At 40.0% G+C, this 144,179-nt stretch overlaps 3 protein-coding genes across 11 annotated transcripts; 2 read left to right on the top strand and 1 right to left on the bottom strand.

Annotated features, from left to right (window-relative positions):
* Window positions 1-6,211: 6,211 nt before the first annotated feature.
* On the top strand, window positions 6,212-21,030 carry LOC143666852 (bile acid-CoA:amino acid N-acyltransferase-like). The gene is made up of 4 exons (XM_077140378.1): window positions 6,212-6,315; window positions 7,252-7,768; window positions 9,361-9,563; window positions 19,985-21,030. The coding sequence occupies exons 2-4, from the start codon at window positions 7,303-7,305 to the stop codon at window positions 20,579-20,581; spliced, it is 1,266 nt and encodes a 421-aa protein (XP_076996493.1). The 5' UTR covers window positions 6,212-6,315; window positions 7,252-7,302; the 3' UTR covers window positions 20,582-21,030.
* Window positions 21,031-33,380: 12,350 nt separating this feature from the next.
* LOC143666790 (acyl-coenzyme A amino acid N-acyltransferase 2-like) lies at window positions 33,381-62,423 on the top strand. 9 transcript variants are annotated; one of them, XM_077140334.1, is made up of 7 exons: window positions 33,381-33,673; window positions 45,536-45,628; window positions 46,194-46,575; window positions 49,803-49,900; window positions 59,430-59,932; window positions 60,157-60,359; window positions 60,753-62,423. In XM_077140334.1, the coding sequence occupies exons 4-7, from the start codon at window positions 49,818-49,820 to the stop codon at window positions 61,344-61,346; spliced, it is 1,383 nt and encodes a 460-aa protein (XP_076996449.1). In that variant the 5' UTR covers window positions 33,381-33,673; window positions 45,536-45,628; window positions 46,194-46,575; window positions 49,803-49,817; the 3' UTR covers window positions 61,347-62,423. The 9 variants fall into 9 exon arrangements, with proteins under 9 accessions (XP_076996449.1, XP_076996453.1, XP_076996447.1 ...); XM_077140338.1 differs by lacking the exon at window positions 45,536-45,628 and having other exon boundaries at window positions 59,433-59,932; XM_077140332.1 differs by lacking the exon at window positions 45,536-45,628.
* Window positions 62,424-75,366: 12,943 nt separating this feature from the next.
* On the bottom strand, window positions 75,367-133,810 carry PLPPR1 (phospholipid phosphatase related 1). The gene is made up of 6 exons (XM_077140317.1): window positions 133,594-133,810; window positions 107,424-107,556; window positions 87,204-87,454; window positions 83,993-84,169; window positions 80,554-80,685; window positions 75,367-75,582 (listed from the first exon to the last, which is right to left on the bottom strand). Exons 1-6 carry the CDS (start codon window positions 133,795-133,797, stop codon window positions 75,550-75,552), a joined length of 930 nt encoding a protein of 309 aa, XP_076996432.1. The 5' UTR covers window positions 133,798-133,810; the 3' UTR covers window positions 75,367-75,549.
* Between the last annotated feature and the right edge of the window lie 10,369 nt (window positions 133,811-144,179).

Raw genomic sequence — 144,179 nt, 5'->3', positions numbered from 1 at the left:
ATGTTAACTTTTATCATGTTGCTATCTATATAGAAGTACTAATTTTTCTCCTGGGTATCATTATATTAGAAAAAAAAACTCTTTCTTTTCTTGCCCTAAACTAGGTGGCTTAATCTATTAATCTAAGTAATATTATTATAAATGAATCTATTACTGGATAAGTAATATTCAAATAATATAAATGCCTAAATTCCTTTAAGCCAAAATATTTTAATGCTTTGTCCAGTGTTTATATAAACTACATATATATAAACTAAATTTATCCCCAAATAACCATGGCTTATGTTGGGAGCAGATCAAATCTGAGGGCTAAATGCGTGGAATCTGTTCTGTTCACTTGATGTTGCCCTTATATGCGATTGATGTTGCTATCACATGACCTTAGTAAGAAGCAATTAAAATGTGCACTCTAGCTGGGAGGACTGGCTATCCTCCCAGAAGGAGGTGTACTTTAATAAAAATATCTAGATCCCAGGAAGCTCCTTTGGTCCCTAGCCAATTCCCAGAGGACCTAACTGGGCCCGGTCATGTAAGCAAATTGGAATTTGGCCACTATTGTGGGAAAATATCATAAAACTGCATGCAATAAATTTAAAGTTACCAAAAATGCACCACCAATTATAAAAAATCCACATTCCTGCATTCCTTTTCAATCAATCCAATGAATTCATTTTACAAAATCTAGTCATTTTACATGTCACTATTGACACTCTGCTTTCACTTTTGCTACCTGCCACTTTAGGGATTCCTAATTATGTTACAGAACCTGTTTGATATTTTACAAGGAGATTCTGATTGGTTAAGCAAAAGGCAGTTAACAGCTGCAGCTGAACAAGAATTACAATTAATTGAACAACACATCCCAGCAGGACAGCTTGTTCAAATAGATCTAGAAAAGCCTGTTGATTTTATTATTTTCTTTACCTTGCAATCTCCCAGAGGCCTATTTTGGCAAGATGGTGTTTTAGAATGGATTTTTCTACCAAACAATCGACAAAAACATTTAAACACATATTTGCAAAAAAAATCATTTCTTTAGTAGCCAAAGGTCGCCAAAGATATTATCAATTAAGAGGAAATGATCCTAATCTCATAGTGTATGATCTCACAAAGGAAGAGGTTCAAAGTTTATTTATATTCAATACCTCTTGGCAAATAACATTAAGTGATTTTAAAGGACAAATTAATAATCATTTGCCTATGTCAAAACTTTTACAATTTCTTAATCATGATGATGAATATGCAACTATATGATAATATTGTGGATTACTGATTATATATATAAAACAGAATAATGATATGTTAGAAATGTTTTTGTTCATTTGTTGTTAAGTTTTTTTAAAAATAAATAAATAAATAAACTTTTGCAATTTCTAAAAAGAACAGAATGGATTTTACCTAAAAGAGTTCAGGCTTTCCCCGCTGGAGGTAACTATTACCGTCTTTACTGATGGTAGTAGTAATGGGTAGGCTGCACATGTCACCCCAGGGGAAAACAAAAGTTGGAGAACACCTTATATCTCAGCCCACTGCACTGAATTAGCAGCAGTAATTCAGGTATTGTATAAGTTTCCACAATCTCTTAATATTGATTGTTTCTAATTCTAAGTATGTCTGCTGAACAGTTACTCACATTGCGACAGCTTCTTTATTTGAAGGAAATGAATTGTCCCAAATGTTTTTACATTTACAAACATTAGTCAGGAGTCAAATTAATCCCCTTTATATCATGCATATAAGAGCTCATACCAATCTTCAGGGTCCTACGTCATTACAAAATCAGCAAGCAGATACTCTTGTGGGGGTACTTTAAGATCCCACAACATTTCACAAATTGACTTATATTAATGGCAAAGGGCTGCAAAAGAAATTTCCATCTTTACCTAAACAGCAAGCTCAGGATGTTGTTAGGACTTGTTCAACATGTGGACCTTTAAATGCACTCCCATTTACATCAGGGGTTAATCCTTGAGGTCAAAAAGGAAATGAATTATGGCAAATGGATGTTACTCATATTTCACATTTTGGTAAAATGCAGTATGTACATGTTATCATAGACACTTTTTCTCATTTTATATGGGCTACCCCACAATCTGGAAAATATTTCTGTCATGTTTGATCACATTTACTTAATGTTTTTGCTGTTATGGTATGCCCTTAATCTATAAAAACGGACAATGGTCCTGCTTATACAGGAAAGCAATTTTGTAAATTTTGTACTACTTTTCATATTACTCATATCCCAGGAATTCCACATAATCCCTCTGGGCAATGAATTGAATGAACAAACTGGACGCTAAAGTACATGCTCATTAAACAAAATGGGTGAGGTGATGACAGGAGGATGATGTGAAAATAAGTACACCTAAAGATCAATTACCAAAAGCACTGTTATTTTAAATTTTTTAAACATTTATGATAATTTATCACAGACTCCTGCAGAACAACATTTTAGTAATTTGGGAAAGAAAAGTGATATGACTCAAACAGAACTGCAGCTGCAGCTGATCTATTGGAAAGATGTTAAGGATGATTTATGGAAACCAGCCATGATAAAGGTGTGGGGTAGGGAATTTGCTGTTATCATTACAAATGATGGAACCTCAGTTTGGATTCCCTCAAAAAAGAATAAAACCCAGACATGTCAATTCTGATGAAAATAACTAAACGGGTAATGTACATTATAGGACATATAACTTTAATTGCTGAAGGACAGGGACATATTTATACTTACTGGGTTTATATTCCTAACCCACCTCTGCTGCAGGCCCTAACTTAATGGGCAGATCCAAACTTACCAATAAATATCTGAAACTAGTTTAGGATTCCCAGGTCCAGTAGATTCAAGGCTTCCAAAACTATTTAAGGAAGAAGGAAAAATGGTATCAAATTTAACTCTTCCATTTTTAGAAAGACCCATATGTATAGGTAATGAATTACCATGTATGACAATAAATAATTGAACTACATGGTTTAAGATCAAGAATGATTCTCCTAATTACTTACATGTATGTCCCTCTTTTAACTCTGTAGAATCAAATGATATTCACCTGTTAGATGGGAAAGAAAGTTGGAATGGATGGCAGTTATGTCATATGGATCGAGCAGTTATCATAATTAATGATTCCTATGGAATTGTAAGAGATGTCAGGTCCCTGTGGGACCTCCCATCTCTAACTCAGAGATGACTGAGACTATATGGACAGGCAAGCTAAATCAGAATTTAATACATAGAGGATGATTTGTGCCAAATCCATGGGATGATAAATACAACATTAATCAAAGAAATTTATGGAAAATTTTCCTAGGACTGGGACCAATTTTTATAGCGAATTCTAGTAACTATAACTCAAATAGCAGCCATAAACATTATTTGCAAATATTTACTAGAGGTCCATATGTATTTGTTAAAGGTCATATGCATATAATAAATCAAACTTTTAATTGTAAATATTGTTCTCTATTCACTTGTCTCCAAGCATTTATGTTGCAGGAAAATAAGACGATTATAGTGGCAAGGAAAAGAAGAGGTATTTGGCTGCCAGTGCAGATGTCAAGATCTTGGCAATCCTCTCCAGAAACACAAATTCTGATCCATTTGGCAAAAGAATATCTGAAAAGGACTAAGAGACTAATGGGACTTATTATTGCAGCTGTCATTGGAATCCTTGGAATTATCACAGTGGCTGCTGTCACTGGAACTGCATTGCATCAAACTAAACAGATGCAGCATTATGTTAGAGATGTGGCATAGTCAATCTCATATTGATCAGCAAATTAATAATAGACTAAATGATATAGAGACAGCATTGGTTCATATTGGAGATCAAATGTATAATTTAAATTTTTTACAAAGTTTAAAATGTGACTGGAATGAGAGCAATTTTTGTATTACCCCTTTAAGATATAATCATTCTGAAATAGAATGGGAAAAGGTAAAAAGGCATCTTTTGGGGCATTCAGATAGTTTAAGTCTCGATATTTTAAAATTACAAAAGTGGGTATTAGAAATATCTCAGAGTAATTGACATGTAACTGATGGAGGTGATGTTTATGATCACTTACCCAAGAGCTAAAAAATCTTAATCCTATTTACTGGTGGAAATCACATCATTTTTTGACTACTATAGGCTTAGGTTTGGGGCTGTTTATACTCTTTCTCTTCCTCCTCAGCTGTGTCAAACAACAAATGTTCAAAGTAGCCAGCTGCGCCACTAAGCAGAGCCGTGCTAACACTGTGATTCTGGTGAAAGCCCTTGGCTCTCTCCCGAATCGAAGTCAGAGAGCTTGACTGGTAGCCAATGACAGGTAAGACCCTTCCTTCAGAGCTTAAGGGCAGCCTAAGACAGGCACAGTCACCTCATCTTATAAAATAGAAAGGGGGAAATGTAGGAGCCAGGGTTAATGGAAAACCTGCAGAAATTATTGGGAGCAACTGGCTCAGAGTGGAGTCGGCAGTAAACTGTGGAGACTGTTATCTGCTTAATTGGAGGACAGTCTGAGAGGGAGAGAATGTTTGTTTTTTCTTAACCCCCAAGGTCTTGTTAGCTATCCCTTGTATGTAGGGAGTAATATACTGAAAAGTAGGCACTCAGTTTTATCACGAAATGTATGCCTGCTTTTAGTCACATAAACCCTGCAGTATATAAGCAGGAACTAGTTAAGAATAGGGTTGTCTGTTGTCCTTATTGCTAAGCTTCAGACCCCCTGATCACATCTGTCTTTCTTTCTTTCTCATCATTCCTTAATATCATTCAAGCTCCGTTTCATAGGAAGCAACAACCTTAAGAAAGTAGTCAAGACTAACGTCACAAGGAATAAGACATAACAACAACACCTACACCCAATGTGAAGCTCCAAGAATGGCACAGCATCTCTGTGGTGGCCTTGCCAATAATGTATAACCTCAATCTAAAAATGAGAAAACTCAAATTGAAGGACTTTCCAGAAACTAATGGAGCAGTACTCTTCAAAGTCTCAGGGTTGCGATGACAACAAAAGAGTGAGGAACTGTCTCAGGATGGAGTAAAAAAAGGAGGCATGACAACTAAATGTAATGTGGAATCCTGGACTAGATCCTATAATAGAATAAGGACTCTTGTAGAAAAATTGGTGAAAATTCTGCAATTTAGTTAATGACCTTGCACCAATGTTAGTATACTAGTTTTAATAATTGTACTATAGTTAGGAAAGATTTTAAGATTAGGGAAACCTGGGGGAATAGAATTTGGGAATTCTTTGTACTACTTCTGCAATTTTTCTGTAAGCATAAACCTATCTCAAAATAAAAATTAAAAAATAATGGGGTGGGGGATGCATGAGGAATTCAGAGGTAGAATTCTTGCTTGACATGTGGAAGACCTGGGTTCAATTCCCAGTCCTGCACTTGCCCTCAAACAAAACAAACAAGCAAAACAAACAAACAAAAATTTAACAAAAGGCACTGCAATAATGGGATAATCATATGGAAAAACAATGAAATGTGACCCTGCCATACAGCATACAAACAACAATAATAATAATAATTGGGTAGAAAGCTTATCAGGTGAGAAGAAATATTACAATGATGTAGAAGTTGATTACAATGTCATTAAGTCACTAAAACCCCTTTTGTCCTGATTATAAACACAAAATAGTACAGTGGGCCTAAATACAATGGAAGGTTTGAAGGGACAAAAATCAAAATGTTAACAGTAATTTCATGAGGGAAAGTGAGTGATAGGTAACGGACAAGGATAAAGGTATCTTCCAATTTACTCTTTATACTCTGCATTATTTGAATTTTTTACTATGAGTATATTTGAGTATATATACATATATATGTATTCCTATATATATACATGCATGCGTGTGTGTGTGTGTGTTTGGATTCAAATATTTAAAAATTAAAAAACACTCCTGGAAATATAGAAATATTTGAAATAAGTGTTTACAATAATAAATAGTTTGTGCATTTCTTTCCTATCTTGGCCAAGATTGCAGAGTCCCTAGCAATAATCCATTGCAGATTATCTGCATGTTAACTCTGTCCATTCGCATAAAGTAAGGTGGGAAGAAATCACCCTGCATTTATTTCTATTAATCTGTAGAGGGCACAATCCAAAATTAGGATTCCAGGGGAGCTCTGCAAAGGGTGAAGTTATTCATTTACTACTGGAAAGACTCAAAGATGAAAAGTTCAAGGATTTTTGAATGTAGATAGGATATTGTTTTTATTAAAAATCAATAAACTGGAAATTTGGACTTTAGCAGTTCAAGGGAACAGAACTTTTCATTTCAGAGTCTGAAAGAGCAGATGTATTGACAAGAGCTCAGGTAAGTATTTCTACTTTCAGTGGGATATAGATGTATAGGTGGGGCTTCCAATTACAGAAAGTTTGAGACTGAAGAGAACATAGCTGCTATTTTAAATAGTGCAGAGATTCCTTCCCAGAAATCAATGAATTAACTTTGTTTTATTCTATCTCAATGCCCTACACTATTTCCTTCTTTCTTTTTGAAACATTTTTCATAACATGCTTTGAAAAATACCTCTTATTTCCTGAAATTATAAATATTTAAATAGAAAATACAGAATTATTCTCTATATTTAATAATTGAGACACTAAATAGTTGAGTGTGACTCATGTATAAGTGAGGCTTAGAAAATACCTTTTGCTTTAAGCTAATGGAGTGGTTTTCATGCTACAAAACTTCTAATTGTCACAATGTGGAGGTGTTTGTCTAGGGCACAAATAGTCCCACAGCCTCCCTTTATTTTACCAAACATTTAATTCAGTTTCTCTAATTAAAAGTTGTCAGACTATTCCATCTTTTCTCGTGAGATGAATGGTTTCTAGGGATTCTGTTTGTTGGAGTTGGAAAGGGATTGGGAGTGGAGTCAACTTTCTGTGAGAGAATACAATAAATCCCTTTGTTTTCATCTTCTCATTTCACTCCTGTTCCTCAATGGTCTCTCAAGCATCCAGCAGGACAGATTGTGATTTCTTCCTTGGATGTCTATATGCCATATTCTTGCCTGCTACTTCCTCAATTATAGCTCATAATTATTCTAAAACTCATCTATCCACTTTATATCTTCAAGAAATTTGTTGAATGCTCCCAAGTGTCTTTCACTAGAAAATTATGATAGAATAGTTCCTAAATGATTAGGGATAAGGACTGAATCCCAAGTGGTCTGACTTCTACTTTAGTTCCCTTTCATTAACTTTTTTATCACCTAACTTTATTCCCTTTTATTTCTATTTTAAGGTTTTACCAAAGACATTCCTGAAGAATCATCCAGATTGCCACACTGTAACAATGATTCAGCTGACAGCTACTCCCACAAGTGCCCTTGCTGATGAGCCAGTGCATATCCGAGCTACAGGCCTGTCTCCTTCTCAGGTGGTGACTTTTGAGGCATCACTGGAAGATGAAAAGGGGAACCTGTTTCATTCTCGAGCATACTATAGGGCTAATGAAGCTGGGGAGGTGGACCTGGAACATGCTTCTGCACTAGGAGGTGACTATGTGGGAGTCCACCCCATGGGGCTCTTCTGGTCTCTGAAGCCAGAGAAGATACTGACTAGACTGGTGAAAAGAGATGTGATGAATAGTCCCTTCAAGGTCCAGTTGAAACTTTATGACTCAAATATCCTAATAACAGCCCTATTCATGGCTGCTCCAAAGGCCAGTCTGACTGTGGAGAGGTGGTACATGGCCCCTGGTGTCACACGGATTCAGGTCCGAGAAGGTCGCATTCGGGGAGCTCTCTTTCTCCCTCCCGGTGAGTAGAATTACTCTGGTTACTGTCATCCATATTTTTATTTTTTGTGAATGACTTATCCTCCAAGAAGTTTAACTTGGATGCAGTTAAAACATTCAGTACTCTTTTTTTTTACTCAGAATAAGTTAGAACAAGGATACAGTAACACCACCCCAACTTCAGTTTCATCTCAACAATTCTGAAGCTTGTCTAAGGATACGACTACCTGCAGCTTATGGAATACCTGCACAATGAGATTTACATAGCTCTGGATTTATGAGAAATCCAGCTGCATTGAAACCTGTCTATTTAAAGATCCTCATCTTGATATCATGGATCAGTGTTCCAGCTTCTGGTGGGGGCTCTGTCATGTCTATTTTACTTATGACATAGATTTTTGTATTGTTGCCACAGGAAGCTTGGTGATATGAGAATGGGCTGAAAGATTGCAACACAAGATGTAAATCTACCTTCTGGCCTCTATGTTCCATAAATATTACATTTTAATATAATATTCCATAGATCAGCAGTTACTATCCCACATTTCATAATAGTTATAAGGCTTATCAGAACATTCATAGCTTCCCATAGTGATCTCCTATGAAGAACTTGTTCAGAACATTTATTGGTATAGTTCTTTGAATTTATTATGGGATTGAATAAAGTAGAATTAATTTCTGAGAAGTAGCTCTCAGCAGGCCTAGTCTACACGTTTGTCTGAGGTTCCTTTTTCAGGCATATACTTTGATCTGGAATACAGGCATCATCTCATCAGTATGAATTGCTTTTACTTTATATTTTTAAGAGTCCATTTCTAGAACTAAGTTGGGTTGAAGAAATCTGACATGTTAGGGTTAGTTTGTGACAACATGGAGTTATAGATGGCATAGAAGGAATAAAGCCTCCACTTTCCAAGTCAACCATGATTCCTTCATTGTCCAGATAAATGTGAATGTTTTCTTATACGCAATACGTAGTATATTCACCATTTTATTGCGTGTAGTGACCAGGAAGTAAGATGTATAAAGTCCTGTGCCTCTATTTTTCCACCCCAGTTAAAAATCTGAATACAGATTTAGGCCTTCCACCTTGCGAAGCTGTACAGTTTAGGGTGTGCTCTTAGCAAACCCTCTTGGACATTATGTATGCTGGTTCTTCTGCATCTCGTTCTGTGGTTGACAAAAGAGGGTGAGTTGTGAATTAATTTATACAAAATACTTTTCATATAATTTCAAGAACTTATGATTTTCTGAGGCTTATTTATGCACCAATTTATAAGTTAAGAAGCCCTGGCCCAATTTCTAGGGCTGTCTTGACTCAAGAGTATAGAAATGGACCTCTATGAGTTTCCATTCTCCTTGACGGCACGAGATGATTAAATATGTCAGTAAACGTAGGTTTATCATCAATCTTCTGGATATTGTGTTCAATTATATCTTCAATAGGCCTTACTTCTGCTCCAGATAGAGGGCTGAAAATTTTGAATTCTGTTTGAAAATTTATAGATTAATCATCAAATTGGTGAATCATTTTTTTCTTTGTGTTTTCATATTTTCTTCTTTTTTCCATAGTTTCCCTTCATACACAATTCTATTTGTTTTGTTCTTTTTTAGGAGAGGGCCCTTTCCCAGGGGTAATTGATTTGTTTGGTGGCAGGGGTGGCCTGACTGAATTCCGGTCCAGCCTCCTGGCCAGTCATGGCTTTGTCTCCTTTGCCTTGGCATACTTTAACTATGAAGACCTGCCTCCCTTTATGGAGAAAACTGACTTGGAGTATTTTGAGGAAGCTGTCAACTTTCTCCTGAAACAGCCTAAGGTAAATTTTACCTTTTCAGTAGCTCTCAGACCTGTTTTAAACCATAGTATTCTGTTACCTCCATTATCTTCCAATTATGATTCTTCCTTAGTGAACATGAAATTCTATTAAATATTTGTATTATTCGTATGGTTTCTTTCTCACCTAATGTTTTCTACTCAGAAAGGCAAAATGATTAGAAGTTAGCCTGTATTCATCATGGTCTCAAAGCCATAAGCTTTAGATTCAGACAGAAATGGGTTGCATTTCTGGATCCATTCCATCTGGCTGTGGGAATTCGGGAAAGTCATGTAGACCCCATTCCCTGGTTTTCTCATCCATTATCATCTCATCTCATATCTTCATATCATCTCATCACAGACATACATATCATAACTTGAAACATAATGTATCATAAAGTCACAAACATATAATACCACAAACATAACATAACATATCATCATAAATATAACATCATCACAAATGTCAGGAACATCATATCACAAATATCACATCACAAATATCACATAAAATAGCATCATAAACATCACATAAGATTACATCACATAACATATCATCACATCACATCACACAAAACAACATAACATAACATAATATAATATGATATAAATATTCATCCATTATAATATCATTTCATACGGTAATTGTAAGAGTTAGAGGGGATGTTTTAGTCTGCCAAAGCTGTCAGAATGCAACACACCAGATATGGAATGGCTTTTTATAAAAGGGGATTTATTTATTTAAAAATGTATAGTTCTTAAGAGGAAAGGCAGTTAACTTTCATCTGAGGTTGTCTATTACATAGGAGGGCACACAGTGATATCTATTGGCCTTCTCTCCTGGCTTCTGGGTTCCAGCAGCTTTTCCTGGGGTGATTCCTTTCTGCATCTCCAAACTTAGACTGAACTGGAGTGTTGAGATGATGTATGATGATTTGCTTGGTCTGTGCTGCCTTGAGCTCTCTTCTGACCTCTCTCTTTTAAGCCTCCAGCTAATTAAATAAAACCTCACCCATTGTGGAAGGCACTCTCCTTAGCCAACTTCAGATGTAATCAGCCATAGATGAGTTTCACATGCTAATGATTCAAGTCCACAGCAAAAGAACCAGGCACCATCACCTGGCCAAGTTGACACCTGAACCTAACAACCACATGCAAAGTGCTTTATAATAGTACCTGGCAATATTAAACACTCAATATATGTGAATATTTCTTCCATTTCCATCTCTTCAACACCATATTCAACCAAACAGGTAATCTGTATTTCTCTGAAGACTAGGTTCAGTGTGTCAGTTTGAAACTCTTATGTACCCCAGAAAAGCTATGTTTTAATCCTGACCCAATCTTGTGGGGCCAGACCTATATGTAGGGTAGAAACCTTTGTAGATATGTGGACCCTAAAGGTACTTCTGATGTGGCTTTAGACAGAAATGAAGAATATGTCATTGCAAACTGGAAACCTTCATGTTTCCATGGAGACTGACCAACCCAATTGTGAGTGTGAACTTTTGATTAGATGGAGGTGTGACTACACCCATTCAAAGTGTGTCATGATTAGTTTACTCGAAGCCTTTAAAAGGGGGAACATTTTGGAGGAAGCTTAGATGCTTGGAGTGCTGACAGAGAGAGCAGATGCCCATGAAACCCAAATATTTGGAGATGCAGAAAGAACGTGCCCCAAGGAATCTATCTGAAACCAGAAGCCAAAGACCCAGCAGACAACAGCCATGTGTCTTTCCAGGTGTCAAAGTTGTTCTGGACCCATTGGCACTTTTCGAGTGAAGTTATCTTTCCATGGAGGTCTTAGCTCAGACATTTTTGTAGCCGTAGAACTGTGAACTTGCAAATTAATAAATGCCCCTTTTAAAAGCCATTCTTCTTCTGGTATATTGCATTTCCAGCAGCATTTAACAAACTATAACAGATTTTGGTAACAGAAGAGTGGGGTGCTGCTGTGGTTTGCAAATACCAAACGTGTTTGAGTGGCTTTTTAAATGGATAAGGAGAAGATTCTAGGAGAATTCTGAGGCTCTTGATAGAGAAGGCTTAGAATGCTTTGAGGAGATAGTCAGTAGCAATATGGATGCTGAAGGTACTTCTGATGAGGCTTTAACAGAAATTTGGAATTTGTCATTGCAAACTGGAAAGAAAGCAAACTTTGTTTTAAAATCAGATAATTTGGTCAAATTGAGTACTGCAGTTGGATGGAAATTAGAATTTAAAGGCAATGAAGAGGAGACCTAGCTGAGGAAGTTTCCAAATTAAATGTGGAAAATGCAGTCTGTCTGCTCCTTGCAGCTTCTAGTAAAATGTTATAGGAAAGAGAAAACTTGAGAACTGAACTCTTGGGTACAAAGGAACCAGAAACTGATGATCTGGAATACTTTGGGCTTCCAGAAAGTGAGACTTTAGTGAATAGGGCCCCAGGTGACGATTTATCAAAAAATAGAGGCAGTCGATGATTACAGGACAAGGGAGGATTAGAGATGAAGTTATCCAGAAAAAGATTTGTGGAAATTCCTTTATCTGCTGGTTATGATCCCTGCATACTGCATAGAAGACCAACCAGAATGTTGTGGGATCTGTATAAATGAACCACAGCCAGTCTGGAATAAAAGGGACAGAAAAGGAACAAACTAAAGAAAGAATGACTTCAGAGGCAGAACCATGGAATATAAGTTCTGGAGCCAGGAAATCTCAGGCCAGGAGAGTAAACCCACCCATTCATGTGGAAAGGGTGAGTTTGCCCTGGAAACAGAGGGCAGACCTTCTGCTTCATTGTTCAGGAAGAGTTTCAGTGCCCCAGGTCTCAGAGAGGGTGGAACCAATAAACCAGGAATTGGGGAGAGCCTGGTTATAATCCCATAGTTCTGAGGAGGTTGAGTGTGTGTCCTGGAGTTGGCAGAAATCCTGGTGCTGTTTTCTAAAGCCCTGATGATAAATGACTCTCAGGCTTTGAAATCTAATGGAGTTAGCCTTGTAGGTTTTTGGAACTGTTTTGGTCCAGTGACCCCTGTTTTCCTTTTGATTTCTCCCTTTAGCATTTGGAACATGTATCCTATGACTGTCCCTATTCAAATATTACAAGCAGATAACTTATACTGAGTTTAACAGTTCCAGAGCCAGAGGAAAATTTTTTGCTTTATTACAGACCAAAGTCACCTGTCACTGACTTTGATGAGATTTTGTACTGTTTCTGTTGTTTGTATTGTCAATGAAATACTTTATAGCTTTTGTGATTTTGTGATGGGGTGAATGTATTTTGTATATGAAAAGAACATGTCTTGATTAGATTACTTCCATGGAGATGTAACACATTCAACTGTGGGTGTGTTGTTGATTAGATGGCAACGTGCTGTTGACTCCACCCATTCAAAGTGGGCCCTGATTAGTTTACTAGAATCCTTTAAAGGGGAAACATTTTGGAGGAAGTTTGGATGCTTAGTGCCAACACAGAGAACAGATGCACACAAGGCACAGATATTTGGAGATGCAGAGAGAAAACATTCCTGTGGAAGCTGTTTGAGACTAGAAGCCAAAGACCCCAGCAGACAACATCCACATGCTTTCCCAGCTGACAGAGTTGTTCTGGACACATTGGCCTTTCTTGTGTCAAGAAATCTTTCACCAGATGCTTAGCTTAGACATTTTTATAGCCTTAGAACTGTAAACTTGCATCTTAATAAATGCCCTTTTCAAAAGTCATTCCATTTCTGGTATATTGCATTTCTGGAAGCATTTAACAAACAGTTAGGCTGTCTAGTTATATGAGAGTCCTTAAATATAATGCTGTAGTACTTTCCAATCCACATTTCTTCTTTAATGCTAAAACAAATAATTCTCTGCTACACTGGGGTTGGCACTAGTTATCCTTTGTCAATTGCCTAATAGTTTTGTCTTTATAAGAATAGATTTAAGAAAACTAAGTCTCTGTACCACATCCGTTTTCATAGAAGGACCCCCCCAAATATGATCAGGATTGTTATAGTAAGTGGCACTGTACTGATGCTCTGATTCCTTTTATTATTTTACCATTTTAAATGAATTTTTATTTACAAGAACTCTATACCCATCAAGTAAAAGCTTCCCTGCCACCCCTCCCATTCCCCAGTAATTTCTAATCTACTTTTTTGTATTTGCTATTTCTAGATATCTCCTATAAAAATGACATTATACAATAATTGTCCTTTATGTGCCTTATTTCACTCAGAATAATGTTTTCAAGGCTCATCCATGCTGTGTCATGTTATCAGAACTTCATTCTTACATAGTGGCCAAATAATATTCCATTGTGTTTATGTGCCACATTTTATTTATACATCTCTTAAAGGACACAGGTTATTTTCACCTTTTGGCTTGTGAATAATGCTGCCATAAACATTGATGTATCTCTTTGAAACCCTGTTTTCATTTTCTTTGTGTGTATATCTAAGAGTAGAATTGCAGGGTCTTTTGGTGATTCTATATTTAACTTTCTGGGTGCTATCATATTGTTTTTAATAGTGGCTGCACCATTTTATATTCCAGCCAACAATACACTAGAGTTCCAATTTCTGTGCAGCCTCCCAACAATTACTTTTCATTTTAAATAATAGGTATCCTCCCAAAGTGGCATGTCATTTTGGTTTTGCAATTGCCTAATGGCTATTGATGTTGAGGATCCTTTCATAAGCTTATTGGCCATTTGTTTATCCTCTTTTGAAAAATGTCTGTTCAATCCTTTATTATTTTTTAGTTCATTTATTAGTTAAGGTCTCTAGAGAAACATAATCAATAGGAAATATTCTCAAATATAGAATTTATGAGACTGTCTCTTCAGAATCATCCTTAAAAGGCTTCCAGTGATTACATTAAGCATCACTCATTAAAGAAGACACTCCCCTTGGCTGACTACAAATGAAATCAACTGTGGATGTAGCCAACATGATCACGATTAAATTCTATAAAATGTCCTCACAGCAACGGACGGGCCAGTACTTGCCCAACCAGACAAACAGATACCACCACCTGGCCAAGTTGACACATGAACTTAATCATGACAGTTGGGTTGCTTATCTTTTTGTTGTTGCATTGTAACAGTTCTTTATATATCCTGTGTTTTAAGCTTTTATCCAGTACCTTCTCCAGTGCTTCCTTAGTTCTGGGCACCATCATTTCTTGACTGCACCATTGCAAACAGCTATGGATTTTCTGCCTCTATTGATTCGCAACAGATTTGTAGAACTGGTCTTTCTAGAGGACAAATATTTTATGCGTTTGCCTATGAGTCTTCTCATTTACTACAGCATGAAGGACAGGCCTCCTAGCATGTTAGATAAAGCTTTCTATGACTTGGCCTCTGTGTGCTTACTCAGCCTTATGTTATGCGCATCCTTAAAATCTGTCCTAATTTGCCTCGTCAATGAAGAAGAGTTAAAGATGCGTAACATGTCTTTTAAAGCTATTACTGTCAGGTTTTCTTTTCCAGCCTTGTTTTGCTACCTCTCACTTTGTACTGTAAACTCAAGTAATACAGAACTACCTGTGGGTTCCAAGTGTATTGTATCTTGCCACTAAGTTTTTGTAAGAATAGCTCTTTTTGACAAAAGAAAAAAACTTTCATTTTGAAATATTTTTAAACTTAACAAAAAGTTGTGAAAATAATGCAGCTCACATACTGAGAACTCCGATATAACCATTCCCTCAAATATCCAGCTTCTGTTACACTTTCTGTATCATTCTCTCTATACATCTATCAATTGGCCTTTTGTCTATCTCTCTATATCTGTCAAATTTCTGAAGATTTGAGAGTAGATCATATACATCATATACATTTCCTAAGAACAAGGATATTCAATTATGCAGCTACCTTAGGTACAGTTGTCAAGTTAAAGAAATTTAACATTGAGATACAGCTATCAGTTTATAGTCAGTATATATTACTTCTATAATGGATCCATTAGATCCATTCCTGTATCATGTGTTGCGTTTAATTGTCTTTGTTTCTTTAGTTGCTATTTTCTTTTAAAATGTGGAAACTATATACCATATAAACTTTCCCATCTCATACACTCCAAAGCATGCCAACAAAGTGGGACTAATCACATTTACAATGTTGTGCTACTATCATTCATTACTAGAAGTTTCTTATCACCCCAAACAGAAAGGCTACATCCATTATGCATTGATTCCCCATTTCCCCTCCGACCACTGGGAACCTGTATTATACTTCCTGCCTCTATACATGTGTATATTCTAGCTATTTTATATAAGTGGCATTATATAATATGTCCCTGTGTCTGACATTTCACTTAGGATGATGTCTTCAAGGTTCATCAATGTAACAGCTTTGTATTAGTCAGGGTTCCCTAAGGAAACAGAACTGATAGGATGAAATATCATAAAACTTTTACAAGAATTGTCTCATGTGACTGTGAGGATGAGCAAGTCCAAATTCCATAGGGCACATTGCAAGCTTGGGACTCCAATGGAGGTTTTCAATGAATTCCCCAGGAGAAGCTGGCTGGCTGAAGTAGAGAAGGAAATTCTCTCTTCCTGACTGCTGAAGTAATCACGTCTCCTTTTAAGACCTTCAACCAATTGGATAAGAATTCTCTCATTGTTGAAGTGATCTACTTTGTTGATTGTAGAAGTAATTAGTGATAGATGCAATCAAGTTACTGATCATTTAAATCCCTGAAATAACCTCACAGTAACAATCAGGCGAGTTGACCAAGTAACTGGACACTATAACCTGGCCAAGTTGAGAAAACTTAAACAACACACACTTGTACCAGGACTATATTCCTTTGTAAAGCTGAGTAACAGTCCATTGTATGTATATACCACATTTTGTTTATCCATTCATCTGCTGATGGACATTTAAGTTGCTTCCACCTTTTGGCTATTGCGAATAATGCTGCTATAACACTGGTGGACAAATATCTGTTCAAGTCTCTGCTTTAGATTCTTTTGGCATATACTAGAAGCAAGATTGTCAGGTCATATGGTAGTACTATGTTTAGTTTTCTGAGGAACAGCCAAACTTTTCCACAGCAGCTGTACCATTTTACATTTTACATTCCCACCAATAATGAATAAGTGTTTCTATTTCTCCACAACCTCTCCAGCACTTATTTTCCATTTTTTTTATAGTAGCCATTCTCATGGATGTGAAATAACATCTTGTGATTTTGATCTGCATTTCCCTAATCACTAATGATGTTGAGCATATTTAAATGTGCATATTAGCCATATGTATACCTTCTTTGTAGAAATAGTTATACATTTCTTTGCTCATTTAAAAAATTTTGTTGTCTTTTTGTTGTTGAATTACAGGAGCACTATATATATTCAGGATATTAAACCATCATCAGTTAATATGGTTTCTAAAGAATTTCCTTCATTCTATTGATTGTCTTTCCATTTTCTTGATAATGTCTTTTTTCCTTTTTTTTTTTTTTTGTCATGGGCAGGCTCCAGGAATTGATCCCAGGTCTCTGGCATGGCAGGCAAGAATTCTGCCACTGAGCCTCTGTTGCCCACCCTTGATAATGTCTTTTAATAACACAATTTTTAAATTTTGATGAAGTCTAGTTTATCTGTTTTTTATTTATTGCTTATGCTTTTGGTGTAAAGTCTAAGAATCCATTGCTTAATACAAGGCGCTGCATATATTTACCTATGTTTTCCTGTAACATTTTAAAATTTTATTTCTTATATTTAGGTGTTATTCCATTTTAAGCTAATTTCCATATATGGTGTGAGGTAGAAATCTCCTTCACATTATTTTTATATGTTGATATCCTATTTTCTGAGTGCCATTTGCTGAAGAGACTATTCTGTCCTCATTGAGTGGAACTGACACTGTTGTCAAAAACCAACTGGTGGGGGGTGTAAGGGTAGTTCAATGGTATAATTCTCGCTTGCCAGGTTGGACACAGTGTTCGATTCCTGGCCCATGCCTTTCTCCCCAAACAAACAAGCAAACAAAAATCCAAATAAGCAAAAATTCAACAAATGGTTCTGCAATAATGGGACACTCACATGGAAAAAAGAATCCCACCATACACCATACAACAAACAAACAAACACAAAACAACTGGCTATAGATGTGTGGGGTTATTTCTGCACTTTTAATTCTATTCCATTGGTCTATATGTCAGTCCTGTGGCACTACCATACTGTTTGGTTACTGCATCTTTGTAATAAGTTTTGAAATTGGAAAGTTTGAGTTTATAGTTTTGTCCTTTTGTCAAGATGCTTTTGGCATCCCTTCTCTATGAATGTAATGACCACCTTTTCCATTTCTTCAAAGAAGGGTGTTGGAGTTTAAATTGGAATTGGATTAAATATTTAAATTTCTTTGGATAGCATTGGCATCTTAACTACACATATTAAGTCTTCCAACCCATGAGCACAGAATATCTTCCCATTTATTTAGACCTTCCTTAATTTCTTTCAGTAATGATTTTCAGTTTTATGGACACAAGTCCTTTACCTTCTTGTTTAAATTTTTTCTTTGATATTTTTTCTTTTAGTTGCTATTGTAGCCAGAATTGTTTCCTTGATTTCATTTTTGGATTGTTCATTGCTGGTATATGGGAAAACTAGTGATTTTTGTGTATTGATCATGTACCCTACCACTTTGCTCAATTAATTTATCAGCTCTAATAACTTTCTTGTAGGTTCTTTCTTGGGAATTTCCATATATAGAATTATATCATCAGCACAAACAGATAGTTTTACTTATTCTTTTCCAATTTGGATGACTTTATTTCTTTTTCTTGCCTAATTCCTCTGGCGAGACTATCTAGTAGAAAGTTGAATAGCAATGGTAAAAGTGGGTATCATTGTCTTGTTCCTGATCTTAGGAGTAAAGCTTTAAGTTTTTCACCATTGAGTATTATACTAGCTGTGGATTTTTCATCTGTGACCTTTATCTTGCTGAGGAAGTTCCCTTCTATTCCTATTTTTCTGAGTGTTTTATCAATATACATGCTAGATTTTGCCAAATTACATTTTTGAGTCAATTGAAATGATAATGTGTTATTTTCCCTTTTGTTCTTTAATATGGTGTAGTATATTGTTTGTTTGTTTTTTATGTTGAACCACCCATAATAAATTCTTACTCGTAATAAATAAAGGAATATTTTGGCTACATTTTCCAGAAAAGTGGTGGTCGTGGCTTAAACAACGTCAATTTGAGGAATTTTGTCTTCTCATGTAATAAGGAGTTCCATCTTTTACAAACTCAGTGACATCAGGAGATTAGATTGATATTTCTGAAATTTCCTGTCTACCCTCAAGGTCACAAAATAGCTATGGAAATTTCAGACATTAAGTCAGCATGCCAACATCTTAAAAGAAACAAGAACCAGAAACACAGTCTTTCTACTTTGTTGACATGCTGTTTTACTTGGGGAAAAATAAGTCCTTAGGTAAAATGTATCGGCCTTACAAAAAAGGCTGAAAAAATATGTAGCAAAGGGGAATAGGTTCAGACACATCATAATTTATCCCTGAGGATAGCTATGCCATGCAAAATCAGAGTCATGCTAACCATAAATTGTGAAGAATGGTCCTGTGAAGAACTAACAGTGTCTGCTATACTTTGATAGAATGCCGCTCCTTCTTGGTTGCTCCATTTAAAGACTTACCTCATGTGCTATTTCCTCTGAGTCTTTCTTTGATCCTGCCTTTGTTCCCTATTAATCTTGGTTGGAAGCTTTGCCTATATGCATTCCTGTAACACTGAACTTATTTTTTACTAACCATGACCCCTACCCCTATCTTGCCACCTTGGTGTGTGTTCTTTAATGACACAAGACTGAGCCTTTCCTCCCTATGTCTGTCAGTATCCCACCTAGGGTGGATAATCTGTAAATGCTTGTTCAGTGTCTGAGAATGAAAAAGGAAGCCTATCCAAACCCACCTTCTTCATGAACCCTTTCTTCTGCCTTGGTTTCTGATTTCAAACGAAACCAAATCTAGAATCCTCTGTCTAAATTTCTGTATTCCATGCTACTCATTTTACCATCTTTCTCATTCCTTTCCCACATGGAGACCTTTCTTCTGAACTTCTAGAGAATGCAGGGTTTGTGCAAGTTTACCAATTAGTTATATCCTGACTAAATATTATTCACCCATAGTTAGATGCATATTTTTCTTATCATCTCTACTATGTTAGCATTTCTTCAGGGCATTTTAAAGTCACCTCTTAACACAAAGATAAATCAATAGTCTTCAGTCAGTAAAGCCTCACAGATTTTTAAAGGCATATTTCCTCGGAATACTCATGTATTTCAGAACTCTAGAGCTGGACATGTGGATGAGATCAATACTTGCTTTGTCCACATTGGTGGCTGAAATTCTTTGGGATTTGAAATTGTGGGGTTTTGCTAAATGAGAGATGGAACCAACATCTTGTTTCCATTATTTCAGGTCCTTGGCCCAGGCATTGGGATAGTCTCCATTTGCAAAGGAGCAGAGATTGGACTCTCCATGGCTATTCACCTAGAACAAGTCACAGCCACTGTACTTATTAATGGACCCAACTTCGTTTTATCGTGTCCACATGTATACCATGAACAGGTCATTCAGCCCTTGCCCCCCCTTCCACACTTACTATCTACAACTGACTTGGGGTTTGTAGAGTTCTATCACCTTGTAGGGGACCCTCTAGATGAGGCCAATCAGCCTTTCCTCTTTCCTGTAGAAAAGGCTCAGGGACATTTTCTCTTCATTGTGGGAGAAGGAGATAAGAGCCTGAATAGCAAAGTATATGCTGTGCAGGCCACAGAACAGCTGGGGGGACATGGGAAGAACAACTGGACCCTGCTGTCTTACCCAGGGGCAGGTCACCTGATAGAGCCTCCCTATGCCCCACTGTGCTGTGCCTCAAAGATGGGCAATATCCCCTTCTACCTGCACTGGGGAGGAGATGTGGCCTTGCATGCAGTGGCACAGGAACATTCTTGGAAGGAGATCCAGATATTTCTCAGGAAGCACCTCATTCCAAATGCAACCAGCCAACTCTGAGAGAAGTAGTTATTCCTAAGAAATAGAGAAGTAAATCCCTTCTAACACCTTCTCTCTATTTTATAGAGCAATGTCTTTAATCTCTTATAGTAAGAGGGAAGTTAAAGCAAGAAAAGTTAGGAGCACTGAGACTTTGGAATGGGAAAATTGGTTTCCACTATAATACGTTGAAGGTCTTGTATGTATAGAAATAACCTTAGAGCTTTACTTGCTCCAAAATATTCCAGATCACAATGATGATGATTCTCAAGGGAAAAAAATCATGAATAGTGAACCACAGAATGCCCTGATTACAAAACAGATATAAAAAGAATCAAGGGCTAATAGATGATTTTCTAAAACTGAAAATAAGTTTCCTTGGATCACACATAATTGTAAATAGGTATGTGACTCATGGTCACTCTCTAGTTAGTGGAAAACTAGAGCTGGGTCAAGAATACATTATTTTGAGGAAACTTATAAGGTGGTAACATCATTGAGGCAGATTGCAATAATAATTTAACAAAAGTTAAAAAAACAAAATAATTTTTTGTTGCTTTAATGAGTACAATATTTTCAGCAATGAGAGAGGAACAGAGAATTACAGCTGGGGGAACCATCCCTGAAAGTGGGATTGTGTGCCTCTAGATTAGGGTCTGATAAAATACCATTTAGCAAATATTTCAGCTTTGTGGGCTATTCAGTCTCTGTCACAACTACTTAACTCTGTCATTGTAACACAAGAGCAGCCATAGACAGTATATAAATGAATGATTATAGCTATGTTTCCATTAAACTTTATGTTACGGACACTGAAATTTGCATTCCATACATTTTTACATTCCATACATATTTCACAAAATAAGAATTTTCTTTTGATTTTTTTCCAACCGTTTAAAAATGTGAGGCCAAGGGCAATACAGAAATAGGCAGTAGACCGCATTTGGCTCGCAGACCATGTTTGCCAATATTGAATATAGAGCAATCCACAATTAACTTGTGCAAGGTCAAATTTGAGCTGTTTTCTCAAAGGGCAAGCCACAGACTGAGATTCCTGAGCTACTGAATTGCAATACACAGAAATGGAGGATGTATAATCAAAGTAATTGCATTTGTGGCTAATCAAGGTGAAGATGAACGAGTAGAAAAGTATTTTGGATCATTTTATAGGTGTGATAGGGAACCAGTGAAGAACTTAGAGTAGTGGATGTAACATGAGTGCTTTTCAGTTGTGTCTACCTAAACCCTTTTTCATCTACTTGCCTTCTGATACTCACTCCTTGCCACAGAATCAGTTCATTTGGTTGGAGTGGAACTTGGAGCCTCTTACTCTCTCTTATATAGAAATGGTTACATGGTAGAAAACACCATACTTTCTTGACTATAATGATCATGTAATTGCAATGATTGATACCTCCAGTTCAATGTTATATAGTAATTGTCATAATGAGTATAATTTTGCTTCTTTCCTATTTTGAACTTTAGGAAGAATGCCTTTGTGTGAGATATGATGCCAGTGTTATCTATCTCTTGATTTATATATATGGAGTTGTTTGTTTTTAATCAAGAATTCTTTTCAAGAGTGCAAATTGAAATGATTGTCTGGTTTTTCTGAATGGATCTATTATTATGATGAATTGTATTTCTAACATTCAGTCATATTTGTATTTGTGGAATAAAACTCATTTGTTCATGACGTATGCTTAAATAATATTAATAAGCAACATTGAACTTTTTGTGAACTGCTTTTTTGGGGGTCAGATATAACATCAACATTGTACATTTTTTATAAAAAAATGCTGAAGTTTAATTAGCACTGAAATTATATGCTCTTTAAATATTTGTTGGCACTTTTATGATATTCTATTGCTTCTGATAATTTTTTAAAGCTTCCAAATACTATCTTTCATTAGAAAAGACATAGATTTACATAAAAATTTTTCAGAAAGTACACAATCCCATATATATCCTCCCCCACAGTTTCCCCTATTATTAACTGCTTCTATTAGCTTGGTACCTCTGTTGCAATTCATAAAAGAATGTTATTAAAATTATATTACTATTATATATAGTCCATAGGTTACAGTAGGGCTCACTGTTTACGTTATACAGTCTCATGATTATTTTTAAAAATATTCTAGTAACATATAAGGAACCTAAATTTTCCCTTTTAACTATATTCAAATATATAATACAGTGGTGTTAATTGCATTCACAATTTTGTGCAACCATTCTCACCATTCATTACCAACACATTTTCATCATACTAAACAAAAATTCTGTTCCTATTAAGCATTAAGCATCAATTCGCCATTTCCTACCCCCACTCTGGCTCCTGGTAACCTGTATTCTAGTTTCTTACTCTATGAATTTGCTTATTATAATTATTTCTTATAAATGAAATCATGCAATATTTGTCCTCTGCAACTGGCTTACTTTACTCGACAATGTCTTCAAGGTGTCACATGGATGAAGCATCATTTCTTTTTACAGCTGAATAACAATATTGCATAGTACATATATACCACTTTTTTTTTTTGTATGCTGTATGGCAGGGGTCACACATCATTCTTTTTCTATTTGACTATCCCCTTATTGCAACAGCATTTGTAGAATTTTTGTTTGTTTGATTTTTTGTTTGTTTGCTTGTTTGTTTGTTTTTGAGGAAGTGCATAGGCTGGGACTTGAACCCGGGTCTCCTGCATGGCAGATGAGAATTCTACCACTGAGCTACCCTTGCACCCCTGCATACCACGTTTCGTTTATTGATTCATTGATTGTGTACAAGTCCTTTACATCTTGATTTTTTTAGATGTCATTGTAAAAGGGATTTTTTTCTGGATTTTCTCCCCAGAATATTACTTACTAGCATATAGAAACATCATGGTGATCTTTTATCCCATCAATTTGCTAATTAGTTTATTAGCTCTAATAGTTTTTTTGTAGATTTTTTCAAGTTTTTTAATGTATAAGGTTGTGTCATCTGCAAACAGAGATAATTTTACCTCTTTCTTTCCAATTTAGATGACTTTTATTGTTTTTTCTGGCCTCACTGTTCTGGCTAGAATATCCAATACAATGTTAATAACAGGGGTGACAAACTTGCCTTGATCCTGACTTTAGGGGGAAAGCTTTCAGTCCTTTGCCATTGTGTATGATGTTGGTGTGGATTTTTGTATATGCCTTTATCATATTCCAACTTTTCTGTTTGTTTTATAAAAAATGTTGCTGAATTTTGTCAAATGCCTTTATTTGCTTAAGTTGAGATGATCATGTAGTTTTTCCTTCTTTTTTTTTCTTTTTTTTTTTGCATGGGCAGGCACCAGAAATGCCTTCATTTTTTTAATGAGCTATATTATATTCTTTGATTTTCTTATGCTGAACCACCCATGCAATCCTGAGATAATTCCCCCTTAATGTGTTGTTGGATTGAGTTTCCCAATATTTTTTTAATGCAAAAAAGCAGTAAATTTCAAAGCACGTCACAACAGTTAGTTGTAGAACAGATTTCAGAGTTTGATATGGGTCACAATTCCTCATTTTTTTAGGTTTTTACTACTAGCTGCTCCCAGACACTGAGGATTAAAAGAAATATCAATGTAGTGATTCATTAATCATCTCATTTGTTAAGCCCTACCTTCTCTATATAACTCCACCATCACCATTTTTCTCCCACTCTTTAGCAGTATTTGGGCTATGCCTACTCCAACTTTTTCATACTGGAAGGGCTGTTGATAATATGGGATAGGGGGATGGAACTAGTTGATGTTCTGGAGAGGCTAGCCCTTCTGCATTTCAGGTCATATCTGGTCTAGGGACCCATCTGAAGGTAATAGGTTTCTGGAAGTTAATTGTGAAATATTGTATAATGCCCTAGGTGTTCTCTAGGATTGGCGGGAATGGTTTGGTTGGTATTTGGCAAGTTATGTCAGGTAGCAATGTCTAACTGAAGCTGTGTAAGAGTGATCTCCAGAGTAGCCTCTTGACTCTATTTGAGCTCTCTCAGCCGCTGATAACCTTATTTGTTACACTTCTTTTCCCCTCTCTTGGTCAGGCTTGTTGATCACACAGTTCCAGGGCCAGTCTCATCCCTGGGAGTCATCTCATGGTGCCAGGGAGATTTTCACCCATGGATGTCATGTCCTGTATGGGGGGAAGGGCAAATTTCACTTGGAGACTTGGGCTTAGAAAGAGAGACACCACATCTGAGCAACAAAAGAAATCCTCTGGATATGACTCTTGTTCGTACCTATAAGTAGGCTCAGCTTCTCTGCTACATAAGTAAGCTTCACAAGAGCAAGCCTCAAGATCAAAGGCTTGGCCTATTAATTTGGGCGTCCCTAATGTTTGACACAGTATCCAGGATTTTCCTGGTGGTAAAATTTAATAGTTCCATATTTTTTCTCCCATCCCTCAAGGGATTTTGCCAATACTTTTTGATTATCTATGTAATATACCCTGGGATGTATTCAGGCATTACATTAAGCTATACAGGATTAAAGGCCCTCATTCTTATTCTGGGCTCCCTATGTTTGAATTGTTTAAATGGTCTATCCAGACAGGTTGAATTAGATTATGTGCTATAGAAAATGTAGTTTCTGGACAAAATAAACCTTTCTTCCTTTGGTCTCAAAGTGAAGGTAAAGTTCTAAAATATAGACAATGTCTTCCTTAACCCTATATTCTGAATTACCTTAATTCAGACCTGATTGGCTTCATTTTTATCTCTAGATACCAAGTTATATGTATACAAAACAGCCTCTCAAAATCCAGAAATAATAATTACCACTCTGGACTATATGTGACTGCTATAAGAGCCTACAATCTAGGCCCCAGTTTTCTAACAAGTATTTTCTAAATGAGATCATACAACATTTGCTCTTTTGTTTCTGGCTTATTTTGCCTCACCAAATGTCCCACATCATTGTATCATTGCATGCCTCTCAACTTTGTTCCTTTATGTAGCAGCACAATGTATGATCATATGTATATACCATTATTCACCAATCTACTTCTCAGTCAGTGCATCTTTCAGCCACCTCCATCTACTGGGCCTCATGTATAACGTCCAAAGCCAACAGTCCATCAACACTCTCAATTTTAGATAATTTCATTGTTCCCAAGAGAAAGATAACCAATAAACACCTCTCACCGACTAGAAAATCCAAACCTTCTTCTCTTAACTCTTGTCCCTCCCCCCATTATTTACACCTAGTATTGCTGTGGTACTGTTGATGTTTTCCCATTGAACATGAGACTTTGCTAGTATTTTGTTGAGGATATTTGCACCTATATTTATGAGGGATATTGGTCAGTAATTTACTTTCTTGTGATATCTCTATCTGGCTTTGGTATTAGCATGATCTGGCCTTATAGTATCAGTGAACTTGGAGATAACACTATTGAGATGATTCAGGTAAGGAGAAGAAAAAACAGAATAAATAAAAGTGAACAGAGCCTAAGAAACCTATGAGACACCATCAAGTGTGCCAATTTCCACATTAAGGAAGTCCCAAAGAAGAAGAAAGAGAGAAAAGAGCAGAAGGAATATTCAAAGAAATATTGGTAGAAAACATCCCAAATTTAATGAAAGATGTGAACATACACATTCAGGATTCCCAATGAATCTCCAAAGGATAAACTCAAGGAGAGCCACACTACACACAGTACAATAAAACAGTCAAATACCAAACACAAAGAGAGAATCTTGAAATCTGCAAGACAAAAGCAATGAGTCATGTACAAAGGAGTCCCATAAGATTAAGTGTCTTTCGTGCCCATCACTGAGAGAATGTGGGAAATTCCAGGACCCTCCCAACTATGGGAGAGCAGAGAGAAACTTGTGTGTTATGCCTTTGCATCTCTCTCTACCTAAATATATGTTGTCCCATTTTTACTCTGCTTACTAGAATTCAAAACAGGAAGTAAGACAAAAGATTACTCTTGGGTTTCTTACATTTTCATCTTTTCCTCCATATTTGGTCCAGATGTAGGCCTTCTTTTCAGGCAAAGTTACCTTCTTCTTCCCCCAAATCTCCAGGGCTTAGACTTAATATAGTAAATCTTCAAAGAGGAATAAAATTATCACTGAGAATGAAAATATATTGAGTGGTATTAATAAAGATTCTTCTTGACTTAAAAAATAAGCCATAGAGTATAGAGAATATGGCAAAAATCCATGAAGGCACTACATAATGACTAATTGGTTTTGGAATTCTTATCAACTCCATCCTACTCCTTTTGCAGATGAAGAATAGAGGCTCAGAGGAACTTTTACAATGAATTAATAGCCAGGCTGGGATTAGAACCCAGGAAATTAGTTCTAAATTTTTTCTGTTACACTTTGTTGAGATTCCCCCTTATTAGGTAGAGCTGTAAGTCAATTTAATTAAGAATTGAAATACATTTTCATCTTTTCGCTAACACTGCTTTTGTCCTGGGGAAGCTAGAATCACTTTGATTTCTATATTTACCCTTCTTATGAAGGAATCTAATGATGACAGGAGTGTCATTGGGTCTGTCCCTGAAATGAAGTCACAGTTTCCCAATGATGATGTTGCAGCTACATGGAGGATTAATGCAATTCTTTAAGCATGCCTTGTGACTTTAACACATTCTAGTAGTCTTCAGTGCATAATAATTTATTTTTGCTTCCTCTTCCTCCTTCCCTTTGCCCATGACTTATGCCAGTGGTTATTCTTGAATTTTAACCTTTTGGTTAATAATTCTATAATTTTTAAAGGTTCTTTCAAAGATTGTAAAGGGCACATGCAAAATGGTGTTCTTCCAAAATTCCAATCTATGAAATAAAATTTCAGTGATAAAATGTGTTATGGGGTATATTCATATTTATATAAAGAAAAATTGAATCTTGTTGCTAAGCATAGTAGGAAAGATAGGAGGAGGCCGGTGTGATAGACTAATAAGAGCCCTGAAATAATTTCCCTGGATTCTTTAAATTTCTCACTCAAAGTATTATTATCTGACATCTTTAAAACTAGACAGTTTTCTTTTCCCAATGAGTGTGCTATACACACAAATTTCTTACATTTGTCAATCATTGGTAAATGGGGTAGGATGCTGGCAATATTTTATTATTAATTCTAAGTTAATTTGGTCGACTTTGAACTGAAGTCATGGCCAATGAACCTAAGTTAGTAAAAAAGAGATGATGATTAGTAGATACAAGCTTAAGGTAAAAATACAGATTTAAAAAGCCTTTCCCTTTTTTTTTTTTTGGTTTCTATAAAGGGGATTTATTAAGTTACAAGTTACAATTTTGAGGCTGTGGAAATATCCAAATTAAGGCATCAACAAGAAGATACCTTCTCTCAGGAAAGGCTGATTGTGTCTGGAGTTTCTCTGGCATATGGCAATGTCTGCTGTCCTTCTCTCCAGGCTTCTGCTTTCAAATGGCTCTCTCAGCTCCTGTGGGTCTTTCTTGCTTCTGCTGGGGTGCTTTGCATCTCCAAACATCCGTGTCTTGGATTCATCTCTCTGCTCTCTGGCGATGGCTCTCCAAGCATCTGTGCTTTCTCCAAAATGTCTCTGTTTTAAAGGACTCTAATAAACTAATTAAGACCCACCTTGAATGGGCGGGGTCACATTTCCATGAACCCAACCTAATCAGAAGGTCCCATTCACAATAAGTCTGCACCCACAAGATTGGATTCAACCCTTTCTGGGGGTACATAACAGTTTCAAACCAGCACAAACAGAGGGGTATATTGGGGAACAATTATCTATTGCAAGCTACAGACTATAGTCAACAGTAATACCTTAATATTATTTCTTCAACATAAACAGGTGTACCACACCAACACCAGGAGTCAACAATGGGAGGAGATAAGGGATGTGGGGTGTTGGGATGTCTTTTTGTGTGTCTGTTATTTTTCTCTTCAGAGCAATGAAAATGGTCTAAATTGCATGTGATGATTGCATAACTAAGTGATGATACTGTGAGACACTGTATACTTTATTTATTTGCATGGTATCTGAATATATCTCAATAATTTCCTACAAGTTTACAGTTCTCAGCCTTGAAAATGAAGGCATCAGCAGGCTGTGCTTTCCCCTCAAAGAAAGGTTGCTGGTGATATAGGGCTACTCTGTCCCATGACAAGGCACATGGATGGCATCTACTGGTTCTTCTCTCCCAGATTTTGTTGCTTTTAACTTCTGGCTGTTTCTCTCTCAGCTTCTCTGACTTTTTCTCTCTCAATTTTTCTGGGACAAAAAGCCTTTGTTATTTTACAGAATTGGATACTAAGTTTGAGGCACTGTTCAAAAGAAGGAATTCATAAATTACCCACTCTGCATGTGTCCCCTGCAAGCTGTACCCCTCAATCAAACCCCATCACTGAACCAGCCATTAGGTTGTTTTTGATGGCCAGAGTCCAGGTGAGCAGTTGATGATCTGTTTTCATAGTCATTTGACCAAATTCGTTATTAATATTGTAAATACTGGTCATTGTTCCAAAAATAACTCATGGTTGCTGAGGGCTCTTCTGTTATTTGACTTGATTCTACAGCTGTCCAAGAGATTAATGCCATGTTGATCACCTTCCAAATTTATGTATGATTTGTGGTTTTTGGCTAGAACAGGAAAGTGTGGAAATCCTCTTGATATTGAAAATGCAAGATGGGTTGGTGCTGATTGCTTAAAATAGCATGCACAGAGCCATGCAGTTCTACCTACTGTCATAATCAGGTTCTGATTTCTTGCTTTTCTGAAAAACTTGAAGTCAGGTGGTAAGTGTAAAAATGAGTTGGTATTTATCATCACTGTACAAACCAATTTTGTCTTATGGCCTGATGAAGGTAAAATTCACACTGACATACTCATGCAAGATGCTTACCTATTTCATATTATCTCTTGGCATCTCCATTTGCCTAGGATTTTAGATGAGTTTTGATCCGTATGTGAAAAAGCTGTTTTCCAGAGATTGATTATATTCCTGATGGGAAGCAGGGTTTCAGCCTAGTGAGGATGTGCCACATATCTGATTATTAACCATGAACAACAAAGACCAAAGGCATAATGCCTGAACTCATCTGGAAAGGTTCCAGCCTTATCACTCCTCAAATATATATCTATTCTGAAATTCACCTACTTCTGAAATTATATCTCAAATTCACCTTCTTCTCTCTTTCCTGCCACCACTATCAGTTGACCATCTTCTCTCACTTAGAGTTCTGCATCAACCACCTAATCAATAACTTTTTCTACTTTCAGTATATGCCGCCCAAGCACACCCCTCTAAATCATTTGATTTCATACAGCAGAGCTATCTTTGTAACACTCATAACCAATATGTCATCCTCCTATTTAAGAACTACCAATGGTCTTATTTGTGTGGATATAGATGGCATTCAGGGCTTTTTAATATCAAGGCTGCTGTTAGTCTCTAATGTCACCTCTGGACATCTTCTTTCAAACCCTCTCCCCCAAATTTCAATATTTGTTGATCCCTCTCAGTAAGCCAGGCATACAGCTCAAGGCAATCAGAAACTTCAGTGAATAAAGCAGGAAAAATGCCTGCCCTCATGAAGTTTTCATTATAGCGCAAACGCGCAAAGGAGATATATTATATATACAAGCTTTTCTTTCCTTTGAGAAGACTCTTCCATGGTTCTTTACCCAGCTGATGCCTACCTAATCCTTAAGCTCCACCTGGAGGTAGTCCGTCCAGGAAAACTTTGGTGCTATGTTACGGGCCCCTCCCGTGTATTCCCATGATTTTTATTTTGAGGGGTGAGCTACCTCATTCTATTGGATGGTAATTGTTTATTTGTCTGTCTTTTCAATAAACCAGAAGGGACATACTTTTCTGTAAAGAGCTAGATACTAAATGTTTTAGGCTTGTGAGCCAGCTATCACTATTGAAAAGTACGCAACTCTGTCATTGTAGCACACAAGGAACTATCGACAATATGTAAATGAACTTTAATTACAAAAATAGGTGATGGGCTGGATTTTGTTTGTGGATGGTTGTTTGTTAATCCTTTGACTACACTACGATTTTCTTAAAGGCAGAACGAGTCCTGTTGCTTTCTTACATCTTTGGCATATAATGGACACTCAATAAATTATTATTGAATGAATATTGAACAGATAGCCTAATAATTTTATAATACCAACATAAATCCAGGCAAATTCACAATAATCTTGCTTGCTGTCAAGAACTGCATCTCATAATAAATGGCTACTTATGGTTGTAGGTATTTTTATCTATGTCTTCTAGATGGCCATGTATGTTTCTCTTTGGTTTGCATATAGCATATATGTTATCTGAGTTAAGCAAAAAATGCACATATGTAGCCTTTATGCACATATGTAAGCCTTTGTATACTTTAAGCTCTCATATAATTTTTCAAAACAGTGACTCAAATACATCAAATAAAACATGGGTCTCAGTCTCCTAGGGCTGCCATAATAAAGTGGCACACTCAGGGCCTTAAAATTAGAGAAATGTATTGTCTCACAGTTCTGAAGGCTAGAAGTCTGAAACCAAAGGGTTGGCAGGGCCATGCTACCTCTGAAGCCTGTAGAAAGGAATCTGTTCCTTGTCTCTGAGCTGGCTTCTCCTACTCATTTAAGCTTGTGGCTTAACTCTACCTCTGCCTCTGTCATGCAGGAGTCTTTTTCTGTTTCCTCTCCCCTTCTTTTAAGGAACCAGTCATAGTGATTAAGAGCACACCCTATTCTGGTATGTCCTCATTTTAACTTCTCTGATTCCATCTGTAATGACTCTATTTCCAAATAAGACTACATTCCAAGGTGTTGGGGATTAGGACTTTTGCATATGTCTTGGGGGACACAATTCAACTCATCACAAAGGGTTTATAGAAAACAGTTGGTGTTAGTGTCACCATTTCCATGCATTTTAAATTTTTCTTCAATCATTTACAAGCACAATGAACTAACATTCATTAAGCACTAACATATGCCCACCAATTTATACATGTAACCTGTATTTTATGGTTCATGGGCCTTCTGGCTAATATGGTCTATCCCTTCTCCTGAAAACATCCCTGACAGTTATTTTTTAGGGGTTTCTAGGGGATGTCTCTTGTGTTAGGGGAGAGGTACTGTCTGCTTCTCCATAAGTCTGAGCATTTTTTTTTCTCTCCTGCTCTGCCTGCTCCAGGTATTTTTCAGTGATAGGACTGAAGCTGAGTGCTGTGCTGTCACCCTTGGTTCCCTGTGTGTGGCTCACATATGCTGCTAAAAGACTGCTGGTGCCTCCCTTGTACATGGTCAACTCCTACTTCCCAGTGCTCCCATCAGCATCCTTAGTCCTCATAGGCTACAGCCTTTGGAGATCTATGGAGTGCTGGTTTCTTAGTTTGCCAAAGCTGCTATGAAAAATAACCATACAATGCACTGGCTTAAACAACAGGAATTTATTAGCCCTTGATTTCAGAGGCAAAATGTCCCAAGGCAAAGCATCAGTAAGACCATGTTTTCTCCCCCAAATTGTAGCATTCTTGTGCTGGCTTGCTGCAATTCTTGGGTTCCTTAGCTAGCTTTTTTGCTTCCGTCACAGGGTGATCTCTGTCTGCTCTTCTGGTTTCAGCTGCCTTCTGACCTCTTTCTGTGGCCTTCTCTGACAGACTGTGTCTGAATTTCTCTTATAAGGCATCCAATCATATCAATTAAAACCCACCCTGATACACAAATGAGTCCACATTTAACTGATAATATATCTCCAAAGGTCCTATTTGCAAATTAGCTCACACCCACAAGAATGGGGATTAAAATTAGAAACATATCTTTTGTTGGGACACAAGATTCACTCTACTACAGCTGGGTTCCTTGAAGTCTTCCATCCTCAGTAGCAGAGTAGAAAAACCCCTGCTCAAGTTTCACATGATCTCACCTTTATGAGATCATGTGAGAAGCGTTATGACTTCCCCATCCTATCCTGTGACTCTCTTAGACGTTTAGTAAAATAACTCTTTTTGTCTTTGACATACCTCTCCCAACCTTCACCTCTAATCCTTGGATCTGGTTCTAGCAATTAGCTAATAAGACGGGATCCTTGCCATCCAGCACTACTCTCTTCCAGAGTAGGAACTGTATGCCAAGATCTCCCCTACATCCTCCCAATCTGCCCATGAGTTCCAAAATCAGCCACTTATGCCAAGACTTATATTTCACTTTAATTACATCTTATCACAACACTGCCATTTTACAAATTAGAAAGGTGAAGCGCAAAGAAAAGTTAACTAACTTGACCAAGGGCATAATGATAGAAGTTTCCACCAGTGGTCTCCCAACTAGACCTCTCTGGTGGCAACAGATAGCAAATGAAGACACCTGGTCCCATCCCTTAAGAGAAACCTGGAAGCAGAGCCAACAATCTGCAGGTTGGATCATTTGCACTCTTTGACAATGACCATTGGGAATTTGACGAGGGGACAGTGGGGATTTCAGAGGTTCTGGGTCCTGAAGAGGCATTTCTATCTAAGGGTGGTTTTTGCTGTCTTCTGGAAGAGTGGTTTTCAAACTGGGTTATAAGTGAGAATCTCATGTTAAAAATACAGTTCTCAGACTCTTATGCCGAACATATCAAGTCAGGTCTCCAGGTGTGGGGGCCCAGGAGTCTTTTACTTAGCAGACTTGTCAGGTGTATCTTAGGCAGCATTGAAGCTGGATAATTGGGACTCACCTTCCTAGCATCTGTCACAAAGGCAGCTAGCTGCCTGATAAGTCACTGACTTAGAGGAGGACACAGAGAAGGAAGGAAAGAGAAGAAAATTGGAGTCAGCAGCTAAGAGGAGGAGTCATGGGAGAAGAATTAGAAACCTGAGCCACGTGATGAAATATTAGACTCTGACAAAACACTGGACAGAAAAGCAGACCAGCTGCAGTCAGGCTCTGTCCTTAACCTGTGGCAGATCGCTGACAGTCCCATCACTCAGGCCTTAAAAAGAGGAGCAGAGGATATTTTGTAGGGAGACAATTTCAACTTTTGAACAATAGGCTGGGGATTTTCAAACCAAATAAATTAGCAAGTGACAGGCAAGCAATAAGTACCTCTAAGGACTCCACAAGTTATCCTGCTCTAGACAGCACAGCCCCCTTCTGCTTCTGCAGTTGAAGTCAGGGTGAGTATTTGGGGGAGTTGGGGCTGGCATTCAGCATTGAAAAATGTTTGCTATTTGGTACGGTAGTTTGTTGGGCAGTTGGGAAGGCTGCTTTCATTTTGCTACATGCGCTTCTTTCTTCTCTGTGGACAGACCAGTTCTCCTGGTGGTTTATGCTCAGAAAAACGAATTTATACTAACCTAACCAAGAGACGGTCCAAATACTATTCCTGGAGGAGAAATATCATGTGGTGTATTTTTTTCCTCAGCTGCCATAACAAATTACTACAAACTAGGTGGCTTAATACAACAAAAATGTATCATTTTACAGTTCTGGAGATTAAAAGTTCTGAATCAAGGTGCGGGATGGATTGGTTAACCCTGGAGGCTCTTGGGAAGGTCTGTTCCTGCTTCTCTCTTGGCTTCTGGTGGCTGCTGGCAGTTTCTTGACTGGTAGCATACTCCAATCTCTGTTCCCGTCATCACATGGGATAAACATGTGATGTTTAAAGACACCAGTTGTTTTGTTTTGCAAAAGCTGCTGGAATGCAATATATCAGAAACTAACAGCTTTTAAAAAGGGGAATTTAAATTGTAAGTTTGCAGTTCTAAGGCTGTGAAAATGTCCAACTAAGGCATCCAGGAAAGATAACTTGATTTAAGAAAGGCAGATTAGTCCAGAACATCTCTGTCAGCTGCAAAGGCACATGGTGATATCTGCCAGCTTTCTCTCCTAGCTTCTCATTTCATAAAGATTCCCTGGGGGTGTTCTTCTGCATCTCCAAATACCTCTGGCTGTGTGGCTCTCTCACCTATGTAGCTTTTTTCCAAAATGGGTGGGTCACATCTCCATGGAAACAATAAAAAGGGTTGCACCCAGCAATATTGAACAGGGATTAAAGGACATGGCTTTTCTGGGGTACACAACAGGTTCAAACTGGCACATTCCACCCTTTGGACCCCCAAAAGACATGCTCTTTCCAAATGCAAAATACATTTATTGCATCACAATATCACAAATCTTAAACCATTTCAGTAAAACAAATACAGTAAAAAGTCAGAAACAGCACAAACTCTCATTAAAGTCAGCTGCAGGCATGGTCTGTCCTAAAACAAAATACTCTTCTGGCTCTGGGCCTGTAAAACTCAGAACAACCTATCTGCTGCCAACACACAAAGGAGAAACAGTCATAGGATACACATTTCCATTCCCATAGGGAGGAACTGGAAGAAACCCAGGGATGGTCCCGAACAGTTCCGAAAACCTGCAGAGCAGACTCCATTAGAGTTCAAAGTCTGAGAGTCATTTATCCTAAGGGGTTTAGAAAGCAGCAGTCCCACCCTTTCCAAAGGCCTATGAAGCAGCCTGACTTTCTCCAAATGCAACTTTGGGGGACATTGGGGAGACCACCTTTTCTTTACTTCACCTCCTCCAAACATTGGGGCCTCACCCGGACTCTCTGCCATCTCCAGGGCACATGCTCAACCCCTCCAGAACAAAGGGGTAGAAGCCAGGCTCTCCTCAATCCCCAAAGAACACACTCTGCCCCCTCCAAGGTCTAAAGTGGCACAACCCTTCCTGAGCATTGGGGTGGAGTCCCACCTTCTGCCTTTGAGACAAACACCCTCTCCAAGTGCTTGGGTGGATCCAGTCTCCTGGCCCAAGGTTTCTTGACTTCAGGCCTTAGCTCCTATGGTTTTGCCTCTGAAGTTATTATTCCTCCAATTTGTCCTTTTCCTGTCCCTTCTAGTCCAGCCTCGCAGTGGTTCCATTTATAAAGATTCCGTAAAACCCTTGTCAGTTTTCTTTGCCGTATGTTGGGATCCTGCCCATCAGCCAAAAGACTTTCTACAAATCCTTTCTGGATAACCCCATCTCAAATCCTGGCTTTTTCTGAAATGGTTGACTGGTTCCATGTTTGGTTAAATCCTCACATGGGGCACAATTCTCTGGGGTCTCCCTTTCTGGAAGCCCAGAATTTTCCTGATCATCAATTTCTGCTTATCTCTTTCCTGTTGCATTTCACTATAAGCTGCAGGAAAAAAACAGGCCGCATTTTCCACATTTAATTTAGACATCTCTTCTGCTAAATATGCAAGTTCATGACTTTAAAAATCTACTTTCCACCTAAAACCAGCAGTCAATTTTGCCAGATTCTTTGCCACTTTAAAACAAGGGTCACTTTTCTTTTGGTTTGCAATAACACATGCATTATTTCTGCTTTAAGACCTTATCAGAGGTATCTTTAGAGCCTGTATTTCTACCAACAGTCTCTTCAAAGCATTCTAGGCCTTCCCTATCAAGTCTTCACAATTCTTCCAAAATCTTCCCCTTATCCATTTAAAAAGTTGTTCTGACACGTTTAGTATTTTCAAACCTCAGCACCCCATCTTTCTGGTACCAAAATCTATCTTAGTTTGCAAAAGCTGCTGGAATGCAGTATACCAGAAAATGGAATGGCTTTTAAAAAGAGAATTTATGAAGTAGCAAGTTTGCTGTTCTAAGGCCATAAAAATGGCCAAAATAAGGCATCCAGGGAAAGATACTTTGATTCAAGAAAGGCTGGTGGACCCAGAACACCTCTGTCAGCTGGAAAGGCACATAATGATGTCTACTAGCTTTCTCTCTTGGCTTCTCCTTTCATAAGGATTCCCCAGGGGTGTTCTCCTTCTGCAACTACAAAGATCTCTGGCTGTGTGGCTCTCTCAGCTCTATAGCTTTTTCAAAAATGGTTCGATCTTAAAGGACTCTAGTAAGTAACCACACCTTGAACAGGTGGAGGTACATCTCCATAGATGCCATCTAATCAAAAACCACAATTGGGTGGGTTACATCTCCAAGGAAACAATAAAAAAGATCCCACCTAGCAATACTGAAAGAGCACTAGGGCGTGGCTTTTCTGGGGTGCACAACAGATTCAAACTGGCATACCAGTCACATTGGATTTAGGGTCCATCCTACTCCAGTATGACCTCAAAAGATGCATTCTTGGTCAAAAGACAAGCATACAGGGGGACAGCACAAAAGTAGCAGCATAGTGAAGTATAGAATTTAGTTTGTCTTCAAAAGAAGCTAGTAAATAGCCAGGTATTGTGCAGAACAAGAGCTGGGAGAACATCAGTGACCCAACACACAGTGTACACAGTCTGGAATGGGTAGAACAGCTGAGAACCCACAGAGCTGTAGCTCTCCCAAAGATGCAGAGGCCAAACCCCCATCCCCCATGGGCATGGCAAGTTGCTTCCCCAAGAGGAAAGGAAACAGACTTTACTAGTATCAGAGAAGTTAGTGCAACCAAGCTCCAATTGTGGAGTTAATGAACAAATTGTGACTACTGGAAATAGGCCCAGAGCTCAGATAAACCTGGAGTAAGCACTAAAACCCAGGAGTTTTCTCTCTGACAGAGAGGGGGCAGGGCTGACAGAAAAATAAATAAATAAAACAGCTGAGGCTTTTTGAGTTGGATAGCACAAAATACTGGAAAAGGGTTGGACCCTAAGAAAAGGGGTCACACAGGGCCTGGGGACATAGACTTATGTACCAACTCCCAGCTCTTGATTGGTACACTCAGGAGCAGGGGTCCTGGCTTTTTTTTTTTTCCTCTTTACTTCTTAACAGCATATTACATAAAACTGCAGGCACTGTCATGCTCCAGCATTGCCCTAGGCAAAGGCAGAGTTAAGGCATGTCTGACAGGCAAAGTAAATATGTGAAAGGGGCAATTTCCTAAAGGGTGTATCTTCCCCATGAAAAGGGAGGTGGGCCCAGCTCAAGTGGAGGCCCTCCTTCAAGGAGGGGCTGGAAAACTGAAACAATCAAAGCACCACTACTATCTGATTCTGTGTCTCAACCAAGCCCCCAGCAGGGAGAGGCTGCTGAGATGAAAGGTACCACATCACTTTACACAGGCAGGCAAGTGTACACATGCTGGGCAGGATAGGAAAAGCACAGAGACTAGATGTTTCATAGGAAATATGACAACCTGCTGGGTCTCACCCTCAAGGAAACTTTATCATGGTGACTCTCTCCTGAAATGTGGGCTTGTCTGGTCAGGGAAAATCTGCCTGACATTGATGACATCTGAGGAGATTCTCTTCAAAAAAAAAGCACCATATAGGCAGGGTAAAAACAGGAAAAAAAGAACTAAAAAATTTGGATCAGTTAAACAGAACCTATGCTAGAGATCTAGAATAAGTTGAACATAAAGGCAAAGAAACAGATAGACAACAAAGCTAACCAACAAGAGAAACCTAGGTAAAGAGAAAGCAACCTCTAGAATAAATTAACCATGGAAATCAAATGCCCAGAGATCAGTACAAAATAATGAATCATACTAAGAAAATCGAAGATATAGTCCAGTCAAAGGAACAAACCAACATTTCAAGTGAGATACAGGAGTTGAAACAACTAATTCAAGTTGCTCAAATAGACATGAAAAATCTCATCAAAAATCAGATCAATGAGTTGAGGGAAGATATAAAGAAGACATTGGTTGAACATAAAGAAGAACTTGAAAACTTGAAAAAACAAGTCACAGAGCTTATGAGAATGAAAGGTACAATAGAAGAGATAAAATATATATATATATTTGAAGATGCAGAAGAAAAGATTGGTGAACTAGAGGACTGGACATCTGAAATCTGACACACAAAAGAAAATATAGGGAAAAGAATGGAAGAATATGTGCAGGGTCTCAGGGAACTGAATGACAACATGAATATACCTGTTATGGGTGTCACAGGAGAAAAGAAGGGAAAAGGAGCAGAAAGTCTAATGGGTGACATAGTCATTGAAAATTTTCCATCTCTTATGAAAGACATAAAATTACAAATCCAAGAAGTGCAGTGTACCGTAAATAGAATAGATCCAAATAGACTTATTCCAAGACACTTACTAATCAGATTCTCAAATGTCAAAGACAAAGAGAGAATTTTGCAAGCAGCAAGAGAAAAGCAATCCATCACATACAAAGGATGCTCGATAAGAATGTTAGTGGATGCCTCAGCAGAAACCATGAAGGTGAGAAGGCAGTGGTATGATATGTTTAAGAATCCAAAAGACAAACACTGCCAACCAAGAATTCTATACCTAACAAAACTGCCCTTCAAAAATGAGGGGAGATTAAAATATTTTCAGACAAAGAGCCTCTGAGAGAATTTGTGACTCAAAGACTGGCTTTACAAGAAATACTAAGGGGAGCACTACAGGCAGATAGGAAAAGACAGGAGAGAGACGTCTGGAGAAGAGTATAGAAATAAAGACTATCAGGAAAGGTAAAAAGAGAAAAAAAAATTAGATAAGACATTTAAAATCCCAAAGACAACATGATAGAAGAAATTATAGCCTTTATAGTAATAACATTAAATGTTTATGGATTAAACTCCTCAATCAAAAGGCAAAGACAGGCAGAATGGATTAATAAACAGGATCCAACTATATGCCGTCTACAAGAGACTCACTTTATACCCAAGGACAAAAATAGGTTGAAACTGAAAGGTTGGAAAAAGACATTTCATGCAAACAGCAATCAGAAAGAGCAGGAATAGCTATACTAATAACTGACAAAGTAGACTTCAGATATAAAAAATTAAAAGAGACAAAGACAGACACTATATATTAATAAGAAGAACAATACAACAAGAAGGCATAAGAATCATAAATATTTATGCACTGTTCTAGTTTTGCTGGCTGCTGGAATGCAATATACCAGAAACGTATTGGCTTTTAAAAGGAGGAATTTAATAAGTTGCTAGTTTACAGTTCTAAGGCCAAGAAAATGTCCCAATTAAAACAAGTCTATAGAAATGTCCAATCAAAGGCATCCAGGGAAAGATATCTTGGTTCAAGAAGGCTGATGAAGTTCAGGGTTTTTTTCGCAAGCGGAAGGGCACATGGTAAACACAGTCAGAGTTTCTCTCTCATCTGGAAAGGCACATGGCAAACACAGTCAGGGTTCCTCTCTTATCTGGAAGGGCACATGGTGAACACAGCATCATCTGCTAGCTTCTTCTCCTGGCTTCCTCTTTCATGAATTTCCCCGGGAGGCATTTTCCTCCTTCATCTCCAAAGGTCGCTGGCTGGTGGACTCTGCTTCTTGTGGCTATGTCGTTCTGCTCTACTGTCTCTGAATCTCTTGTCTCCAAAGTGTTTCCTCTTTTATAGGACTTCAGAAACTAATCAAGGCCCACCCAAATGGGTGGAGACATGTCATTACCTAATCCAGTTTAATAACCACTCTTGATTTGGCTACATGTCCAGGGAGATGATCTAATTACATACAGTATTGAATAGGGATTATTCTGCCTTTATGAAATGGGATTTTGCTTAAATCATGGCTTTTCTAGGGGATATACATCCTTTCAAACCAGCACATGCACTGAGTCCGAGAGTTCCAAAATACATGCAGCAAACACTGAAACACTAAGGGAAGAAGTAGACACCTCTACAATAATAGTTGGAGACTTCAATTCTCCACTCTAATCAATGGATAGATCATCTAGACAGAGGACCAAAAAGAAAATAGAGCTTTTGAATAATATAATACATAAACTAGACTTAACACACATTTATAGAACATTATAGCTCCCAACAGCAGACACATTTTCCCCAAGTGCTCATGGATTATTCACAAGGACAGACCATATGCTGGGTCACAAAGTAAGTCTCCATAAATTTAAAAAAGATTGAAGTTATACCAAACACTTTCTCAGACAAGAATGAAATGAAGTTGGAAATTAATAACAAACAGAAAACCAGAAATTTTACAAATGTATGAAGCCAAACAATATACTCTCAAAGATCCAGTAGGTCAAGGAAGAAATTACAGGAGAAATCAATAAATACCTTAAGGCAAATGAAAATGCAAACACAACATATCAAAATTTATGGGATGCAGCAAAGGCAGTGCTGAGAGGGAAATTTGTTACTTTAAATGCCTATATTTAAAAAAAAAGAAAGCGCAAGACTCATGGAATTAACAGTTTACCTGGAAGAACTAGAGAAAGAACAGCAAACTGACACCAAAGCAAACAAAAGGAAAGAAATAATGAAGATTAGAACAGAAATAAATGAGATTGAGAATATGAAAATAGAGAAAATCAACAAAACCAGAAGTTGGTTCTTTGAGAAAATCAGTAAAATTGATGGACCCTTTGCAACACTGACATAAAAAAAAAGAAAGAGAGGATGCAAATAAATAAAGTCAGAGACGAAAGAGGAGACATAACCACTGGCCCCACAGAAATTAAGGAGAAGAAGTTAGTTTTAGTTCCTTAACTGAAGGTTAAGGGTGAGCCTTAACCCATATTTCTGGAGTTCTTAATGAGCAGAATAAATTTGTAGGTGAGTCAGAGAAGGCCATGGAAAGAAGCTGAAAATCAGCAGAAATCTACAGAGTAGATGTGCAAAGAGAGTAAGAGAGAGAGCATCATGTGATGGGAGGCAGAGGCCAAGGAGCCCCAAGGATTGAGGCAAGCTAGTCTAGTCCTTAAGGAGAAAGCATGGTCTTTCCAGTGCCTTGGTTATGGTCTTCTAGCCTCAGAAACTAAGCTAATAACTGCTTGTTGTTTAAGCCAACCTATGAGTGGCATTTATCATAGCAGCTTAGTAAGCTGAGGCAGTCTCATTCTGAGGTTCCCAGAGCACACGACTCAACCCAGTGTACACTTGGCTGCTAAAGGCTCCAGATACTGTGTTTTTGTAGAGAAACGGTTTCTTGACTTGTCAAGCGATTTCTCTCTGGTTTAGACTATGGGTATAGGGGAAATGTGATGTTATGGTGATGATCAGATCTGTGAGGAATCAGAAGGTAAAGACACAGACACAAAGAAAGTAAAGTAACAAGCTTCCAAAGAGAATGGCATTTTTGTTTGCTGATTAGTAATTTTATCTGAGATGGGTAGCATTTTGTTCTTTTTATTCGTTATTTCCTCCCTCCTGCATGTTGGTGTCCTGCCAGTTCTTAACTGCTCTTGCTCCTGGGTCAAGATCAAGGTCCCTGCATTGAAGGCTTGACTCTCTTCCCCTGAAGCTGGAGGTCGGGGACCAGCACACGGGGTGGGCTTCATACTCAGCCCCTCCCCAGGCTGCTTCCATATTGCTGAGGGCATCTGTCCTTCTTCCATTGAACCCCAGTTGCTGTTTGAGGCAGCAAGACACTCGTTGCTTGCCCTCTGGCTGCCCATGTCCTTTGTTTCACTGATACCCTGCAGTGTACGGAGAACTGCCTTCTGCTGCGAAAAAGTGGGGAAGCCCAAGAAATTTATTCCTCTGGGATTTGAAGAGCTCCCATCTTCAAATGAAACCTGTTACAATCCAATTGGGCTTCTGTTCTTTCTTCATATTTTGTCTGAGGATTTTCACTCACTTTTTTTCTTCTTTTTCACCTCTTTCATGCTTTTTAAAGAAACTTTTAATTAAGCAATTAAATGTTTATTAGAGAAATTGTAGGTTTACAGAAAAATCATGCAAAACACCTTATTGTCAACACCTTGTGTTAGTGTGGTACTTTTGTTACAATTCATGAAAGAACACTTTTACCAATATACTATTATCTATGGCCCATGGTTTACATTAGGCTTCACTGTTTGTGTTGTATAGTCCTATGCTTTTTTCTTAAAAAAATTATTCTAGTAACACCTATACAACCTAAAATTTCTGCTCTTAACCACATTCAGATATATAATTCATTGCTGTTGATTGTGTTCACAATGTTGTGCTACTATCACCATCATCCATTACCAAACCTTACCATCAACCCAAATAGAAACTCTGTGCAATGTAAATATTAACTCTCTCTTCCCCACCCCACCCCATCCCTTATAAATCTATATTCTTTTTCACATATCACTCATCCTTACGTTTAATTCACCAAACGGTTTTGGCAGCTGTTATGTACCAGGCACTGTTACGAGAATTGAGGAATATGTATTGAACAAGGTAAAATTCCTACCCTTGGGAAATTTACAGTATTGAGTAGTGCTATCCAATAGAATTTTCTGTGATGATGGAAATGTCCTGAACCTGTGCTTTTCAACAGCAGCTACTAGTTACATGTGGCCTTTTGAAATTAAAGAAATTGTAGGTTTATAGAAAAATCATGCAGAAAATATAGGATTGCCATGTACCCTTGTGTGGTATATTTATCGCAACTGATATAATGATACTGATATAATTATACTATTAACTATGGTTTACATTATGGTTCACTGTTGCTGTTGTACAGTCCTATGGTTGGCTGGTTTGTTTTAGTTTTTATTCTAGTTACATGTGGCTTTGTGTATGCTTGAAATGTAGTTAGTGCAACTGAGACCAAAATGTTTAATAGTATGTATTTTAATTAATATAATTTCAAATAGTTGCATGAGACTAGAGGCTACTGTAGTGGATAGAGCAGAAAAGGAAGAGACATATAAAGAAGTGGATACATTCTGTAATGAGACAGTTAGTTAGATGGATAAATAGATTGGGGTTAGTAGTGAAGGGTTTGATTGGCTCACATTATGAAGGGTGTCAAGCACAAGGCAAAATCAAGGCCAAGACTGACAGATTCAGCTGGATTCAAGTGGTAATGAAATAATGTCCCCTTTTTAGATTCAGGGAATTTATTATCGATATGGATACTGAAGGCAAGAAAAGTAAGAAATGCCAGCTCACTAGGTCCTTGTCCCACAAACCGAAAGGACGACACTGAGACAAAACAGGCCAGCGCAGCAAGAGTTGTGAGACACCCTGTTGCTGAGCAATCAATTCTGGACAGCAACTGAAAAGTCATATGGCCAGCAGCTCTGCATTAAGGGGCCTGTGATGCAATGTCTCATGCCTCTCTGGAACCAGGATGCAGATGCGAAAATGATCCTGTGAAAGTGCTTTAGAACATTACCTATCTTGTCATGTTCATAGGACATTCCAACCGGGTTAGATCAGATGGTCATGCTAGCTTAACTTGCCTGATCTAAGTGGATTAATGTACTATCAGGCACCACAGTGGAGCCACTTATCTTAAAAGTTTCTTAAATGTGGAGCCAAATTGTTTAGACTTCATCATTGCATGAAGTTAAGAGCCACTGGAAGTTTTAAGCAAGAGAGTGATTTTATTTATTTATTTATTTTTGAGTTTTGTATAAATCAGTCCAACAACTGTATAGAGGTTAGACTGAGGAGTCAAGAGACTGCAAAGAGGAAGAAATATTTGGGGGAAAGGATGAAAGTTTGTAGGACTGGAGAGGAAAGTGCAGTCAACAGTCATTTATGGAGCACATGGAATATAGAGGGCTCTAGGTGCAGTGAAAGTGACAAAGACAAGTCACATAGGATCCTTTCCTCCAGGAGTTTACAGATCAGCAGGAGAGAGGAATCACGACATAGATGACTCTAATATAAGGTTCAAGATATTAAGTTCTCTGAGAGAATATGGTGGAGAGTTCAGAGGAAGGAAATCCCCTTTCAACTGGGGTCCCTTGTACAGATTTATTTTTAATCATGACAATACAGTGTTGGTCAGAATATTCTTTAAGCTCCTTACAACCTAACAATGTGAAATTCTTGGAGGAATTGTATCTAAGAGGCAATAAATTGTATCAACCAACAAAGTTTTTAATCCCTATCACAACATGAGGACTAGTTGGCATCCACTTAGGAACAAGACAACTGAAATGGAATTCAGGAAAAGCGAGCTCTCTTGTACAGAGTAGGCTTGGTGAGAGGTCACAAGGAGAGGGGTTAGGGATTTTGGATGTTGGTTGCAGAGTCAGCTTGCCACATACTGGTAAAATATTAATTGATGAGTCCTTGTCTTCTACTCCTGAACCACACTTTTGGATATTTCCATTTTACTTGCAGCCCTTCCACTATCCAAGGGGGCCAGTCAATGCCCATTGCCTCAGGCACAATAGGAAGAGTTATACAAAAATAACCATAAAAAACAAAGAACTTTCCCTATTTAGTTATAAGATGCTTAACCCTTGAGAGGACCCTAAGGGACTCAGATACATTCCAGAAGTCGGTAATGAATGCGCTTTGTTTGGGCCACACCTTATTTGTTTAAGAGAATACATCTGAATAGCTTTGGGCTGGGCAGGTAGCCTTTAATTCACTACAGGCTCATGTTTCACTCATCTGGCCTTTAACTACAAATTTATATTTCCTGTCTGGCCCCTGTAGGTATATGGATTTGGAACCCCTGGCACCCATTGTTGAATAGGTTTAGAAGAATGCATAATACTATACTATACTATAATATTACCTAACACTAAGTCTTTCAGCATTGTAGAAGTCACAGGGAATTAACCTGGACTTTAAGAAAAAGCAGAGGTCTCTGAATTCTGTGATTGTATCTCTGTCACCAGGAGCAATGAAAGCTTGAAATAGAAAGAACTCTGAATTCTAGAAATACAGCAAAAATTACGTTTAGTTTATCTGGGTGTTTGTGGACTAAAATACTATTATTCTATTATCTGTCCTGCCAAACTATGCACCAGGGTGTATATTGGCTGAAAGCTTTCGAGTAAAGAAAAGAAAAGGTGAAGTTAAAGACAAGAAAGTAGGGCAGGCAATGATGACTCAGTTGCAAAGTTCTTGCCTGCCATGTGGGAGACCCGGGTTCATTTCCTGGTGCCTACCTAAGAAAAAAAAAACACACACACAGATAAAAAAGACAAGAAAGTAAGTGGGAATGAAAAAGTAGAGGGGAGCTGAGAGAAGAATGAACTTGTATATACCTACTCTCATTTGTGGAAAATAAGTAAGACCTACATATAAGACTCATGGAGTGGTGTAAAATTCTTGCTTCATTTATTACACGGGTGAATTTAGGTAAGTCATTTAGCTTGTTAAGCTCAATTTCCTAACTTAAAAGAATAGTACTAAGTTTTTTATTTCCACAGTTTTCAAGTTGAATAATGATGATGAACAGGCCTTGAAAAGTGAAAAAAAAAACTTTCCTATGGGAATTATTGTTATCCAGTGCCTATCTTGCAGTAAGTGTTCAACAATTGCTTATTGTTAGAAAGGAAAAGGGAATCAAGGGGAGAATAGAATTCCAGTCAATAGCCACTTAAAATAACCAGTCCCTAAACTTGTCAAATGGTTGTGATATATAATTGTGTTTTCCCTGTATTTTTTGTTTGCTGAAGACTATCCATGATGGCATAGGGCAACTTGTATTAGTAGCTCATGTAAATCCCATTGTTAAGTAGCTTTATTTTGAAGACAGATTTTTTTGGCATGTGGTCCTTTGTGAAATGACTCAAAAGATGGTAGTTCTCTGTCACACAGTTTATCAAAATTATTCCTAGGCCTTCCATTTTTAATGTATCTTCAAAAACCATCCAATTGGACCATCAGACATATGTATAATTCAAATGCTTACTAAAATATATAAAACAAAGGGGCATAATAAATACAAAACTGAGAAAAATCACAAAAGATGCAACTTCTCATGCAAGTCTCTTTCTCATACAGTCCATATTTTGCAGTGTTTACAATGATAGCCAAGTGCTGCTGAGTTGGACCACATAAGATTTCATGTTTTTTTTTTTTTAGGACGAAGATGTTACTCTGATTTCAAGAAACATAAGGGGAATTTGGGATAGGTCATTCAAGGAGGAGAAGCAAACATTATTAGCCTACTGTCTTTCCTTCGATACAGTACAGAGCTCACCATCAACAACCTCCTCTATAGGACATCTAAAACTCAGAATGGACTCAACCCATTGTACCCTTCTGCAGACTCCCTATGGGAATGGAAGATTGCTCCATCACAATCCATTACTATGAGCATGACACTTGAAGTTCAAAAAGCATTTCTTTTTTCCTAGTTGAGTGCTCTTGTGGAAACCCTACTGATACCTTATAACCCCAGGGTCCTTTAGAATTTCAGCTGAGACAACCGTATGGTCTTTATGTGCAATCTTCTTTTGCAAATGTATGTGCGTGTTTAAGGATTTTCCTTGTTTCCTTTGCATACGGGAGTGTTATATAAGGAAGAGACAGTGGCATAGGTCTCATAAGTCTTCAAACCAAATCGAGCCATTCCTGAGCACTAATAATCTGAGGTCTGTTTGACTGACTCCAATTTATGAAAAGGTGATCCATTAAACTTTACCTTGGATCTCTACCAAATCTTCTAGGGCTCGTTTGGTCTTGCCAATTTGTGAAAGAAGATCACTATGTTTGATGATTGTAGGGTTAGTGATCATATGCCATTCAAAAGCACACACTGTTGCTTTTGTGGCCTCCTTCTCTGTTTTTTTCTAAGCACCTCCCTCCCCCTGCCTTGGGTTTGTTTATGCTAAAACCACATATTCCTCTTGGGAAAACTTCTGCTTCTTATAGGAAGTTTCACTACAGTCTAATCCCTTGCATTTTTCTTGATGTAAATGGAAAAAAGTTTAACTTTCTGAAAGTCAGAATCCATAAATTAACACATTCAGCAGGAGCTCTACAAAAATAAGGAGACAAAACATCAAGTGATCAATAGTCAGCTGAGGGCTGAGACCCCAAAACAAATTCTAACTCCGAGATAGAGTCTCTCAAAGACTGTATGTGGAACCCACCATCTTGCGTCTCTCTTTATGTTATCTATGTAACCCTTGGTCTTCTAAATCAGTTACCCTTTTCTTGTTTTCTCGGGATAAGAACAATTATATCATAAAATTTCAGGGTCAGAGACAAATCTATAAAGTTAAATCCAAACATGGATCTAGTACCAAGTTAAAAGCTCATTAAAGGTTTTCCTAAATCTGAGGAAGACAGATAGAAATTTGCTACTGAATTTAGAATTTAAAAAAATACATATTGTATTACATTACATTTGTATACTATTAGTCCCTCAATTGGGGAATTGGAAAGAGAAGATTTAAATAACCCAAGTGTAAAATTTTTTAAAAATTGCCTTGGGAGGGCAAGAAAAATAAGACAATTTCAGACAGTTTTCTTTTAAGGGTAAATAGGCAAAGAATAAAAATTGTAAACAAAATAAAGATGAAAAATGGACATCAAACAGCATTCTGGGCTAGAATCAATGGCTAAAATAAAGGGAGCCTTGTCCCCCGCTCTCTCTCTCCCTTCTTTTTTTTTCCTATTTTTATTGTGGCAATATATGCACAACTCAAAATGTCCCATTTGAACCATTTTTTTTGTTTATCTCTTTTTGTAAGTTGGCTTAAATTAATTATGGGAATTAGTAAGAAAAAAAACCCTAATAAATTGAAATCTGAAACTGCTCATGTAGAAAATGTTCAATATGCTACCAGCATTTTCAGGGTGTCTTCAAAATAATCCTGCTACAATTTAATACCACTTGTAGATCTCTAGAAAACCTACCAGCCCCTGAAATTAAAAAAAATATATCCAGAACCAAACAAAAGCGATAATGAAAGTTCCTCTGTTCTCTAAGAATCGAAAGCCTACAGGTAAGGATGGGGACTTGATATGGCAAACAGAAGAGTCATTTAAAGAACCAGTATTCCATGTGGACTGAGAAATAGTAGCAAACTACCCTAAATGCTGCAACCATGCTGCTCCAAGGAGAAATTAGCACTCAACTCCTTGTTCTTCTGTTAACTCTCCTTTAGGAGTTGGAATTGGAAAATTTGAAGTAGTCATTCCAGATTTTTTCCCTCACTTTGGCTGACCTAGTAAATACAGTCTATGTCCTGGGGCCCTAATAAAGTATTACGTTCCTAGCCCAAATGGTTATTGATAATAGAATATCACTGGATTTTCTTTTGGCCAAGCAGGAGGGAATCTGTGACCCGGCTAACACTTCACATAGGAACTGGATTAACACTGCAGGCAAGACAGAATAATCTATGTCAAAGTTGCAAGAAAAGGCAGCCTGACTGACTATGGTAGACTCAGGGTATCATTGGGCTTGTTTCCATGAAATCTTGAATTTTGGTTATAAAGTATCTTCCAGTCCTTTCTTATAATACAGTCAATACTCTTTATTCATGGATAGTGCATTTGTAAATGTGCCTTCCCACCAAAATCTGTTCGCATTCTCCAAATCAGTAGTCATGGAGCCTACACGGTAACTCACAGACATGCATAGAGGGGTGAAAACTTTGAGTCACTGATGGGAGTTTTTGCAGCTGAGGTTGATCAATGTTTCAGCTCTCATAGTGTAAACAAATTCATTCTCAACTTTGGGGTTAGTATTAAAAAATAATCCACTGATAAACTAACCACACGTGCCATGATAAAGTGTATCAAAGAAGCCTGGATATCAAGATGAGGTGGGTGTTTGGGACCAAAGTGTAAGTTTTCCAGCCAGACCCTGTCATTTGACTAGTTAAAGAGGATCTGTTATTGCATAGGCGCAGATTGCAGAATTAAGGTTGGAGGGTCCCTGAGATTTTCATCACCTTTTATTTTTAGTACAGCAGTGCTGAAATGGTTGTGGGTGGGGGTGGAAGTATCCTTGGAAAGTAGAGGGGTTCTGTATTCCAATCTACTGTCCCTCAGTTGATCAGGAAAATAGGAGTGAAATATGGTTTGGATAGTGTAATTTACTTGGATGCTTCTTTTCTGATGACTGTATTCCTAATGAGAGTTTTCTGAGAATTGGTTTCAACACCTCAGAAGGATCATCTGAAACAAGTTGTATTGCTCTGCAGTAGTGAGGATAGAGTTGAAAGTAGGAAAACCCTGGAGCTTTAGAGAAGCAGCTGGTAAGCTAGATTGCTGTGGGGCCTTAGGTCTCAGGTTTTCTGCTATTACCAGAGAATCTGAGTCTCTGGCTGTTCTTTCCTAATTGCTAGAGCTGAACTGTGAGGTAAATGAGTCACTGCTGAGGGAGGTCTTGTGGCTATTTGATGGGACACTCAGGGCTTTTCCTCTGTAAGTCAGCTGCATCAACCCAAGAACTATCTTAGTAAGAACTTTTCAGAGACAAAAGCCCAAACTGAAATGGGCCCATTTAACTGAAAAGCACAGTGATAGACATCAGTCATGGACTTATCCAGAAACACAAATGATAATCGGGCTTAGGTTTTTTTTCTCAGCTTTGCTTTCCTCTGTGTTGTCACCATACTCAAGGCCCCCCCCCCCATGGTGGCAAAATGGCTGCTAGCAGCTTCAAGCTTACATCCTTGATGATGAACAGTCTCAACAGAAAGCATTATCCAAAAGTCCTCCATTTGGTTCTAGGTGGCCTGACTTGAGATGTTCTCAAACAAATCACAAGAAAAAGAAAAGGGAAGAAAAATTTCCTTAAGGAAAGTTTGCAATGCTATACCAGAAGAATGGTGAGTGGATTCTATGAAGGTAGACTCCATCCTTATTGGCTGTACTGCCCCAGGATCCTTCCTCTGCTCTCCATAGCTTTCAAAAAATGATTTAGAAATAACTGGGCTGCTGTGTTCTTAGAAGTGCCCCTTTGTCTTTCTTGCTACTTTCCCACTCTTTCACCATCCCACCTCCTTTCTTCAAGTACATTGTGGTAGTTAGATTCAGTTGTCAACTTGGCCAGATGAAGGCATCTAGTTCTGTTGCTGTGGACTTGAGCCAATGGTACGTGAACCTCATCTGTTGCTAATTACACCTGCAGTTGGCTAGGAGGTGGGCCTGCTACAATGAATGACATTTGACTTAATTGGCTGGTGCTTAAATGAGAGACCACAACGTAGCACAGCCTAAACAGCTCAACATACCTCATCTCAGCACTCGCAGCTCAAGCCCAGGCCTTTGGAGATGCAGAAAGAAGTTACCCAGGGGAAAGTTGTTGGAACCCAGGGGGCTGGAGAGAAGGCCAGCAGAGACCATCCTGTGCCTTCCCATGTAAGAAGGAACCTCAATGGAAAGTTAGCTGCCTTTCCTCTGAAGAACTAACAAAATAAATCCCCTTTTATTAAAAGCCAATCTGTTTCTGGTGTGTTGCATTCCGGCAGCTAGCAAACTAGAACATACATCCTAGCCCAGCTAATCCACTCAAATTACAGTATATTGATGCCATTCAGAAACAAACCTATAAATTAAAATGCATGTCTTTTGTATTTATGATAATAACAATTATTTTTTCTGGGTTAGATATATTCTTGTTGGTTAAGGTTAAATGGGCTGAGATTAGAGAATCATTTTTGGAGCTACCAACATCAGAATTGAGAGATTCCTGTACTCTTTCCACTAGAAGCCTTCATTAATCTACAGTAGCATTGACAATGCAGAGAGGTGGTAAGTGATATGGGAACTAGACCTTCACATAGCAGCGCGTGTTGGGAGACTGAGTCTGTCACCCATTCCAGGACAGCAGCCTTGTCTTGGGAAGGAGTTTGATGTTTGCATTTTCTCTGTTGACTGACTCTTAGATTTGGACAAAGAGAAACCCCCAGACTTTTGAAACATTCTGGAGAAATGTCTCACTTTGCAGACTGTCCGCGACTTCTCGCTCAGCTTCTGGTCCCCGGCCGGCGGAGGGAACAGGAGGGAGAGAGAGACAGACGCAGACAAATCCGCGCTGGTGAGAAACACAGATCCAAGACACGCAGCAGTTGTAAGCACAGACCTTTACTGGAGTTAAGCTTGCATTCTCTGTTACAGGTTCCGCGCGGGACAAGATGCCCCGCGGGGGAGCAACCTCTATGCGGCCGTCAGGCACGGCTCCCTGTGGGTCGTCTCCGCCCACCCCGTCCGGGTAACCTCTTATATACTGTGCCCAAACCCAATAGGTTAGTGCCACGTATACAGAGGTGATTGGAAGATAGGGTTGGTGGGCGTGTGCGTCATTTGCGGAAGCAGGATGTGAGCGCCATCTTGGCTCACTCGATGGGCGGGGGGAACTCTAGAGCAGGCTGCAGCGTGTCCACTAGGCCAAACCCGGAAAGCGGCTCTCTACATCTCCCCCTTTTTGTTTTTATAAGAGGCATGGTCCGTAGACCGTATTCTTGTACCCAGTGTCTCTATTGATGATGGTGCTCCCGTGGGCCTGAGTGGCTCACAACATAGTTTGGTGCTTTGGGGAGTCTGGACTAGGCTCGCGTCATCACACGACGGAGCCTCTGGCACCGACCAGAATGCTCACCTCATATAGAGACCGGAGAGTCCGTGAACTGGATACCACGTGACTCCTCCCTGCAGTGCTTCGCCTCGCAACTGGGTCAAGCGGGGATTATGAGAGCGACAGCCAGGGCATAGGAAACGCTGCGGAGGCCTCGGTGCAATGGCTAGAGCCAAGCCCAGTCTGGCCAGGAGTGCGGCCGCAGCTCCACCGTCGAGGCGGCTAGGCGCGCAAAATTAACAGCCTCTGGTGCCTAGCTAAACACGGGTAGTGGCCAGGGAGCCTGCAACAAACCTTGCTGACAAGAGCTTTGCCCCAGGTGATTCAGACGGGCTATCTATCGAGGAGGGACGCACACCCACATTTGACTGGGAAGACATAGCTAACATGGTAGAAACACGTAGTTGCTGCTGTGTCTGGAACAAGCGTTCTAACAAACATTTAACAGTGACTAAGCCCACTAATAGTCCCACTGCCATGAGAATCCAAGTAGTCAAATTGGGCCAAGAGAACCATGAGGTGACTCGGTTCCACAGACTTTGTACAGTCTCGCCCAGTTTGGAAAGGTCGAAGGCAACGGGGGTTATTAAAACTGGTCCCCCTTCTAAACAATCGAAGGGTGACCGGCGCTTTCGTTGCTATCTCGTCAGTCGCCGCCGTCATCAGTAGAGTTGGAGGCCTGATCTGATGGTTCAGGTTGAAGGTTTGCTGATTTGTTAGGCAGCAGTTCCTCGGCGCCCCCGGGCGGTGTCACGGTTCTCACCAGTCTCTCCGGAATCCACACCGGCTGGCGTCTTGGTTCCTGGGGAAAAACACAAACAGAGCCTCTGGCCCAGCTGAGCACTGGGTCAGGGCCTTGCCATTGTCCTGACAGGACATCCTTCCAACGCACTAGACCTCTATGTGGAGGACTCGGAGTAGTGTGCTGAAGAGCAAGTGTCATTCCCTGTGCATTTTCATTCAAAAAATTATACGTAAACAAGGCTATGGACAGTTGAGCCTTTTGGGACAGGCCGTGGCCTATCCCCCTTTTTTGTTTTCTAAGCAAATCTTTGAGTGACCTGTGTGCTCTCTCAATGATCCCTTGCCCCTGAGGGTTATAAGGGATGCCATGCTTTAATTGGACTTCCATATTATCACAAAATTTTTGGAAGGTTTTGCTGGTGTAAGCAGGTCCGTTATCTGTTTTTAATATTTTCGGCTTACCCCAAGCTGCCCAAGCGGCAAGGCAGTGTGCAATTACTTGGTGGACTCTTTCTCCTGATTTGGCAGAGGCAAATAAAACTTGAGAACAAGTATCCACTGACACATGCAGGTATTTAACTTTACCATACTCTGAGTGATGGGTGACATCCATTTGCCAAATGTCTCCCGGGATGAGACCTTTAGGGTTAACTCCAACTGAAGGGACTACCCTCTGTTCTGCACAATTATTGCAGGCTCTGACTATATCTCTGGCAGCTGCACGCGGTATGTGAAACCGTCTGGCTAAGGTGCTTGCATTGACATGAAATTTAGTATGAAACTCTTGGGCCTGTTGATACGGTGTCAGCGCAGGGAAGATATGTGGCTGTCGAGTGGCCACATCCACTACGTGATTTCCCTGTGCCATGGGGCCTGGCAGGCCTGTGTGGGCTCTAATGTGAGTTATGTAAAAAGGATTTTGTCTGGCATATATTATTTCCTGAAGTTTGGCAAAGAATGGTCTAACTGAAGAGGAATGCCTTATGATGCCTACCATTTCTAAAACTGCAACAGAGTTCACAACATAAAGGGAATCGGATACAATATTTAGCGGATTGGTATATTCCTCTAGGACTGTAATAATGACTTGTAATTCTACCCATTGAGGTCTTTGTGGTTGGTAGAGTACTGTTTTGGGAGTACCCCCTTCTGTACAGTATGCTCCTGAACCGGAGCTGGAACCATCTGTGTACACGGTGAGTGCGTTCACTAGTGGTTTAGATGAAGTCACCTTAGGAAAGATCACTGGGTGTCGGGTAACGAATTGTAAGAGGGGATCTTTTGGGTATTGGTTATCAATATTTCCTGAAAAGGTACATCGGAGAATGGCCCACTGATCTATACATCCAGTAAGTATCTCAAGTTGCTGAGGAGAGTAAGGTACTCTGAGGTACTTAGGCTGTTGGCCAAAATGCTGTATGGCCTTTTTAATTGATTCTAAGGCCAGATCTGCAACAGCTGTAGGATAGTGCTCTAGGACCTTTTTTGGGGAAACTCCAGGGTGAACCCAGAGTAATGGTTCTTGCTGCCATAGCACTGCCGTGGGCTGTAACTCTGTCGGCAGCACGCAGGCTTCAAAAGGCTCACTGGGGTTTATTCTTTTCAGAGTAGCGCTGCTGAGCGCCTGCTCCACTCGGGCGGGGGGCACGGCCGTAACTGCCCCTCCCCTGACCAGCCCGCTGGGGGTTCCGGGTCTCGCAAAGGAGGGCCACTGTAATTACTTGATTCGGCCACCAGAGGGAGCCCGTGGTGAGGGTTTTTGGCGAGATCACCAAAACCATTCACCGGAAACTGTTGCATCCCCGCAGCAGGCGCTGGCGGGGCGGAAGGCTGTGTGGGTGAGACAGGGGGCCTCCCCCAATCGATCAGCGGAGGCGCGTCTGCCCCATTGGTCTCATCGCCATCTGACTCTGAGTCAGAGCTGTCTGAACTGGCGTTTGACTCCGGCGGCTTGCCCTTACAGGAGCCGTCCGCAGACGAAGCTGACTGAGTTTCTTGGAGCGCGTGCCGTGCCTGCAGCAGGGCGGAAGACGGACTTAGGCCTGCAGCATTCTCCGCCTCAGGGCAAGCACGGACGGTTTCCCAGATAGGGACCAGGATCGGGTCCATACAAAGGCCCGTCCGGCGCACCCGTTCTATGTCATTACCAAGTTTTAACCAAGAGGGCAGACTGAGGCTACCGGAATGGGCGAACCAAAGGGCAAAGGTAACAACATCGTCAAGGAACCGCAGGAGGGAACTCTTCTTAACTGAGATGCCCCGCTGCTTCAAAAGGGTTTTTAAAGGAGCTAGCAGAGGCGAACTTTCTGACTGCCCCATGATTGCAGTCGGCACTGTCTTTTAATCACTCGGGGAGCTCTCCCGAGTCACCGGGGCTACCTGAAAACCCGCGGCCCTTAACTCTCACGTAATAGGAAGTACTCACCTTCCCACGGTGATCAGGCGTGGAAAGTCCGCTGCGAACTCAAGAAGCACGTCCTCACCAGCTCGGGGAAAGGCAGCAGAAGGGTTCCCCGTACGGGCCACCACTTGTCCGCGACTTCTCGCTCAGCTTCTGGTCCCCGGCCGGCGGAGGGAACAGGAGGGAGAGAGAGACAGACGCAGACAAATCCGCGCTGGTGAGAAACACAGATCCAAGACACGCAGCAGTTGTAAGCACAGACCTTTACTGGAGTTAAGCTTGCATTCTCTGTTACAGGTTCCGCGCGGGACAAGATGCCCCGCGGGGGAGCAACCTCTATGCGGCCGTCAGGCACGGCTCCCTGTGGGTCGTCTCCGCCCACCCCGTCCGGGTAACCTCTTATATACTGTGCCCAAACCCAATAGGTTAGTGCCACGTATACAGAGGTGATTGGAAGATAGGGTTGGTGGGCGTGTGCGTCATTTGCGGAAGCAGGATGTGAGCGCCATCTTGGCTCACTCGATGGGCGGGGGGAACTCTAGAGCAGGCTGCAGCGTGTCCACTAGGCCAAACCCGGAAAGCGGCTCTCTACAGCAGACCATTTCAGAAAAAATGAAACTCCATGTGCTTTCCCAAAGTTTGAACAACGTAAACTATTTTTCTTAAGATTAGTGAATCATGGTCGGTTGGATCAGCAAAAGCACTTACCTAAGCCAGGAAAGCTGGCTTCTTGATCATAATATGACCTTGCAGAAGTTTCTTAACATTCTGAATTTGTCAAGTACAAAGCTAAGCTCGACACTTTGAGTGTAAGTAATCCAACCAAAGCTAGTATAAACCAAAAGGAGACTCTATTGTAAGGATGTAGCAGTATCTCAAAGAATTAAAGTATGGCAGACCTTCTGGGGGAGCCAGAATTGGAGAATTGAAAGCCATCAGGACTCTCTCTCTGACTTGCATCTTTGAGCCTGCTTCATTCATTTTCTCCCCCTCTTTCTTTTTTACCCCCACTCCTACCCCATCCTACCAAGCAGACTGGCTTCTCTGATTATCTGGATATGGCTTCTGAATTTTAGGGACCCAACCATAGGCAGAGAGTCCAGGGCCAGGACTAGGGTAAGGCCAGACAGAATCTTTGGATGCAAAATTTAAAGAGGTCCTCAGTCTCAGGGCCAACCCTGCACTTGCACACGCCTGAGAGTGAGGGCCTCCTTAAATTTTGCATCATGGAAATCTTTCTTGTCCCACCCTAGTCCTGGCACTGATAGAGTGACTGGTGATCTCTGGGTGGGTCCCAATTCTAATTTGGCAAGAGGAGAACATCTCTGGCATAGGGGAACATCTCTGATAGGTGTCCAGCCCTGATCCAATCAACCCTGAACCTAAGGTTGAGGTCACATGGTGGAGATACAGCTGCTGAGGGCCCATCTCTCGATTTAGGGAGGTGGTTCTCAGATTAATGGGAATCATGTCTTGGGAAGGATGCCCAAAAGTTTCTATTACAAAAGCACTATGTAGAATATTTATTTGTATTGCATTTTTTATGTGTTTCCCTACATATATGCATTTCCATACCTATACATACATGGGCCGGTAATTGAACCTGGTTCTCTTGCACAGCAGGTGAGAATTTTGCCACTGAACTACCTATGTGCCCCTTGCATTACATTTTCAGCACTGCATTTTCTGCCCCTGTTATGAATCTCATAACTTTTAAGCATGTATATTGTACAGTTCACCATGCTGAATGTCAACAGGATTCCTAAAGTTTTAGCCACAGTTGTGGTCCTCAGGGAATTATAATCCACTTGGGAGGATAAGAACAGATGCAGGATGTGTGCAGGAGAGTGTCTATAGTAAGCAATTTAAGTGCATTCAAGTATGAAAATAAAATCTGTATTGACCCAACACATACTTTGGAATTTTTGAGGAGAATAATTGCAAAATGAACTGGAAAAGGATTCGTAGAATATGGGAGATTGCCTCTTAGTTGTGATAGTTTGAAGCTGCATGTACCCTAGAAAAGATCATGTTTTTTTAATCCATTCCTGTGGGTACAGACCTAATTGCAAGTGGGACCTTTTGATTAGGTTATTTCAATTGAGATGATCTACCTCATTCAAAGTGGGATTTAATCATCCTACTGGACTCCTTTATAAGAGGCTAAACAACTGGGGGAAAAAAAAGCCTAGAGAAGGTGAGAAACACACAGAAACAGAGAGGAAGCGACTGAAGCCAGAAGCTGGGAGCCATGAAATCCAGGAGAGAAAATAGAGACCAGCAGACATCGCCATGTCCCTGGCCATGCAACAGAGAAGTTGAGGATCATTGGTAGCTGGTCTTTAGAGAGACAATATCACCTGTTGATGCCTTGATTTTAATGTTTCTGTGGCTTACGAACTCTAAGCTTATAAGCTAATAAATCCCCATGGTACAAGAGAACCACTCTCTGGTATATTGCATTTTGTCAGCCTTAGAAAATTAAAACATTAATCATCTCCTTTTTTTAGGGCCATAAGGGAAGCAGATACAGAGTCTTAGAAGAAGGAATCAAATCAGGAAATACATACAGAGCATTGACCTATTATTGGGATATGAGATGTTCTTTTTTATATTCCATGATTATCTTAGTTTCTATGCTATGGTAGATATCATAGATAGATAGCTGTTATGACAGATATCACCAATGGGTTGGTTTAACAACAGGAATTTATTGGCTTATGATTTCAGAGGCTAGAAGGCTTGCCTTCTTCTTGGGATCCGCAGCATTTTGGCTGGTTGGCAGTCATTTGATTTCTTGGCTCTCCTATCACATGGCCATGTTTCCTTTGTCTTTCGTGCTCTCTTGATTTCCAGCTTCTGGCTCCTTCTTGTGGCTTTCTTCTATAAGGCCTCGAGTAATAGGATTAAGATCCATCCTGATTCAGTTATGCACACCTTAAAGAAAAATAGCATCCTCTCAAGGTCCTAGTTATAATGGGTTCACACCCACAGGAATGGGTTAAGATTAAGAACAAGTCCCCCCACCTCGAGGGGTACATAACTTAAACTGCCACAGTAATCTCTCTCTCTAATGCAAATGTAAGACCCCAATGCTTAAATCGATGCCACCTTCTTCTATCATGAACTGTCCCAATACTGAGGAGAATAGTTGTAGTTGTTCTGTTCATTCAAAATGATTCCCTGGACTACAAGTTTAAAGTTACATAGAATGGTCAGTACTGAGGGTAGATTTTGAGAGTGGTGGGGGATGGGAGCGAGGGGGTCTTTTGATGAAAATCACTGTATTAAACTAAGAGTAAAAAACCCACTTTCCCCTTGGCCCTCTCCTACCTCCAAAGATTCACTTTCTACAGTGAATTGGGCCTTCTGAGCCCCTTTTTTGCATTGCCATATCCAGTTCATTTTCTAGAGAAGTTTTCCTTCTCATGGCTCTAAGTTCAAAAGTCCTTATTCTAATTTTTTATCCTTCCTCCAATCCTAAAATATAAGTAAGCTCTCCTTGGAGAATCAAGCTTTTATGATGGGACACCTATAGTACAATTTCTTTCATGATATCGTTGGAAAAATCATGCATACATGACTTTTTTTCAAAGCTCCCTATGAGGAATTTCTTTTAGAGCTAAATTGGAAGGGACTCAAATTTTTTCTTTCCCGTGGGGAATTGGCATCTTTTATCATAAGTATAATTAGAATAATGTAGCTCACTAGGTTGCGGCATTTACCGCCCATGACGTGCTCCACTTCTCATGGTCCAGGTTTTCTTTGACCAGTGCGTCTCTGATTCTAGTTCATATTCTTCTAGATTGTATATTATTTTATGTTGCTCTTTATCTATTATCAGTTTCTAATCCTTTGTGGAAGAAAAGATGGAAGGGGGTGCATGAAGGAGAGAGGGAGGAAGAAATGCCCCCAAATTCCCTCATAATGGAGCAGAATATCAAATTGTTGATTAAATATAGATTACAGTCGCTTTATGATAAACAACGGTGACATTTAGCACTCTGGCGTAGAAGGAGAGATAAAATCATGAAGCTTGATTTTTCCCCTAAAAATATAGGATTATTTTGCACACAGCTTGAGTTTTTGTAATGACAGGCAGGGATTAGAAATTTAAAGAAAAAAAAAAAGCCAGAATATCAAAACCAAAAAAACCTCCAACCATAACTATTGCTTGTTTTTGTAACTCTAGCCCAGGCAGGTATAGGCAAACAGCCCTTTTTCAGAGTACTTTATCATGCATTATCCCCTTTGGTCTTAACAAACACCCTGTGAAGTAAGATCACACCAGTCTTACTGTGACTGAAGAATTAAAGCTCAACTTACTCAAAAACCACAAAACCAAGATTTTCTCCAGAGCAATAACAAGTAAGACAGAGGACTGCTGTGTCAGGCCTCGCTTGAATTCCCAATTCTATTATCAGCTCTTTAAGAAACTTTAAGTAGGTCACTTAACTTGTTTCCTATACCACAAAGTAAGAATAAGTATTCTATGCATGTTTTCCTTTTCCTCCGTCAAATGCTCTGTGTACTTTCCACGAAGCCCGTAGATATTTAACTTTACTGGACCTCACGTAAGCCTTGTGTTGGCTTTTCCTTGGACTTTAAATCTCCAATACAAAGTCTCCTCTCCCAGCAGGGCAGGAAGCTCCCGGTGGTCCCTTGGGCAGTCACCAATGTTCCAGTTGACAGCCACCCCAGCTAGTGCGCTTGCAGATGAGCCGGTGCACATCCGTGTGACAGGCCTGCTGCCTTCCCAGATGGTGACCCTCATGGCATCTCTGAAGGATGAGAAAGGGCATCTGTTCCGGTCCAAAGCCTTCTACAGGGCCAGTGAGGCCGGACAAGTGGACCTGGAGAAAGATCCTGCATTTGGTGGCGACTATATGGGCGTCCACCCCATGGGCCTCTTCTGGTCTCTGAAGCCTGAGAGGGCTTACAAGAGATTGCAGAAAAAGGATGTCATGAACAGCCCCTTTCTGATCACTCTGGACGTATATGACTCAGTTTGCATCAAAACTTCAGCCATGACTCAGCCCAGGGTCAGCCAGACTGTGCAGCGCTGGTTTGCGGCACCTGGGCTGCAACGGAGGCAGATCCGAGAAGGTCGAGTGAGGGGAGCCCTCTTTCTCCCTCCAGGTGAGACTCATCTTTGGTGCTATGGAAAATATTGTTGCAGAAATATAAACAAAACGAACTGGCATTGAATTACTAGAGAACCAGTTTTTTCTGGAATACTTTGAAACATTTTAGTGTGTGTGTGAAGATGGAATGAATTACGTTCAGCCTTTTCTTGCAATATCATCTACTTAACTCTCTTTTCACTCTTTCTGATCCCACTCTCTTTTCTTTCTCATTCTCAGGGGAAGGCCCTTTCCCAGGAGTCATTGATTTGTTTGGGGGCATTGGGGGTCTGGTTGAATTTCGGGCCAGTCTGCTGGCTGCCCGTGGCTTTGCGGTGCTGGCACTGGCATATTTTGCCTATGAAGACCTGCCCGGACAACTGTTGGAGGTGGACCTGGAGTATTTTGAGGAAGCTGCCAACCTGCTACTGGCTCAGCCCGAGGTATTTTAATATACTTCTCATTTTACCTTGCAACTAGCTGTTTGCTCTGCCTGTTTGATCAACCTGCACAGACGTAGGGGCAGCACAGCTGAAATTTAAAACAGGAATGATGATGATGATAACATTTGCCCAGTAGGGGGTTGGGTTGATTAGGGGTAAGGTGTTCAACTCTGTGCCTTTTATACTGTTTTACTTGATCCCCATAACAATCCTGTGAGGTGAGTAACACAACTCCAGGAGAAATAAGGTGTAGGGAGGGTAAGTAAGTTTCTTAGTCACAGAAGCTGGCCAACCTGAGTGCCAGGACTTCTTCTTTCCATCATGCTGGCCTGCCAGGCGGCACCTTCCAAGAGTGCAAACTCTGCTGGATTCCCCTTTCTTTCGTGCTTGCAGATCCAAAAGTCAGGAATCGGGGTCATCTCCGTGTGCACAGGTGCGGAGATCGGGCTGGCCATGGCTTGCTACCTGAAGCAAGTGGCAGCCACCGTCTGCATCAATGGGCCCAGTGGCGTGCTTCACGTTCCGCTCCGGTACCGGGACCTGATGGTGAAACCTATGCTCTTCGCCCAGGAGCGCGTGCAGGTGCACGCTGCCGGGGCCATGCGCCTCCTGGGCTGTAACCCCGACCCCAGAGAGAAGCTGGATGGGCAGAGCATGTTCCCTGTCCAAGAGGCCCGGGGAGCTATCCTCTTCATCGTGGGGGAGAACGACGAATGTCTCAATAGCCATGTGTTTGCGGAGCATGCCATGGAGCAGCTGCAGAGCCACGGGAGAAGCAACGCAAGGATGCTGGTGTACCCCGGGGCGGGCCACCTCATAGAGCCTCCCTACAGCCCGCTGTGCTACGCTTCCTGGAGCCCTGGCTTTACCTCACCCTTACTCTGGGGAGGGGACCCTGTTGCCCACGCGGCAGCTCAGGAGCACGCCTGGGGAGAGGTCCAGAAATTCTTCAGGCAACACCTCATTCCCACCAGAAGCAAACTCTGAGCAAGGGTTAGCGAGGATGGGGTAGGAAAGGTAAAAAAGGAAGCTAGGGTAGGTAGGTATAGGATTGAGAGAGGGGCCTCTCTGTCTTGGCTTCTCTGAATTCATCATGAATCTACTGGAAGGAAATCAGACAAAAAGAACGAACAGGGCACACATGCATTTGAAGTATTTCTGACAAATTTCAGGCGCTTTGTAGTTTTGTAAATTGAATCCTAGTTTATATGCACAAGGGTTCTTTGCTATTTCAAAATTGTGATATCTTGCAAATTGAATAACCTTTTTTTATAAGGTGGATCATCACCACCTAATTAGCATCACATGAAAAAATAAGATATTTTTTATACCCCAGTTAGGAATACCTTGGATCTCTGCCAGTCTAGATGAACTAACTCCCTGGAACTTCCAAATTACTTGTGGAAACACATTTACTGTGTAAACTATTCTGAATTGAGTTTAAAGTCCTAACACAAAATCAAATATAACACTTGCTATAGATTTCCAGTAGATTAAAACATTTTAGAATAATGATTTCCCTTTCATTTCTGTCTGGTTTTTTTTTTTCTAAAATAGGGAATGGAATTAAATTTAAATAAGTGCTTATGTATCATTTATTGAAATTAAATGAGTTAATGTATTTTAAAGCTCTTAGAACAGTGCCTGGCTCTGGTGGTTATTATTTTCAAAATGCTTTCCTTTTTCAGTCTGTTAATGTCATGAATCACATTCATTAATAGATTAATTTTGGTTATAATTTTAATATACAAATTTCTCCTGCTGACTTTAAGATTTTACATTTCTTCCAGAACTATTCCTAGTCATTTATATTTTCCCAGAATTTCATCCATATTTTCTATAGCACATTTTCTCTTTTTAATTTTTCATATATTCCTTGTTGTTTAGTTGTGGGTTTTCTCCTTTTTTCTCTCAATTTGACTTGCCAAATATTTGTCTACTTAACTGGTCTTTTCTAAGTACAGCTTTTGGATTATTGGTCAAATGTATTTTTTTACTGTTTTAATCATTTTGTAATTCTTAATAAATTCATCCCTTCTGCATCTTTGGGTTTATTTCTTCCTGGATTCTTATGTGACTAATTTATTTATTTCTCACTCCATCACCCTAATACGTGAACTTTAAAAATTTTCCTCCAGGTAGTACTTCGATTGCATCTTAACAGGTTTTGATATGTAGTACTCTCATTTATGTTTATTTCTAAGTAGTGTCTGCTGTACTTTCCCCCTCTTAAACCCAAGAGTAATTTCTATGGATGTTTTAAAATTTACTAATGAATAAAGTATTTTTGTCTATCTTTTGTTAGATTGTTTTCAGAAGATAAGGCCCATGTGAATTTTACTCCCTAGTACAATGATTAATTCAAGTGATTGTCATCACTGGATGCTAAAGCTACTTGGGTATTGGCTGATGGGAAAGAAGATACTCACCTGGTGCCAAAGTACCACCTGCAGTTACTTTACAGGTTATAAAGGGAGGAAACATAATTTTGAAATGGATTGGAATGGATTTTCATTCACTAAACTTGACATCTCTAAAAACGTTTGGCCATACTATGCCTAATGTGGAGAGCCCAGCAGCACTGAGAGGTGCTCCTAACAATACTATTGAACTTGAACTCCAAGTCTTTGGTGGTAAACTCTTCTTATTTTAGTGGTTAGATGACAAGGTAAACAACATTGCCAGGAAACAGCACAGCAAATCCAAAGTGTGGGTCATTCTATGGGACAACTGGCCTATCGCATCAAGAAATTAATTGCATGGAAAAAAAAAGTTGGAGTGGGCTGGGGGACCATTCAGAATTAGCAGAGACATTTCAACTGAATGCTATGTGTTGTACTGATTTGAACAAAGTAATTATAAAAAGACGTTTGGGGGACAATTGAAGAAATCTGAATATGGGCTGGATATTACATGATACTAAAGAAATGGTATTATCTTGTTATGTTAATAATGGTATTGTGGTTATATATAAAAATCTCACTTTTTGGAGATGGATACTGAAATTCTGAAAGGTGAAAGATGGTGATAGGATGTATTTCTTTAAAATGCTAGTCTTGTCAGGAATATGGTGAAATGTGAACAGTCATCCAGTCTATGTGGCAAATGAACTATGTACCCCCAGAAAGACATGTTCTGAATTTTCATATGCATTCCCATGGGTGGGAACCCATTTATAAATAGGGCCCCTTGAGATGTATTATGCATCAAGGTGTGGACTTATTTGTGGATGAATAGGATCTTCCCAGATTCTATTCAGGTTTGGCCAAATTGAGGGAGGGTGGGCCTTAATCCATATGACTGGCACCCTTTATAAATAGGAGAAATTTGGGCACAGTCAGGGAGAGAAAACCACAGAGGGGGAGACTAAGGACATCCCACAGCTGGGGGACTGCTACCAACCCCGAGGGAAAGCATAGCCTTTACTGCTACCTTGAGGTGGGACTTCTGGCCTCTAAAACCATGGCCAATAACTTCTTGTTGAAGCTCACCTATGCTGTGGCGGTTGCTCAGCAGCCTGACAAGCTAAGACAGTCTCCATTCTTCCCACTTTTATGTATGCTTGAAATTCTTTCATAAGAAAAAGTTAAAGAGATATGATCAATTTATTTACCTTGACGCCCTCAAAGATAAGAAACTTCGTATGTACTACATCTTTTCTCTGCTTCTTGCCCATTAATTTCTGATTTAATTTTTTTAGAACAATACTCACTATTTGATCATAATTATGCCTTAACAATATCTTTGCTCCTTGCTGTTTCTTGAAGTCCCATGTCTTTTTTGTTCCTGGCCTTATCTTCTGTTTTTCCATTTTTCCATCGTACAAACTCAAGTAATTCTTAACAGAGGGTCTTACTAACCTGCAATTGTCCATATTTTGTTCTCACTCTTGAATTATAATTTTTCTGGATATAGAATTTGAGGTTAACAGTGATTTCCCCTCAGCACACTGGTTGTTTTATTTTGACATCCATTGTCGTCAACATGAGGTCTGATTCTTGTTATGTTGTGGGATCTCTCTCTCTCTGAAAACATTTTACAGTTTTCCCTTTATTCTTAGTGTTTTGAAATTTCATCAGGATATGACTAGAAATAGATTTATTACTATTCTTAAAATTTCTTTTGCTCAGCACTACATGAGCATTTTAAAATAAATTCCATTTTAAAATAAAGACCTATCTATCTTAGGTTTTAGACCTGACTTAGAAAGTCTGCTTGTATTAATTATCTGACCCTATTACCTTTTCCATTTTTTTTCCACTCCTTCCTTTTGTAACTCCCATAAAGATGATTTTGGAGCTTGATGGGTATATCATCCATGAATAATACACTTTCTTATACTTTTATTTCTTTGTATTTTTATCTCCCCGCATTCTTGTAGAACACCACAGTTTAATTGTTCAACTCTCTAATTTGCTCTTCAGTTGTGTCCATTATGCTATTTAACTCATATCTCTTGGGTTTTATTTTAATTATTATTATTCTAAATATTTCCATGATCACTAATTGGGCTTGGGATGGTTAGGTATTGGTGTCAAGTTGGCCAAATGATTATGCCCAGTTGTCTGGTCAGGCAAGCACTGGCCTGACCGTTGCTGCAAGGATATTTTCTGGCTGATGGATAAACCTAAAGGCTGGTTTAACACACTTACGCCTCTGTGCAGGATGATATCATGATATTTTCAGAACAAACAAAACAAAACAAACAAGGTCCTCTTATTGGGATTGAGAAACCCAGCTATCTCAGCACTATCCACAGCTTACTTGGCAGGAATCTGACTTTAGCAACATGAAACATTTTCTTCTTCACAAGCCTTCTCTGGTATCTCAGGTTCCAGCTTCAACATTTAGTCTTGCCCAGTTATTAGGCTGCAAGCATTATTTCACTCACCTACAGTAGTGTCTATCCAGGGATGGAATAGTTTAATCCTCTCTTGTCTGTTACATGTGGCTTATAGTATAATTGAGGTTGAATATGGGAAATACCCTTAGAATTTCCCATATTTTGATTTGGGAAATTTGTTTGATTAGCTCAATACATAATAGTAAAAGACAGATTTTTCTCCTAGTCCCAAAGCACTGGGCATCAGCAACACTTGAATTGCTTTTATGATTACAATCAAAGAAAAAGCAGACCAAGCAGAGGTGGGCTCTTGGACTCAGTAAGACAGTTTCAATGAATGTCCTGAGTGAGGAACACCAGGACAAAGAAGAAGCTCCACCCAGCCACAGAAAAGTCATCTTGGTCATGGGGCCAGGATTACTTAAGATTGTCTCTCTCTCTCTCTTTTTTTTAATAGATTTTCACGAGGCTAGAGGTACCAGCCTGAAGATGTAAAAGATGCTTGTCTGGGCAGAGTCATTTCTAATGCAGAAGTGAATATGGAGTTACCTGGACTCCCATGAGTAGCAGAACTGTCAGGGACCAATGGGCTGGAGAGTAGAAACAAAATTTATTTCTTGTTCTTTCCAGCTTCCTGTTCTTCACCAGGTTCCTGGGAGGCAGAGGAGTTAGATTTGGACAAGTGTTCTCTAGGAAGCAAGTATTACTGAAATCTACTATGCTGTCACATCCTATCCATCTTCACACCCTGTTGAGTCTAGCACCCAGCTACTTTTCTTAGCTTTCCAGCCTAATCACTCTCTATTACTACTGCCACCATCCTAGATCAAGTCATAATCACGTTTTGTCTAACACAACAACCTCATGATTGATCATCTCGCTCCCACACCTGAGTTCCTCCAATCCATTCTACGTACAGAAGCAGCCCAGAGGATCTTTGAAAAATGCAAATCTAATTATGCTATTCTCCTGCTTATAATCCACTGAGGGGTTCCTGTGGTTTTAGTATAAATTCCAAAATCCCAAGCAGAGCCCCCAAATTGTCTGGTTTGCTCTCCAACCTCACCAAATGCCTCTTTCCATCCATTCGCTGGGCTCCAGACATCCTGCCTTCCTTCAGTTCCTTATGTATGTAACACTCTTTCCTGCCCCAGCACTTTTGCACATGGTATTCTCTTGGCCTCAACTGCTCTTCCTCCTGCTTTCTATCTAAAGGCTTCTTCCTTATTCTAAACAGTCCAATGCATATGTCACTTCTTTAAGGAAGCCTTTTCTCCTGGGCCAAGATGGCGGCTTAACAATGTGCGCATTTTAGTTCGTCCTCTAGAATAACTACTAAATAACCAGAAACAGTACAGAACAGCTCCTGGGGCCATGTCAGTGACCAGACACACAATGTACCCCAATCTGGACCAGCTGGACCGGCTGCGAGCCCCCCCAGAACTGTGAGATCCCCAAGCTGCAGCGGCTGGTGCCCCTCCCACACAGGCTGCTTCCCAGAGGGGAAAGGAAAAAGACTTTACCAGCAGCAGGGGCTGAGCCCAAACAAACGCCAATTGTGGAATTAATTAACAAATTCTGACCACTGAAAATAGGCCCCCAGCTCAGGTGAAACCGGTCAAAGTGGAGGTTGCTCATTTGTGCCCCAGCGCCAAGGGGGCAGGGCTGACAGAAAAAGGGGAAAAAAAAAGAAGGAAACAGGGGTTTTTGTGGCTGTGTTTCTACAAAGTCTTGACTGCCTTTGGATATAGGGCTCCTCAGGCTGCAACTGCCCCAGGCATAAGCAGAAACAAACTCGTTTGAGGGCTTGTCTGGAGCCTATGCCTTCCCCAGGGGAGGGGTGAAGCCCAACTCAGGTGGAATCCCTCTCTCAAGGAATTCAGACACCAGGGCTTGGTAATTTGAAGCCAGTAAAACCAGCCTACAACCTCTCCTCTGTCTCCACCATGCCCCCAGCCAAAGTTAAAGGTATCACATCATCTTATGCTGGTGGGACCTGCAGTCAGACAAGCACCACATACTGGACAGGATAAGAAAAACAGAGTCCAGAGACTTCACAGGAAAGCCTTTCAGACTGCTGGTTCTCACCCTCAGGGAAAACCAAAGCAGGTGACCATTTCCTCCTGATAGGAGGCCAGTTTGGTCTGAGAAAATCCAGCTGTGGTCTATAATACCTAAGTAGACCCTCCTAAGTGTGGGGGGAAAAGGCGCCATACAAGCAGGGCAAGAAACAAGAAAACAAGAACTGAAAAATTCTCCTCTGTTAAACAAAACTTAAGCTAGAGGTCCAGATAAAGCTGAATTGAATGTCAAAGAATAGATAGACAACAAATACATCCAGCAAGAAAACCCAAGGTAAAAGAAGTGCAAGCAATCTCCAGAATAAACTGATTAAGGTAATTAAATGCCTAGACGCCAGCAAAAATAACAAATCACACGAGGAAAAGTGAAGACATGGCCCAGTCAAAGGAACAAACCAGCAATTCAAATGAGATACAGGAGCTGAAACATTTAATTCAGAATATACGAACAGACATGGAAAACCTCATCAAAAACCAAATCAACGAATTGAGGGAGGATATAAAGAAGGCAAGGAATGAACAAAAAGAAGAAATTGAAAGTCTGAAAAAAGAAATCACAGAACTTATGGAAATGAAAAGCATGGTAGAAGAGATGAAAAAAACAATGGAAACCTACAATGGTAGTTTTTGAGAGACAGAGAACATCTGAAATCCGGCAAGAAAAAGAAAATATAGGGAAAAAATGGAAAAATATGAGCAGGGATTCAGGGAACTGAAAGACAATATGAAGCACATGAATATACGTGTTGTGGGTGTCCCAGAATTGAGAAGAGAAGGGAAAAGGAGGAGAAAAACTAATGCAGGAAATTATCACTGAAAATTTCCCAACTCTTATGAAAGACTTAAAATTACAGATCCAAGAAGTGCAGTGTGCTCTGAAGAGAACAGATCCAAATAGACATATTCCAAGACACTAATCACAGTGTCAGAGGTCAAAGAGAAAGAGAGAATCTTGAAAGCACCAAGAGAAAAGCAATCCATCACATACAAGGGAAGCCCAATAAGACTATGCATAGCTTCTCAGCAGAAACCATGGAGGCAAGAAGACAGTGAGATGATATATTTAAATTATTAAAAGAGAAAAACTGCCAACCAAGAATTCTATATCCAGCAAAATTGTCCTTCAAAAATGAGGGAGAAATTAAAACATTTTCAGACAAAATATCACTCAGAGAATTTGTAGCCAAGAAACAGCTCTGTAAGAAATACTAAAGGGAGCACTAGAGACAGATACTAAAAGACAGAAGAGAGGTGTGAAGAAGAGTATAGAAAGGAAGACTATGAGTAAAGGTAAAAAGAAGGAAAATTAGATATGACAGATAAAATCCAAAAGGCAAAATGGTAGAAGAAAGTACTACCCATGCAGTAATAACACTAAATGTTAATGGATTAAACTCCCCAATCAAAAGACATAGACTGGCAGAATGGATTAAAAAACAGGACCCATCTATATGCTGTCTCTACTCAAAGGACATGAGGGCAAGGACACAAATGGACATTTGCACATCAATGTTTATAGAAGCATTATTTACAATTACCGAGAGATGGAAACAGCCAAAATGTCCATCAATGGATGGGTGGCTAAACAAACAGTGGCATATACATACTATGGAATAATATGCAGCTGTAAGACAGAATAAAGTTATGAAGTATATAACAACATGGATGGACCTTAAGGACATTATGCTGAGTGTGATTATCCAAAAACAAAAGGACAAATACTGTATGGTCTCACTGATATGAACTGACATTAGTGAATAAACTTGGAATATTTTGTTGGTAACAGAGACCACCAGGACATAGAAATAGGGTAAGATATTGGTAACTGGAGCTGAAGGGATACAGATTGTGCAACAGGATTGAATATAAAAACTCAGAAATGGACAGCACAGCACTACCTAACTGTAATACAATTATGTTAAAACACTGAATGAAGCTGAATGTGAGAATGATAGAGGGAGGAGGGGTGGGGGCATAAATGAAATCACAAAGGAAGATAGATGGTAAAGATTGAGATGGTATAATCTAGGAATGCCTAGAGTGTATAATGATAATGACTAAATGTACAAATTTAAAAAATGTTTTTGCATGAGGAAGAACAAAGGAATGTCATTACTGCAGGGTGCTGAAAATAAATGGCAACTAATATTTTAAAATTTCAACTTCTGTGTGAAATTAAATTTAAAAATGTCTATTTGGTACAAAATTTATACATTGACTAGTGCATCTCCTAATATAACTTATATAGATAGTTGGCTGAACAACATAAGTACATGGAACCTTGGGTAGGACATTAGATTTTATTGGTTTGTCCAGAGTGATGCCCCGATGAATCCCAGAGTGATTTGATCAGTAAGTGGAAAAGAATTTGCAAAGTCCCCTTTGGGGAATGGTGAGAATGGGGGAAAATTCAACCTCCCCAAGTTGAATTCTTGATATTCTCACAAACAGTGCAGACAACCAAAGCTATAGGCTGAGCCCCCAGTCTTGGGGTTTGTTCACATGAAACTTAACCCCACAAAGGATAGGTCAAGCCTACTTAAAATTTAGGCCTAAGAGTCACCCCCAAGAGAACCTCTTTTGTTGCTCAGATGTGGTCTCTGTCTCCAGCCACTACAACAAGCAAAGTCACCACTCTTCCCCTATGTGGGACATGACTCCCATGACTGCCAGGGGTGTGGACCTTTCTGGCAATGTGGGACAGAAATTCTAGAATGAGTTGAGACTCAGTATCAAAGGATTGAGAAAACCTTCTTGACCAAAAGGGGGAAGAGTGAAATGAGACAAAGTGTCAATGGCCGTGAGATTCTAAACACGGTCGAGAGGTTATCCTGGAGGTTATTCTTACACATTAAGTAGATATCACTTTGTTATCCAAGATGTAATGGAGAGGCTGGAGGGAGCTGTCTGAAAATGTAGAGCTGTGTTCCAGTAGCCATGTTTCTTGGGGATTATTGAATAATGATATAGCTTTCACAATGTGACTGTGTGATTGTGAAAACCTTGTGTCTGATGCTCCTTTTATCTACCTTGTCGACAGATGAGTAGAACATATGGAATAAAAATAAATAATAGAGGGAACAAATGTTAAAATAAATTCAGTTTGAAATGTTAGTGATCAATGAAAGGGAGGGGTAAGGGGTATGGTATATAAAATTCTTTTTTTCTTTTTCTGTTTTTGTTTTATTTTTCTGTTGTCTTTTTATTTCTTTTTCTGCATTGATGCAAATGTTCTAAGAAATGATCATGATGATGAATATGCAACAATGTGATGATATTGTGAATTACTGATTAGAGATGTAGAATGGAATGAGCATATATTATGGATGTTTGTGTTTCTTTCTTGTAATTTTTTTTAATTAATAAAAAATTATTAAAAAAAGAAGCCTTACTACTAGAGCTAATAAATGAGTACAGCAAAGTAGCAGGTTACAAGATCAACATTCAAAAATCTGTAGCATTTCTATACACTAGTAATGAACAAGCTGAGGGGGAAATCAAGAAACGAATCCCATTTACAATTGCAACTAAAAGAATAAAATACCTAGGAATAAATTTAACTAAAGAGACAAAAAACCTATACAAAGAAAACTACAAAAAACTGTTAAAAGAAATCACAGAAGACCTAAATAGATGGAAGGGCATACCGTGTTCATGGATTGGAAGACTAAATATAGTTAAGATGTCAATCCTACCTAAATTGATTTACAGATTCAATGCAATACCAATCAAAATCCCAACAACTTATTTTTCAGAAATAGAAAAACCAATAAGCAAATTTATCTGGAAGGGCAGGGTGCCCCGAATTGCTAAAAACATCTTGAGGAAAAAAAACGAAGCTGGAGGTCTCGCGCTGCCTGACTTTAAGGCATATTATGAAGCCACAGTGGTCAAAACAGCATGGTATTGGCATAAAGATAGATATATCGACCAATGGAATCGAATAGAGTGCTCAGATATAGACCCTCTCATCTATGGACATTTGATCTTTGATAAGGCAGTCAAGCCAACTCACCTGGGACAGAACAGTCTCTTCAATAAATGGTGCCTAGAGAACTGGATATCCATATGCAAAAGAATGAAAGAAGACCCATGTCTCACACCCTATACAAAAGTTAACTCAAAATGGATCAAAGATCTAAACATTAGGTCTAAGACCATAAAACAGTTAAAAAATGTAGGGAGATATCTTATGAAACTTACAATTGGAGGTGGTTTTATGGACCTTAAACCTAAAGCAAGAGCACTGAAGAAGGAAATAAATAAATGGGAGCTCCTCAAAATTAAACACTTTTGTGCATCAAAGAACTTCATCAAGATAGAAAGACAGCCTACACAATGGGAGACAATATTTGGAAATGACATATCAGATAAAGGTCTAGTATCCAGAATTTATAAAGAGATTGTCCAACTCAACAACAAAAAGACAGCCAACCCAATTACAAAATGGGAAAAAGACTTGAACAGACACCTCTCAGAAGAGGAAATACAAATGGCCAAAAGGCACATGAAGAGATGCTCAATGTCCCTGGCCATTAGAGAAATGCAAATCAAAACCACAATGAGATATCATCTCACACCCACCAGAATGGCCATTATCAACAAAACAGAAAATGACAAGTGCTGGAGAGGATGCGGAGAAAGAGGCACACTTATCCACTGTTGGTGGGAATGTCAAATGGTGCAACCACTGTGGAAGGCAGTTTGGCGGTTCCTCAAAAAGCTGAATATAGAATTGCCATACGACCCAGCAATACCATTGCTAGGTATCTACTCAAAGGACTTAAGGGCAAAGACACAAACGGACATTTGCACACCAATGTTTATAGCAGCATTATTTACAATTGCAAAGAGATGGAAACAGCCAAAATGTCCATCAACAGACGAGTGGCTAAACAAACTGTGGTATATACATACGATGGAATATTATGCAGCTTTAAGACAGAATAAACTTATGAAGCATGTAATAACATGGATGGACCTAGAGAACATTATGCTGAGTGAGTCTAGCCAAAAACTTAAGGACAAATACTGTATGGTCCTACTGATGTGAACCGACATTCGAGAATAAACTTGGAATATGTCATTGGTAACAGAGTCCACCAGGAGTTAGAAACAGGGTAAGATAATGGGTAATTGGAGCTGAAGGGATACAGACTGTGCAGCAGGACTAGATACAAAAACTCAAAAATGGACAGCACAATAATACCTAATTGTAAAGTAATCAGGTTAAAACACTGAATGAAGCTGCATCTGAGCTATAGGTTTTTTTTTTGTCTGTCTGTTTGTTTGTTTGTCTTTTTTTTTCTTTTTCCTTTTCTTTTCTTTTTTTTTTACTATTATTATTATTTTTATTTTTTTCTCTATATTAACATTCTATATCTTTTTCTGTTGTTTTGCTAGTTCTTTTCCTAAATCGATGCAAATGTACTAAGAAATGATGATCATGAATCTATGTGATGATGTTAAGATTTACTGATTGCATATGTAGAATGGAATGATTTCTAAATGTTGTGTTAATTTCTTTTTTTCTTTAATTAATAATAAAAAAAAAAAGAAGCCTTTTCTTACAGTTCCATTTTGCCCCATTTAAATCAGAGCTCCCTTAAAGCACTAGTCACATATCAACTGCTTTGTAGTTTTACCTTTCTTCCAGGTGACTTGAAGTGATCCATGAGGATAAGAAGTGGGCTTCTTTATTTTGTCACACATCCCTGGTACTTAGTATGACTCCTGACCTGTAATAGGTGCTCGTTAAATACTTGTTGAATAAATGAATGTATCAATTGATCCTGGGGCATTCTGGGTCAAGAACTAGGATGTGAATAGGAGGTTTGGAGTTTATTATAAAACACCTATAGTAGTACAGAAGGTGATGGTAAGTGGCAGACTAGTTCCAGGACACACTGAATTTGGCAGGACAGAATAGTTCCAGCCTTTAATGTCATTGGCTCCTTGGGAGGTTCTGGTAGCTGCATGCAATAGCTGCAGTAGGGGGAGACAAGTCAATTTTTGGAAACAAAAATGCTACTTGCATGGGTTTCCTAGGGCAGCTGTAACATATTGCCACAGTGTGGCTTAAAACAACAGGAATATATTCTCTCCATGGCTCTAAAGACTAGAAGTCTGCAGTTAAGGCATCAGCTGGGCTAGGCTCCCTCATGAAGTTTCCAAGGAAGAATCATTCCTTGCTTCTCCCAGCTCCTGGTGGCCCCAGGTATTCTCTGGCTTGTGGCAGCCTCACTCCAATCTCTGCCTCTTCACATGGCCGTCTTCATTGGCTGTGTCTAAATATTTCCCTCTTCTTATAAGGACACCAGTGATATAGGATATGGGGCCCACCCTAAATGCAGTATGACTTCATCTTAACTAATTCCATCTGCAAAGACCCTATTTCCATATAAGGTGACATTCTGTGGTCCCAGATGGGTATGAATTTGGAGGGGGAACTCTGCAACCTACTGTACCACTCATGGCTCTTCCACCCTTTACTTACGCCATCCTAAAGATGTCACACGCTATCTCCCTGAGTATGGAATGATATGTGTTTGCATTCTCTGATTAGGTAGAGCTACATGCAACCCTTCCATTACAGCCTAATGGAGAAACCTCTAGAATTTGCCAAGAGATGCATCCTCATTTCTACCCCTTCCGGATGGAGTTCTCTCACCCTTCTCATTGCTGTGCCTAAAGACTCATCTCTCAGCTACCTTCTGAAGGAAGGTCCCATTTCCACATGGGCTATATAGAGTTAAATAGAAAGCATAAGGCTGGCATCTAGCTATCCAGGAGGCTTGAACTGTTTCCCTGTGTGCCCAGCCCAGCTCTGGGCATGTAGACAAAGAAATGAAAGGTATAGATGTGCTCAGGCTAACAGTCTCATGAAGTTGCTTATGAATGAGAGACAGCAAAAGAGTGAGAGGCATAAACCTGGGCCAGAATGGCTTGCAGATTAGGGGACATTTTAGTAAAAGTAAATTCCAGGAGTATCTATGGGCTTCAGTGTGTCATAATAATTTCAAGAATTCTTTTATTTTACACACACACATGGAATTCAGAGCTGTAAACATTTGTTGAAGTTACTTCATCATGACTCTTCAAATACCTTTACCCATTGGTTGAAGCTTAAAACAAAGGACATGAGCCAGAATACATTTTGTGATAACTTTTTTCTTCTCTTTAGAAAAAAAATATGTACAAAAAATGCTAAGAAGGGCCAACATGGAAGTGTCAAGAAAACATTCTGAGAGGTACAGACAAGGGAGCTCCTTCTCTCAAAGGAGTTACACGTTAGTTATCACCATGCTAGAAAAATGAGATGCAGTTAAAATTTTAGAAGAATTAAAAGCCACAAAGTGAAGCTCTTGCTCTGGGCTCTCTGTTTAGATGCTCTGATACCCTTTCTGTGAAATAATACTGTGCAAACTGTAAAATATTCATTTTCATACAAAGTCCATACAATATGATATACAAAACTGTTGAGTTGACAGGGGAGGCTGGTGCTGGTTTTTCTTTGGAAGGAAGGCTGCAGTGGTAACTGCCCAAGGACATGTTTCTGGAAAGATCTTGAGTTTCTTAGATGTGCAAAGCCATTATCTAAGAAAGAATCATCTAACCCCAAACCCTACCTCCCTCCACCCCAATCCAGGATGTGCTGCCAATTGTTCGTATTACTAGGGACATCACTAAGTTATTACTATTAACTTAAAATGCAACAACATGCCAAGAGATCAGAACATAAAGTTCTTTCTCAAGGTAATGTTTCCTTTTACACAGTTGATTTTGAGGTTTACCATTAACCAACATTGCCCTCCCTGCCACTCAAAAGTTTAACTTTCATTAAAATTCAAAAATCCGGAGGAGGCAGCAAACTGTGGTAACAAAAGTTCAAAGTGAATTGTTATATTAATTTTATTTCTGCCTATAAAACTGAGAAAAGAAGGTTTGTGTACAAAGATCACAAAACAACATCAATCATTGAATAAATGGTTCTTCAATGCACACTTGAACAAGAAGGAGAAGGGAAAATCTGTTGGTCTTAAAATTCTGCCATCAATATATTAAAGCTGACCAAAAAAAAAAAAAAAAAAAAAAAAAACCAGGGCAAGCTACATCACTTTCTCATACAAAAAAAATGTACAAAACATTTGCCGCTAACTAGATAAACATAATACTTGTCTTCACAGTTTGACATTGAGTAACTGTGTGTCTTGAAGTATCGAATTGGAGGTTGATAAAAAAAACATTGTGTAACACATCAGCCTTCTCAGGTCACTTCAGTCATGGAGGCAGAGTGATTCTGCAGAACAAACACAAGCAGAGAAAATCTTAAGGCTTGAGTAGACTTGTACACATGCTCCCTCTTCCCTGAATATCCCTTTGCTTTCTGTGTCCTCATGTTTGCCCAAGCTGAGCCCCTCATGCTCTTCCAAGGACCCCCAAATTCTGTTACCTCTTCCATTAAATCTTCCCTGACTTTTCAACCAAAGAATCCTTTCTTCTTTGACACTTGTCCTATCATTCTATCTTGTATTATGTTTAGTCAACTACTTTCTAAAATAAACACCTTATTTTGTATAGATTCCCTTATTCTTTATGTTTCCAATCCTCCTTTTACTTGCTTAAATATGCTTTTTTCATGCTGTGTTTGATCATTCCAATAATTTATGTCCGTTTGGGACTCATTCTGCTATTTCCTTATTCTGCTTACTCTCTCATGGTTGCTTGCATTTGTTCTGTGGTATAACAGTTTTCAACTTAAACTGTGGGAATTCTGATAAGCATGGATTAATGGCATGCTCCTCCAGAGAAAATCTGCATTTGTCTCAGCTCTGTTGGAAATCTGCAAATCTAGGACCTCCTTAAATTAATTTCTTGGCTTAGTATTGCTTTATCTATACAGGCAATATGAAATCAAACTCCAAACCATGAGAGAGCCGGCTGGTGGTTCTAATTCCTTAGAGGACTCTTCTACCTGGATCAGCCAACACTGATAAATTCCCCTTTAGATTTCTCTGGAAGTGGATGGTTTTGTTTCTCAGGTAGGAAACATAGTCTTTTGGCGGCTCTGGATTTCTGCGGCAAACTCAGTTATACCCACCTGCCCCTCATACTTGTTTTGTCGCTCCTCGTCCCCTTGCTTCACCTCTTGCAGTTACAGATTTTGTTTGCTCTTAAAACTCAAAGCTCTGAGTTTGCAGAACTGGCAAACACATCAGAGAAACGATGGGTTTAGTACCAATCAATTATTCTAGATTTCCTGATTCCCAATTTTTTTTAAGACATGAGGGATTTACATGACATTCTTGAGCACAGCTGTGAGTTCTAGAAACTTAGTATTTTGTACTTTTCATGGTACTTTTGCCTGCCATACTTTGTGAAAAAATGAAGTCATAACTCATGTTTCTTGCCAGCTTGCCAACCTGTGGCATTTCTCGCCATCATGTGAAAAGTCATTGTCCCTTTTAAGCTTAATTTTTTAAAAATGCTTTCTTTTTGTAATTTCTTCTAGTCAATGCTTTTGTCATGTCCTGTTGAGATTCTATTTAAGGGTTAAGTGGTAGAGATATAGTAATTCAACATCTTAAGAGAACTAGAAGGTGACCTTGAGCAGATTTCTTTAACTCTCCACGTTAAAGACTTATAAAAGAAGTCTATAATATCCTTAGTTCATAATCAATAGGGGGATGAGACTTCCCTGGGAACATCTTCTTTCTTTTGATGTAATTTTTCTCACCCCAGACCTGCTGAATCAGAATCTCCCGTTATGAGGTTCCAGGCATTGGTGGTCACGGCACAGCCTGGATTCTTCTTTCTTTGTATTAAGGAAAACAAATGTTTTCCTTTCTCCCTTCTGGAAGACATGGGGAGACTCTCTTCTACATTCCGAGTGAGTTAATCCTTCATTACTGCTTTATTTTCTTTGTTAACATAAACCGTGTGTGGCAAGGACACAGTCGCTGCAAACTAAGCTTGAATGCTCAGGAAACACGGGCACCAGGTGGTAGAATGTGAGGGCTAGAAGCCAGTGTCCCTGCAATCACGACTCGGTAGATTTTTAGAAGGCGATTTCTTTGGGATCGCATAACTCTTTAGGTTCATAAGGCTTTGGAAACTTGAGCATTTTCATTTTGTTTAAAGTGTCTAATTTACATTTTGGTTTCCCTTTATGACTTAGGAAAGATTTCTGAAAATGTCACCCTGTCCCAATTGACTAGACTACAGGTCATCACAGTAGGGGAATGCTCACATTTGAGTCGAGGTTTAAAGAGGGAAGAGAGAACTGTAGCCCTGGGGGCAGCACGTGGTAAAGGGGAAGGAACACCTCAGGAGGAAGAAAAGGGGAAGACTGGGCAGGCTTCTCATGCAGATATTTTGAAAAGTGGGGAGGATTTCGCATACATGAATGTGTGCTCTGAAAAGAGGCTCATGTATTCTCTCTTCTCTTATGTCCCAAAAGACCTTCTTCCTGGGGAGATGGTATTAGCCCAGTAATTACAACACTGTCACTTGTACTAGAAACTAGAGCTGCTGGAATAGTGCAGGGAGGTCTGGCCCCCAGGGAAGAACCCAGGGCATATTTATTTTGGAAGCTCTGTAGTTCAGTTCAAACAGAACTGCTCCAGCTCTAGCTGTGGCTGTTTGCACATTCAATGCTGAGAGCTGAAGATGTCTAAAAAAATTTTTTTAATGGACCTGTGTTTTAATTTTGGCTGAGTGATGTTGGGCCTGTTCTTTAAATTCTTTGTGCTTTCCTTTCCTCATCTATAAAATGGGACAGCAATACCTACTGCAGGATTACCATGAGGATTCAGTAAGATGGCTCTCAATCCATGCTAGTTCTCTTTTTCTGACCGAAAAAGAAGGGACTATCCTCTGAAAAAGAAAGGGGCTATCCTCTGACATCATCCATGTGGAAAGCATGTGACACTAACAGCTGATGTTCGCTTCCTCGAGTGTCCCACGATAGCATCACCCGAGGAACAACTTTCCATCCAGCTTCATGTAGCTTCACTGGACTGGCCAGTGGAGGACCCGCTCATTGTTTCTCATAAATCTCTGCTTCCCACAAAGGTTCAGAGACTGACTTTGGTCCAGTTATAGGTTCTCAGTTTGGACTAAAGCTGAGGTTCTGGTCCTCACCTACTGTGAATGTCTTCAGCTATGGAGTGTCAGTAAAATTTGGTCTCGGGGGTGGGGACCTGACCCAGAAAGATCTCCGAGTCGCTGGGGGAGGCACATACGAGGGGACAACGTTGACTTTATTCGCCGTGGAGGGATTACGTGAGGGGCCTGGTTCTCGGGAAAGGTCTCAAGTTGTATCCAAATGAGGTGACCTACATGTCCACAAAGACACACTGGCCGGTTTGAGAGAAGTTCCTCCACTACCTAGAGTGAATAATGAATTAATAAAGATATATACATCCTGCATCTATCTTGTGAATGTGTATAGCAGTTTCCTTTTTTGGCACATTTCTCAATGCGAGTAGAATTTCCCCAGATGTGGCCTGCGTCTCCCATAGTCGGGCTAGTGCATAACGGTGCCTGAGAGAGGAGAGAGAAAGAATTCTGGAGAAGGCTTCAGACAGAGAGAAACCTTGAGCAGAACTGAAAAGGAGGATGGGGCGCGGAGGGAGCATTCTTAGAATAGGATATCCAGGGCAAAGAGGTCAACATTCACAGGCACAGGACACAAGGGCATGCTTGACAAACTCAAAAATATTTTTGTTTCTTAAATGCACCTTTGTCTTCAGTTGCCTCACCTTGACTCTGACCTCGATGGGTGCAGGAATATAATTAGATAAGGAAGAAAAACTAGGCAGTGCTTTACTGAGACACCATTCCACTATGAAGTGTTATTTGGCAAATTCATCACTCAACAGGCTGTGTGCATAGATCAGAAACATTTTTTCAGTGCTTTATTTCTAATTAGGCCAAGCTGAAATGCCCACCTTAATACCAGTTCAAGGAAAATAAAGAAAAAAAAAAAACAAAACACAAATACTTGGCACTGAGTTTAAGGATGAGCCATAAATATTTTTCCCAAGATGGAAATAGATTTATTGGGGTTTTTTTTCTTGGTTCATCAATAAAATCAGAACCTCTTCATTAAAAATGAAATAGGATGGCTTAACTTGGCGAGAAGCCTGACAGTAAATCTTAAAATAGAGAAAAATGTGGTTTTACACTGGGCTGATTTGAAGTGTCCAATATTTCAAATGGGAGGTGGCATGGTTTATCTAGCATGGTTTATAAAAATGATTTAGGAACAAAATACAAAGATCTCAAGATAAGCAGACTAAACATCTTAGCAGGACGTAGGCACCTGAAAAAAAGTAGCATGCTAATAAAAACCCTGTTTTGTTTTTAGTTTATCCTGCCCCTCTTCCCTGCTTAAAGGGCTCCTTTTCCCCACATCCCTCTTGCTAGCTATGTGGTCCTGGGCAAATAATTTAACCTCCCTGTCTTCAGTTTTCTTATATGTGAAATGGGAATAATAATATCTAACCAATTGGGTTTTTGTGCAAATAAGATTCTATTTGTAAAGCACTAAGATGGCAAATAAGTGCTTTTGAGGCTCTGTTCGGTTGAAAGTCATCTTCATGACTTTCCCTGTCTTCTCAGACAGAAAAGATGTTTTTTTCTTCATTTGCCCTCACACAGCACTTTGTAAACCTTTGATTCAGTTTGTCATAGTATGATGAGGTCAAGAACATTGTTTAATTATGCTCAGGATCCCAGGCATAAAGCAAATCCCTGGTGTACAATAAGTGCCCAGAAAATGCTTGCTCCATTGGATTTTTTATTGTAGTCATCAAAAGAGGTGCAAAAGGACATTTTATGAAAAACCCTTGCTTAATGTGCTTCCTGCTTACGTCAATCACTGGATATGACACAATTTTTTCTTTCCAAATATTTTCCTAAATTACCAAATCAAATTGGCCTCCCACACAATTGCCCCAGGTTTACGAGAAAATTACACGCCAGGGCACCTTGTTCCGAAGCAGGTGGAGTTGAAGTTAGATGTCACTAAGAACTTCCTGAGTATTCATGAGTGCAACACCTGGAATGAACACAGGGGCTGGTGGAGGGGAGCTGTGGAGGCTCCTTTCTCAAAGCCCTTCCAGAGTGCACCTCATTAGTATCCACGCTGGGTGGGTTCAGAGAGGATCTGCCTCTGACGGGGAATGGACTGATTCACCTCCCAAGGTTGCAGGTTTGAGCCTGTGTTGCAATGAGTGTGTTTGCATTGCCAGCCACTTTATCATACCTGTGCACTTAAGGTTTCCAGAGGGCTTTCTATCCTTGGGAAAGCCATCAGGGGCACGCCGCGCGGATCCTCGGGTTTAGGTTTCGAAGGAGATCCCTGTGTTCCTTTAAAGTTATGGACCACACACATTCCCTGCAGGAAGGAGGGCAAGAGAGGTTGGGTCAGACTGCAGGCACCACCACTTGGCCATCTCTGAGGATGAATACCACCGACATCACACCTTCTTTTCCCACGGGGGGCAGGGGACGAGGACAGGGATACGGGTCATTGGCAGACCTGGGGCATGGCCCAGGCCAGCCAAGGAAGCATGTGTTTAATCCCTAAGAGGGCAGTGACCACGGCTCCACCCTCTTGAGTCTGCTCCCTCCCCTGCAAAACGGGAATAATGACACCTAATTGTAATGAGTTCGAAACCCAGGATGACTGTGAATCAGTTCTTAACAGCTGACATTTGCTGAGGGCTGGTATGTATCTGGCACAGGGCTGAAGGTTCTAACTCCTTTCACTGAACCCACCCAACAACCTGACGAGCCGTTATGCAAGATATTCACCCTCAAATTATGTTATTAAGAAGCTGGTTTTCATTTGCTTGAGATTTCCTAGCCCATGAATAGCAGTTTGCTTCCATTGCTACTTTCCCTTTAAATTACTACCCGCTTTTCTTCATTTCACACTGAGGCCCCTTCCTAATTGTCTCTGTTTTACTGCCTCTCTCTGGACTCACTCTTCCGTTATTTTGCACCTTTGTTCCTACATCCACCATCACCTTTCAAACTCTGCAGAACATGTGCATTACAAATACCCTCCACCTAGCTCACCTCCAGCCACACTCCAGCTGCTTAAACCTCCTTCCTTCAGGAAATGGAGTAACTGGCAGGTATAGGAGCTCTGGAGTTGCAGAGACCAGGTGAGATTCATGCCTTATTGGTTGGGTAGCCCCTGGGCAATTATTTACCCCTGAGCCTCACTTTCCTCATCTTTGAGATGAGGATAAGGAAGTCCTTAGGGTTTGCTCTGGGAGCACACCATTAGATCTATATAAAGTGCAGGGCACCTAGTAATTGCTCAATTAATAACTTCCTCCCCTTTCCCCCACTTTCATTTTCATAGTAAACACAAACAGGTCAAGCCTTTATGAACACATGCAACAAGTATGTTAGCATTGCCAGACACTGCTCCTCTCCCTCTTTCCCTGTCTCCTCTCTGAGTCTCTGCTTTGGAATGTCCCTGTATCTTTTCCATGACATCCATCTCTCAAGTCTTCCTTCCGTCCCATTCCACAGCTTGACATGGGTGTGTGTTTATGCATGTGAGAGAAAGTGGGTGTGTGTGTGTGTGGGGGTGGTTGGTGGCGATGTGCATGGGCAGGTGCAGCTGCAGTCTGAGACGGGGCAGCCTGCCTCATGCCACAGCAATTCAACCGCGCGTCTGCCTCCCAGAAATGTCATTTGTTGGGCACTCAATTTCGTCAATTCAGAAAGCTCGCAGGCAAAAATTGACCACACTTAGTGGTAGGAAACAGGGATGCAAGTTACTTAGAGAAAAAGGTTTAATATTAACGTGGCATTTGTACCGTGGAGTCTCCGTAAGCACAAAGGCTTCCCCAGATCGATATCACCCCACAAAGACCCATGAAATTGCTCAGGGCCCTGCCTGCAGCCCTTTCTCTTTAGCTAGGGAAGGTTGGCCCCAGGACTGAGGGACAGCAAGACTTTTTGGCCTTTTGGGGGGCCCAAAGCCATCGTTTGTGGGCCCCTGATCTCTCTTTGAAATCCCTCTCTTCTCTTAGAGGCACCTGCATTCTTTCCCTCTTTGGGGACGCATTCTTAGGGAAATATCCATTATGAGGTGTTGATATCTCAAGATCATCTCAGAACCAAATTTCTTGCAACTGCACCCAGAGACTTTTCATTTAAGCCTTCCATCTTTCATTAGGGAAAAAAGGCAGGATCTACTCACAATAAATTTGAGTTAGAAGGGAGCTTCCCGATCAGGGTCCTGGATAAGTGTGGGCAGTATCTTAACAGGGAGTAGAGGCAGGAAAAGGGAGGGATCTGTCATTAACTTGAAGACCATCCATTTGCAAGGGCCTTTGGGCCAGAAAGGAGAGAAGAGGAGCCGGGAGTCCTCCCAGGCCAGGATGGCCTCTGGGGAGGCTGCTGCTGATGGACGGTTCATTCCATCCACAACACATGGGGCTCCAGGTCTGGTGATTGACTTTCAATCCTTCTAAGCCCATTTCCAACCCTTGAAGCTAATGAAAAAAAACTGCACATCTATGATATGCCCATGCAATGGGATACTCCGCACTGACAAAAAGAATGGATCATTGATGCATACTACAGCATAAATGAGTCTCAAAATAATAAGCTGGGTGAAAGATGACAGAAAACAAAGAGACATACTCTATGATTCCATTTGTCTGAAATCCTAGAAATGGCAAACTAATATCTACTGACAGAAAGAAGACCAGTGGTTACTCTGGGGTGGGGGAAGGGGAAAGAAGAGAGGGAGAGATTTCCAAGGGGAACGAGGAAATTTGGGGGCATGTCAGATATTATGTCATTTTCTTGATTGTAGTGATTGCTTCATGGGTGTGGCTGTATGTCAACATTTATCAAATTGTACACTTTATGTGCCATTTATGGTATACTTATACACCTCAATAAGGCTGTGAAAAATTAAAAACAAGACCAATGAAAACCCAAACCTCTTATCTTCCAATCCAACTCAGATTAAGAAATTTCCTAGGTGAGCAGGTGCCCAGATCCCATCTATTTGAGGAACTAAATAGATGAAATCATCAGAAATTCTAAGTCAGCAGAAATATAAAGATATGGAGAGAACTCTATTAACTCTAACTCTTCTCCTATTAGACTTTTCTATGTGGTTGAGAAGTCACTTGTGGTGGAAATAAACCCAAGAGGCATGTTCAGATTACAACAGGCCTTTTTAATAATAACAAGTGTTGGCACTAACTGCAGGGCTTTTGTTTATTAATCTGGGGCCAGAGGGCAGGTCCTTGGATTACGGAAAAGAGGCTGCCTGCTTCCCTCAGCTGTCCTCACTCTCTCTTCTCGCCCCCACGTAGCACTGGGGTTGTCCTCCTCTAGATGCATTTCGACCAATATTTAAAGAACATGGGTTTGAAGGTACACCAATTTATTAGTCTGCCAGACCTCAGTCCCAAGCCCAGGGGAACGAGCCATCCTTCGGGGCAGGCTTCGCTTATCCCCAGAAGGAGTACAGCCCATCATATTTCTGAAAGAAAAGGCGTTTCCGAAATCAGGTTTTTTTTGCAGCAGACAGATGAGTAACACTTGGAGAATCAGCGCGTCTTCTAAGGTTGGAAGATGAAGCCCGTTGACTCGCCACGGCCTTGGGCAGCCTTTCAGAGGACACGGGAGGGAAGGGGGCAGAAGGAAGGCGGCTGACCTACCAGGAACAGGGCCACGGCCGTGCCCAGGATGAAGCCGGCGATGACATCGGAGCAGTGGTTGCGGTACTCGGACACCCGGTTGAGGCCCGTCAGGAAGGCCGAGCAGAGGGTCCCCAGGCACAGCACCGGTTTGGCCAGGCGACTGCTTTTTGTCTTGATTGTGCTTGTGATGTACATCTGGAAACAGGACAGAGCCCCCTGGGTACTGGTGCTTGCGCACGCCGGCAGGTGCACACACAAACAGGGGCCCCTGCCAAAGCCACCATGCCAACTGGCCTGCGGCCAATAACTCCACTCAGGAAGCAAGTCAAACTTTGAGTGGGAAGCTATGAGCAGAGGCTCAGGGCTCCCAGCGCTTCCCATTCTAGTGAGAATGGGGCAGAAGGTTCAGCGAGCAAGGGCTGTGTGATAAAGGTCAGCTGTAGGACGTGCAGATTTCATGTAACAATTTAAAGAATCATTTGAGGGTGGGCCACAGTGGCTCAGCACGCAAGAATGCTTGCTTGCTATGTCAGAGGACCCGGGTTCGATTCCCGGTGCCTGCCCATGTTAAAAAAAAAAATCATTTGAGGGGCTAAGGAAGTAAGTCCATGCCAGAATTCTCAAACACCGCAATAAAACTCTCGTGAGAATGAGTTTTATAGTAGAGAAGACATAAGCTGCCTCCTCACATTTCTGAGCCAGTTCCAAAGTATGGACTGCTTTAGCTGACTGGCTAAATTGGAATTTCCCAAGCAGTTTCACACATGCATGGGTTTCTGTTGTGGTGGGGAATTGTTTCCCAGATTCACGGGGGCAGCTGTGATCAGTTCCATCCAGTCATTTATTCCAGCATGCTTTAAAATAGTGAACTCTTCTATCGTGCCAGGATTTAAAAAAAAAAAAGTTGGGAAGACCTGGATTAAGTAAAGGATGAGGTAGTTTATGACACCTGAGAGGTAGGCTGTTGCTATTATTTCACTATGAAGAGCTGGGCAAGGCTTTTAGGTGTCACTGGCTGCGTAACCAAATGAGTCACTAACAACCTAGAGTTAAGATGTTTCTCTTTCAAATAAGTGGACACTCAGAACTCAGCAGATTGCCTTTGGTAATGATGGCAACTGTCCACCAGAGGGCATCATTGATCCATTATTTCTTAACATGGGCTGAGTTTAGCAACCCTAGAAAATAATATGCTGTTGCATTATAATCTAACAGACAGTATGTTTATATGTTGTGAGCACATAGAAAGGCAAATAAATACATTTAACAATATTGCAGTGGAAATTATTAATTTCATAGGATGACATTTCAACAGTAGAGGGAATAAAAGACAGGATTCTCTTTTTTTCTATGAAACCTTACAAAACTGGTTAGATCAAAGCTGCATACATTAGAGCATATTATTACACTCTCGGATGGTGTGTGGGAAATGTTTAAAAATCTACGATATATATGTAAGTTTAGTATGTTTATGCTCCTACATTGTTTTTAAATTTTAGTCTTTATACATTTTTCCTATAAAATTATAAACTATTATGAACACGAGGCCATGGATACTTAGTATACCTCAGAGTGCTAGCAGAAAATTTAGGAAATACCAGTGGGATGATTTCCAAAGACACTTAACAGGTAATAGGGGCTCAGAAAATGTACAATTGGAATCCTGTGTCAGGGTTTGGGGAACAGGATTTGAAGCAGATTTTATCTGATCCCTAAAATGCATTATAGAGCATCTATGCCAAGTCAGCTAACCATGCTTGCTTTTTCTTCCCCAAAGAAGCTTGTGGCATCATTTGATGAGAAGATAGTTTATTATGAATAATAGATTTACTGTTTTTACTACCGTGTAAGAATTAATTTCACACGGAAAGGACTTGACTCCAAAAAAGATATAGGAAAAGTTTCAGCAGTACATTGCTTCATATAACCTCATTAATAGATCATTTACATTTTAAAATTTCTGAAAACTGGAAAAATATACTGAATGCCTCAGGATGTGCTTTGTATAAAAAAAAATCTGACAATTTTTTTTTTTTAAAGCAAACAATCCTAATCAAGCTAGAACTGATCTGCTTTGTAAATTAAGGCTTCTGTATTATTTGTGCTCATGTTGGCATGGGGGTAACTGAAATCTTTTTTATTGTGCATTCATTAGAGGCTAGATCTGTAGTTCTATAAATGGGACACAGAGGCACGCTCTGCTCTTTTTAAGAGAATTTTCAACAGATTATTCAAACTCTGCTGAGTAGCCTAGGCCTGTAGCCCTCTGAGTTCTCAGGGGAGGGGATGGGGTGGGTGCAGTCTCAGAACTTCCAGAACAAGGTATAGTTTGAAAAGGGTCTTTCCTCAGCCTTTTTTCCTCTCCCACTTTTCATTAAAAATCACTGGACGAGAGTGTGAAATAAGTTGAAGTAAGAAATAAGGGTGTTTGGGGCCAGCAGTTGGTCCTCCACAGTGGCATGCACCTAAAATCCAGCGGTGGAACCTCTGATCTGCAAAACCCTCTAAAACCCTCTGCGCTTCTGCAGTCTGGGTTTTAAGGAAGAGCAGACTGAGAAAGGCCAAGGGAGGTCCTTTCCAACAGGGAGGCAGTTAGAGGGTGGGACGATGGGGGGCGGGCACCACAATCGCATCTCGTATTTTCAGCTGTGGAGCACAGGTTGGATTTTCACTGGGATGAGGACCCAAACACAAAAAGTACAGGAGGGCATCAGACCCCAGTGGTGCAGTCAAACCCCGTGTGATCTGAGGAGCAGTGAACTTCGGAGAGCTGGGTCTTCCTCCCCAATCACTCATCCCTCCTGGCAGTGGGGGAGAAGGGTGTCCAGAGGAGAGGAGCGAAGCTGTGGATTTACCCTGCGCAACCCACACCCAAAATTTGCAGGCAGGGGTGAGGCATGCGGGCTGTTCGGGAACCAGCCAAAGCTTTGGCAAAGAATGCTACTGTGGGTGGTGAGAGAATTCCCGGAGGGGTGGCAGGAGCCCCCTGCCCCATTCCTGCCTCTGTAAAGTGAGGGGATTTCACTAGATGATTATCAAAATTCTTTTCCGAACCGATATCCTCTGGAGGGTCAGCATATTACATTGGTGGGGGTGGGGAGTGGGGCGGGGGGAGAGACAGAATGATATAATCTAGGAAAAACGTGTTGTAACGTGGCTTTAAAAAATCACCCTAAGTCACAGGGACGGAAGGTTGGGGGGGGAGGGCCAAGGGTCTCGGCGCACTCACCGTGGCATATAAGGCGGAGTAAATGCTCAGCGCAGCGTGTTTGGAGGGAAAGGACCTCCGAGCCTTCTCGATCACCTGCAGGTCCCCGGTGCAGATGTTCCCGTTGTTTATGAACTGGTGGTGGGTTCGGCAGTCCGTGCTGGTGTAGTTGGGTTTGCACACGGTCAGGAAGTACGGAGTGAGGTGGCCTGTGACCACTTGTCCGGCATTTACAAAAATGTCTGTAGCAAAGAGTCCAAATGCAAACACCCCTAGAAGGAGATTGAAAGGAATTAGGAGTGGCCCCGCCGTACACTGTTGACTGGCTTTGCCCCTCAGGGGAAATTTGAGCTTTCACAGAGCCTAGGGCATAGCAGCAATGGCTGTTTCAGAATAACTCCTCCTCCTCGGAATGATCTGCAGCCAGGACAAAGGGGAGAGGCCAGGACAGCTGTTCAGAAAGTTCCCAAGCACTGCCCATAGCCCAAAGGTCCCCCCATCTTTATCTCACCAGTGAGCGGTACCTGCTGTCCAAGTCACTATTTCTTTCAGTTTGATGCAGAAATTCTACTATTCATTGTTTTGCCTAAGGAAATCAGAAGCAGCATGGTCTAATGGAAAGAACTTGAGTCTGAAAGTCATAAAGACATGGGCTCCCAACCCAATTTTCATGTTGCATTTGCTGTATAAGTTATTTTCCTTCTCTGAGCCTTGGTATTCTCAGTTGAAAAATAAGAGAGGGATGACACCTCCAAGAGAGGTTGGAAAGATGAAATAAGATCTGTGCAAAATACCCACTACAGTGCTTGCTTTTAGTACTTACTCAACACCAGTTCCCCGGCCTTCCATAGAAAATATGTTCTTTCTGAGCCCTTTTGGAAATGCACATACTCCTAGAAGGACTCATCTATAGTGTCACAGCAGGTGACAGTGAACAAATCTTTTAGGGAGCTTTAAAAGAGATTTTTTAAAAAAAGATCATTCCAGAAACCGTGATTAAATTTGATGTTTCATTTGATGTTGGAAACAGGAAAGGAGGAGAAAGGAAGGGTGTTAAAAGCAAGTGTGGCTGACAGTATCAGTTTCCTGTTGCTGCTGTAACAAATTACCACAGATTTTGTAGCTTAAAACATTACACATTATCTTGTGGTTCTGGAGGTCAGAAATCTGAAATAGGTCTCACCGGGCCAAAGTCAAGGTGCTGTCAGGGCTGCGTTGCTCCTGGAGGCTGAAGAAAGTCTCCTTGGCTCTTGTAGCAACTAGAGGCTGCGCATTTTCCTTGTCTCATGTCCTCCTCCAGCAATCACCTTGCTCTGCTTCTCCTGTCCTGTATCTGACTCTTCCCCTCCTGCCTCCTTCTTATAAGACCCCTTGTCAATACATGGGCTCCCCTGGACAATCCAGGCTAAACTCACCATCTCAACATCCTCAGGCCCTTTTAGCTTCTTTTGCCATGTAGGGTAACATAGTCAAAGCTTATTCTGCCTCCTGCATTGATTTTGCAGTTTGGCTGAAAATCCTGTGCGTAGGCTGCACTTCCTGGATTTGGGATGTTCCCTAGTGAATTCCCCAGGATGAGCCCCAGCAAGCCTGCCTGTGGACCGTCTTAGTTTGCCAAGGCTGCTATAACAAAACCCACACACTGGGTTGACTTACATAACAAGCCTTTGCCGTCTCATGGTTTTGAAGACTAGAAGGCCAAAATCAAGACGTTGGCAAGACCATGCTTCCAGGTGTCTTCCATCACACAGCAGTGTCCTTGGCCTCCTCCCTGGCTGATGGCATCTCAACGTCTTCTCTTCATAAGGCCACCAGTCACACTGATGAAGACCCACCCAGATTAAATTGGACCACACGTTAACACTTAAAAACTTCCAAAAGGTTCCACTTACGATGGGTTCACACCCCCAAGAACACAGGTTACGGCTTGAATATGTCGTCAGTGGGGGCCAGGGTACAATCTCCAGCATGCATGAGCAGAATTGCCTATAGGGAGCCTTGCTGTGAATTCACACCCTCTATAGTGAATCTATACATTTTCTGGGGACCCTTCTTTGTCACACATATCAAGAGAGACGATGCAGAGTACCTCGGTACTTATAACTCAGTACTTAGAATTCAGTAAGTACTTCAGCACGTACAACTCAGTAAGTACTTCAGTACTTTACAACTCAGTACTTCCAACTTCCTTGAAGAGATGGGAGAGATCTTCAAAATGCATCTCAATGACAGGAAAGGCTGGCAAGAGTGAGAGGAAGTATAAACCCTTGCAAATGTCGCAGTTTAAATAGATTTCTACCCAATTTTGAGCCCCATATTTGATATTCTGAATCTGTAAAGTGTGTCCATTTCAGCACCCCAAAGTTAACGCAGTATAGCAGAAGTGTAGACAAGTCTGGCTGGAACTTTCATCTGGTTTTCATCCTTATTCCATATGGACAGCTATAATTCCCCTTTACGCGTGTATCTTTGCCAGAATGCGCTTTATCACAGCGGGGACTGGCTCTTTTAATACCTTCAGCTGGCTCCACTTCTAGGTTCTGATCTCTGAGAGCAGGCACTGATCATCTATGCCAGTTTGCACCCCCAGGTTCTGGAAGTCCAAATGGTTGGACACTTTTTTATATTTTCAAGCAAGATTCTCAAAGTCAGGTCTCTGACTTTTTCCAGGGGCAGTAAGTCTGTACAGACAAACTTTTCCAGGAAACTAGGGTAATTGATGATTTGAAAAAGGGCAAGTGGCCTCATTCTCCTCTGGCAATTCACTTGTCAGAAGCATTTCTGACGAGGCTGGGTTTGTTCTTTCTGAGTCAAAGGATTTCCAGGCTTCTCTGACCAGTGTCTGAAATGCCAGCTCAGGCGTCACAGTGACTGGACTGTCAGCTCTTCGCTGGGCTGGGCTGTAATATCGCTGCCGAAATTGCTTTTTCCTCTTCTTTCTCTGTCCTCTGGATTGTGTCTGCTTCTCCTGATGCTTCAACACACATCTGGTTTAAAAATATTTTATTCCGATGCATTTGATCTTGCTTTAGGAGGCACTGCAGGAACCAGGGCTGGTACCTTCCTGGCGCAGGTCGTGCCAACAAAGGGCCATGTTAGCTGCAGTAGTGATTCACGGGCAACATCACAGCATACAGGGCTTTTGTAAAGAAACTCAGGCCATCCCTCTGTTACTTATCCCTGAGCCCCCTGTGTATGTGTTTTTAAAAAATTCTCTTTCAAGCCTCCGACACTAAAAATAGCACAGCTTTTATCCTCAGAGCTGGATGAAGCACCATTTAAGGATTCCCATATCACAAAGTATGATTTGAAGGAGAGATTTAAAAATATATATATCTACCATAGCTCGGTATATAAAATTCTTCCTTCACGTCAGCTCCTACTTTTGAAATTCTGGCAGACATTCTCTGTGCCAGTCCCCCTAGCTGGCTCCATTTATCTTGTCACTTCCTTCATTTCCATCAATGGAGTCCCTTTCTCCTGGGGAGCTACTTACATTTCTGAATGGATTTGAGAAACAGCAATCAACCCAAAAGCCTAAAAATACACCACTTTTGGTTCTCCAGAGCTATGGGATTGAAAACTCATCACCATTACTGTTGTTGCTCGTTCGTGAGGAATTCCAAACTGGCTCAGACGGGAAGCGGGTGGGTCAGGAGGACTTGACCGCTGAGTTTCAAAAACCAACAAAGCAGAGCAGGATACAGATAATGAGGTCGCACGAGCTTTCTCTCTACAGAAGGAAGATGTAGTCTGGCTGAAGAAGGGAAAGGCCCTTCCCTGTACCCTGCCTCATGGCAGTGTCACAACCCCAGAGACTGGGGTCACCGGAATGGGGGCACTGGAGTGCCGAGAGGGCCCAGTGGCACTCAGGGACCTGTAATTCATGCTGCCCACCCCTTACCATGCCAGAATGCATGGGCCTCACGAGGTGGTCACTGCAGTTGAGCAATGTGACCCTCCCTTGCCCATTGCTAATGTCAGTGTCCTGTTGCTATGGTGTGCTGCATATAAAATTTCTCCAAAGGACTTCAGGGGACTTGAGCTGTGCTGGGAAAGGCTCACGACATGCTTCAGCTGGAGCCAATCATTCTGGAGGTTTCTGTGGTCAGTCCCTGATCAAGACCTTATGTCCTATCTGAGAGTAGATGGACAGAGGCATGGACAGGTTGCCTTAGCTGATCCACGTCACCACGACAGGAGCCATGGGTCCCATCAACAGATGCCAGTCTCTCTGTCCTAACTCCAGGCTGTCCAAGGATCTGACACCCACCAGGCAAGCCAAAGGATGAAGAAAGAAGAAGACGAAGGTGCTGAAAAGTCTTTAACTTTCTTTCTCAGGGTTTTTACCTGGACCCCATCTGCTCTCAGATAGGACACAAGGTCTTTATCACCAGTAGTTTAGGGTGTGGAGGGGGATGGGACAGGGTTCTTGTTACAGATTCAGTGTGTGGCCCTTGTCCTTTTACCTGACCAAGGATGCACCATAAGAAGTAGTGCCATAACCAGGAAATGGGCATGAAGGGGGTCTTGTAAGTCACAGATAACTGGTCCACTGGCAGACAATGATGGCTCATCCCAGGAGACCATCAGGTCTGAACTCAGAGCTACCAAAATATGGCTTCACAGCTAACCTCCAGGCCTTGATAGGAACCATGCTTTCTTACACTCAAGAAACAAATGCAAGGACAGAAATACAATTTGCCCAGCTTGGCCACATGCTCAACCCTTGTCAGGGGAAAGCAGGACTTCATTCGTGAGGTTCCCAACAAGACTGAAGGTAACAGGAAGAAAGGACACCACAGGGAAGTCTGGGCTCCATTGTCACGATGGGTAGATATGTGAATAAGTCCAAGTCACAGATGCCCTCACCAAAGAGTGCAGATGTGGGAAATATTAGGCCATTTGTTGCCTCTAAATTTGCACCATTAAATATAATGCTCTTGGTGATGGTCTGTGCCACATGAGGAAAACATCCTTTTAATCCAAGTATGCCAACATTTTTTTTTCAGATCAGTAATAGAAATTAGATATTATCCATGTACGCTTTTAAGATTCCATGACATCACTCTTGGGCTCCTCTCTGGGTTTGGATCTTGGTTCTGCTACCTGCCTCAGGAGAGGCAATCTGCCATGAGCCCTGGCTGCTCTTTTATTCTTAGGGTTGTGTTGGCAGTGAGCAAGCTTGGGGGACAGGGTGAAGCTTCCCTCCCAGACTGAAAGCAACCCCATGGTGGGCCCTGTGCCACCCTCATGGGGCTTATGGGGCCCAGAAACCCCATGAACGTGGAGATGTGCCTATGGATTTTGCCATGAGTAATGAGATCCTTAGACTCTGAAAAAAAAATACAGTTCCACACTGCTTGGTGCTGCGGGGGTCTCTGTTACTTTCTACATAGGAGACCTTCACTAGGAAGCATTTAATTCCATATTAAATGTGGGATTTCCAGTTTGAAAGGGTATCTTGCTAACAGCCTCAGATGGCGATCTCTCAGTTGCCCACTAAAATATGCCTGATGTCAATGGAAACTCATAATGACACTGAGAAATGGGACTGACATCACTAGAAGAGTGAATCAGTGAGACAGATGGAGGGGTTTGATTTTTATCTGTCTCTCTCTCTCTCACACACACACACACACACATACACACACAGGCAAATTGCATATTACTTCTTTGGAAAATCCAAACTACCCTCAGAAGACGGAGACCACAGCAGAAAACTTAAGGAGAGGATTTTTTTCTCCTACCTTCTGCCCTGGGCTCAGAGATCCTGAATTGAGGCTGCTCAGAAAATAAGGTGCTGACTCCTTGTGGATGGGTTCTGCTGTTTGAACTTTTGAGAGGACCATGTCCTTCCCTCCTTCAGCTTTCTGAACATATTTTTAGACATTCCTGGACAACAGGGTTTAGGCGTTGGCGCCTTGCTTCCAGAGAGGAAAGGACCCACGCGCTCTTGGGAGCACCTTTGCATGTACTCCCTCTTTCCAGAGCCCTGGGAGCCAAGCAGCGAGGTGGGGGGCAAGACCAGTTCAGTGTGGCTGAGTGGCTGTCGTTGAAAGTCCACTAACAAGGGACTGGCGCCTCGACCCACCTGCTCCCAAGCTGCAGCTCTGAAAAGCAGGCTGGGAGCAAGTCATATCACTTTCTGTTGCTAAACTGAGTGCATAGGAATCCTGCGCCAATGAGGAGTGAATAGGGAAAAATAAACCATCACGTGGGGACTTGATAGCACCATTTACCTTTCTTTGTGCCAGTAGGAATTTCACATCTGTGTGATTATAATATCCATCTCTCCCTTTAGAATCCAAGTCTGCAAGAACAGGGAACACGTGTAGTTTTGATCCTCATTGTACTCTCAGCATCTAGTCTCAGACCTGGCACATAGTAAACATTTAATAGATATTTGTGGAATCCATGAATGAATTGCTGAAGAAACTTTGGAGAGGGGTAACCAGAAGAGAAAAGAGCACAGAAACATGTCCAAATTTTCTAACTCATACTGGTATCTTACATTCCCGGTTCTCCAGCACATGTGGTTGACATCAAACTATTTAGGGCCTACAAAAGGGACTGTTTCATCTTATTTGTTTACAAATGACATAAAACCCAACCTAGCACTGAGTACCCAACAAATAACCATCACAGTTGAAACCTGGGACTTCATAAGTATCTCGTAAATGGAGAAACGTGTAAGTCATAATTAAGAAATCCAAGAGAGGGGCGGGCCGCGGTGGCTCAGCGGGCAAAGTGCTAGCCTGCTATGCCGGAGGACCTCGGTTCGATTCCCGGCCCCAGCCCATGTAACGAAAACGGAGAAACAAAATACAATAAAACAAGAAAATGTTTAAAAAAAAAAAAAAAAAAAAAAGGGCGGGCCGCAGTGGCTCAGCGGGCAAAGTGCTTGCCTGCTGTGCCGGAGGACCTCGGTTCGATTCCCGGCCCCAGCCCATGTAACAAAAAACGGAAAAACAAAATACAATAAAACAAGAAAATGTTTAAAAATGTTTCCCTTTCTTCCTTCCTTCCTTCCTTCCTTCTCTCTGTCTTTCCTTTAAAAAAAAAAAAAAAAAAAAAAAGAAATCCAAGAGTTCTCTATTTTCTGTGCAGGAAGAATGAGAAAGAACTTAAATTGGAATATGAAGATGCTGAAGGATTACATGGGCTTCTTATTGGAGACATCTGAGAAGCACAAGAATTTGGAAGTCACAATGAACTTGGGAAACACTGATGGGTACAGTCTGACTCTAACGTGGGCATCTTTCAAAGAAATGACCCAGTGCTGATTCTGGAAAGTTTCAACGATTGTCAGTTTAAACATGAGTATATGGGAGCATGAAGGCATGGCTTCTATGTATCTTCATTTGGAAAGCCTAATCCAGAGAACTGAAAAAAGAAAAGGGTAGTGAGGAAGATAGGAAAACAAGTTATCTGGGTTACACTGGTAATAGCATTTTCTGTGTCTCTGTGAAAAAACAGCAGCTGTTCCCATCCTGGAAGAACTAACCTCCTCTACGAGCAGCTACTTCACCCACACTGCAGCTTGCGCACCCCTCTGCTCCACTCTTCCTTGACACGTCCTCAACCTCTTACTAAAAATGGTTAAAATAGGGTTGCTCTTTTGCCTATGTGTAGTGAAACTATACGATGGAGAGATAAAGAATGATTGCCTTGTGTGAAATTAAGAATGCTTGAACATTTTCTCACTTACAACATTTAACCAGTTCTGGAATCTCCTGTGGTAGCTTTTGTACTATGATGTTTAAGAAATGAGGAAAGTTGACTTCAATCTGCTGCTGGCTTTTGTTTTGGTGGGGAAAGTGATGAAAAGCTTTCTGATGTAAAAATAGAGATGCAAATGGCACCAGGTTTTAGTTTGCAAAAGCTGGCTGAAATGCAATATACCAGAAATGGACTGGCTTTTAACAATGGGGATTTATTAGCTTATAAGCTTACAGCTCTGAAGCCATGAAAATGTCCAAATTGAGGTATCAGCAAGTGATGCTTTCTACTTGAAGACCGGTTGCTGGCGGGTTTTGGGTGCCTCCATCACATGGCAAGACACGTGGCACATCTGCTGGTCTCTCCCTTCCCTCCGGGGGTTTGTTGCTTTCAGTTTCTGGCTTCCTGTCTGTTTCTGTGGCTTCCTCTCTCAGCTTCTGTGTGTGTTCTTCTCAGTTTCTGTGTGTTTCTCTGAATTTCACTTTCCTATAAAGAACTCCAGTAAGAGGATTAAGACCCTCCTGAGGCATGTCTCAACTGAAATAAACTGATCAAAAGTCCTGCTCACAATAGGTCTATACCCACAGAAATGGATTAGCTTTAAGAACGTGATCTTTTCTGGGGTCCATAAAGCCTCCAAATCATCACATATGGTTCCCCAGTTCCACCTTTGTCAGTTTTGGAAATGCTTCAAGGTCCAAGGAATTCTTATGTTCTCTTTCCTCAAACTACATTCTGGTTCAAGCAGTAGCTCTTCATTCTGGAGTGCATCTTTCATCAGTTCACCTTTGAAGATGGAATACAGGATACAAAGAAATGGATACAGTTCATTTTTGCCTTTTCTTTGGCCACGTCAAGATCTCCAGTGTGAAATTTCATCTATTGCAAGTACATCCTCAATCCAGCTGTGAAGAGCATTCCTTAGGAAACAACTGCTTCTCTTGGAAGTTCTCCTTAACATGCTTTATTCAAACTGGAAGTTTCCTAATAAAGAATATAATTTATCTGGAGTTACCATATTTATCCCATTTCCTTTCAAGGGAGTACTGAGTTGATATGTTTGAGTATGACAGCCATATCGGCTAGATAAAAAAAATAATAATAGATAATGCTTATTACGTACTAGGCACTGTTATAAGTGTTTGCAATATTAATTCATTTAATCCTTACCAAACTCTCTAAAGGTAGATACTACCATTATCTCCACATTTCACATTTGTCTTAACTTCTCTGAATTTCACTTTCCTATAAAGGACTCCAGTAAGAGGATTAAGACCCACCTGAGGCGTGTTTCAGCTGAAATAAACTGACCAAAATTCCTGCTCACAATAAGTCTATGCCCACAGAAATGGATTAGCTTTAAGAACGTGATCTTTTCTGGGGTCCATTTTTTTTTACCTACCATTATCTCCATACTCTACCAAACTCTCTAAAGGTAGATACTACCATTATCTCTGCATTTCACAGATGAGGACACTGAGGCACAGAGAGGCTAATTAACTTCATATCAGTGAGATCATACAGTATTTGTCCTTTCATTTTTAGCTAATTTTACTCAACATAATGTCCTCAAGGTCCATCCATGTTACATGCTTCATGACTATATTCTGTCTTGCAGCTGCATAATATTCCAATATATGTATATACCGCTGCTTGTTTAGCCACTCTTCCACTGATGGACATTTGGGCTATATCTATCTCTGAGCAATCATAAATAGTGCTGCTATAAACATTGGTGTCCAAATGTCTATTCGTGTCCTTACCTTCAGTTCCTCTGAGTATAAACATAGTAATGGGATTGCTAGATCATATGGCAATTCTATACTTAGTTTCCTGAGGAACCACCAAACGGCCTTCCAAAGTGGTTGCACCATTTACATTCCAACTAACAGTGGATAAGTGTGCCTCTTTCCCCACATCCTCTCCAGCACTTTTCATTTCTGTATTTTAGATACTGGCCATTCTAGTGGATGTGAGATGATATCTCATTTGCAGTTTTGATTTGCATTTCCCTAATAGCCAGTGAAGTTGAACATCTTTTCATGTGCTTTTTAGCCATTTGTATTTCCTCTTCTGAAAAGTGTCTGTTCATGTCTTTTGCTTTTGTTTTTGTTTTTGTTTTTTTGCATGGGCAGGCACTGGGAATCAAACCTGGGTCTCTGACATGGCAGGTGATAAAGCTGCCTGCTGACCTTCCGTCACACCGCCTTGCCCATTTTTCAATTGGGTTGTTTATCTTTTTGTTTTTGAGTTGTAGAATCTCCTTATATATTCTGGATATTAAACCCATATCTGTTATGTGGTTTCCAAATATTGTCTCCCATTGTATAGGGTGACATTACTTTCCTGGCAAAGTTCTTTGATGCACAAAATTATTTAATTTTGAGAAAATCTCATTTATCTATTTGTTTTTTCATTGCTCATGCTTTTGGTGTAAGGTCTAAGGAAACTACATCCTATCACACGATTTTAAGATATTTCCCTACATTTTCTTCTAAAATTTTTATGGTATTAGCTCTAAGGTTTAGGTTTATGATCCATTTTGAGTTAATTTTTTGTATAAGGTGTGAGATATGGATCCTCTTTCATTCTTTTGCATATGGATATCCAGTTCTCCAAACACCATTTATTGAAGAGGCTGCTCTGCCACAAGTTGATTGGCTTGATTGCTTTATCAGTGATCAATTGTCCATAATGAGAGGGTCTATTTCTGAGCACTCAAATCTATTCCATTGGTCAATATATTTATCTTTATGCCAGTACTATGCTGTTTTGACCAGTGTCAAACAGCTGACCAGTGCAGCTTTGTAATATACTTTAAAGTCAGGAAGTGTGAGACCTCTCACTCACACAGCTACTGAGTAAAGGATGGGATTAGAAACTAAACAGTATGGCTCCAGAGCCCATGCTCTTAATTCTACTCCTCTAACTTTATTTTTTGATGCATTAAAAAAAATACAGGTTAGTATCAAGCCATGGAAAAGGCACTTTAATTCTGTATGTTTTGTAGCAACTCACATGCACACACACACACACACAAAGGCACCCAGAAAAGGCGAGGATTTGGAGCATTCTGATGATAAAACATATTTTGCACTTGCCACAGTAAAACAAGAATCCCTCAATTTTGTAGCCAACAATTTGCAACAAGACAATGACAGAATACCTATGAAATATAGCAGAATTAGGCACTTTTCTTATCTCTTTGACAATGAATTTTTTTCCAGTATAGTATAAATACCATTGGTGCAAAGATCCACACCCATAAACCATTATCTTCTTCTTCAAAACGAAGTTTCTGACCAAACTGAAAGCTGTGGTTTCTTGGAGAGGAAATTTCAGGGTTTCATGAAGCCAGACTCCCTGTGGGCTCCTTCTCCTCTAGGAGTTGTGCAAACACCAACACCTCTCAGCAGTCCACTTGTCCTGATGGCATGGTCTTAATTACAGGAATGGATTTTATTTAAGTCACTTAATTAATTTGAACTTTAGTTACTTCACCTATAAAATGGGATTGAAATAGTCCCTACATCTGGGGAGTTATTATGCAAATCATAGAAAATAGTTGTAAAACCACTTTGTAAATTGTGAGCACCAAATAGCTAGTTCTTAATATAATTATTATAACCAAAAGAAGTAGATGGCCTCAGTATCTTAAATGCATTTATTATAAAATTATTCTGAAAACAGAGGAAAGAGATAGGATGTGTTTTTACCCTTTGCATTAATAATGCATCTTTTACAATGTAATAAGCTGATGTTTTTTTTAAATAAATGCCCTGTATTTGTTATCATTGTAATGACTCATCATGGTAACTGAACCTGAAGGATAATTGCTTAATAAAGATGATGAATAATCAACTAGATGACCCCCAATATTTTTACAAATGAAAGAGCAAACAAATACAGTTCTACCTCTCCACAGCATAAAATTAAATGATTTCTTGATGACATGGTTTTATTCAAATGAATAAATCAGGGATCCTCAACTTTGGCACTATTGATGTTTTGAGCAGAAAATTCCTCTTGGTGGGAGCCATTCTGTGCATTGTAGGATTTATAGCTGCATCCCTCTCTGTACCTACTAGATGCCAGTTCAGTTGTGACAACCAAAAGTGAGTGTTTCCAAATTTTTCCAAATACCCTCTGGGGACAAAATTGTCCCTAGATGAGAGCCACTGGAACAGATGTAATTTTTTTTTAAATGAAGATATTGCATCTTTGTTAAAAATAATTTTGGTGGAAGAGTGGGTCAGGAAAGGGTCATAAGGGAATGTTATTCCATACGGAATTTCAAAGATAGTTTAAGCAGTTCTTGCATGCATGAGGTGTATGTACATGTACCTCTGGCCCCCTTCCACCCACCTCCCTCTCCCTCTTACATGCACACACACATGCACACATGCACACACACACACACTCCAACCTTTCCTTTTGCAGATGCCAGGTTAACTTAAATCTGGACTGTTAATTGTTTTGGTTTCTACCCCTCCAGCATAACATGCCTCTTTCTGATCCAGAGCCTGTGGTGAGACAAATGAAATGCTCATCCAAGCTTGCACTCCTTGGGTGGGCAGACACGGTCCACTGCTTTGATATGTCTTCTGGTTAATTTTGATCATACAGTAGGATCAGCAAAGCTGCAGCATATTTAACAAGATGGTCAAACCCACATGCATGGCTGTGCCCTCCCCATTTTTTCAAGGATCAATTGACAGGACCCCTTCTCTGTGAGTTTGAATGTGTTAGAAATCTCCATTCAGCTGGCATGCTTCCAGGATGATAAGCCCTACTTTGGCCAAGGTTGTGATGTAAAACGTAGTTTTGCCTTTATATCCAAGACTTAGAACTTGTGGAAACGGTTTGAAGGAAGGAGATGATCAGATCCAACCATCTCATTTTATGGAGTTGGTAAATATCTATCTCTCGCTCCCCCTAGGTGGTGTGAATTTTCAGAGGGCCTCCAAAATAATAGCCTCTAAGTTCAGCCCTTCCTGATTCTGTATTCATAAGTTTCTAAAGCAGAAGCTGGTGATCTGAATCCAACTCCATGTCTACCACCAAAGCAGCATCAAACCTGGATGGCAGTTCTAGCCCTACTGGCATCAGCAGATAGCAGTCAAGTGCTGCTGCCACTGCTGGATGGATTTTCAAACCACTCATTATGTTCGTAAATAATAACATAAATACTGTTTCCAAAACATACATGCTTTATTTTTGCATTATAAAAAGCATTCAAACATCTCTTTAACAATTAATGAGACTCATTTCATCTGTCTAAATAGTTTATTTTTTTTGCCTTGTACCTAATTCAGTTATGTGTGTAATACCTTTGGAATTAATTGAATTGCATTACCCGACACCCCCCCCATCCCAAAACATATGTTGAAGTCCTAATTCCCACTGTCTTCCTCCACTAGAACATGAACCCAAAGGAGGTAAAATCTCTTTCTGTTTTGTTTCAGAATATTTCCTCAGCATCTGCTCTGGATTGCTAATGATGCTAGAAATGCAATATACCAGAAATGGAACATCTTTTAAAATGAGAATTTATTAAGTTACAAGTTTACAGTTCTAGGCCATAATAATATCCATATTTCTGCTAACAGTCTCCTCAAAGCATTCTAGGACTAATCTATCAAATTCCTCACAATTCTTCCATAATTTTCCCCTTCTCCATTTAAAAATCTGTTTCAGCATATTTGGTATTGTTAAACCACAGCACCCCCCTCTGGTACTAAAATTTGTTTTGGTTTGCTAATGCTGCTGGAAATGCAATATACCAGAAGTAGAACAGCTTTTAAAATGGAAATTTATTTAGTTACACGTTTATAATTCTAAGGCCAGAAAATGTCTAAACTAAGGCATCCAGATAAAGATACCTTGATTCAAGAAAGGCAGATGTCTGTCACATGGAAAGTTATGTGGCTGGTGTCTGTTGGTCCTTGTTCCAGGTTCCACTGCTTCCAGGTTCTGATGCCAGTGGTTTTCTCTCTGAGTGTGGACTTTCACTTAGCTCCTCTGCAACACAGCTCTGGGCTCCAGCTTGCTTAGCATCTCATGGGAAGGCACATGACAATGTCTGCTGGGCTCTGCATCTCCAAACATCTGTGTCTGGGCATCTGCTCTCTCTATTCGAACTCCAAGCATCCCAAAATTTCTGCATCTCTGCCAGCTCTAAGCATCTGTCTAGCTTCTGCCAGCTCTCTCAGCTCCTGGTGTCTCCAGGGGCTTCTGCATTTCCAAACGTCTGTGTCTCTGAAGCAACTGTGTTTTCTCTAAAATGTCTCCCCTTTTAAAGGGCCCCAGAAAATGAATCAACACCCACCTTGAATGGCAGAGCCATTTCTCCATCTGATTAAAAGTCTGCACACCCACAACTGGGTATGCCACATCTCTATGGAATTAAGTAAACTAATCAAAAGGTCACATCCACAAGTGAGTGGGCCAATCTCCATGGGAAACCATCTAATCTAAGGTTTTCACATGACAATATTGAATTAGTATTAAAGGACATGGCTTTTCAGGAGTACACAACTTTCAAAGCAGCACAGCATCTCAATCAATGCCAGATATACAGCAGGCACTCAGTAAATTATATATCAAAGATTGAATGACTATGACCAGTTAATGCACAGTCTATAATTATAAATACTGAATGCAAATAGAAATGAACTGATTGCATAAAATAAATTCTCTTTTCAGATGAAATACATTTAAATGACTTTCAAAATTGAGAAGGATTTCCTAATTCTCAAGAGGGCTGACATTAAGCCTGTCTCAGGGTATCAATTTTACAACCATAAAACAGCATGACCTTTGAAACTGCATTTAAAATATTCATGCCTCATTTAGATCACACTTAATTTATTGCAATTAATTAGTCTTACATGAATTAAATGTTTACCATGACACTTCCTATTGTGTCCAGTGTGACCTAATCCTTGGGCCTGCCCTAAATGGCCGAAGACTCACTTAGTATTTAATTAAAATTTTATTAGAAGTAATAATGGAGCAACTATGTGATCCCAAGTGAACAGTCCACAATAAACACCTTCAGGAAAATAAACTATTTTAGATGCAAACAGAAAGTCTATTCTTGGCCTATTTGGATGAGGTTTTTCTCTTTAACTCAAAAGAAAGTAACTGTTAAACAAAGGGAAGTTAATTTACTATTCCTTTTACAAAGCAAACAATCAAAGAACTTCATCCAAATTCAAATGCTTTTTTACCTGTAACTTTTCAATATTAAATTTTAAAAAGTCAATATTTAATAGTTGATATTTATAAAAACGTGTTGCATTACATCGAATTATGTACCCAGCAAATGGCATGTTTTTGGTTTTTTTTTTTTAATACATGGGCAGGCACCGGGAATCGAACCCGGGTCCTTGGGCATGGCAGGTGAGCATTCTTGCCTGCTGAGCCACCGTGGCCCGCCCAAATGGCATGTTTTTAATCTTAATCTGCATTCCTGTGAGTGTGAACTCATTTTAAATAGGGCCTTTTGAAAATGTCAGTTTCAGTTAAGGGGTGGCCCACCTGAAGGAGGGTGGACCTTAACCCACACTGCTAGAGGCCTTATATAGGCCAGGAGTCAGAGGAGGGCACGAGACAAAGCCATTGCCGTGTGGTGAGAGGGAGCAATGGAGGCCAAGGCAGCTCACGGGCGGCAACAAGTCAGGACTAGAATTCTACCAAGCGCAGGAGGAAGCAGGCCTTGCTGATGCATTGACTTTGGGCTTCCAGCCTTGGAAACCATGAGGCAGTAATGCTTGTTTAAGCCCATTATGCGGTGTTGGTCACAGCAGCCTGGCAAACTAAAACACACGTTCACTTAGGTGTATTCCCAAATGAAAAACATTCAACCAAACAGATCTTCATGAATTTCTGAGAAAATATGACTTCCTTATTTAGACTTTGCTGCGGAAAGGGGAATGCAGGAAATTGTGTCTCTTCAGACCTTAAATCTATATATTTCTTCTTGCTATGCAATTTAATATAAGCTCAAAGAAAATGCTATAAAGGAAAGGAATAGAGTGGAAAAATAAGGAAAAGGAGGAAACTAAATACATGTTACCAAATTTGACTACTTTTATTTTTAATTAAAGTGTTGGTCAACTCTGTTAGTTTCATCCATTTAAAGAGTCTTTATTTCAAGTAGTATATTTTCTTTCTCTTATGAAAAAATCTACTTATATACTGTGCTGGTTTGAAACTATTATGTACCCCAGAAAAGCCATGTTTTAATCCCGATCCAACCCTGTAGGGGCAGCTGTTTCCTTAATCCTCATTCAATATTGTAAGGTAGAAACTTTTGATTAGAATATCTCCACAGAGATGTGAGCATGTAATTGCATGTATGACTTTTTAATTAGTTGGAGATGTGACTCCACTCATTCAAGGTAAGTTTTAATTAGTTTACTAGAGTCCTTTAAAAGGAGAAACACTTTGAGGAAACCTTAGATGTGGATGCTTGGAGAACAGTTGCTTCAGAGCTGACAGAGACATGGATGTTCGGAGATGTTTAGAGTGTAAACAGAGAGAGCACATGCCTAGGCATGGGCAGCGTCCAGCAGACACTGTTATGTGCCTTACCATGAGATGTTGAGCAAGCCAGGACCCAGAGTTATGTCATGGAGATGCTAAGTGAAGGCCTACAGATGTTTCGAGAGGAAACCACTGGTATCAGAAGCTGGAAGCAACAGAACTGGGAACAAAGACCAGCAGATGCCAGCCATGTGCCTTCCCAGCTGACAGAGGTGTTCTGGATGGCATCAGCCTTTCTTAAGTGAAGGGAACCTCTTGATGCCTTAATTTGGACAATTTTAATTAGAACTGTAAACTTGTAAGTTTGCAATGCAATAAATTTCCTTTATAAAAGTCATCTCATTTCTGGTATATTGCATTCTGACAGATCAACAAACTGCTGCTTCATTTTGCAAATACCAAACATGTTGGAGAAGCTTTTTAAATGGATATGGGGAAGGTTCTGGAAGAATTGTGAGGAGTTTGATAGAGAAGGCCTGAAATGCTTTGAAGAGACTTTTGGTAGAATTGTAGACTATAAAGATACCTCTGATGAGGCTTTAGTGAGAAATGATGAATGAGTCATTACACTCTGGAAGGAAGACATTCTTTGTGCATGGAGGGCAGAATTTGAGAGTGATGAATTTGGATATTTAGCAGAAGAAATTTACAAACTAGATGTGAAAAATGCAGTCATGCTGCTCCTTGCAGCTTATAGTAAAATGTAACAGGAAAGAGATCAATTGAGAACTGAACTCTTGGGTACAAAGGAAACAGAATTTGATGGTCTGGAAAATTCTGGGCTTCCAGAAAGTGAGACCCCAGTGTACAGGGCCCCAAATGCAGATATAACTAAACATGAAACCGGTCAGCTATTTCAGAAAAAGCCAGGGCTGGAAATGGGGTTATCCAGAAAGGATTTATGGAAATTATGATCCCTGCATACTACATAGAAAACCAACAAGAGTGTTGTGGAATCTGTATAAACAGAACCATTGCCAGTCTGGACTAAAATGGGCACAAAAGGGACAGATTGAAGGAAAAATGACTTCAGAGGCAGAAGCATGGAAGCTAAGGTCCAGAGCCAGGAAATCTCAGGCCAAGAGAACAGACACACCCATACACATGGAGAGAGTGAGTCTGCCCTGAAGGCAGAGGGCAGGCCTTTCTGCCTAGATGTTCTGGGAGACTTATGGTGCCCTAGGCCTCCAAGAGGGTAGAGCACATTCCCTGGAGATTAGCAGGACCCTGGCTGCCACCCCATTGTTCTAGAGGGGTTAAGCATATGCCTTTGAGATGGCAGAGATCCCAGGTGCTGCCTTGATGCCTGAAGAAGGTGGGGCCAAGAGAAGGGTGGTCCCCACAATGTTCTATAGTGTTGGAAAACTTATCCCATCATTTGGAGAGAGCAGGGCTGATGCATAAGACCTTGGAAAGGCTGGGATTGCAGCTTTCTAAAGGCCCCAAACTAAAAGACCCTCAGACTTTGAAACCCAATGGAGTTTTTCTTGAGGTTTTTTGAACAATTTGAGTCTGGTGACCCCTTTTCACATTTCAATTTCTCCTTATGGCAATGAAAACATGTATCATATCACTGTCCCTCCTTTGTATATTGTCAGCAGGTAACGTTCTGAGTTTCACAGGTCCAGAGCCAGAGGAAAATTTTTAGCCTTAGGACAGACCATGCCTATAATTAACTTTGATGAGATTTTGTACTAGCTCTGACTTTGTATTATATTTGTATTGTTACTGAAATGGTTTAAGGCTTTATGATATTGTAACGGGATCAATATATTCATATATGTAAGGAACATGTCTTTTTTGGGGTCCAGAGGGTGGAATATGCCAGTTTGAAACTATTATGTTACCCAGAAAAGCCATATTTTCATTCTGATCTAATTCTGTGGGGACAGCCATTTCTTTTAATACTGATTCAGTATTGTAGGGTGGAAACTTTTGATTAGATTATCTCCACAGAGATGTGAGGCACACAATTTTGTATGTGTGACCTTCTGATTAGATGGAGATGTGACTCCACCCATCCCAGGTGGGTCTTGATTAATTTACTAGATTCCTTTAAAAGGGGAAATATTTTGAAGAAACCTTAGATGCAGATGCTTGGAGAACAGTTGCTTCAGAGCTGAAAGAGACTCAAGTGTGGCCCAAATGAATCAGGGTGGGTCATAGTCCACTTCACTGGAAGACTTATAAACAGAAGAAACTAGAATCCAGAAGTCAGGGACGGCCACAATGGAAGAAGCCGGAAGTCAGTAGAAACCACAAGAGCAGACACAAAGAAAGGGAGGTCACTGAGATAGAGGCAGAGATGGAAGCCAAGGAGCCCCCAGGATTGTGGCAAGCTAGCACCATTATGCTACATATTTCATGGGGAAAGCACAGCCTTGTCAATACCTTGATGCTAAACCTATAGTCTCTGAAACGAACCAAAAATGCTTTTTGTAAGTTAACCCATTGAGTTGTATTTATAATAGCAACTCTGGCAAATGAAGACATGTCTGTAAAAGATGGAGATGTAAAGTTCATTGGGGACCTGGAAGAGGAGGCAGCTAGCTGTCAGGATTGATAAAGAGGAACTGTTAAAGCAGAACTCTGTGGATGAGTAGGATTTGGTCAGCTTTAATTGTGAAGGGGCAGCTGTGGGATTGGATAGCATGTGCCTTGCTATCTGGCAGAGGAGCCCTGACGCCAGCAACCTTTCTTCAGAGATGGTATCTTCCCTTGATGCCTTAATTTGGACATTTTCATGGCCTTACAACTATAAATTTGTAAGCTAATAACCCCCCATTGTAAAAGCCAATTTATTTCTGGTATATTGCCATTCACTAGCTTTAGCAAACTAAAACAGGAGCTAAGTTGCAAAACAGGATGTAGGGACATCACTTAAGAAGCAAGAAATTCTAATGGGCTAAAGTAGTGATTCTCAAACTTGAGTATGCATCAGAATCATCTGGAGGGCTTGTTAAAACCCAGGTTATAAGTCTCCATCTCCAGACTTTCTGATTCAGCAGGTCTGGGAAGAGACCTAAGAATTTACATTTCTAACAAGTTCCTAGGTGATATTGCCCCTGGTCAGGGAATACACTTTGAGAACCACAGGCCTAAACTATAGAGATAACAGATGATATATATGGAGAGAATAAAAGCGATGGGACCTAGTAGTCTATTGGGTATAAGAACTGCAAGAAGAATGAGCTTTGGATGACGCCCAGGTTTTTACTTGAGGAACCAGGTGGATCTTGGTGCCATAAAACAAGTAATTGTGTCTTTATCAAGGAATCCCTCTTCCTCTACGGTGCTCTATCTTTGAATTCTCCAAGCTCTACCTGTTACCTGCTGTCTCCCCACCCTATCATCCCTACCCTACAACCAGCATCTCATGCTGTGACCATTAATTGACAATAGTAGAATGCCCCTGCTTTATTCTCTCAGGATCCAGCTCTCTGTTAGCATAGGTTAAACCTATTGTGTCACTGATTATGAATGTGGGAATGTGATGCTCCTCTAGGGTGACAAATGTCTACTTTAATAGTGGTCATCCAGGCCTCATTCCAATGTAATGAGTTGAGTGGGAATTTCAGGCACCACAAAAGAGAATCTGAATCCTTCCTGGATGATGGATGCCTGAAATCATACCACACAGTGAACACAGACTGACTTTACCAAGTCTCTGGAAATACAATCTGGACTCCCTAAATGACAGAGGTAGTTACAATTTCCATTCTTTAGACCCTGCCCCAGAGGGGTTGGGTTACAAAAAGGCATGACTTACCTTTGCCAGGAAAAACAAAACAAAACAAAAAAGTAGTAACTTTTAAAGATAATTCCATTTGATGGTAATCTAATGACTCCCCACTTTGAAGAACTTGCTTTAATTATGTATGCAGGAAGCAGATCGGACAGTGGCCCTAAAATCTTTAGCATTTTTTTATTTATAAGTAAGGGCTTAGTCCAGCATGTTCTTGTACTTACCTATGAATCTTATGATCCTTCGGAGTAAGGGGTTCAGGTAACAGCATTCTCCAGTCAGAATAGTTTTCTCCTGGGCAATCAAGGATTCTCTGGTTGACTTTATGAAATACATGGATATCTCACCAATAAAAATCTGGGGAAGGAATGTTTAAGAAACATCATGGTGGAGAACTGTTTCATAAAACAGTTTGAAAGAACTGTTTGATAAAAAAGTGGCATTAAACAACTTTTGAGAGTATACAATCCTATTGAAAGACGTTATGTTGGGCAGAAGGAGGGTTAGATAATAGCTTAATTCTTCAAAAGAATGAGAGGAAACAATAATAGATAGTGTCAGGTAGTTTTCAGGCTACAACATTATATTCTAAGATCAAATAATGAGTGGAAATAATAAGCTGTAATAGAATTTATAAGGCTCATGCTGAGATTGAATTTTGTTAATTCAATCTGTGGATTGCAATAATGAGGAATAAATGGCCTAAGTGAACAAAAGAGCATGATATACATACATCAGAATAAATTCTTATTTCATTATTTGGCAGTGCTACCATTATTTCCACAATAAAACTGTACTTGAATACTTTCACCTGAGATATAGTTCTTCTACTCTGAACTCGTTCTCTGTACTTTCTTTCTATTTTGACCTCTTTCTTGTTATTATCTTGAATGATATATTATCATTTAAATCAAAATGCCCTTCCACAGATTGTAAGCTCGTGAAGATAGGGACCATATCTTATATTATCTTTATTATCCTTTAGCACCGTGTGTGTGCACTTCTAAAACAAACAACTGGTGGTACCTCATCTCAAAAGGAAAGTTATGGCGCTGCCATCCATCAACCCTAACTCAAAAAGTTGGCCTCCCCAGAGACCAGGCAAGGGGGCTATAGACAACAATTGTATGAGGAAAATTTACCCTCAGCATCCTGCTCCATACATAGTCATCTCTGGCACTGACGCAGCCCTTCAACTTTTCCTGCCTCGGGAATGTCCCTTAAGTGTGAAATGTGATTGGATTTCTGGGGAAGATGGTGGACTAGGGATCCCAGGAATCACCCCTTGTCCAAAATAGCTAGTAAACAAGCAGGAGGTATCTGAAACAACTGTTCTGGGACTCCAGAGGCCAGAAGGACACTACAGTATCCAGGGAAGAGTGGGTGAGAAGACTGACAAACTGCAGTAAAGCACTCTGTGTGGTGGCAGCTGGCACCCATTCCCCTCTGTCATGGTGGGCTCCCTCAAGATCCAGTCCCTGGCTGGTTGCTGCTGTCAGAAAGAGACATTCAAATCCTCTTCCCCAAGAACAGGTTGGAGAATGGATGAGTGCTGATCATGGATTTTGATTAGCAAATTTGGATCACTGGGTCCTGGCTCTGAGCTACTGTTTCAATCCACTCTGGACAAAAGTGGTGGCAGCAATTGTTTCAACCCTGCCCCCAACAGGGTTGGAGCCAGTGGAGGTTTAAGGGCGCAGTAAGTTCTTAAGACTGCAGGAAACAGTTTGCTGAGGGGCACCATTTGCTTGGGAAGGCCAGGAAAGCACAGCTTTGGGAAGCCACCAACAAAGCTTTTAGCTTCTTTCCTGATACTCTTTCCAGGGCACTTTGTAACTGGTTGCATCCCCTTTGTGGGTTTCTGCCCCTATTTTGGCTGGGAAACACTGACTTGGTAAACTCCTTTCTGGGGTGGCCCTCCTCCCAGAATTTGTTCTCCAGGCAAAAGCAGCTGGAGAAAACAAAAGGAGTGTTAAAAAAAAACCTATAGAGGCAAAACAAAGACAAAAACAAACAAACAAACAAAACCAGAACAGATTAAGATTTCTGAAGCAGAAAGGAACCTTCTTCCTAGGGGTGAAACAATTCCATAAATAGTGCAATCTTAAAAATTGTGCCACATATCTGATCAATTAAACATGGGTTATTTCAAGGATCTAGAATAAGTTGAACCAAATGTCAAAGAGGAGCCTTAACACAAAGCTAATCTACAATGAAAGCCCAGGCAAGAGAGGGAAACTGACATTCGGAGTAAACACATCAAGATAATCAGGTGTATAGACATCAGCCAAAAATTACAAGCCGTACTGAGAAACAGGAAGATATAGCCCAATCAAGGGAACAAATTAAACTTCAGAGGAGATGTAGAATTTGGAGCAACTAATAACAGACGTTCAAACAAATCTCCTAAATCAATTCAAGGAATGAGGACAATATGGTTAAAGAGACAAAGGATATTAAGAGGACACTCTGTGAGCATAAAGAAGAATTTGAAAATATGAAAAGAAACATGAAATTGTGGGAATGAAAGAAACAATTGAAGAGATTAAAATACATTAAGGACATAAACAATAGGTTTGAACAGAAAGAAGAAAGAATCAGTGAACTAAAAGGCAGGGCAATTGAAATCTTACAGACAGAAGAACAGGAAAAGAATGGAAAAAATTGATCAGGGTCTCAGGGATTTGAATGACAGCACAAAGTGTACAAACATATGTGTAATGGTGTACCAGTTAGGAGAAGAGAAGGGAAAAGGGGCAGAAAGAGTATTTGAAAAAATCATGGCTGTTTCCCAGCTCTTATGAAAGACATAAATATTTATGTCTAAGAAACATAACGTACTCCAAACTGAAAAAAATCCTAATAGACCTTCTCAGAGGCACATACTAATCAGAATGTCAAAGGCCAAAGACGAAGAGAAAATCCTGAAAGCTGCAAGAGAAAAGTGATTCATGGGAACCACAATTCAAGGAATCACAATAAGAGTAAATGCCTACTTCTCATCAGAAGGTGAGAAGGCAGTGGTATGATATATTTAAGGTACTGAAAGAGAAAAACTGCTAGACAGGAATTCTTTCAAAAATGATGGAGAGTCTAAAATATTACAGATAAAAATAAACTGAGAGAGTTCATCAATATCTGCCCTATAAGAAATACTAAAGGGAGTTCTGCAGGCTGAAAAGAAAAGACAGGAAGCAGAGGCTTGGAGTAGAGTAAAGAAATTAATATTATCAGTAAGGTTAACTAGAAGAGTAAAAAGGAAGAAAAAATAAAGATATGACATAAAACATCAAAGGATAAAATGATTGAAGTAAGTACTGCCTTTATAGAAATAACATTGAATGTTAATGGATTAAACTCCACAAACAAAAGGTAAATTGGCAGAATGGATAAAAAAGTGTGATCCAACTATATGCTGTCAACAAGAGGCTCACCTTAGACTCAAAGGCACACAATATGCTGAAAGTGAAAGGCTGGAAAAAGATATCCCATGAAAGTAGTAAACCAAAAAGAGCTGAGGTAGCTATACTTATATCAGACAAAATAGACTTTAAATGTAAACTGTTATAAGAGCTAGAGAAGGACACTATTTATTAATAAAAGGGACAACCCACCTAGAAGAAATAACCAATTGTAAATACTTATGCACCTAACCATGGTGCCCCAAAAATACATGGGCTAGGGTGAAGCCAAGATGGTGGCTTTGTGAGGTGTAGGATTTAATTCATCCTCCAGAGCAGCTAGTAAATAACCAGGAAGAGTACAGAACAACTGCTGGGACCACATCAGTGGCCAGACACACAGCGTACCCCAGCCTGGACAAGCTGGACAGGCTGTGAGCCCACCCAGAACCGTGAGTTTCCCAAGTGGTGGTGGCTGGCGCCCCTCCCCCACAGATTGCTTCACAGAGGGGATAGGAAAGAGACTTCATTAGCAGCAGGGGCTGAGCACAACCAAGCTCCAATGGTGGAATTAATTAACACATTCTAACTACTAAAAATAGGCCCCCACCTCAGCTGAACTTCAAGTAAAAGCTGAGGTTGCTGGTTTTTGCCTCAGTACAGAGGAGTCAGGGCTGATAGAAAAAAAAAAAAAAAACCACAGAGGATTTTTGGATCAGACAGCACATACTACTTGAAAGGGTCTGGGCTCTGAAGGAAAGGACAGGGCGTATAGGACCTGGAGATACACAAAGCAATGTACTAACTTAAGCTCTTGATTGACAAACATGAGGACTAAGGGTTCTTGCTCTGAAAAGGATTTTTTGTGTGTGTGGCTGTGTTTCTACAGCTTGATTGCTGTTTGGATACAGCTGCAGAGCTTCTCAGGCTCCAACTGCCCCAGGCATGGGCAGAATTAAGCTTGTTTTTGAGTTTTTCTGGAGGCTGTGCCTTCCCCAGGAGAGGAGTGGGGCCCAGCACAGGTGGAATCCCTTCCTCAAGGAATTCAAAACCCAGAGTCTGGAAAACTGAAGCAATTAAAGCCAGCCTACAACCTCTACTCTGTCTCAACCACGTCCCCAGCAGGGACAGTCTGCTGAAGTTAAAGGTACCACATCACCTCATGCTGGTGGGACTTGCAGGCAGACAAGTGCCACATACTGGGCAGGATAGGAAAAATACAGAGTCCAGAGGCTTCATGGGAAAGTCTTTCAACCTGCTGGGTCTCACCCTCAAGGAAAACTGATGCAGGTGACTCTTTCCTCCTAAGAGGGAGCCAGTTTGGTCTGGGAAAATCTGACTAGGCTCTATAATACCTAAGTAGGGTATTATATACTCTCCTAAGGGGGAAAAAGGCACCATACAGGCAGGGCAAGAAACAAGAAAACAAAAACTGAAAAATTCTGATCTGTTAAACAAAACCTAAGCTAGAGGTCCAGAATAAGCTGAGCTGAATGTCAAAGAACAGATAGACAACAAAGTCATCTGGCAAGAAAATCTTAGGTAAGAAAAGTGGAAACAATCTCCAGAATAAACTATTTAAGGAAATAAATGCCTAGATGCCAGCAAAAGATAATGAACCATATTAGGAAAATTGACAATATGGCCCAGTCAAAGGAACAAACCAACAATTCAAATGAGATATAGACATTGAAACAATTAATTCAGAATGTTTGACCAGACATGGAAAACGTCATCAAAAATAAAATCAATGAATTGAGGGAGGATATAAAGAAAGCAAGGGACAAACAAAAAGAAGATCTCAAAAGTCTGAATAAACAAACCACAGAACTTATGGAAATGAAAGTCACAGTAGAAGAGATGAACAAACAATGGAAACCTACAATGTTAGATTTCAAGAGGCAGAAGATAGAATTAGTGAACTGGAGGATGGGATATCTGAAATCCAACAAGCACAAGAAAATATGGGGAATAAATGGAAAAATATGAGCAGGGACTCAGGGAATTGAATGACAACATGAAGTGCATGAATATACATGTTGTGGGTGTCCCAGAAGGAGAAGAGAAGGGAAGAGGAGGAGAAAAACTAGTGGAGGAAATTATCACTGAAAATTTCCCAACTCTTATGAAAGACTTCAAATTACAAATCCAAGAAGTGCAGCACACACCAAACAGAATAGATTTAAATAAACATACTCCAAGACACTTACTAATCAGAATGTCAGATGTCAAAGAAAAAGAGAGAATCTTGAAAGCATCAAAAGAAAAGCAATCCATCACATACAATGGAAGCCCAATAAGACTATGCATAGATTTCTCAGCAGAAACCATGGAGGTGAGAAGACAGTGGTATGATATATTTAAGATAATAAAAGAGAAAAACTGCCAACCAAAAATTCTATATCCAGCAAAACTGTTCTTTAAAAGTGAGGGGGGAAATTAAAACATTTTCAGTGAAAAATCACTGAGAGAATTTGTGACCAAGAGACCGGCTCTGCAAGAAATACTAAAGAGAGCACTAGAGACAGATAGGAAAAGATAGCAGAGAGAGGTGTGGAGAAGGGTGTAGAAATGAAGACTACCAGTAAAGGTAAAGAAAAGAAAAATTAGATATGATATATAAAATTCAACAGACAAAATGGTAGAAGAAAGTACTGCCATTACAGTAATAACACTAAATGTTAATGGATTAAACTCCCCAATCAAAAGACACAGACTGGCAGAATGAATTAAAAAACAGGACCCATCCATATGCTGTCTACAGGAGATGCATCTTAGACCCAAAGATAAACATAGGTTGAAAGTGGAAGGTTAGGAAAAGATATTGCATGCAAACAACAATGAGAAAAGAGCAGGAGTAGCTATACTAATATCCAACAAATTAGACTTCAAATGTAAAACAATTAAAAGAGACAAGGAAGGACACTATGTATTAATAAAATCTCACTGATATGAACTAACATTAGTAAATGAACTTGGAGAATTTCAGTTAAGAACAGAGACCATCAGGAGATAGAAATAGGGTAGATACTGGGTAATTGGAGCTGAAGGGATACAGATTGTGCCATAGAATGATTGTAAAAATGCAGAAATGGATAGTACAATACTACCTAACTGTAATACAATAATCTTAGTACAGTGAATGAAGCTGAATGTGAGAATGATAGAAGGAGGAGGGCTGGAGGCACAAATGAGATCAGAAGGAAAGATAGACTATAAAGACTGAGATGGTATAATCTAGGAATGCCTAGAGTGTACAATGATAGTGACTAAATGTACAAATTAAAAAATGTTTTTGCATGAGAAAGAACAAAGCAATGTCAATATTGCAGGGTGTTGCAAATAGATGGCAATTCATATTTTCAAACTTTATTTTATGTGTGAGACTAAAGCAAAAAAATGTTTATTTGGTACAAAAGTTATATTTTGACTAGTGTATTTCCTAATGTAACTTATGTGAATAGTTTAACTGAACACCGTAAGTACATGGAACCTTGAGTAGGACAAGGTTTAATTGTAGGATGGCCTGATAAATCCCAGAGTGATTTGAATAGTGAATTACAAAGTACTTGCAAAGTCCCCTTGGGGGAATGGAAAGAAAGGGGGAAAATTCAACTTCCCCAAGTGGAGAATTCCTGATATTCTTGCAAGCAGTGGGGACAACCAAAGCAATAGGCCAAGCCCTCAACTTGGTGTTTGTTCATATGAAACTTATCCTCACTAAGGATAGGCTAAACCTACTTAAAATTAGGCCTAAGAGTCACCTCTAGAGAACCTCTTTTAGTGCAGAGATGTGGCCTCTCTCTCTCAACCAACATGACAAGCAAACTCACTGCCTTCCCCCTCTCTACGTGGGACGTGACTCCCAAGGGTGTGGACCTTCCTGACAACATGGGACAGAAATCCTAGAATGAGATGGGGCTCAGCATCATGGGATTGAGAAAACCAAAAGTGGGAAGACAGAAAAGAGACAAAGTGTCAATGGTTGAGAGATTTCAAACAGAGTGAAGAGGTTATCCTGGAGGTTATTCTTATGCATTATACAGATATCACCTTTTTAGTTAAGGTATATTCAAGAGGCTGGAGGGAAGTGTCTGAAAATGTAGAGCTGTGTTCCAGGAGTCATGTTTCTTGAAGATGATTGGATAATGATATAGCTTTTGCAATATGACTGTGTGATTGTGAAAATCTTGTGTCTGATGCTCCTTTTATCTATGGTATAGACAGATGAATAAAACATATGGATTAAAAATAAATAAATAATGGGGAAACAAATGTTAAAATAAATTTAGTATATTGAAATGCTAACGATCAATGAAAGGGAGTGGTAAGGGCTATAAAAAAATAGAGGAAACAAAGGCTAAAATATATTGGGTGGATGGAAATACTAGCTGTCAATGAGAGGCAGGGGTATGGTATGTATGAGTTTTTTTGTTCTTTCTTTTTTATTTCTTTTTCTGAATTGATGCAAATGTTCTAAGACATGATCATGGTGACAATATTGTGAGTTTTCGATTATATACCAAGAATCAGATGAACATATGATAAGAATGTTTGTGTTTGTATGTTGTTATGTTTAAAAAAATTTTTTAAATTAAAAAAAAAATACATGGGCTAAACACTGGCAAAACTGATGGGAGGAAATTCAGATGTCTCCACAATAATAGCTGGAGACTATAATACACCACTCACCAATAGATAGAACATCTAAACAGAAGATCAGTAAGGAAATAGAGAAATTGAATAATATGATCAATAAATTATACCTAACAGACACATGCAGAACATTGCACACCCCACTTCCCCACCAAACAGCAGGATATACATTCTTCTCAAGTGGTCATTGCTTATTCTCCAGAATAAACCACATGTTGGGTCACAAAGCAGGTCTCACTAAATTTAAAATTATTGAAATTATATAAAGCACTTTCTCTAACCATAATGGAATGAGGCTGAAAATCCACAAATACATGGAAGTCAAATGAACACACTCTTAAAGAATCAGTGGGTCAAAGAAGAAATTTCAATGAATGGAAATGAGAACACAGCATATCAAAACTTGTGGGATTCAGTGAAAGCAGTGCTGAGAGGGAAATTTATAGCCCTAAACACTTACATTAAAAAGAAAGAGTTAAAATCAAAGACCTAACTGCATACCTGGAGGAACCAGAAAAAGAACAGCAAAGTAATTCCATAGCAAGGGAAGGAAAAAACAAAAAAAAATGCAAAATTTAGAGCAAAATTAAGTGAAATTGAGAATATAAAAAAAATAAAGAGAATTAACAGAACCAAAGTTATTTCTTGGAGAAAATCAATAAAATCAACAAACACTTTGCTAGACTGACAAGGGAAAAAAAAAAGGGAAGATACAAATAAATATAATAAGAAATGGGGGGAATATTACAACTGACCCAAAAGAAATAAAAAAGGATCATAAGAGGATACTATGAACAACTGCATGTCAAAAAATTAGACAACTTAGACAAAATGGACAACTTCCTAGAAACACACAATCTACACTGACTCCACGAGAAATAGAAGACCTCAACAGACCAATTTATAAGAAAATAGATGGAATTTGTCATCACAAACTTCCAACAAAGAAAAGCTGAGGACCAGATAGCTTCACAGGTGAATTCTACCAATGACTCCAAGAAGAGTTAATAATAATCTTGCTCAAATTCTTCCAAAAAATTGAAGAGGAAGGAACATCACCTAACTCATTCTATGAGGCCAACATCACTTTAACACCAAAGCCAGATAAAGTTAGTACAAAGAAAAAAAATAACAGACCAATTTCTCTATTGAAGATAGATGCAAAAATCCTCAACAAAACCCTGCAAATTGAATTCAACAACACATTAAAAGAATCATACATCATCACTAAGTGGGTTTTATCCCAGGAATGCAAGGGTGGTTCAACACAAGAAACTCAATTAATATACTACATCACATTAATAAATCAAGGTGGACAATCATATAATAATCTTGATTGATGTAGAAAAGGCATTTGATAAAATCCAGAATACTTTCTTGATAAAAACACATTAAAAATAAGAATAGGAAACTTCCTCAACATTATAAAAGGCATTGCACTGGTTTGAAAGGATGTATGTTTTAATCCTAATCCCATTTTGTAAAGGCAATTGTTTCTTCTAATCCCTATCCAGCACTGTATGTTTGAAACTGTAATTAGATCATCTCCCTGGAGATATGACTTAGGGAGTCACATCTTGATGTGATCTTGATGTGATCTTGAGTGATCAAGAGTGGTTGTTAAAATGGATTAGGTGGAAACGTGTCTGTATCCATCCGGGTGGGTCTTGAGTAGTTTACTGGAATCCTATAGAAGAGGAAATATTTTGGAGAAAGAGAGATTCAGAAAGAGCAGAGAAGAACAACACAGCTGTGAGAAGCAGAGAGAACCAGCCAGCAAACTTTGGAGATGAAGAAGAAAAAGGCCTCCCAGGGACCTTCATGAAATAGGAAGCCAGGAGAGAAAACTAGCAGATGACACTGTGTTCGCCATGTGCCCTTCCAGCTGAGAGAGAAACCCTGACTATGTTCACCATGCGTCTTTCCAGATGAGAGAGTAAACCTGACTGTGTTCACCATGTGCCTTGTCACTTGAAAGAGAAACCCTGAACTTCAGCAGCCTTCTTGAACCAAGGTATCTTTCCCTGGATGCCTTTGATTGGACATATCTATAGACTTGCTTTCATTGGGACATTTTCTTGGCCTTAGAATTGTAAACTACTTACTCATTAAATTCCCCTTTTAAAAAGCTATTTCATTCCTGTTATATTGCATTCTGGCAGCTAGCAACTTAGAACAGGTGAATATGAAAAAAACACAGCTAACATTGTACCCAATGGTGAAAGACCGAAAACTTTCTGTCTAAGAATAGGAACAAGATAAGGATGAGCACTGTTATTCAACATTGTGTTAGAAATTCTAGTTAGAACAGTTAGGCAAGAAAAAGATAAAAAAGAAATTTGAATTGGAAAGGATGAAATAAAATTTTCAGTATTTGCAGCTAACATGATCCCATATATAGAAAGACCTGAAAAATCTACAACAAAGCTAATAGAGTTAATAAATGGATTAAGTAAAGTGGCATGATACAACATCAAAATGCAAATATCAGTAGTGTTTCTAAACACTAGTAATGAGCAAACTGAGTAGGTGATCGAGAAAAATTCCATTTACAATAATTACTAAATGAACCAAATATCTAGGAATAAATGTAACCAAGGATGTAAGGGGCCTTATTCAGAAAAGTAGAAAACATTGCTAAAAAAATTTAAAGAAGACTGAAATAAATGTAAGGACATCTGTGTTCATGGATTGGAAGACCAAATATTGTTAAGATAACAATTCTACCAAAAATGATTTATAGATTCAATGCAATCCCAATAAAAATTCCAATAGTCTACCTTACAGAAATGAAAAAGTCAATTATCAAATTTATTTGGAAGGGCAAGGGGCTCCAAATAGCCAAAAATGCTTTGAAAATGAAGAGCGAATTTGGAGGGTACACTCTAGTTGACTTTAAAGCATATTACAAAGATACAGTGATCATAATAGCATGGTACTGTCATAAAAATAGACATATTGATGAATGGAATTGACTTAAGAGTTCAGAAATAGACTCTCACATTATGGCCAATTGATATTACACAAAACTGCCAAGTTCACTCAACTGGGACAGAATATTCACTTTAACAAGTGGTGCTGGTAGAACAGTTATCCCTATGCAAATAATGAAAGAAGACCCCTAGTTTATACCATATACACAAATTAACTCAAAATGGATCAAATACCTAAATATAAGAAACAGAATCGGGTGGGCCACGGTGGCTCAGCAGGTAAGAATGCTTGCCTGCCATGCCCAAGGACATGGGTTCGATTCCCAGTGCCTGCCCATGTAAAAAAAAAAAAAAAAGAACCATAAACTTCCTAGAAGGAAACGTAGTGAAGCATCAAGATTTTATGGTAGGCAATGGTTTCTTAGATATTACACCTAAAGCACAAGTCACAAAAGAAAAATTAGATAAATGGGATCTAACTTTTTTGAATTAAAGGACTGTCAAGAAAGGGAAAAGGTGAACTACTTGTGCTGGTTTGAAAGGATGTTATGTCCCCTAGAAAAGCCATGTTTTAATCCTAATCCCATTTTGTAAAGGCAGCTGTTTCTTCTAATCCCTATTCAGCATTATATGTTTGAAACTGTAATCAGATCATCTCCCTGGAGATGTGATTTAATCAAGAGTGGTTGTTAAACTGGATTAGGTAGAGGTGTGTTTCCACCCATCTGGGTGGGTCTTGATTCCTTTCTGAAGTCGTATAAAAGAGGAAACATTTTGGAGAATGAGACATCTGAGAGAGAGCAGAGCAGAATGACATAGCCACATGAAGCAGAGTCCACCAGCCAGCGACCTTTGGAGATAAAGAAGAAAAATGCCTCCTGGGGAGCTTCATGAAACAGGAGCCTGGAGAAGCTAACAGATGACACCATGTTCACCATGTGCCCTTCCAGATAAGAGAGGAACCCTGACCGTGTTCATCATATGCCTTTCCAGATGAGAGAGAAACTGACTGTGTTCACCATGTGCCTTTCCCGATGAGAGAGAAACCCTGGACTTCATCAGCCTTCTTGAATCAAGGTATCTTTCCCTGGATGCCTTTGATTGGACATTTCTACAGACTTGTTTTAACTGAGACATATTCTTGGCCTTAGAACTGTAAACTAGCAATTTATCAAATTCCCCTTTTTAAAAGCCATTCTGTTTCTGGTATATTGCATTCCAGCAGCTAGCAAACTAGAACACTGCTCAATTGGAGAAAATATTTGGAAACCATATATCTAATAAGGGTTTAATGTCCAGAATGTATAAAGACATCCTACACAAGACAAACAACCCAATGAAAAAGTGAGCAAAAGACTTGAATAGATATTTTTCCAAAGAGGAAATACAAATGGCCAAAAAGTACATGAAAAGATGCTCAACATCACTGGCTATTAGGGAAATGCAAATCAAAACCACAATGAGAATATCATCTCACAGCTACTAGAATTTCCACTATTTAAAAAACAGAAGGCTACAAGTCTTAGAGAGAATGTGGAGAAATAGAAACCCTCATTCATTGCTGGAGGGAATGTAAAATGGTGCAGCTGCTGTGGAAGAAGTCTGGCAGTTTCTCAGGAAGCTAAGTATTGAATTGCCATATAATCTGGTAATTCCATTACTAGGTATATATCCAGAAGAACTGAAAGCAGGGACTTGAACAGATACTTTCCCACTATTGTTCATAGCAGCATTACTCACAATTGCCAAAAGGCAGAAGTAACTCAAGTGTCCATCAACTGATGAATGGATAAACAAAATGTGTTATATACATAGATGGAATATTATTCAGTTGTAAGAAGGAATGAATTCCTGATGCATGCAACAACGTGGATGGACCTTGAAGATATTATGTTGTGTGAAATAAGCCCAGACACAGAAGGAAAAATATTGTATGATCTCACAGATATGAACTAATTATAACAAGCAAGCTCATAGAGTTAGAACCTAGAATACAGGTTACCCCTCGATCACTTGGGGGTGGAGAATGAGGAGTCGATATTTAAATTGCACGCAGTTTCAATTTAGGCTGAAGGAACAGGTTTGGAAATTGATGGTGGTGATGGTAGCATGATATTGTGGGTGAAATCAACAGCATTGAACTATATATGTGAACGTGGTTAAAACAGCAAACTTTAGGCTGTACATATTACTGGAATAAAAATTAAAAGATGAAACATAGGACAGTACAGCACAGTGATACTATTGTAGATGATGGACCATAGGTAAAAGCACAAGAATAAGAATGTTCTTTTATGGGTTATAACAAATGTATGACCAGGAGGTAATAATAGAGTGGTATATGGGGAAAAATACACTTAAAAATAATGGGTGATAGAACTATTTTAATAATCTTTCATCAACTGTTTTATAGACTCATATCTTATAAAAACGAACAAACAAAGAAACAAAGAACTGGCATGAGGGAAGTTTATACTGACTCTGACGCTACCACAACTGAAGATGGAGTCCCATCAATGGAGAATATGAAGTTAATCACCATCATCTACTGAATATTGGGTGCCAGGCACTTTACCATAGTCTCTTTCCAGCTCATAAGATCCCCAGTAGTGCAGGGAGCATTATTTTTGCTTTACTGATGAAGAAACCAAAGTTTGGCAAGGTTAACTAACTTATCCCAGAGGGTGTACACAACTGACACTGGGGACTATGGAACTTATACCTGGGTTAACAGGTGCCAAGGTCCACCCTTCCCACTGCATTTTTATTTTCCTAGTCCAAATGTCAACATTTCCCCTTAGAAGAATGTGACTTTCTAGATGTGCTTTGTTGCTATAAATGGCCTCTGGTTTTAGATAAACCTCATCAAGATTTTAAGAATTTACATGCCATTATGTGATGCCAACTGGATGGATAAAGCTAATGCCATGAAAGGAATACAGGTAATGGAAATTAAACTATAGAATCACTTTTAGGTGATTTTCCTTTCCTTTTATGGGTGATGAAACTGAGGGTCTAAGGGAATTGGCCTTGCTCAGCCAGTGTTGAAAGTTCTAGAATGCAGACTACATTTCTATTTCCATTACACGATTTTATCTCTTACTTTAAAGTATACTACAATTAACCTGCTTGGTTTTCCATGTCCTCAATATTAAATCCCAAGTTAAACCAATATTTCCATGTTGAGCTACAACTATGTTCAATTATAGTGTGGAAGAAGGACTCTGGAGACAGACTTTCCTGACTTTGAATTCCAGTCTTGTGACTTACCAGCTCTGATGTTCTTGGATACATTATTTAACCTGTTTATGCCTCAATTTATTCCCTATAAAATCAGGATAATAATGGTGCCTATTTACTGGATTAATGGCCCTACATATATATATGCATGTGTATATGTGTGTATGACGTGCACAGAACAGTGCCTATAACATAATTTGCACTACGAGACTTCAATTATATTGTTGTTAAATCAACAATAACAACTCCATCAGCATCATCACATTAGTATTATAATTGTTATATTATTATCACAAAAGAGGCAGATTCCAAAATGAATAAAAGATGACCCCTCTCCTCCAAGACTACACAATCTACTAAGGAATACACATACATAGAGACCTCATAATATTAGGCATAGCATGCCATATCTTACATTCATTTCAAGGACCAAGTGCTAAGGAAGCCCAGGCTCCTGGGTAGAAGGGAATTTTTCTTTTCTAGGAAAACCTGGCTAGTCGATCTTCACCCCTAATGCCAAGATATACCTCCTGACAAGGAGACAAGGTGCTGCCTGGGTTTACATCAGGCCCTGTGAGGTTCCTGGACCAGGAGCAATAGGTCTTGGACTAGTGGATTTACCCTGTCCATCTCTCCCTCAAGACTCTGAGAAGCTCCATCAGGGGCCATGAGTATTTATATTAATGCAATTATTAATCCCAAACCTGCCTTGCCCAGAACCTGGTATGGTTAATTCTCAAAAAACAAACAAACAAACAAAACCACATTTCATTTAGGAGTTGAGAGAACCTGGACATGTTGGCCTACAGATTTTGGCTCTACTTGGCAGTCAGATGCTGACATCCCTGCAGATCAATTAGGCCTCCAAAGTGCTCCTTGACTCACGATCCTCCTCCCCAAAGATGTCCTAAATCTGCCTGGTCTGACCTCGAAATGGGTTAGTTCTAGTTCAAATTGATATTTGAGAGAAATGGGGAAGAAACTCAAAGTAAAGAATGATTTAGCACTAGAAATATCTTTACATCTACAGGCTAAGATTAAGAGTTATAAGCTCTTAGAATTATTTTGACAGGACTCAGTTTGAAAAACTTTAGTTATATTCGGTCTAACAATACATTCCGTATGACTATATCATAGCCAGAGTAGTTTTGTTTTGTTTTGTTTTTAACTGAACAATATTAGGCAGCCTTCGTTCTGAAGACCTTGCCTTGTGACTGTTATATTCTGGAAAGTGACGAGCCTTCTTTGGGGTTGGAGAACACTGCTTAGCCCCAGCTCCAGCAGGGAATGGAGCAAATGAAGAGAATAACATGGTACTGCAGGGGCTCAGTCACAGAGACCCCAGCAGCAAAGGCCAATGAGGTCCAAAACAGGCCAGGTATAGGGGGGTTGCAGTTGGGATAGTGGCTCAATTTCAGCCCCAGAGGTTAAGGTTAGCAGAGTATCTTAGAATTAGGTGGGAATTAGGAGAAAAAGACAGAATTCAGGCTCAAACAGACAAACAGCTGGACCAGCATGCATCATGCTGGCAGATGTGTCTAGATATGGTTTTGCAGAGTTGGAAATAAAAGAGTGTCTAACAGCTCTTAGAATTTTAACAATGGATGAATGCTCTGTCATGTAAAAATATTTAAATGACTTTAAGAACTCCACCCTCCCTCTTTGCTGGTAAGACCCATCTTGCCAAAATAAAGTGCTGGGGAAGTTTGTTTGTCCTTCTTATCTGTGACAGACTTGCATCACCATTTTTCATCTTAGGGAACAGATGGGGATGAGTTCATGCCTGCTTGGATAAATGAAATAGTATTTCTGTGAGGGAACTCTCCCAGATTCCACAGACCACCTCACATATTCTTGTTATACACAAATCTATTACCTGGTGTTTCTCCTTTCTATCTCTTATCACAGCTAATTACATATGAAAGCTGTACTGTGATTCTTTGGTTATGGGATGGCCTGGTGTTAGCTGCATCACCATGGCTGAGCCCAGGCTAAGGTACCCAAGAGTTGCTCAATGCTGAATGAATTAAGCATATCAGAATAACAAAAGTCTTTTGGAATAGAGGTTTAATGAGGCAGACTATAATGATGGATAAATGATAGACGCAGTGAAAATGCCACCGCCCCAGTGAAGCCTTTGCAAGGTTCTCCCAGGATGGGAGAGACCCTGTCTTGTCATTGTTCCCACAGCCCAGGAAGAGATCTCTATTTGACATCTAACCATTTACTTGCAATTATTCTTTGTATGCTCCTCTCCAATTGACTGTGATGTCTGGGAGAGAAGGACTTTTCTCCTTCCTTGTAGAGTGTCCAGAACAGGACCTGGTATGAGTAGGCTTTATCCTCGTTTGGTGAATGAATAAGAGATTGGTTCCTTAAAGGATCTACTTACGGATAGAACCCTTCACTCTTAATTTCCTTGAAGATGTACATTTGAGGAAATTCCTAAAATGGACCAGAAAGCACTGAAGTTTTGACGCATTGCTTAAGAACAAATAAAAGCTAGAGACTAAATAAAACAAAGTGAAGTGTCTCTTTTAAAGTAAATTCCCTTATTAAGTAAATTCACTTATTTACCGATTTAGTGTTTAACAGTTTTGGGGTGGGGACACCCATTCTGGGCCTGGTACTGCTCTAGCCCTGCACTAGAAAAAAACAAACAAACAAACAGGGAACCTCTGTTATTTGGGGAAAACAAATAACCTAATAAATATATAATGTAATGCCATGCAATGATATATGCTTCTAAAATAAAACAGGGAAATGGGAGGGAGAGTCACAAATACATGAGACTCAATAATCAGAAAAGAAATTAACATTGCTTGCTTCAGCTATCTGAAAATCCCAAAGCATTCTGAGTATAGGAAAGGCATATAAAAACTCTAGAAGTTCCACCCAGTAAGGTTTTTCACTGCTCAGACAAGGCAACAAAATAGTCAGAAAATTTATACATCCTCATTAAAGACACACATGCATACAAGTACACATATGCACATGCATGCATGCATACGCACACACACAAACCTAAACAAAATCACTCCAAGCCATGCCAGTTTGAATAGACTTTGCCATATAAAAGGGTATAGGGCTCAAACAAATCTAGAAGTAAAATGTTCTAAGAACCTCATGCCAAAATTGATAAGCAGTACAAGGATTGGTGCAGTTAACCAACAACATTCAAATCACAAAATGAAATAAGGTGCTTAAAAGAAAGTAATCAGAGCAAAATATACAGTAATCTATATGTCCAGTTATTGACATAATGCCTGGAATATATTGTGACAATGAATGCTTGCATCAGAAAGTAAGGAAGGATGAAAAAAAGAAAAGAAGAAAGGGAGTCATTTTTAAATTAAACTTTCATGAGTTATTCCCACTTTTCAGGTAAGACTATGATGAATATAAAGTTTTTTTTTAAGAAACAATACAGTGCTCATATCCCAGTGAGTGGACTTTATGGATGCTTATCTTCCTGCCTTTGACTGAGCACGTATAGGATGTATTTTTCTAACCACTGGGACCTATCGTCTCATCCAGGACCAGATTCCGCTTGGAGACAAGGAGACCAGGAAGGGAAGGGGTCCCTCTTCCTTCTGCCAGGTCTCCAGCCCCCATCGGGTGCTGTTCTGTGCATCAGGGAAGATTCAGGACCCTGGTTTTGGCAATGGTTACATTCCTTCATCTGTGTCTTTTCCGTTCATTCTCTGCTCCATCCACCTACTCTGCTCTGGTTGCTGCTGGGACACGTGGGGCTCTCCATGTGTTCAGCCTTGGCTGCCCTGCCTATGACAGCCTTTCTGATTGTTGCCCAACAGGCAGAAATGTTTGTCATGGCAAACGAGAGTACTCTTCAGTAAGAACTGGTCAAAACCAAACTCCAGATCTGGCAATGAATGAATTGCAAATGAATCCCATTGCACGCTTCTCATCTCCCACCTGGCCTCGTGCATAAGTGACAGCTAACATTTTAATAATAATGGTAATATATGGTTGAGTGATATGGATAGTTACCCTTCAAATATGGAAATTCAAATGGCAAATGCATAAACAAACAACCCTGAAATATAGCCCATCAGTTTGGTACGTTATCTTTTAGAAGGTATTTGTTCACAATTGTTTTACAGAAGATCTGGCAAGTGATATGAATGTGAAAAATTTAGGGGACAGTTAGATTTCAAAACAGGAACAGTTTATGGAAAAATAATCACCAGAATATGTATTATAATTACATATTGTGAAGGGTGTTCACTGCATGTTAATTAACGCAGTTGCCATTTAAAAGGGCACCTAGAGTTTGCAGAATTCATGTTTTAGATTCACACACATGTTATCTGTAGCTCTGATACCTGGGGAACTTGCTGTTCCCCAAATGTAGGATTTGGAGCTGAAAGCCCACCTCTCTCACTATGCAAAGTTGCTCATTGTGCAACTTTGGGCAAGTAATTGAAATTTTTGAGACTCAGGCAAGGCTTTTTGCATGTTTTTCCTTCATAGTTTTGAAAATGAAGGTAATGACTATGTCAGACAACTGTTGAAAGAATTAAATGCATATATATATATATGTCCCTTAAAATTTAATGTGGTACTGCCATAGGATCCAGCAATTCTATTCCTAGGTATATACCCAAAAAACTGAAAACAGGGACTCAAACATTTGTACACCAGTGTTCACAGTAGTACTATCTATAATAGGTGGAAAAACCTAAGTGTCCATTAACACCTGAACAGATAAAATGTGGCATATGTGTACAATGGAATATTATTCAAGCATGAAAAGGAATAGAGATCTAATACACTTTACAACATAGATGAACTTTGAAAACACTAAGTGAAATAAGCTAGACACAAAAGAATGGATTTTGTATGATTCCGCCTAAGTGAAATAACTAGAACAGGCAAATTCATACAGACAAAAAAATAAGTTAGATGTTACCAGGGTCTGGGGGGTTGGGGGCAGAAGAGTTATTATTTGATGGGTACAGAGTTTCCATTTGGAGTGATGAAAATTTTTGAAAATAGATAGTGGATCACCACAATTCCACACTGTGAATGCTATCAATGCCACTTAATTGCACACTTAAAAACAGTTCAAGTGGCAAATTCTATGTTATATATCTTTGCCACAATAACACATGAGATTAAAAATATATGTAAAGATAAAGGACAAAAGACAAAAAATTTTAAAAAGGATATAAAGTATATGTAAAGGCATCTATAGGTGCTCAATGAGTGTTTGTTGCCTTCACTTCTTGGTCTGTCTAGGAAAGAACGTGTGTTGAAATGGTAAAGAATGAAATCATTGTCCCCGGCCCTAGAATAAGGAGACCCAGTATGGGTCTAGCTCCATTCAGCCCTGACTGAGGTGTTTGACCTTGGACCAGTCCCTTGCCCTTGCTAGGCCTCTGTTTCTCATCTTTCTAAGGAAGGAGTTGGACTAGAAGTCCTATGAGGTACTTTTCAGCTTTATCTTTTCCTTTATGTTTGTTGCTGAAAAAGAGGCTTTATTGAGAAATTCTGACATCACATAATCAGGCTTCACTCTTAGTTCACTCAGTTAAGCTCTCCAGGGAATGCCTGATGCCCTGCTTTGCTTCTTCCTTCAGCCATCATTGACTTTTAAAATCCCAGGGTACATTGTCCTTACCAAGTCTCTTCTCTTAAAGGAAAGTGGATGTGTCCTACCCCGGAGTCTTCATATCTCCTGACATTTCTGTCATTTGAGTTCTAAAAGGACAGCAAAGGCTGATGACTGGATCTTGTTGACTTTCTGAGTTTTCTGTGTCTGACACTTGGGTCTGAGTGGTTTCTATGTCTGCTAGCACTGCCAAGAAAAGCAGGCATGGCTTTATCGTAGATTTTGTTTAAAGGCAACCCATGGGATTTCAAGCTATTGGAAGCTGGTACTGGCCCTGATGGCCAACATTTTTGTCCATTGTGTCAGTCCTTCCTGAGAGATTCAGTGAGAACCCAGAAAGGCAGAGAAGCTCTGGTCCCCTCACTTCCTAAGCTTTCATTTGTTCAAGAGCTCTTAACTTCTGCTTTTTCGTGACTAGGTATAAATGGCTGAAGGCAGCTGTAGAAACTTTCTATGCCTGTCTAAGGATCAAGGCTTAAATGGAATTGACACTATTTGGATGATGATGACAGTTCAAAAATTCCTTCAGTAACTGGGTTAATAAGAGTTTTGTGGGCTGGGATCTTCCCACTGGTCTTAATGCAAAGACCACATCTATCCGTTCAGAAGATCATGCTTAGCTGACATCTGATACAGAATGCAGCAACAAATTGGTCCCCCACATTTATAATGTACAGGGAAAAAAGGTGTAAGGAAATTCTCTTGCACCTTTTTTACTAAGCAATAGGAACAAAGGATGTGGGAATTTAAGATGATTGAGCTAAAATGCTGCTCTCAATAAACAGTAAACTGCATTGTGATTGCCTAGTGACTAGATCATTACATGTTTTTAGGCAAACAATAGTCTTTTCAAGAAGCAGATTATTAAAGCTCCTTAATGTTATTATCAACACTAATCACTGGAAGGGGCATTTTGAACACGGAAAGCTCATCTCTCTATGGAATTTTGTTGGGGGAAGGAACACTCTCTAAAGGAGATTTGGAACATTCACCTGCAGCGTTGCCAGAAAATAGGAAAATGCATGTTTTCTTCAACATATTATTTTAGCCCACAACAATTAATGGAGATACCTATAAATCTTTCTCAGAAAAATGCAAGTTGTAAGGACTGAGCACATTAGCAACAAAGAAAATGTGATTATGGAAGAAATTATTGAAATATGGAAATTATAGGAAAATATAAAAATGGGAAAATAAGTGAACCGTAAAATGTCAGAAATGAGTTTCAAAAGAGAAGAGCGCTCAGAGCCTGGAAGAGGCAGATTAGCAGAGAATACAAGGTCCTACAATGCTTTCTTTGCTTTGGCAGCTGCGTCCCTCATCAGCCAGCCAACAAGCTGGCATTTATTAAGAGTCCACTCTGTGATCTGCACTGAGCTTTGGGCCTTTTACATTCACTGCAGGAGCTTAAAGCCAGAAGTCCCTGAATGAAGACTCACAGTTTCCTCCAAAGGGTGCCTTTCTATCAAATTGCATTTGTCTCTTCCTTTCCTAGGAAAGTCTAGATGAGTTGTGTAGATGTGTACGTGCACACGTGCATGCAAACTATGAGCCGGTTCAATTCTCTTAGGCTGGGAGTCAAATGTACTGCTGCTTCAATACTAAATACTCCCCTGTCACTTTGTGGTGAGGCCAAGAAAAAGATTTAATATCCATTTTCTCATGCCTTGTGGTGCTGGGGCTGAGATATAATAAGGATAAATCAGATTCTCAGCTGCATAAATCCTCTTATCCAAATGGGCTCTCTGCCTTTGATTCTGAGAATCTGAGTCTCTCCAGGAAACCTGAGGCAGTGTTTAGCCAGGGTTTCCAGACAGACCAGAATGCATCCTGCATAAGGGAGCTCCATACTTTACGTATGATTTTTTTTCTGTAAACCTACAACTCCTCTAATTTAAAAAAAAAAAATGCACCTTGAAGATTTCTTTCAAGCACAGGACACTGCTTCTGGCTCAATGGTTCTGGACACAATAAACAACCCATGATCCAACCTTTTCCGAAGATCTGGGATAGCAGTGATCTTAGACTGATAACGTTTATCCCTAGTGGCCTTGCTTCAATATGGCCCTGACCTTTTCTGACAGCAAAGTTCAAAAGAAGAAATAGGAAATGCCAGGTCCAATGGCCTCTGGGTTTTTTTCCCCTCATGCCTTTCCTGCCCTTGCTAATGAGGACATGAATGTCTTGTCACAGAGACACCTACCTTTGTCACAGGCTAGGTTTTCCCATGGCTAATGTGCTTGAGGGTGCCCAGAGCACAAAGGGCTGCCTGGGTTGAGTTACTCTTTGAAAGTTGCTGTCAGTTAGTGCTTAGTCACCCAAGAGGAGTTGTGCCTTCTTTCTACTCCAGCAAGAACAGGACATGGTGTTGAGGAGGCATGAAGAAATGGTGGAGGTCTTGGGAAATCCTTGATGAAGGGACAGAACTACAAAATTGAACTCAAGAAAGAAAATAGAGACTCGGGAGTTGGGAATTGGAAATTTGGAGCTTTCCAACCAGAATGCTCTTTTCTTGGCTGTCATGGAATCTGAGAACTGGAAAGGATCTTGGGGATCATTTAGACCCACCCTTCCTTCTATTTGCAGATGAGGAAACTGAAGCCTATAGAGCAAGCAGGATTTACCACATGCGACTACTGGGGACAGAGGCCCGATTGTGGCTTCTGCCTCTTGACAGACCAAACCTGAGAAAGAATGCTGGCAGCATGAAGAAAAGGTAGGCCTCGGACTCAGAGGCAAGCAGGTGTGCTGAGTTAGGCACTTGGAATCTCGCCCATGGTGGTCCAATGAATGCTGCCTTTAGGCCATCCCTCACTAGGATGAAGCAGAAGAAAGGAACCCAGCTCCTTGCTGCCAGCAAATGTTCCTGAGCATCAGAAGAATTCTGCCTTCTGTCCCACCACTGCTAACTTCTTCTCATGTCTTGGAGGAAGATCAAACATTATCACCAGGATTTCAAGGCCACATGACTCTTGGCCATTAACCCATCAGCTATCATCAGCCCTGGTTCCTAGCAATGCACCTCACTTTGGAGGAAAATAAAAGCGGAACCAAGTGCTTGGGTATCTGTGTAATCAGGTTGAGAACTCACTGGGCTTCCAGCAAATCAATAAACTTCCACACGTCTCGATGTTCTCAATAGTTTTGGGTTTCGTTTTTTTTTTGTCTCCTTTAAAAATAATCTATTAAATTACAAGCATGCTCTCTATTGTTCTCCTCTTCCATTTTTATTTTGGGAACTCATCTTTTTAAGTATTAAGGATATTTACACTTAAGTCTTATATGCTGCAAACATTTTTTCGCAGTTTTTATTTACCTTTTCTTTTGTCAGAAGTCTTTATTTTTAGGAAGACAAATCCACCAATCTTTTCCTACGTGTCTACATAAAAACAAAGAGCATTGCAGGTTGGAATACTCAATATCGTTCTTTCTCTCCAAAAAAAAAAGAAAAAAAAATAATCTATTAAATTACAAGCATGCTCTTCTGCCATTAAAGGTGTTTCAAAAACGTGACTGTCCCAGCATGTATTGGGGATCCTCTAGTATTGTCCATTTAGCTAGATACATTTTCTTCCACTATTAAAACTGTGGTTGAGATCAACAGCCCTATTCAAAAATCTTTGTATGTGTGTAAAACTTTGATTATTTCCTTAACATAAATTCAGGGAATGGAATAAGTGATTTGATATAAAGCTTATAAAGTTCTTAATGCATCTTGCCAGCTGTTCTTCAGAGAGGAAATAGTCGACAATTTGACTAGATTTGCATGGGCTATGTTCCTTTAAAACATTTGCCAATTTTAGGTGGAGAAAATGCTCTATCTTTTAAAATTACTTTTCTTTGATCACTAATGAGCATGGAAATGTTTATCTGCACACAGTTTAGGTTCTGTTAAGTCTCTATTGTTCTCCTCTCCCATTTTTATTTTGGGAACTCATCTTTTTAAGTATTAAGGATATTTACACTTAAGTCTTATATTCTGCAAACATTTTTTCGCAGTTTTTATTTACCTTTTCTTTTGTCAGAAGTCTTTATTTTTAGGAAGACAAATCCACCAATCTTTTCCTACGTGTCTACATAAATATTTCTAAGTGAGATTGTTGTTGCTAGTGACGATGGTTTTGTGAGTATGTATGTGAACTTTCTTTGCAAGTTTTGGGAACCCAGGTTTTTCTTACATTGTAATGCAGACTGAAAAGCTTTCCATTATTTTCAGGTTCTGCAATTTGGGATTTTCATTTTATAGAGGTTAAGATTTTCTATCCCCTGAGAGTCTGAAGGAACTTAGTTTATAGTTATGTGTCTCCAATACTATGTTATGATGTAAATTTTAGACACATTTAAAATTATATTCTATGATTATTGGGTGTTTCAGGTTTTCTACATATTCTTAAGGCATTGATGGTAAGTTATATTTTCATAGATAACTGTCAATTTTATTGTGATTTAAGCAATTTAAATAAAAACAGTACAGAATTTTAAAGATTTATGTAGTTTTGCTTACATATATATCTGCTCAATGTTCTTTGCTAAGGCTTTCTTTAAAAGTATTCTACTTGCCATGGGGTTCTCTATTTTATTTTTCACAGAATTAACTCCTGATTTTATCTATCAATTCTGTTGTTTTCTGATTCATTGATTTTTGCTCATATTTTAATCAATTCTTTTTCCTTGCTTTCCTTAGTTTTTTTTTAATGAAAAAAATCTCCATAGTTTCAAGAAGCAATTACAAGAGAACATAGGCAGTGATATTTTCTGGGACTGGGAGGAAGAGAGCAAGATATGTTAGTAAATCAGTTGACCTCTCAGAGACGTATATGTGGAAACAAAGAAATTATATTCTAATGACAGGAAGATTCTAGTCTGAGCCCACCACCTCCAGGCTGAGCCCCCACTAAACCATTCCAGACAGAATCCCAGTGTGGCCTCCTGGGTCTATCTGGGGTATGAAGCATGCAGCTTTCTGAAACACGTGGAAGGGCGCCTTTTATGCTCTCTCCTTTCCTGGACTGGTGAGAAATTCCATACAGAGATGAGCCATTCCCTGGGGGAAGGAGGCACGTGCGTCACTCCAGAGCTGGCAGAGGAGTTCTCCCAGAAGTCCTCTTTGGAATCTTGTCTTTTGTTCTCTTCAGACTGAGAAAGTTGGTCTGTAATCCTGAAGAAGGTGGAGAACATAAACCTTGGATTCCCCAGGTTCTATGTTTCCCCACTCCCTGCTCAGTAGTCCTTTATATGAATTATCCTAGTCAACCCGATGAAATAGGCAGTCAAGTTATCACAATTTTATATGGGAGGGAACAGTGGAGTGACCTGCAAATGTTACACGGCCAGGACGAGAATCCAGGTACATCGGGCCTGCAAAGTTGACATCTGTAACTCCTCTCGACATCCCGTGTTGCAGGACATCAGCGCTGGCCAGATGCCTGCAGCACAGTCTTACCAATTCAGGGGAGTTTTGTAGAGTCTGGGATCATGATGAAAATGAACTCAATGTACTCTGACTCATTATGTCTCTATTATCGCTCATAAAAAATTGATTCCATTTCTCATTTTTAAACAAGCAAAATGTTTGCATAGAAAACAAGACTTGAACTAAATGTCTGAGAAATCAGTACATTCATCAGCTATCATTTCCCCCAAAGCAGGGTGGGGGTGGGGGCTCAGGAAGAGGATGGAGAGTTGGCGAAAGTGGCTATCAGAAGAGAAAAGGGGAAAAGAAGGACTGAGATTACATCCCAACTAATCTGACCTTCTAACACGTTCAGACACAGAAAAGCTTCCCTTAAAAAACAACCATGAAATATCATTTTTCAAATAAAAATGAAAACGTTTTAAGTGTTAAATTGTTTTGCTGGCCAACACAGATCTGCGGGCTTGTGCTCTTGAAAGTGTCTCTCTAGAGGTTTGCCTGGCCAATGTTTTGCCTCAGGAGAGAGAAAATGAAATGAAAGAAGGTCAAGTTGCAACTTAATTGAATGTGATGGGAAGGGAACAAGGCAATGCCATTAAGAGTGAGCCACACACAGCAAACTTCAAACTTCGGGGGCAAGGAATTTCTCATCTCTGGCCTCTCTGGGGGTTCAGTGGGAACAGCAGGTGAGACAGGGCTGTGGGTGGGCGGAGTGGATGTTGTACTCCATGGACTTGAGTGCCTGTACCAAACCAGCATTTACAAATTTACACTCAGCACCTCTTCTCAATGCATACAACCCACAAGATACTTTTTCACAAGCCCTTGCAACCGTTCTGTAAATACTTTAACCAACCATGCCTATGATTTCTGACTTTCATGCATGCTTTTCAATAGATCTAAATGCATATTTTAATTCAGATACCAAAAACCAAAAAACACCTGTAAAAGATAAGACCGACTTTAATGAGATTTTAGGCAGAGCTCCCTTCATTTTGTTTGGGCTGAAGCAGGATGCCACTGATAAGGCACAAGGAGAGAGGGGAGAGAAGAAAAGGCAGACAGGAATTGTTCTCGGTGTCTGACAACCAAGAGGCAAGCCCCCTGTGTACTTACGATAGCGGTTGGGGCGGCAGCCAGCACACAGTAGAGCACCAGAGGGGTGATGAAACTTTCTTCCTCCGTCCCGGGGTAAGGCTTCATTAAGTCTCCGTCCTGACAGAAGAATCCTTGGATATGCACCTGAAAAGTATCAGTGCATTCGAAGTAGTAGGCAAGCAGCACTGTCCCGGCCATGATGACAAGCTGAAAATACAGCATGGCCACACAGAGGCATTAGCGGGGCTTCATTACCAGGGCTTCCTTGCAGCGTCCGCCACCCAGAGCGCACTCCCTCCATTGCCCCGGCGCGCTGCTGGTTTGGGTATTGCCGTGTGTGCGCGTGCCTGGCTCAGCGTGCCCTGGGCTCCGGGAGTGTGAGCCTGCCTGCCTGCCTGCCTTGGAACATCTGTTACACAAACCTCCCAGCAAATAATGAGCAGCTTGCAACGGAGGCGCAAACCACAGCAAGGTCTGAAAGAGAACCAGCTTCTGCTACCCGCCTCTCAGAGCAGGCAAGAGAACGAAGGCAATATTTTCATCTCAGATGCATGGTGCAAATCAAAGGGCAGGGGCCGCAGGGTGGGCAAGACGTGGATGTGAAATTTGTTTACTAGAAATAGCCTAAAGTATTAGCGTTAGTCTTACCTTACTAAAAATAAATATTAGAAGGTGGCTCATGAATGAATGAATGAATGAATGGGAAAGCTGAAGCCTAGAGGAGTTAAGAGAAGTTTTCAGGACCGTACCCTAAATTACTGGAAGGGATGGAAACACAGTACAGGTATTACTCTATATCAGTCATAACTTTTATCTCCTTCCAAAAAGGTTGTGCTTTTATTCCAAAATGGTTTTCATCCGTAAGTCAAAGATTTTGCTGACAATCATATCTTACAATAGACAAATATACTTCCCCAATTTTTTACCTAGAAGGGACACAGTTATTGTTTAACTTTGACTCAGAAACGTTCTAGATACTCACTGAGGTTTAGATACAGTATTTCATAGGCTTGAGAGGTTGAGGACGACGTGAAATGTTAACATTATTTTTCTCAATCATATTCAGAAAATGCTAAAATGCCCAAACAAGATGACGACAAAGGTAGATAGAAAACAAGCTTTTGAAATGATAAAGTGACAGAAACTCAAGCTGGAACTGGTCTGGAGATCTTCTAGCCTCACACCTTTATTTCATAGATGAGAAAACCAAGGCCCAGACAGGAGAACGTGGCACTGCTGGATTATGCAACAAGCCAGCTGAGCACATGCTTAGACTGAGCTCCAACAGAAAAGGGAATCTAAAATGGAGAAAAAATACTTTTAAATGTCAATTTATTTAAAGGCTTTGAAGTAAACATTATGGCAAAAAAAGATCAGGATTCGGTAGGATGTCTTTGTACATCATTTGTGGTTTAAAATGGTTTTTCTTAGGCAGTGCACATGGCGCAGCAGTGAGGGGGACCATAATCTTTTGGGGGCTTAAAAAGCCTAAAGCTCTTATTCCAGCCTTGGAATGACTAACATAAATTAGTTAAACTAAGTCAAGCCCAGAAACCTACATCTCCTGATTCCCAAAGGAAAAAAAGCCTTTAGCGTGGCATCAAAACTGCTTCTTATACATACAGGTGGAAAGTATAGGGGAAACAAAGTAGCTCAACAAGAAAAAAAAAAAGAGGTACCACTTGGGATTCTTATCTATTTTCCCATCCATTGCTTTAGCTGCTTTAGCTTTGATCCTGCAACATTGAAGTAGGGTCTCACTCCCTGCCTCACCCAACCTCACTTTCTGGAGCTAGGCACAAACTCTGCTTCTAGGATTTTTACTCTGCAGTTCCTCTCACCATAGCCAAAAGCATCATTTTGAATTAAGTCATTTGAATTAAGAATCTTCTCTCATCCTTCCATTTTCCATTTTTCAATACCTTTCCTTTCTGGCTCAGAAGTCTTTCATATCTCCCAGATGTAATTGGATCTCAAGTATAAACTCTTAACTGTGTAGCAAGATCTTCACCTTTTGGCAGCATCCTCCCTCAGCTTTCTTCATCCCAAGGCAGGCCATAAATTGTCCTCTCCACTCACCATCCCTCCTACATGACTTGCCTATGACCCCACCGGGATTATATTCTTCTGTTCTCTGGCTTATTTTCTCCCCCCTCCAATGTGGTTGCAATTCCTGGTCATCCAGAAATGTCTTAGCACTCCTCCTTCTATCTCTCTGCCTGATGTTGTTTATTGGTACCATGTTCCAACCCTCATGCCAACCACCTCTGCTCTCTTAAGTGTTTGCTTTATTTATTTTCCTTAGAACAGCAGAGAAGAGACTTGGATAAGTACATTTTCTGTAAGACCGAGAGATATGTGCCTCCAAGTCTGTGCTACTTACTATGTCAAGGCCACCAAGTTTCTATTTATTTTTGCTCTCGGCTGGTCAACTGAGTCTACCTAGTGGGAAAGAACTGGACCAGATGCCTTCAGACTGTTTTGGAAACAAGATCACATTGAAGAGAGTTTTGAAGCTCTGCCACTGGGGCTGCCTCTACCCCCTGCACAAGACTGGCTGGGATTTTTGTGTATCTCATCCCTGTGGTTGGAAACATACAACCCCACAACTCCACTCTTGACTGATATAGTGGAGGTGCAAAGGCTTCAGCTCTTGGGCTATTCTGCTTGGAGTTCAGGCAGGATCCATTGGCTCTAATGAGGGGGAAAAAAGCAAAGAAAAGACATCTAGCTTCCTGTATTGAGGAAAATTATTTTATTTTATTGAATGCTATTGTGCTGCAACTTCTACTCCCTTTTTAAAAAAAGGAAAGGTAAAAATGAAGTAAACAAAGGCAAACGTGTGTTTATGTGTGTGTGTAAAGAATGACTCAATAGAAAAGCAAGGAATAGAAACTTGTAGAACATAGAACTGTCTTAACATGGAATATATCAAAACTAATAATAATAATAATGTCAAGGTCATATGCTGAAATTGGAAATTTCTAGAACAAATCTTGAATGGCTGCTCGACTGGTTTAATCCTGGAAGCAGAATTCAGAGAGAAATGAATGAATCAAGCACTCAATTTCAGGGAAGGTAGCAAAGAACAGCGAACCTTGGAGACTCACAGGTGGCAGAAGTTGGAAAGACTCTGGCAGTCTATGGACCGACCTGACCCACCAGCATGGATCACTCTGCCCTGGCTTTTCCCCAGAGCAGCCAGAAACCTTTCCGTGTCACTTTCAAGCAATCCTCAAACTCTCTGGAAAGCCCCCCCAATAATGTTATCTAGAGATGCAAAAACAGAATAATTTACATCTTGATTTCTGGGTTAGCGTTCTACTGAACATGCTCTTGTGGCCATATACTTAAAAGAAGTTGATTGTTTTGCTGCAGGGAACAGAAACCCCACACGTTGATTGTGTTCCCATGAGCAGAGATGGCTGTGTGGCGACACGAATGATGCTGCACAATTAGCCATCAAAGCCCTCCCTTCTTCCCTATCCTGGGCCATGATTCATACTTTCTAGGTTCATGTCACTAGTGCCAGCTGGCACCCTTGCCAACTCCGTGGCTTTCCCAGCCCGATTTAGGGATACACAGAAGGAGGACATCATGTTGATGTCACAGGAGCAGATGGCAAGGCTGTACTGGGTCCAGAGTGGTGGAAGGGTGGGACAAATGAGTGTGAAAGGAGCAATCATAATTGTGGAAGGAAATCAAGGAGCTGACAAACCAGGGTTTTTCCTCTGCAAGTGCTTACCCAGAATGGCAATCCAACATATGGAAGGAAAGGCATTAAGTCCTGATCATTCCACAAGAATGCAGAAGGCAGAAGCCAGCAATATCTGAAATCCAATATCTCATCATTAAGACAACTGTGGGTTTTTTTCACCCAGGCCCTTTGCTGAATAGAGAAAAGTAAATGTCACTGAGAGCAATAGCTGGGAAGATCACACGATGGTTAAATTTTAAGTGTCAATCTGGCTAGGCTATGTTGCCCAGTTGTTTGGTCAAATGCTGGCCTAGATGTGTCTGTGTGGGTATTGTGCATATGGAATCAGCATCTGAAATCAGGTGACTTCCATATGACCTTCCATAATGTGAATGGTCTTAAGAGCAAAGAACTAAGGTTTCCGGGAGAAGAAGAAATCTTGCTTTATGAGGATTATATCATCTACTTCTCTCTGAGTTTCCAGCCTGTTGGCCTGCCCCACAAATTTCAGATTTGCCAACCCCTACAATATCATGAGTCATGGTCTCACTGATGTGAACCGACATTAGTGAATAAACTTGGAATATGTCATTGGTAACAGAGACCATCAGGAGATAGAAATAGGGTAAGATAAGGGGTAATTGGAGCCGAAGGGATACAGACTGTGCAACAGGACTGGATACAAAAACTCAGAAATGGACAGCACAATACTACCTAATTGTAATGTAATTATGTTAAAACATTGAATGAAGCTGCATGTGAGGTATAGGTTTTTGTTTTTGTTTTTGTTTTTTTCTCTCTATTATCGTTTTATTTCTTATTCTGTTATCTTTTTATTTCTTTTTCTAAATCGATGCAAATGTACTAAGAAATGATGAATATGCAACTATGTGATGATATTAAGAATTACTGATTGTATATGTAGAATGGAATGATTTCTAAATGTTTTGTTAGTTAATTTTTTTAATTAATAAAAAAAATCTATCTATCTATCTATCTATCTATACACACATATACTGTTGGTTCTGTTTCTTTGCAGAACTGTAATACAGCTCACAAAGCTGAAATTAGAGGCTGAGATGATGAGAACATTTTCCTGCAGTGTGCAACTTTGTTAAGTCTGAGACAATTGTCAACCACTAATTTCTATGGCCTTCAAGCTGGGGGTGCAGGTTTGGAGGAGACTCATGTGAGTGTGTGGGGGATGGGGGCAGAGGCATGAGGTTGGAATGATGGGATTGGCACCTATTTCTCGAGTATCATGAACATTTATAAATAAAGGAATTCTACCACTAGAAAACCAGCCAATGATTTGCATGGGACTGAGGAGTTTCCTAGGGCATTGAATGTACAGTGCTAAAACTCAGACAGTCCCAGACAAACTGGGACAGTTGATCATCCTAAATGAGACCTTGAATGTCTCTGTCTTTAAAGAGGATTTGGCCAGGAGCTGTCAAGACCAGTGTTTGTGAATCAGTCAACCAATAACTGTTATTGGTTGCTGCCTCGGAGCTCAGATCCAAAGAAAATGCTGTGAAGGTGAGGGATTCTCGATACGCTCTATGATCCAAGGAATTTGTGGTCCAATTGTGTGAAGGAGAAGGAATAGTTACCTGTAGGAAAATGTTTCAGTTCCCCAGGGCTTCTGAAATAAAGTACCTCACATTGGGTGGCTTGAAAAACAGAAAAATTTTGTCCTAGTTCTGGAGGCCAGATGTCAAAAATCAAGGTGTCAGCAGGGCCATGTTCCCTCTGAAACCTTGGCATGCCCTGACTTGTGACAGCATCATTCCAATCTCTGCTTGTCTTCACATGTCCTTCCTTGTGTCTTCTCTGTATCCAAATTTTCTTTGACTATAAGGACAGTAGTCATATTGGTCTCATCATCATCAGAGACCCTATTTCCAAACAAAGTCATGTTCACATGTTCACATCTTTTGGGGGGGACACAGTTAAATCTATAGCAAAGGGTGGAATCTGAGCCCAGGTTGCAACTCATACATGGTTGCATTGTCTCCTGAGCTGGTAAGGAGGAGAATTGACAGAAGGAGAATAAGGGAAGAGGCTATTATTTGGGAAAGAAGGGAATTTAAGGAGGATAAAGAGGACAGTATGATGTCTGCCCAGGACACAGGTCTAGGTTCAACTTCATGGAAACCAAACATATTCAATTTCACATAGAGAGGGAATGAAGGCAACTTGGGACAGAGGCAGCACTGTATCAGGGCTCAAGTGGTAACATGAGGTGACATGCGGTATGTTGAATCATGTACCCCAGAAAAATATGCCCTTAATCTTAATCCCATTCTTGCTGGTATGAAGCTATTGTAAGTAGAACTTTTGAGGGTGTTATTTTTAGTTAATGTGTGGCCAACTGAACCAGGATGGGTCTTTATCCCACTACTGGAGGCCTTACAGACAGAAAACCACGGGGAGGGGAGGAACTAGAAGTCAGCCGGACTACAGAAGAGAGCAGACAGGACATCATCACGTGCCTGGAAAACCAAGGAACCCCAAGAATTGCCAACCGGCCAACACACTGCCAACTCCAGAGGAAACAAGCCTCCCAACCTCCAAAACTATGAGACAATAAATTCTTGTTGTTTAAGCCAATCCATTGTGTGGTATTTGTCATAGCAGCTGGGGAACTAAGACATGGTGTGATATAGAAGCAGTGTCCCAGTGGAGATTCCAGGGAATAGCGCCCTTGGGGAAGCTGCATGTTCTTCAGAACTGAGAAAGTACATCTTAGGTACAAGTGTCAGTGGCTGCACACAAAAACTGGGGTCGGAAAACCTCAAGTCGTAGCATTGATGGAAGTGGAAATAATGTAGTACGCTGGAAAGGAAGCACCTGCGAAAACTGGTAATAAACCCTGGCATGACTTCACTGGGAATCCTTAGGAATAAGTGCATGATTGTTTGGGAGGTGAGGCCTTCCATAAACAAGGGGGACAAGTCAAGAAGAATATGATGATGATGATGATGTCAAACTCTGTGTATATGTTCCAAGAACTGTTTCAAGCACTTTACATAAAACACCTTGTGAGGTAAGTATTACTCTTTCCATTTTACAAATGAGGAAACAGAGGCCCAGAGAAAGTATGTGAATTGCCCAAAGTCACACAGCTCATAGAGGACAAGCTGTGATGATTACTGTAAATGTGATTCTATTTCTCTACCCAAACTCATATGGCCTGGAAAACTCAGGGCATAAATATAAAGCAGCATAATATCAAGAGCTAAACTATAGGGGACAGACATAAATGAGGAGCATTTATGTATATGCATTTTGTTCCAGAAAGGAGTTTTGTTAACTTCCATCAGATTAAGCAAGCCAGCATCAAGGAAAAGTTGAAACAGAGGCAGAAAAGAAAATAAGTACTGTGACATAAAGTGGAGATAGGAATTCCACCTTGGGTACAAGTTGTCTAACAGTTAACACAATAAGGAAATCCTGGTCAGTTACATATGTCACTGTATCTATAAGATAAAAACAAAACCAGCTGTTAAGGGTAAATAAAATATTTATGACAGAATTTTTTCCTTTGAGTTCTCATAAAGGGTGCACCATGATAGACAAAGATTCCATGGTGAATATGAGTGAGCTGTTCTTTATGTAGTATTTTCTGGTTACTCTTTTTTTTTTTTTTTTTTTTAGAGAGAGGGAGGAAGGGAAGGAAAGACAGAGAGAAGGAAGGAAGGGAGGAAGAAAGGGAAACATCTTTAAACATTTTCTTGTTTTATTGTATTTTGTTTGTTTGTTTGTTTTTTACATGGGCTGGGGCCGGGAATCGAACCGAGGTCCTCCGGCATGGCAGGCAAGCACTTTGCCCGCTGAGCCACCGCGGCCCGCCCATGGTTACTCTTAATGTAGGCTGAGACTTCACAGCAAAGCGAACTTTACAGAAAAAATATTATGGGATAGAATGGAGGAGATGGGTTTTGTAACTCAGGTTGAGCTTGAGAAAGACAGCATAATGAAAATTTAAGAGTACAAGCCAGGCTTCCTGGGTTGGAAAACAACTATTCTGCTTACTAGGTGTGTGACTAAGTATGTGTGCCTCAGTTTCTCCACTTGTAAAATAGGGCTAGTTAAGACTATCGCGATTACTTCTTAGGTTCTTGAGAGGAATAAGCAAGGATTGTGCATCAAATGCTTTGAGCAGTGTCTGATTCCTAACACTAAGCATTTCTGGAAGATTGGCTGGATTATGTAGCCTTCAAGCATTCCTTTCCTAAATATAGTTTCTCTCAGCTGAGGTTTTAAAAACTATCAGGCAACAGTTAATTAATCTATCTTCTAACAAGTACCTGTCTAGTTAAATATAGCCCTGTGTCTTTTAATTAACAGACAATTTCTCTGTGGCTAAGAATGACATCCTCTTGTGAAAACTGAGGAACCTAAGGCAGATTCATGAAAATTCATCCCCTCTTCTTTTAAGGAGAGCCTAAGGAATATGAAGCAAGGATATGTGGATGGACTGATATTATTCAGTCACGTATTTGTGGAGTGCCTACTGCTTGCAGACCTTGGGGATATTAAATTGTTAACAAAAAAGGCATAGCCTTTGTACTCATAGGGCAAGCTGTGTGGAAGACAGACATTATTAAAGCAAGTCCAAAGAAATGACGGTGTCGAATCTCATTGATTGATCATGCAACCAACTACATACTTGAAATGCATTATCTTAATGATACTCAAGCATCCTTGAGCAGAAATCAGTCATCCTCACTTAAAGAAGAGAAATCTTCTCCAAGCTTACAGAACTAGAGAATGGTAGATTTGAACCTCTGGTGCCTCTTTCTTAACCACTATTTTTTTTTTTTTTTTTTTTTAGCATGGGCAGGCTCCGGAACCAAACTTAACCGTTCTTTTATACTCAAAACCTGTGATATATCTAAAATGCTTAGCCTAATGCCTGAATTGGGCAAGGGCTCTGTCCTCTTCTTTTCTCTTGCTTTTTGATTTTTATTTGTTTTTCCTCTTCAGTGCTTCTTTGCATGGTTTTGGGAAGAGGGTGGATTGTCTGAAGGAAATTCCTCCATTCTCCTTTCTTAAGCTATTTAAAAGCACGACTTTCTCCTCTGATGGTCTCTCTCTGGCTCCTTTAATTTTTCAATTTCCCTTGCCTGTCTGCAAATGGAGGTACCCTCCAAAAGCCTATCTTTACCAATCTTTTCATTTTTTCCCTATGCTTTCTTCTTGGTAGACCTCTTCTCTTTCTGTGGCTTCCAACTTTCATATTTACTCCATTCACTGTCAGATCACCATTTTCAGCTCTAGGCTCTCTCCTGACCCCCACCATGGTATTCCACAGGTACTTCAAATACCACAGGTCTAAATTGGAATTCAGCACTTCTTCTATGTCCAAACTGCAATTTCTACTTCATCCCCTATCCTGGGAAATCCAACCAACCTCCCATGCTAGACTGTCAACATCATCATAGGCTCCTCCTTCTTCTTCCAGCTTTCTCACTCCTCTTCATGACACACCTGATCAATTGCCAAGTCCTACCTACTGCAGAGCCCCTGGGATTCATCTTCTCCTTTGTATGCCATCTGCCACTGCCTTATGTAGGCCTCCATAACCTCTCACCTGCATAATTGAAATTTTGTCCTACTTGTTCTCTTTGTCCTTGAAATATTACCCTACTCTGTGCTGTCATTTACCCTGCTGCTAGAGAGTTAGCATCCTAAAGTACAGCTGTGCTTATGGCTTTATACTCTTCCAAAATTTTTAATGATAGCTATTCCAAGCAGACCAGATAATTCTCTCTGTACTGAATATCCTGTATTTGTCCTGTCCCTCTCTTTGGTAAGGGAAAGAAGAAGCCTCATGCTTGAATAGAGACCAAGTTAATAAATCCCAACAAGCACTGCTTCACACTTAGTGGACATTACATAGGTTCACCTCTCAGGCTACTTTGGACATTCCTTAAAGATCAAATGCAAATGCAAATACCACATTCTTGATCCTTGAACTTCTTTGACCTTTCTGGTCAGATTCAATAGTTGTCTGGTGTGCCCAAAGCCCATTGCCTTTACTTCCTTCTTCTAGCATCATATTGCTTGTTTATTGGTGGATAACATAGAAAAATGTAGAGTATATGAAATATTACTAGGCAAATTAACAACACATTGAGAAAGGGCTAATTTTTTAGTCTAAATTAAGCTAAATTGGGCCAAAAAACATTCTCTTTGACCTTTTGTTGTTAGGATTGGTTGTTTTTTTTAATTCAATAATGGATGAATACAATAAAAGGAATGTTAAATGTATAGTGACACAAAGCTGGCAGGCATAGCTAACATCAAAGAAAGCAGAAAAAAATTCAAAATGATTCTGACATCTGAGGACATCTCTTAGGGATAAATGTAAGGTCCTATAGCAAGGCTCTGATAGTCAATATGGCGGGAGCTAGGACAGTGGAAGAACAGAACTTTAGACTAAGTCTATCAGTGATCACCACCATTGCCCCTCCCCAGAGCTAGAAAGGAAAGAGCCCAATTCATGGTAAATGTGTAAGTAAATGAGAAGGATGAGAGAATGAGTCATGTGAAGTTTGTGAAAAGGTGCTGGGTGACTGATGCATGCTTTATTGACTCACTTATTGGAGGTAAGGGAGAGAAAGGAAGGGGATAGAAGCAATCCATCAAAGATTCCTATGGTCTAAAACTCTACAATCCTAGCACTTCCTTTTTTAAAATAGACTAACTTGATTTGTACGTTAACCTGAGACTTCTCAGAAGAAGCATTAGAAGTCTAAAACTACTACTGACCATCAACTATGTGCCAGTCCTCTCAGCTGACTGGTAGAAACATAAAAATGAAGGAGTTATTAGTTTTTCAAGGTGAACATATAACTAAATTATCATTGATATAACAGAATTGGATAGCTTTTATAAT

This window comes from Tamandua tetradactyla, chromosome 2 (assembly GCF_023851605.1).
Source record: "Tamandua tetradactyla isolate mTamTet1 chromosome 2, mTamTet1.pri, whole genome shotgun sequence".
In the NCBI taxonomy this organism is placed as follows: domain Eukaryota; kingdom Metazoa; phylum Chordata; class Mammalia; order Pilosa; family Myrmecophagidae; genus Tamandua; species Tamandua tetradactyla.
The sequence above is the reverse complement of the archived record's forward strand: the minus strand, read 5'-3'. Positions and strand labels throughout refer to the sequence as shown.

Coding starts and splice junctions, on each gene's coding strand:
- LOC143666852 (XM_077140378.1), top strand. CDS start 7,303: ATGATTCAGCTGACAGCTACTCCCACAAGTGCCCTTGCTGATGAGCCA. Junction 7,769..9,360: donor AGCTCTCTTTCTCCCTCCCG/GTGAGTAGAATT, acceptor GTTCTTTTTTAG/GAGAGGGCCCTTTCCCAGGG. Junction 9,564..19,984: donor TTCTCCTGAAACAGCCTAAG/GTAAATTTTACC, acceptor CCATTATTTCAG/GTCCTTGGCCCAGGCATTGG.
- LOC143666790 (XM_077140332.1), top strand. CDS start 49,818: ATGTTCTCAAACAAATCACAAGAAAAAGAAAAGGGAAGAAAAATTTCC. Junction 59,933..60,156: donor AGCCCTCTTTCTCCCTCCAG/GTGAGACTCATC, acceptor TCTCATTCTCAG/GGGAAGGCCCTTTCCCAGGA. Junction 60,360..60,752: donor TGCTACTGGCTCAGCCCGAG/GTATTTTAATAT, acceptor TCGTGCTTGCAG/ATCCAAAAGTCAGGAATCGG.
- PLPPR1 (XM_077140317.1), bottom strand. CDS start 133,797: ATGCTGTATTTTCAGCTTGTCATCATGGCCGGGACAGTGCTGCTTGCC. Junction 107,557..133,593: donor CTGCCGCCCCAACCGCTATC/GTAAGTACACAG, acceptor TTCCTTCCCCAG/ATTTTTATTGGTGAGATATC. Junction 75,583..80,553: donor TGGAAACCTTAAGTGCACAG/GTATGATAAAGT, acceptor TTTGTTCTGCAG/AATCACTCTGCCTCCATGAC.